Source organism: Lolium perenne, chromosome 4 (genome assembly GCF_019359855.2).
Source record: "Lolium perenne isolate Kyuss_39 chromosome 4, Kyuss_2.0, whole genome shotgun sequence".
Taxonomy (NCBI): domain Eukaryota; kingdom Viridiplantae; phylum Streptophyta; class Magnoliopsida; order Poales; family Poaceae; genus Lolium; species Lolium perenne.
The window spans coordinates 261,170,167-261,314,345 of NC_067247.2; the positions used below are offsets into that span (position 1 = coordinate 261,170,167).

A 144,179-nucleotide genomic window follows, 5' to 3' on the forward strand; every position below is an offset into this window, starting at 1 on the left:
ACTACATACATGCATATGAATGTACAATTTCAAACAAATTTGAAATTAGAACCAAAAAGAATTCAAGAGGAATATACAATATATATTCAATATCGGATGACCATATACAATTTTGAACAAGTTTCCATACATAATTTAGTGCATATGAAGTTCTACGTCCTCTACATAGTGTTCTCCTCTAGGATCGATGACTTCCCTTGCGAACCGCGACTAAAGGCCTTCGGGCACCTTTAGTCACGGTTGGCCAGGCCAACCGCGACTAAAGCTCCTCCCGTCCACCAGCTGGCCACCGAGCGCCCTGGGCCCAGGCCTTTGGTCGCGGTTTGCCTCCCGAACCGCGAGTAAAGACTCCATTAGTCGCGGTTCCTATACTTTCGCGACTAATGGGACTGGATGGACGCCTCTTTTTCTACCAGTGGCACAGAAGCCACTCCCACTCCCGCCACTCCCAAAAATCGTATTCAGGAGGAGGCAAAAACCATACCTAGCCATGGAGGTTTCAACTGTTACCGCCGGCTTGCAAGCTGAGGCAAAGTTTTTTTTGAAACTATGTGTGAACAGTTTTTGTCAGCGTGAATTTTTTTTGAAGAGTATGAATCCTATATAACTAAGAAGTTCATCCCCACTACTCTAAACATGCAAGAGAAATAAATTATTTTCTGTGGAGGCAGCATGATATCTATCTTTGTACAATACATAAATTTTACTTAAACTGGTATGTTTTTTTATACCTATATAAGTTAGCCTAAATTTCCACATGGCATGTTGTGAGCGTATTTGCACTCGAAGTTAGTCTGTCCAGAAAGCACACATCTATGATCTTCAGATCAACGCAATTTTGGTTCAAAAATAATATGCAGGACATTTCTTTGAGATATGTCAAGATCCCGTGAATATACCATTATACATAAATTTGGTGTCAAAATGTGGAGAACAAAGTAGTAAAATGATGGGCTTCACATTGGTCAAGTCTTTAGCATGGCATGGTGTGGGTGACAAGGTATCAACTTGTCAATGCCTATGGATTGTAGGCTAGGGTTTAGTTGGAAGTAGAGGGCAAGTAGATCTCGAAGGTTTCAGCCGAAAAGTACTCGACGGTTATGAAAACTAGGGTTTGTAGACAATGATTCGATGATCTCTTCGTCCCTCGACTCCCCCTTTATATAGGAGGCGGAGCCGAGGGATTCGTGTTGTACAAGTTACAGAGTCCGGGACGGTTTCTAATTCATCCCGCCAGATTACAAATAACACTTCCTATTACAACTCTAACTTTCCTTAATATATCTTGGGCTCCCGAATCTTCTTATTCTTCGGGTAGTGGGCCTTCAATAAACCCCGGGTACTATCGGCAGGCCCATTTGGGATGCCTATGTCAGTAGCCCCCGAGATTTTGCTTGAATCGTAGAGTCAGGGAAAATCTCCACTGTTTATTTTTAATCGACAGCTTTAACTTTTCTATATTTCTTCACATAAAATTCTATATTGTACAGGGATAATGGTAATTGGGGCTAGTTCATCTGACGGATCAGGTACTAGTTAACTGCTCTCGTGGCAATCCGCAAAAACCTACTTCAAGATCACGTCCCTGGACATGACCTCGGGATACTGGTGTAAACTTCGACAGGCGCCGCTTAAGGTCTTACCATTCTGTCGAGTCCTAGTAAAATTTATCGGGTACCTAACGCGTCCGTTAGGATTTTTCTTCGTATCTATTGATACGGATAAAAGTAGCAGAGCGCAGTCTTCGGCGATGCTACGCCCAGCAGAACGGATCTGGGGTCTTACCTTCGCAAATTTGCGGCATTCAGAAATTGATCGCAACTTTGGCGTTCTGAGAATATATTGTCGAGTGCTTTTTCGGCTGTTGGAATGGCTCATTTTATAGAGTCAAAGATGACTTATATTGCTCTCCCGATGGGAGTATATGTAGAGTTAGTTATAACTCGAAATATACTCTTTTGCTTTTCTATCTTTCTTTTTTAATTTCATCGGGTACGCGAACAGCGTTCCCGATGGGAGTAACTTCGAGGCTACAACCAAGGACTCGTGCTTGGTTGTAGGCTCAACATTTTAATCCACCTTGTCGCTATATTGTCATTATTTCTCGATATGATCTTCTTTTCATCTCTCGGGTGCGCGAATAGCGCTCCCGATGGGAGTAGCCCCCGAGGCTACAGCCAAGGACTTGTGCTTGGTTGTAGGCTCCCACAATTTCTATATTGCCATACTCGAAATTTTACTTTTGTCGAAGTAGCCCCCGAGCATTTGGGGAAAAACTTGTATTTGATCAAAGGCTCCCGAAGTATTCAATAACTTCTCCTGTCGTCAATCTTCTTTTATTTTTCTTGTCGGCATGCTCCCCTTAGTCAAATTTACTTCATCTCTGTTACTAGTCGTGATTTTTCTTCCTTGTGGGTCCATTGTTTCCACCATGTTGACACGTCGAGCAAGTGGGGGACACACGTCCTCCGCTTTTCCTGGCGCACGTACTGTAACGCCTGTTCTGTTCCATCTCAGTAAAAATTCCTTTTTACCCTTTATCTATAAGATCTTTTTTCACCACACGATTTCTTCATCCAACGGTGCATTGCTTCGCCCAATTCCTATATAAACCTTTCTTCAACCTCTGTTCACATCTTCGTTTGCGCCGCACCTCTGTTCCTCTTTGCAAAAAACTTCCATGGCGCCCAACTCTCTTTGATCTTACACACGCACGAACTTTGCTTTTCCAGTGCCGTTGATGCCACCGCGCACGCGACTCACTCGCCACAGTACTCCAGAGTCCAAGATGGCCGCTGAAGATCTTGAGTGGGAGAGATCGAAAATCTCCAACCAAGACGTCAATCTGCTGAAGAGGCTAGGCCTGATGAAGAAAGAGGACGCCATCCGCTTTCCCAGCGAAGAAAGCTACCCAACCCCTCCAATGGAGTACCGGGTTAGTTTCGTTGATCACCTCATCCGCGGCCTTTCTGCCCCAATTCACGATTTCCTCCGCGGCCTTCTTTTTGTTTATGGGATTCAGCTGCACCAGTTGACCCCCAATTCCATCCTCCATGTCTCTATTTTTATCACTCTTTGCGAGTGCTTCCTTGGAGTCCCTCCTAACTGGGCTCTGTGGAAACGCATTTTCTACCTCCGCCGCAATGGCTCCCACAACGCCACCTATAACATAGGCGGCGTTGTTATCTGTGTCCGATCTGACGTTGATTACTTCGACGTCAAATTTCCTGATTCTGTCCAAGGGTGGCGCAAAAGGTGGCTCTACATACACGAAGAAAGTGCCAATTCTGTTGAGCACAACATAGTCCCTTTCGACGGAAGTGCCAAAATTCTGCGCCGCCGCTCCTGGGATGCTGAAGCTTCCGAAGAAGAGAAAACGTCGACAGAAGCACTTATGTCTCGTATTCATCAGCTTCAAAATACTCGAGGCAAAGAACTGTCTGGTGTTCAAATCACCGCCTACTTCCTTAGGATTAGAGTGCAGCCTCTTCAGGCCCGCAAAAATCCCCTTTGGACGTATGCTGGTGCAAATGACGCCAATAGGCTCTCCAATGATCTTTCTGTAAAGGACTTGGAGAAGCTGATTCGAAGAATTTCCTCGCGTAACAAGAAGGATCCTATTCCCTCCTCTTGCCGCGTGGAACCATACAGCTCCGCCAATCCTCTCCCTGAGGTATTTTGTCTTCCCGAATTTCTGTTTTGTTCCGAACTTTTCCTGCATCTCATTGTATTGATACCTCTCTAATTTTCTTTTGTCGCTATTTTCCTACAGAACCATCCTACTGTGGCGTCCCTTCCTCCTCTTCCTGAGGATGGAGAAGTCGAAGAAAGGGCCATTGTCACGGATGACAATCAAGAAGCTCCATCCTTTGTGAACGAACCCGTGGATTCACGAAAATCTGCGGGTAATTCCGAAGGTACTTCGTCGGCACAGTCTCCTCCTCCCGCTGTCTCCCCGAAAGGCAAAAGGAAAAGAAATGATGTCGAATACTCCGGCACTTCTAAAGCCGAAGAAGTTGATCCTTCACACCAGAAGGCAACTTACGATCCTTATCTTGAATCCCTCGTCAGCTCGTAAGTCATTTTTATTTCTCCTTATTTCTGTACCCGAAATGTTTTGTCTTGTCTTGCTTTTTATGCTGTCTTCTTTTAATCACAGTGATGACGAGGAAGAAGTACGAACTGTCGACGTGGCTCCCCGTACGAGCACGTCACATACTTTGCTTGCTTCGGACACACTAGTTGAAGGAGAAGAATCTTCGCCTCCTAGACGAAACGTCGTCACCACTACTTCGCCATCAAGCCCCCTTGTGCCTTCACCAAAAAGGACAAGGATTGAAACGATTGTTGAGCCTGCCCCTCAGTTAGGCGGCTCTTCTACTTTGCTCTTGGATGACATAAGTTTGTCGATATCTATATTTCCTCTATTTTGGTTTTTTACGCCTTCACTCGTTTTTCATGCCGATATTTCTCTTTCTTTGTTCTTCTTTGACAGCCCATGATCAAAGAGCTTATTCGCATCGGATCCCAGTTCATTGGGTACCGTGAGTATGCCAACAGAGCTGAAGGTAATAACTTTTTTGCTGTCTTTGTTTTTGACTTCTTGCTCCTGTCCTTTGTCGCCATTTTTTGACCTTTCCTCTTTTCTTTTATTTCGACAGAGAAACTTGCAGAGGCCAACAAACGTGCCAACGCACTTGCTCAAAAACTGGAGCAAAGTGAAGCGGCCCGCAAGAAAGCCGAACTTGTTGCTAGCGAAGCCAAAGCAGAGGCTGATGAAGCCAAAGCGAAGACTGCTCGTGTCGAGGATCTGCAGAAAAGACTTGAGGATGCTGAAACTGCTTTAAACGAGCACAAAGCTGCACAGGCTGATCGTGAGCAGGGGATCCTCAAGCGCCTGAAATCACAAAGTCGACGTACTCAAAGTAATATTATTGATCCCTTCTATTTTTATGCTACCCGCTGTTTCTTGTTTTTGACCAACGTGTTGTTTCGTGTGGCAGACCAAACAAACCAAGAGTTTGACCTAGAAAATCCCGACAATGATCCTCTCCTTGACGCACTTTCTTATCTGGGGCTTCATGGAGCCGAAATTCGTGAAGGCGTGGCGAATGCTTGTGCGGGACTATCGGCGCTGTTCCCCTACTTCTTCCCGAAGAGAGAGGAGCCCCCGACTTTCCTTGCCCTTGCCAAGAGCTTCAATTCATCAGAGGACCTTGGACTGAAGATGCGTCAGGAAAATATGAAGATTGCTGTCGAAAGCACTATTGCGCTGGTTGCTGACAGCCAACGGACTGTTGATTGGATGAAAGTTGGCGACACCGATCAGATAGAACAATCAAGATGGAGGTCGCTGATTAAGGCAGCCAAGCCCAACACAAAGAAAATCTTGGCCTATCTCGAGATCAAACCAGCTTCAACTCCTAGCTCATCAAGGCCGGAGGTCTAGTTGCATGCCTCTCTGTTTTTCTTTCTCTGTTTCTTTTGCTCTTGTCGCCAAAGTAGTTATTTGGCGACACGTACTTCATTAGCTCCACTGTAAGGCCTTTGTAATTATTCCGAAAGATTAATGAAAACTCTATCTTTGCTTGTTGATTGATGTTGTCTTGTTTTATTAAATTTCAGTTGGTATTTGATAACTATACTCCATCTTCCACTCCTTCCAATGTTTCGCCTTCTTCTTCTCGCTCAAGGAAAATTCTTGCTGATACTACACCTGTCGAAGATTCCTTGCCGCAAGAATTGGATGAACTTCGGCAGCAACTTCAGTATGCAAAGAAGCAAACACTTGTGATGATGGAAAAGTCTCGTAAGTCATCTGAAGCCGAAAAAATTGCACTTCAACAAGCTCGTGAGGCCGTGGCTGCTAAGGAAGTCGCTGCTTCCGAGGCTGAAAAGGCGACTACTCGAGAAAATTTCATGCTCGAGTTAATGAATGAAGCCAGTGTGGATATGTCGGGTATGCTTGTTTCATCTTCCGATATCTTCCGTCTTCATGCTGCGTCTCTTAAAGTTTTCTGCTCTGTTGTTTTTAATAGGTTCCTTTACTGATGCTGTTGCCGAAGAAGAGAGGGTAAATACTAGGACGAACCTCCTTGTTAACCTTGCCCTTGACCATGGTGCTCTGTTTTGGGCTACCCCAGAGAGGACCCGCCAGATTGTCAGATTTTAGGATCGCACCTCTCAAACTCGCGACTTCCTTGACTTCTGTACCAGGACCTTGTCTATGGTTTATAACTCCATGTTTCCTCGGAACGTTCAACCACAAACTCTTCCCGAGTTAATGGGGAAATTTAAGGATTCCCACAAGATCCATGGTTTTGTCAGAGCTCAACTGGTAGCTGGCGCCAGATTTGCCCTTATTATGCTTCAGATCTGCCATTCGAAGCTTGATCTGACCCAAGTTGTTGCGAAAGTTCATGAGAAGGTAAGGCGCCGAAGAGTTGGTGTCGACCGAATTAACACGAGGGTTTCGCCTATAGCCGAAGAAATGATCGAAGACCTTCTTCGGATGGATGCCGACTTTTTTGCAGATGGTCATTATGCTGATTTTCTTGGCGCTGCTCCTGAAGAAAACAGAATTACCCTTGATGATATATTAAATCATGACTAATTATTTTCCTTTGGTAGATAACTCTTCTTTGTAACCCATGATTGTGATTATATTGTGAAGTAATCATCATATTTCTATATTTGTATAGCTCCCGAGTGTTTCGGTGGCTATTTTCTGTATTTGTGTATTGCGAGGTTTTGAACCAAGGCATTTATTCAATATGTAGTTTTGCCGAGAATCAGCCCCCGAGCTTTTCTGTTAAGTACTATTTTGTATTTTTATTGACTCGCGAGGTATTTTGATACCAAGGCGAAGTTTTTCTTTTTTCGAGGAACTATATTGAAATTCATCGGGTCGGAGACTTTTGAGCGTGTCGATGAAGAAAAGTTATATTGATACTATCTTTATTATATTGCAGCACCGCGAGTCCGCCTCATTAAAAACCTTTCCCGGCCCCACTCGGTGCCCCGAAAAAGGAAAAGAGTGCGTCTGAAAACTTGCGGGTGTTTCAGTACATTGAAGTTTTACAAGGACTATATTTCAGCTCTAAGCGTAGAACCGCCTGAGTTGCGCCACGTTCCAGGGGTTTTGCTCCTCCACCCCTGTCTTCTTGTCCTTTATCCTGTATGCTCCTCCTCCGATTACTTCCGTGACAATGTAAGGGACAAGCCATGGTGACTCGAGTTTTTCATGACTTTTTTGCGTGAACCGAAGAACTAGGTCTCCCACCTGAAAAGATCTTGGCCGCAAACGTCGACTGTGGTAATTCTTCAAGTCCTGTTGGTATTTGGTTACCCTTGATAGTACTTCGTCTCGAGCTTCGTCGAGTGCGTCGACGTCGTCTTCCAATGCTATCTTGGAAGTTTCTTCATTATACTCTGTGACTGCGGGGAGTCGTGCTCTATTTCTATTGGCGATCGCCTCTGCTCCATGGACCAGGAAAAACGGGGTCTCCTGTGTCGCTGTATTTGGTGTTGTTCGGATGCTCCGCAACACACTTGGTAGTTCTTCTGGCCAGGTATGTCGAGCTTTTTCCAGTGGTCCTAACAGGCGTTTCTTGATGCCATTGCAAATGATGCCATTGGCTTTCTCGACTTGCCCATTGGTTTGAGGATGTGCAACTGACGCAAAGTGCAACTTAATACCCACTTCTTTGCAATAATCTTTGAATTCGTGGGATGTGAAGTTACTGCCATTGTCTGTGACGATGCTGTGGGGCACTCCAAATCTGAAGACGAGGCCTTTTATGAATTTTACTGCGGATGCTCCGTCTGGTGAATTTATCGGCTTCGCTTCTATCCACTTTGTGAATTTGTCGACAGCTACTAGCATGTATTCCTTTCCTCCTGGCCAGGATTTGTGTAACTTGCCCACCATATCAAGTCCCCATTGGGCAAAAGGCCACGACAATGGTATTGGTGTTAGTTCTGCTGCTGGAGAGTGAGGTTTTGCGGCAAACCTTTGACACGCGTCGCACGTTCTTACTATTTCCTTGGCGTCCTCGATTGCTGTCAACCAGTAGAATCCTGCCCGAAAAACCTTGGCTGCAATAGCTCGACTACTTGCGTGGTGGCCACATATTCCTTCGTGTACATCCTTCAGAATTATTCTTCCTTCTTCGGGTGTGACACACCTTTGCAGGACGCCTGAAATACTTCGTTTGTACAATTCTCCTTTGATCACCGTGAAAGCTTTGGAGCGTCGAATTACTCGCCTTGCCTCAACTGGATCATCGGGTATTTCTTTCCTGAGGATGTATGATATGTACGTCTGCATCCATGGTATCTGTATCATCATGACCAGGTCCTGATCTTCTTCTTCTTCTTCTTGCTCTTCCTTGGTAGCCCCCGAGGGTTTCTTCTCCTTCTTTTTTGATTTTGTCGATTTAGTAGATCTCTCTGTTATCTCTTCCCAAAATAAACTTGGCGGAACTGCAAGGCATTGCGACCCGATGTTTGCAAGAACGTCAGCTTCGTCGTTGCTCAATCTACTAATATGATTTACTTCGCATCCATCGAACAACTTCTCGAGCTCGTTGTACACCTCCTTGTATGCCATCATGCTATCATTGACTGTGTCACATTGGTTCATAACTTGCTGAGCCACCAATTGTGAGTCGCCAAAGATTTTTAGCCGAGTTGCACCACAAGCTTTCGCCATCTTCATCCCGTGTATGAGAGCTTCATATTCTGCTTCGTTATTGGATGCGTTAGGGAACGTCATCCGAAGGACATATTTCAACTTGTCGCCTTCAGGTGATATAAGTACTACTCCTGCGCCAGCTCCTTCAAGTCTCTTGGACCCATCAAAGTTCATGGTCCAGGTTCTCGACAAGTCTGGGGGTCCTGTGTTTTGCAGCTCCATCCACTCTGCGATGAAGTCTGGCAGAACTTGCGACTTGATTGCTTTTCTTTTTTCATACGTGATGTCCCGAGGGGAAAGTTCTATTCCCCAAAGGGAGACACGACCCGTAGCTTCTGGATTGTTTAGTATATTTGACAAGGGAGCTTCATTGACCACTATGATCGGGTGTGCCGAAAAATAGTGGCGCAATTTTCGTGCTGTTGTGAACACTCCATATGCTAGCTTTTGGTACTGAGGGTACCTTTGTTTTGAAGGTGATAAAACTTCGCTGACGAAGTATACTGGCCTCTGAACTCCATGGATTTTTCCTTCTTCTTCTCTTTCGACGACTAGCACCGTGCTAACCACTTGGGGGGTGGCTGCAATATACAGCAGGAGAGGTTCCTTTTCCTTCGGCGCCACCAAAATTGGTGGTGTCGAAATTGTGCGCTTCAAATCCTCGAAAGCTCTGTCGGCCTCTTCGTTCCACTGGAATTTATCTCCTTGCTTTATCAGAGCGTAAAATGGTAACGCTTTTTCTCCCAGCCTGGCGACGAATCTGCTCAAAGCTGCGACTCGCCCAGTTAGCTGCTGTATCTCTTTCAACTTTGTTGGCTTCCTCATTGTTACTATAGCTTGTATTTTGTCGGGATTTGCTTCAATCCCTCTTGCTGAAACTAGAAACCCCAGAAGTTCTCCTGCTGGGACGCCAAAAGAACACTTCGTCGGGTTCAATTTTAGGCAGAATTTGTCGAGGTTGTCAAAGGTTTCTTTGAGATCCTCGATCAACGTTGCCCCCTTTTTTGATGTTATGACGACATCGTCGATGTATACTTGCACGTTTTTCCCAATCTGTGTTGCCAAACACTTCTGCATCATCCTCTGATATGTTGCTCCCGCGTTTTTAGACCAAAAGGCATTGTTCTGTAGCAAAACACGCCGTAAGGTGTTATGAACGCTGTTTTGGCCTCATCATCTTCTTTTAATCTGATCTGGTTATAACCAGAGTATGCATCCAAAAAGGAAAGACGTTCACATCCTGCCGTGGAATCGATGATTTGATCGATTCTTGGGAGGGGAAAGTGATCCTTGGGACAATGTTTATTGAGACACGTGAAGTCGACGCACATGCGAAGGACTGTCGTGTGTTTCTTCGGCACCATCACTGGGTTAGCTACCCATGTGGCTTCTGTAGATATCTCTTTGATAAAACCAGCATCCTTTAGTCGATTTATTTCTGATAACATAGCTTTGCGGTTTGGTTCCGAAAAACGCCGCAATGGTTGTTTGATTGGTCTCGCGAGAGGATCTAAGTTGAGGTGGTGCTCGGCAAGTTCCCTGGGTACTCCTGGCATGTCAGCTGGACACCATGCGAAGATTTTCCAGTGCTCACGGAGGAACTTGACGAGCGCGCTTTCCTATGCGATATCCATATTTGTTGCAATGGACATCGTCTTTTTCGGGTCTATCGGGTGAATCTGCACCTCCTTAGAATTTTTCTCGGTATTGAAAGTTGATTCTTTATTTGGCCTTCCAACGTCTGGCAGCACGTCGTAGTCAGTCATACTTTTTGACGCCAAATACTCAGCTTGCATCCCGAAAGTTTCTGATAGTCGATGAAAATCCTTGTCGCACTTATCGGCTAGGGCGAAGCTTCCTTTGACTGTGATTGGTCCCTTTGGTCCAGGCAATCTCCACAACAGGTATGTATAGTGTGGCACCGCCATAAATCTAGCATATGCTGGTCGTCCCAACAAAGCGTGGTACTGCGACGGAAAATCCACGACTTCAAATTCCAGCCTCTCGATTCTATAATTCTCTCGGGTTCCAAACTGAACGTCGAGATTGATCTTCCCCAATGGATAATTTGGCTTCTCCGGTGTGATACCATGGAACCTTGTGTCTGTTGGCTTCAAGTTCGCTAAGGATATGTTCATCTTCCTCAATGTGTCTGCATACATGAGGTTTAAGCTGCTGCCGCCGTCTATGAACACTCGAGAGACATCAAATCCCGCAATAACTGCTGGCAGAATAAGTGCTGACTGCCCTGGTCTAGGAACTTGTTGCGGATGATCTGCTATGGTGAAACCAATATCTTGCCCTGACCAATTAAGATACTCGACAGTTGGTGGAGGCATTTTTTCTGCCATAAACACCTGTCGTGAGATTACTTTTTGAGCTCTATTTGACGGCCTTGCCTTCTGAATCATCGACACCGCTCCGTGAGAATTGGGATCAACATAAGGTGGTGGTGGTGGTGCTGCCGCTATTCTGAGCTGATGTCGATTGTCTTCTGTAATCGCGGGAGGAGGTGGTAAGTGAATCTCGCTCCTGGGTTCTCGAGGATTTCTCTGTGCTGCACGAGCGTTAGCGTGCTCTGCATACCTTAACATTGCCTGGAAATTGCGACAGTCTTTCTGCAGGTGCCCTGACTGTCTTTTACCGTTGCTGTCGATGAAAAAGTGCATCTGACACGGCCCATTCATCATGTCTTCAGGGGACACGAAGGGCCTTGGGAACCTAGGCCCGCTATTTTGCCTGTTGTTGCGAGAATCATCCCTGTTATCACCTCGCTGTTCACTGCTTCTCTGATAATCATCTCTGTTGTTTCCTCCTGTGTTTGCCCGAAAACCTGCCGAAATTTGCCCTGGAGCGTCATAGTTCGGATCGCCGAGGAAACCGTCGCCTCGGTTGATAATTTCGACCCACGGTCCTCCTCTCGGGGACTGTGCCGTTTGTTGTGGACAGCGTCTTCTCCATCTGCCCATCTGTTTGCTATCTCCATTAACGCGGATACTGTCTTTGGATTGGTCCTTCCCAAGTCCTCGACAAAATCTCCACGCCTGATTCCTGCGACAAACGCATCTATTGCTCTCTCGTCAGATATATTTTCTGCCGAGTTTTTGATGATATTCCACCTTTGGATGTACTTTCTCATTGGCTCATCTGGCTTTTGTCGACATGCTCTCAACTCCTCTAACGACGCAGGTTTTTTGCACGTGGATGCGAAGTTCTTGACGAACACATCCTCGAAACTTTCCCAGCTGTCGATAGATCCTGGAGTGAGTTTCTTTATCCAAGATCGTGCGGCTCCACTCAAATGCACCTGGATGCTTTGCATAGCTGTTGCCCTGGTTCCTCCTGTGAGCTTCACTGTCTCGAGATAATCAACTAGCCAATCCTCTGGATCTTGAAGGCCGTCGAACTTCTTGAAGTTATCGGGTAACTTGAATCCTGAGGGGACTCGAGTTTTTCGGACTATCCTCGTGAAGCATGGCAAGCCGCACATATCTTCGTCGTTAAGCTCCGGAGATTGCCGATGATCCCTTCTGCTTTGCCGCGCTCTGTCGACCCTTGCTTGTGCTGCTGTGTCTCTTGCTCCACTTGGGCCTTCGAGTGCCGCCGCCGTTGCTGCTGCAGGTCGTGGACTATTTTGCCTTGCCGCTCCTTCGGGAGGCGTTGATACAAACGCTGTCCCCATAGCTCCAACTCCTGCTACCGCCATATTGTATAGTGTTTCCCTTGGATCACCTGGAGGTGGTTTAGATGCAAGAATAAAAGCATGTGTCGCCATATACCCAGCCTCTGGTGTCTTAGGGATGATATTTCCTCTTGTATCTATCGACATAAAGGACATGTCGAGGTTTTGGACCAAGTGCTCTCTTTCTGCTTCGGGTATATGTTGCAACCTTGATCTTGCTCTGTTTCGCGCCTCCCTGTGGCTATCACCCGAAGTTCTAGATTGTCGGCTTAGATCTGCCCTTCTCCTGCTAGACGCAGAAGCTGCCTCCTTTCTTCTGTTTAACTCAGCTGTCTGTTTTTCCAATTCTCTTGCAGCTCGTGCGAGCCTATATTGATATGCTTGCAATTCCTCTGGTGTGGCTGTGGTGGCCATTGGTTCTGAACCGTTCATGGCTCTCGCGGCTCTATCCCACGCTGCTTGCGAAAGTTGAACTCTGTCTCGCGGCTGTGGCCCAACGTATTTGTTGCCCAGGCCTTGCCGCAGATTGGAGGGATCGACGTATGGATTTCCCAGATCGTCGAAAGCCTCAGATGTTTCCTCTTGATCCTCAATGGCATAAATCTGATGATATTTTGTATTCAGATCTATGTTGGGTTTGGTGACATCATCGTTGAGATTGATGAAGACCTTGCCCACTGTGATAGATTTGTCGATGAAGTCGTAACTGTCGACATCGCTTGAGCCATCGCTTATAGATGAGTCCGCAGATGACTCAAACGACATGTTGTTGAAGATCTTGGCGAGTTTCTCTCTTGTTCTGGTGCTGACGTAGCGTGTCGATGAAGTTTCTTCTTCTCCTGACTCGGTTGACGATGTATAGCTTGAAAAATCGGAATCGACCACCGACGATCCCGACGAAATCGGAATTTCGACACGATACGATCCTTCCTTCTCGACGCGAAAGTGAAACCTTCCGAACGTCATCTCCATGGGCTCCGCCAGATACGCATATGCATCCAAACGGGAGGGTGGGTGAGGAACAAAATCGACAGGACCAGCAGCGATCTGTTTACCTCGATCCATTGCGTTGCTTGCGGTTGACGATGTCGAAGATCTTGAACGTGCCATCGAGATCAGATCCTTAAGCCTCTAATTCCCACAGATGGCGCCAATTGACAAGGTATCAACTTGTCAATGCCTATGGATTGTAGGCTAGGGTTTAGTTGGAAGTAGAGGGCAAGTAGATCTCGAAGGTTTCAGCCGAAAAGTACTCGACGGTTATGAAAACTAGGGTTTGTAGACAATGATTCGATGATCTCTTCGTCCCTCGACTCCCCCTTTATATAGGAGGCGGAGCCGAGGGATTCGTGTTGTACAAGTTACAGAGTCCGGGACGGTTTCTAATTCATCCCGCCAGATTACAAATAACACTTCCTATTACAACTCTAACTTTCCTTAATATATCTTGGGCTCCCGAATCTTCTTATTCTTCGGGTAGTGGGCCTTCAATAAACCCCAGGTACTATCTTTGGCAGGCCCATTTGGGATGCCTATGTCAGTGGGAACTTCTTTTATCTCAGAACATTATAATTCAGCTTTACATAACAAATAATTATAGTTTTTTATTTGTCGAGTTTCATGTATACATGTGTTGAAACAAAATAAAATTATATTTTAGTTATGAAACATTATAATTTAGTTATGACAATTACTTCAAAACATGTGGTTTGTGTGAGTTTGCAAGCATCCTACCGGTAAAATACATTGTTCTTATTGGTTATTTATCCTCTAAAAATGCAACATAGCAATCCCGCAACAACGTGCGGGGTATCATCTAGTATTTATAAAACCACATGAACATTTCTTAAAGATTGTTGGTCCAGTGGAACCAAGGTACACGGCCACCCTGCTACTGGACCCTGATAGAAAGCCTACCTACGAAGCTGGTTGAAGTTTCCTAGAACAGATTTTGGAGCCTCCTCGCGGAGGATCCCCCGAAGACGCGGGCCTCCTCTTGGCGAGGCAATCAACACTTAGCCTCCTCTGAAGGAGCACCCTCGTGGGGGATCAACGTGGAGCGTGTTCGTTGCATCCGGGCCCATCGGAGGACGCGCCCGTGATTCTGCACCACACCAGAAAATGATAATAGTGGTAAAGTGGGTACCCCCATTTGCGTGATTAAAGCGTGGTCAAGCATCCATGGCAACCAAGGCAAGTCGTCCCATGGCATGCTATTTTGGTGAAAGAGGACCATGGATGGCGCCGCACTAGAGAGGAGGACGTCAGTGGCCAGCCCATCGTCCTTCATGGACCATAGCTTTCAGTTGCCCATAGACCAAGACCATGGGTATAGTAGCGTAACGCAACTACCCCTCTATTGCTGCTATGTGGTAGTCCTTCCCGCCAATTATCTTGGGGAAAGATGATGGGAGCAACTATAAAAGGCGCAGTGCCCGCACCATAGAGGGGATGTCTTTCCCGGTCCATCCAAAACCCCCAGATTAGATCCTGATCGGACCTGATCATCTTCTTCCACAAGAAACCCTAAGCTTTGTAATCTCGTGAAACAAAACATCTATACAGAAAGCAGGAGTATGTCTTTACCTCACCATGAGGGGCCGAACCAAGGTAAACCACCGTGTCCCCTGCCATGTTAGTTGTTCGTCCTCATCGTCGTTCATTGAGAGGTCGGAGAGACTCATTTTCAACACCCTATGTTCGACATCGAGGGTTTCGTGAGGCACCCCTTGCTATAGGACACAAGTCTCCGACAATCACTATGAACCTTTTTTAGGTCTATAAACATTATTCGTATCACCTTTTGAATATTAAAGCAAAAAATAATTTAAAAGTTCAGCTATGCCAACAATTTTTTTGCGGCGATAGGCAAACAATTTTGTATTTGCTAAGTCTTAGTCACCTAGAAAAATGTGCTTCACTCTCGAAACATAAAAGTGCAACCGAATAAACCCAACAATTTTACACTGTAAGTAAAAATACACTTCAATTTTATAGTTGGTTTCATTTTCACGTGCAATGTCTACATTTTTTTTACGAGTAATAATAACGAAGCAGCTAACCAGGGTTTGCAAGCGAAACACACGTGAGGAAATCAGCAAAACAGTACAAACTGGGTCGTGCGCCCGAACATGTTAAGAAATCAAAGAAACATTAAATGGGCCAGGCCCGCGAAAGCCAGTAACAAATGCGTCTCCTCGCTACTTGACGCTAAAAGCGTCAAATAGGAGTTCTCCGCAGCACCGCCTTTCTCCCGTGCGAGAGGCGCCTCACAGGTCAGGCGAAGCCAGGGCCGCCGCCGCCGCCTCCTCCTCCGACACGCTGTCGCCGCCGCTTCCGTCTCCGGCGACCTGATCTTCTCCGGTAAGCCTCCCCTCTCTCTCCTTCTCCCCAGCACCACCTCGCTCTCCTTCTCCCCTAACGACTCCTCCCCAGCACCTACACTGCCCCAGCCACGGCACAGTGCCGCCATCTCTCTGGCTCTCCAAATCAAGAAACCCCAACTCACGTCGACCAAGGTTTTTCTGACATTATTTTCATGAAGCCGTGCAATTGGTGAGCTTCTGGGAGGTTTTACTTTTAATTCCTCGGGGAAAGCTTCTGGGTTCCTAGTATATGCTAAAGTTGAGCTTCCGGGTTTCCGTTGTTTTTTTTTTGCGGGTTTCCATCGTTGCATAGAACAGTTTCACACCTCGGCTAGTTAATGGATGATGAAAGAGGATTTTAGATTATCGGGTGAAGGTAGGAATTTCACCTAGTAATTAATTCTTGTGGGATTACCCCGCTGATCTCAAAGAAACACCGGTGGGAGTACCAAACAATCTGATTCCTCGGCCGCCACTCAGCCCTGGACCTGGACACCCCAAGTTGTCCCTTCATCATCCCTGCCACCACCACAGCGCCGCCCCTGCCGCTTTCTTTCTCCCCCGCCGCCGCGACAAACGCAGCCAACCACCGGTGGGTCTTTTTTCCTTTCGATTTTTTTCCCCATGGAGGCTCTTCTTCCGTACCTCCCCCTCCTCGTAGCTTCCCCTTAGCCGTGACGAATCAACGCTGCGAAGCTAATGAAGTGGTTTGTTAACTGCGGTCACAGCAGCCAAGACCCCCGCGAGATAACAGCAGCGGCGATCAATCATGAGTATTACAGGCGAGGTCCCCGGTGAAGGCTTCGACGGCGAGGAGGTCTTCATCGACGACGAGGACATCATCAACGAGATACCACTAGACGACGAAGGTCAGTACTACCTCCATACATGTACATCCTACCTAGTGGGTAGCACTCTCTTACTTCTGCTTGCTCCGTGCTTACTGCTGGCGTTGCTCAGACCTCCCCGACCAAGACGATGATGACGAGCAGGAAGAAGACATGATGGGTATGTGGATGTGGCACAGCCAACAGTAATTGTTTCGTTTACTAATTAACTTGCCTGGTTCAGTTGTGAGAAAATTAAGTTCATACTCCATAAAAGATGATGCTACTTAGATCATTTCCGTGCTACTTTTTACTAGATGAATTATACATCGTACCATACTTGATCCACAATACAATGTTCTTCACGATTCTTTTATTCGAATGATTTTTTAAAATTATATTTTTTGGATTCCAAAAAAGTTTAAATTAAATACCGACATACATATAAATATTCTGAAGATATGGTAGGAATTTTGGAGAAAAATATGTTGTATTTTGAGCTATACAAAAAACACAAATTTCTGACAAATATGTGCCCCTATATGTTGCCATAAATTTGTTTTTTTACCTGTAGCTCAAAATACAATGCAATTTCTACCGAAATTTCGCAGGAGTATTCAAAACATGTTTATGTATTCATGGAATAAGTGTGAAGATTTTTTGAAACACAGATGTACAATTTTTAAATATTTTGAAAACTGAGAGCAGTGGTGCTCATGTGTACCAAATCTGCTAGTATCTTCTTCTATTGTACTATAGTGGGGGATGGGGCTGTTCACGAGGTTAACATATTAAGTTTCCGTCTTTTTTGTTTACCGGAATAAGATACTTTCATTTAGTAGCGATGACTGAATATTGCTTTCTACGCCGATTTTTCTTGTAAATGAGCTCAGACATGGCTCTTCTTCTAGGGGGGCCTTTTTATGCTATATTATATAAACCTTGGTACCGTGCTATTAGTTATTTGGTTGTTCATTTTCATTCAGTACACTCTAGACAATCTGAAGTTCTCTACCGTGAGATTATAATACGCTCGTAATCCAAGCATCCTTTAATTTCTGTTGTTTTCAGATGAGGTTGAGGATCATTCAGCATATGCATTTCATGGGCACACTGGTAAGATCTCGTTGAATAAACTAACTTACGATGTCTTTTGGCTATGATTATATGTTTGCACCAATAAGTTCGATACACCATGTCCCGGAGTACCTTTGCATTGGAAAACACTTATATTAATAGTTGCTCTTGATATGTTGGGTACAGATGAGGTATTTGCTGCTGCGTGCAGTCCTGCAGACGCATCGCTTGTTGTTTCTGGAGGTAAAGATGACAGAGGTTTTCTTTGGAGGATTGGATCTGCAGAGGATGTTCAAGAGCTGTCTGGTATTGTCGACTCATCTTCTTAGTCTAATTGAGAATTCCTTAGTCGACTTTTTCTATGTCAATGTTACCGGGACTATCTCTATGCTTCGTCACTATTAAAATATTAATTGTTAAATGTGCGTATTCTATATATTTTATCTAAAACTACAAAATTACTATAGATATATTGCAGCAAGTCTTTTTCATTGTTTTTTGTTTGGGAAAATCTTCATATTTATGTTCGTGTTGCATCAATTTATATACTTTAATTGTTTTGATGGAGGCCTAGAATTGTCTATGATGCTTATATAATATCTGTTACCTGTTACCGATACAGGACATAAAGATACTGTCTGCACTGTGGCTTTCAGTTCAGATGGGAAATTGGTGGCTTGTGGAGGTATGGATGGACAGATAAATGTATGGAATACAGCTACACGAACACTTCAGGGAACCCTTGAGGGCTCTGAATCAGGCTTTGAGGTGAGATGATGCTGGATGCTTTCATCCATTTAGCTGAACATATCCCATAACTCCTTGTTTCATGCTCTTAAGCTGTATATAGGTACGCGTTTATTAATTTCATGCTGTGGTTTTGTAGTGGCTTAAATGGCATCCGCGATGTCACTTGATAATTGCCGGATCAGAAGACTGTAACGTATGGGTGTGGAATGCCGACAACAATGCCTTTCCGAGTACATTTGCTGGCCACAGTAGCACAGTGACATGTGGTGACTTTACCCCTGATGGTAGTGAGCTCTTCTGTTATTTAGTTATATATGTATGTTAACGGATCAAGCTGCCTCTTAATATGGTATACAATACATCACCCCAATCTGGACTTAGTCCTATTCTTTGGATGCCTCACATGCAATTTTTCACCTGTATGTAGCAATTTTTTTTTGGTTATCAACACAGAGCTTCTTCATTATCAATTCATATTTCAGAGAAATGGTACTTATATTTCTGCTACTACGTTGTGTTCTAAGTTAATTTCAGTGAAACTAGAAGTTGATGGTAAAAATAATAAAGGGAAATAGCAGAATGGCTTCTGTGATGCTTTAACATCTTATATCGTTTTCACCTGCTTACTTTAGAAGTTTAGATCCCAGATGTATCATACCCATTTTAGCTAATTCACATGTTTTCGTATGAAGGTAAGCTTATTTGTAGCGGATCAGATGATGCAACATTGAGGATATGGGACCTTAAAAGTGCACAATGCAGACATGTTGTTCGGGGTAAATTACTGTCTATGTTGTAATTATTATATGTTCATATGGTTGTTTTTGTGCATTCTCTATCAACCTGAACTTCATTGTCCAATCGTTTTACCTCAATCTAGGTCATGGCTATCACACTCAAGGATTGACATGTTTAGCTATTACATGGGACTCGCAGTCCATTGTTAGTGGCTCTCAGGACAACTCCGTGTGTATTGTGAATATAAACTCAGGCCAGGTGGGTGTATGTCATGATTTTGCACTATTAATTTAACAAAAAGGTCGATGAATCACTCCCATCCATGAGCTTTGTATCCTTCTCATCCAAGTTGGCTTACAATATTAAGTATTTGACGCAATTTGTGGTTCTAACTATTGTTTGCATGGTAGATCATGTATAATATAATTATAGATTTCCTTATTTTTGCTTGTAGCAATTTCTGCAGTTTTGTTCCTAAGATATACTGCAGGATTTTCTTAGGAAAGTCGCATTTACTTTGTTAATAGTTTTTAAACTTTGGAACACATGCCATGGAAGGTAATATAAGATCTGATTTGTTTGTAACAAGTGTTGTTGGTTGTTTTTGCAGGCTGTTGGTTCATTAGTTGGCCACACTAACTCCGTCGAGTGCATTGGCATCTCACCAAGGTACGTTTTCGTGAAACATTTCTTGGATTGTTGGACTCATTATGGTAACATTGCCTTCCTATTGACATAGCTAGCCATGCCCCTGTTTTCTGCAGGTACAACTGGGTGGCCACAGGGAGCATTGATCAGACTCTCATTATCTGGGACCTCACTCATCAAGCGATTCGATCCACTTGCGAGCATGATGTGGGTGTAGAAATCTATCGACCTTTTTATTTCTCTTGTATTTTCATGTCGCCGTGAACTTACTGCTGCTACTGGTGTTTGATAAGCAGGAGGGTGTGACGTGCCTCGCGTGGCTGGGTTCGTCGAAGTATGTAGCATCAGGATGTGTCGATGGCAGGGTGCGCATCTGGGACAGCCTCTCTGGTGAGTTGGCTCGTGTGTTCAGCGGGCACTGTGACGCCGTGCAGTCGCTGGCCATCTCCGCGGATGGCAACTCCCTCATCTCTGTCTCCTCTGATAAGTCTGCCCGTGTCTTTGACATTTCCATGTTCAAGTAAAGATATATGTCTCAGCAAGCCAAGCAAGATTGGCTTCCTCAGCTTGGATGGTCAGGATATGTACTTGTATGGGACCTCTGAACTTGGAACTGGCCTTTGAGATGTAGTCAGCAGTGCAAGCTGCACAAGCCCCGCCTCCTAAGTTAAGGGACATTGATGGCTTAGAATGTCTTGGTATCTCTGCTGTATTATTATGTGATGATGGAAGCAACATATGCTTACCACTGTTGATGCTCTTCTGGTTGGGCGAACAGACATCATTTCCCACCAGGTTCAGGTAATCGATTTGAAAGTGACTGAAAGTCTCGATAATACGGGAAGGGGAAACAGAACCGGAACCGTCAACACGCGCCGTTAAATTTGCCCCCAAGAAATAAGTCGGTTCAGGTTTCTCAGGTGGAAGCAGAGCGAGACCGAGGAAGAGGAACTGAAGAACACGGCAAGCTCCTCCTACCATCCTCTCCTCTCTCTTGTGATGGTGCGGTGGGGGAGCAAGAGGGCGGAAGCCGGATCAGACGCATGCGACGGACGACACAACGGAGACGGAATCTGCTTCGGACACAAACAGTTTGCCGGAGTTGACGCTGGGGGAGATGATTTGTGTTGCTAACCTAAATTTACAGCTGAAGCTGCCCATGGACGGCCACTACAAGAGCTAAGCAATTCTCAGTGGAGGTTAATTGTGGAATCGTCGGTTAATGTCATTTCCTTGAGGGTAATCGAATCCGATATGGGCTACCCGAGCCAAGATGTGGACACGCACTTGAAGCGGCAGAGCGAGCCGTAGGGCACCCTGGAGAGGATCTCGAAGACGAGGTCCTCGGGGAGGAGACTGGCATCCGCCGCAGCCGGCTGGTCGATGCTCCTGGAATTTACTTGAGCAAGTTGCTGACAATGTTCACATTCTTTTCTGTTAACCTCTTTGTGAACAATGCCAATCAAATTGCTGAGAGTTAACATCATGCTAAACTGAACATTGAACGACTTAGAATGATGTCTATGTACTCCATGAAGAATCCTTGGAAAATAAATGGCTTCAGATCGTGTCAGGAACAAAATTGAGCAGGCCAGCTTGACTTCAAATTGTGGAAGTTTTGTGTGGTACTTATTAACTCTCGGAAGCCAGGTATATCGCTGACGCCATAATAAAGCATAAAAATCTGCAGACATTGAAGGAATCTACTCTTTCTGTGTATGTCTTTTTTTTTTGCGGGGCAAACGGGATTGTATTAATTAGTAACAGTGTGATTACAATCCCGAAGGATACGACTCATAAGAGACTCGGGAGCCGCATCTAGCCAAACTTCAGTCCTATTTTGAAACATACCAAATCTAGCTAACTCATGACTTGCACTATTCTGCCCTCGAGGAATTTTATTAAACGCTATAATACGCTCAGACTTGATTAGCAGCCTTAGGTCCTCCATCAGATGACTCAAAGTAGACGCATCCCTCGCCGCAGACTTTGCCATCAAAGATAGCTCCAGATTATCAGTCTCCACGATGATATCATTCGTGCAGCCATCAAGGGCCAAGCGGACACCCTCCAAACATGCTTGTAGCTCAGACTCGAGTGCCGAGGAACAAAACTTCAAGGATCTGCAGGCCGAGAATATAATGGAGCCATCATCACGCCTCAGGATCATTCCAGCCCCAGCACAGCCAGTCTGTGCATTGTAAGCACCATCTATATTAAGCTTGACCGTACCATTCGGAGGCCTGGACCAAGCCACTGCAGTAGATGGTTGTTGCTGTAACTTAGCTTCCACTGGCTGACTAGTAGCCCTCTTCCCTTTCACAATTTCTTCAGGTGTGAGCCGACAAATATTGTCGAGGTTTTGGATATAGCTACATATGAAACGCCTAGATCCTTCAATCGCTGGAAGTATCTTATCGTGTGTGACTTCATTGCGAGCATACCATACCCTCCAAGCAATCATCAATATGCGACCACATATCTCAAGCGGCACTCCCAGCAACCAGGCCTCTAGCCAGTCATCCTGAATAGGAGCCACAATCCTCGGTATCGGCCATATTTCTCTCATTGCCTCCCACAGGCCAGCAGCATGTGGGCACTGGATCAAGGCATGATAGGAGTCTTCCACCAAACTTCCACATATACGGCACCCGCCACCGACTGGCAGATGTCTTTGTTTTTTATTTGCCTCCGTCGCTAGAGCATTTGAAACCGCCTTCCATGCAAAGATTCGGACCTTTTCTGGTATATTGCACTTCCAGATTTTCTTCCAGATAGGTTTATCTCCATGTGGAGATGTACTAGACGCTCCCACCACCAGATCTTGCTGAGCTATCCGTAGACCAATACGATATGCACTTCTTACTGAGAATATTCCATTTTTCTCCATCTGCCATGCCAAGAAATCATCCGGCCTGCGGCCAGAAATTTTAATACGCATGATCACTTCAGCGTCTATAGGAGGAAATGTTTTACGTACAAGCGCCTCATCCCAATTTCCATGATCATCCAGCAGGCTAGCCACTCGAATAAGACGTGACTTCCCCTTATCACCAATAACTTTAAGTTCATGCTCCCGTGGGATCCAATTGTCGCGCCAAATACGAATCGAGCGACCGTTTCCAACTCGCCAGATAAGACCATGTTTTAGCAGTTCTAGACCATAGGTAACAGCAGTCCATGTAGGTGACGAATTACCAGGAAAAACTGTGTCCACCAAGTTGCCCTGCGGGTAGTACTTAGCACGTAGCACACGAGCACAGAGGCTATCAGGTCTACTTATCAGGCGCCAAGCTTGGCGTGCTAACAAGGCCTGGTTAAAAATCCGCATGTCCCTAAACCCCAGGCCACCATGGGGTTTGGATCGTATCAGCACATCCCAACTGACCCAGTGGGTTTTCCTCTTCCCTCTTGCAGCACCCCACCAAAAATCTCGGATCAGTTTCGTCAAATCATCGCACACGGACATTGGCAGCTTAAAGACGCCCATAATGTATGTTGGCAGAGCCTGAGCCACTGCTTTAATCATAATTTCCTTTCCTCCTTGTGATAAATCCCCCCACATCAACAAACGTTTAGAAAGCTTGGATTGTAGATTATCAAACTTGCCTTTATTCATTCTTCCCGTGTAGGTAACCCAAGATACTTCTCCTCAAAATTATCTCTCTGGACATTAAGAGTGCCTCTAATGTCCTCTTGTACTTCCCCCTGGCATTGTGGGCTAAATAGTATTGAACATTTCGAAGGGTTAATAAGTTGCCCCGTAGCCATTGCATAAGAATCAATAACATATTTAACCCTCTCCGCTTGACAACCCTCTGCCTTGAAGAACAACAGTGTGTCATCTGCAAACAGGAGATGAGAAATTCCTGGTGCACGCCGACAAATCTTGATGGGGGAAATACCTCCTGTACTAATTTCTGATTGCAATAGGGCAGAAAGACCATCAGCAACAAAGAGAAACAAGAACGGAGACAATGGATCACCTTGTCTTAGGCCTCTCGTGGGGGAGAACGCTTCCAATAGACCTCCATTAAATTTCACAGAGTACCTCACCGTGGTAACACACACCATTATCCACTGTATCCACCGGTGAGAGAAGCCCATCTTATGCATCACTTCCTCCAGAAAAACCCAATCAACACGATCATATGCTTTAGAAAGATCCAGTTTGTAGGCACAAAAAGAATTTTGTGCACTGGCCCCATGTTCCATGTAATGAAGACATTCAAAGGCCAACAGTGCGTTGTCCGTGATCAGCCGCCCCGGCACAAATGCACTTTGGTTCTCCGATATAATGTCTCCAAGTAAAGGTCTCAGCCTGTTTACCAAGCACTTAGATATTATTTTATACAACACGTTGCACAGACTTATAGGCCTAAAATCCTTGAGCTCAGTAGGGTTGTCAATTTTCGGAATCAAGACAATAGAGGTGTCATTAATACCCTCCGGCATCTTACCAGTATCAAAGAATTTTAGTACTTCCTGTATGATTTCATACTTGAGAATCCCCCAATTCCTTTGATAAAATCTTGCCGGAAATCCATCTGGTCCGGGAGCTTTAAGTGGCCCGATTTGAAAGATGGCATCTGAAATTTCCCGCTCTGAGAATGGTCTACACAAGGTTTCATTTACTTCCTCCGAGATCACTTCCTGAAACAAATTCACCACCGGCCTAGGCTGAATAGACAGGTCCCGAGTATACACTGACTGAAAATAAGATGTTGTCATACGTTCCATTTCATTTGGAGTATCCTGTACCACGCCATCTTGGTCCTTGAGTGAGGCAATCCTATTTTTGCGTGCTCGCCATACCGCCTTCCGATGAAAGAATTTGGTGTTTCGATCTCCCTCCTTCAACCAAGATATTCTGGACCGCTGCAACCATAGCATCTCTTCTCTATATAGCAGTTCGTTCATTACGTCCACTGTTTCACGAATAATCTCTCTAGGTGCATTATCATGTTGTAGTTTCTCCAACTTCCTCCGTAAGCCAGCCAACTCCCGAGTAACATTACCAAATTTCCTTCCTCCCCAGGCATGTAACACATCCATAACATTTTTTAGGGCCTCATTGATTTCCCCAAGATCAGATTTTGGGCCACTATCCTGCCACGCTTTGGCCACCACTTCTGGGAGAGCATGCTCTCGTTCCCACATAATTTCATACCTCTTGCATTTTCGCATGGGCCCTTTGGCAGATTCCCTCGCAAGCTTAATTAGAAGGGCACAGTGGTCCGAGCACGGAGTCACAATATGCACCACCGAGGCATCTGAGAAAATATCCCTCCAGCGATCATCAGCTAGCCCGCGATCAAGTCGCACTTTAACATTTGCATTTCCGCGGCGGCCATTATCATATGTAAACGGAACACCATTAAAACCAAGATCCTTCAATTCACACACCATAAGCGCATCCCGAAACGCTGCCATCTGGTTCTCTGAACGACGACACATCGAGAGATGTTCATGTTGCCAAAGGGCTTCATTGAAATCGCCTACCAGAAACCACGGCAGCATAGACGATGCTTTCAGATCGCGCAGAGCAGACCACATACGAAAACGTTGATCAGTTCTAGGTTCTCCATATACAAATGTAGCATGCCATATTGGGGCCGAAACTGATTCCCGCATATGCACATCAATGAAACGTGCAGTGACCTCCTTAACATCCACAATGACACTATCATGCCAGAAAAGGGCCAGTCCCCCACTCATGCCATCGCTATCACAGCCAGCAAAACCGCTGAGTCCCAATCTCCTTTTTAACCTCTTCATTCGCTCACTCTTTTGACGAGTCTCAGAAAGAAAAACCACCTTGGGACTGTGTGTCTTAACCAAGACATCGAGCTCATGAATTGTCGCGGCATTCCCACACCCGCGACAATTCAAGCTTAGGCAATTCATTGTTCCCGGCGGTCGCCCTCATGGGACGCCGCCGATCCAGAAGATGTTGTACCATTTACACCTTTGTGACGCTTGCCATCATTCACAGCTGGAAGCTCCTCCCCCGGAACCGGCAAGTCTGCTGCCATATTAACATCAGTTAGAGCCATGGTTCCAGTCGTCAACTTGCCAGAATTCTGCTCAAAAGCCAGCCTCCTCTTTGCATTCTTGTCAACTTCAGACATAATAATGTCTTTAGTTTTATTAGTACTAGTTGCTGTGTCGGCCAAGTCCTTGTCCTCCGCTGCCAGGTTACCCTTCTTTTCAGGGTGCTCTCTCCAATCTACATAGGCAGCACGTCCTCCACCAAGGCCCTCACCAAATCCACCTCGTCCTCGTCCAACGCCATCATTGAAACCCATCCTGCCACCATTAGAACCGCAACCACCACCACGGTTCCCTAGACCTCTACCCCTACCAGCAGGATTGGCATATATCCAGTCACCATATTTCAGGTTCTTCTCTTCATAAATCCCCAGGCCACATTCCTTTGAATCATGCCCAATCAAACCACAAGCATAGCAAACCTGCCCCAGTTTTTCATACTTCACTGCATACATGTACCTCTTTCCTCCGAGGGATATAGAAACAAAGCGTGTCAGGGGCATACGCACATCATGTTTTACTCTGAACCTGATGTAATCTCCACGGAAGGCACCAGATGGGTTCATCTCTGCAACTATCACCTCTCCTGCAGTACGTGACACCAGCTTCTTCATCAGTGTCTCTTTCCGGAATGCCTCAGGAACCTTGTGTACTTGAATCCAGACTGGCATGAATTCGAGCTCCACGGATTGAGGATCAGAAAAGCCATCATATGGAGCAGTGATCAGCACCCAATCACGGAAGAGCCATGGGCCTCGTTCCATGACCTTCTCCCAATCTCCCAAGCAGAAACACTGGATTACAAATCTATTTTCTCCAACAGCCCTCATCTTGATCTCCTTGGCTGGATTCCAGGCAAATCGCATCTGCTGAATTAGGGCTTCATGGCTAAATCCCTTCCCACAATTCACCCGAGCCACAGCTAGCCATCTGGTGCTCTCAACGATGTTCACATCATCCTCCTCAAGGACAAAATCGTCAAACTCATCTTCATTGATCTCTAACCGATCAAACATGGAATCAATCCCTGCCTCCACACGGGATCCAGCACTCGCCGAGTTTCCTGCATCTTGATTGTCCAGTGGTAGATTCCCAGCCGCTGCGTCCTTCTCAGCGTCCACGCCAGCGTGTCCAGGAGGCGCCGTCGTCGATGAGTGGGAGTTAGCCATGCTCGCCAAAACCAAACCTTCGCCTTCCCAAACCTACCCTTGCCCGCCGCGAGAGACCCTCCTCGTATAGACGAGAGTCCGACTATGCCGTAGGGGAGAGGCACCCGATGGGAGTTGTAATCGGAGAACAAGGAACCAGATCGGTAGGATAGATTGTAGTCGCCGGGAACTCGCCGCCTGTCGCCAGGTGGGAGGACAAAACCCTAACGGGTAACGTTCGTGAAAAATCTGTGTATGTCGAACAAATGGAGAGAGCTAGCTAGCCAATATGTACTATATCTTATTACAAAGAAGTGTGCAATCCAAATCTGAAATAAGATGATACTACCCTAAGGAAACTAACAGATGCACTTCAATATGTAACATTAATCAATCGAAAATAAGTTTCATTGAAGATATGCTTTGATGGAACATAAAAAGGAAAAGAAGTGATAAATCGGATGTAGATAACAGGTTCCATATGAGCTGGCTGTGTTAAAAAAAGATGCAAACGGAACCATGGGCATCCAGTCAAGGTCCATGAAATATAAGCGCCCCTAAGACACCCCAATGAAGTGGTCTTCCCTTCCCTGCCCACCGTGACCAGGGACGAGCCAGTGGCAGCGTACTGCATGACTCCATTGAAGAACACACTTTTTGCAGGAGTGCATTCCAATGTCATCACCCCACTCGCTCCACCTATAGGTTCACACTCCGGTCTCCGACGAGTAGATCTCAACTCCAGTGGCCTAATCATTATCATCATAATGATTGTAGAGGACATGGCGGGGTTGAACCCCCAGACGGATGGTATACGGTTCCCGCATCTGCTCCGTGCTTGGAAACACGGCCCACTTGTGTGTTGCAGGATTGCACACAAGATAATAGGTTTCAAACTCCGATAGGTGCCGACCTTGTGAAGGCCAGTCGATATAAAGGAACAACAGAAGACCATTGCAGCAGTCCATGAGAATTGGACTTCGGCACAGCTGTGCAAGAAGGGGAGAGAGGGGTCTACCATAGGCTAGCCCCTCCCAGAAAAATTGGTGAAGTGGTTAGTGCGCCTGCAGGATATGCTCAGGTAGAAGAAGTCGGAGAAGACTTCTTGCGGATTTCGGGGTTGGAGCAGAGGGCGAGCCACGATCTGGAAACACACTTGAAGCGGCAGAGCGAGCTGTAGGGAAGCCGGGATAGGATCTCGACGACTAGCTCGGTGAGGAGGCTGGTGCCCTCCGGTAGCAGCCAATCATTGGTGGTGTTGGCGATCCAATTATGCAAATGATGGAGGATCGGTGACTGTAAGAGAAAGCTACAAAATGGATTTACTGAGATCAAAGATTAGAGAGAGAGGAGTGGTGCAGTTTAAAAAGGCATGCAAGAATTCCATGCACCATCTTACAACAATGTGGAAGATTTAGATTCCTATGCGAGTTAAAAAAAATCTTTGTTTGGTGTTGAAAGGTAGAATCTTGACGAGGGATGTTCTCTTGCAAAGAGATGGGTCATGTTCGAAGAGTTGCTTATTTTGTGGAAGCAATGAATCGATTGACCATCTTTTCTTTTCTTACCCTTTAGCTAGATATGTGTGGAATGTGTTGAGTGTTGCTTTCAGTTTAACCGTCCATTCACCATTGTTCATAGTTGTGTGAACATATGGCTTAAAGGGTTGTGGGGTCTGAACCGAAAGCTTGTTGCGATAGGAGCGGTTTTCTAGGGGATTTGGAAAAAAGCAACCTAGCATGTTTTCAAAAGAAGTGACCAGATGAACCGATTGCAACCGTATACAAAATCTGCTATTAGATTAATATTTTGGTTCTTTGCAAGTCAAGGACAACGCAAGGGATCGACTACGATAGCTCGCAAAGCCGGTGTTATCACCAGGATTTGACCGAGTTAGAGGTGGGCCGCGATCAAGATTGGATTTGAAGAATATACATGGAAGAAATACGTGAATCGGCCTGTTATGCAAAGTTTGGGCTAGTTGGCCCGTGTATCTGTAATATAGTAGGATACGTATCGATTAGCTAGAGTTTGTCTCGTGCACGGTGGGGATTATTCCCACGTTAGAAAGTCCCCTGGACTATAAATATGTATCTAGGGTTTATGGAATAAACAACAACCAACGTTCAACCACAAATCAATCTCGGCGCATCGCCAACTCCTTCGTCTCGAGGGTTTCTACTGGTAAGCATCATGCTGCCTAGATCGCATCTTGCGATCTAGGCAGCACAAGCTTTATGTTGTTCATGCGTTGCTCGTACTGAAGCCTTTTTGATGGCGAGCAACGTAGTTATCTTAGATATGTTAGGGTTAGCATTGTTCTTCGTATCATATGCTATCGTAGTGCAACCCTTGCATATCTAGCCGCCCTCACACCTATCTTAGGTGTGGGGGCGGCACCCCGCTTGATCATTATTTAGTAGATCCGATCCGTTACGGTTGCTCCTTGTTCTTCAATGATTAGTTTAATATCTGCAATAGTTAGGCCTTACAAAGGGTTGGAGGATCCAGCGGCACGTAGGGTGTCGTTTGCTAGTCCTAGACAGGATGTTCCGGGGATCAACCTCGTGTTGGTTTTTAGGCCTTGTCTAGGATCGGCTTATGATCACCGTGCATGGCCGCGAGGCCCAATCGTGAGTAGGATGATCCGATTATGCGGTGAAAACCCTAAATCGTCGTAGATCGCATTAGCTTTATCTTGATCAAGCAGGACCACCATATATTCGTGCACCCCGTACGACTCATGGGTGGATCGGCTCCTTGAGCCGATTCACAGGATAACCTGAGAGCCGATCGAGGCTCGTATTTAATGTTTACGTGTATGCCATGCAGGAAACTAAGCGAGGCATCTCCATCACCTTCCTGACCAGGTATAGGTCAGGTGGCACGCCCTTGCATCAGCATCGGACGTGTGTACCAGAGGCTTTGCGGGCCGTCGCTCGGAGGGACCAGGGCCAGCCGCAGCCCTAAGTTGTTCCCGGCTCTACTGTGTTGCCCGTCGCTGCCCGCCGGTGGGTTTTGACCGCAACACATTCTGGCACGCCCGGTGGGACAAGCTTCGTCATCAACCACATCGCCATCTACACCTGAGATGGCGGACGGCACTCCAGTCACGTACGAGGAGCTGACCGACGAGGTCAAGAAGAAGTATGACGAGGTCAAAGCAATCCTCGAGGCCGACCTCATCGGCTCTTTCCACAGAACCCGTTCACATGGCATCAGGTGGAAGGGGTTCTCGCCTAATGGTGCACTCGATGGGATAGACCTCTCTGCCCCGTCAGAAGAACGCACCAGGTCCCTACGTCAGGAGATCAACTACCTGGTGGCTCACTCGCTGCACCGCCACTCTGAGAACCTGGTGAACACTCTGGAGCGTGTCGCTCTCCGGGTGATCCAGGAGATCATGAGGCACCAGTACTCTCCGTCAGGACCAGCTCTCGGGACACACCAAGGAGAGATGCCACTCCAGTCCCGTCCACCGCTGCCATTTGCGTTGGCAGCACCAGAAGTGCCGAATTCACCGGCATTCGTCGTCTACAAGATCGGTGGTGACCCTAGTGACTGCCAGTTCTTGCATGAGGCGCCTAAGGAGATCCCTCACGGGTATATGTTCACATACGTGCCAGACTGCGGTAACTGGGCGCTCACAAACCAGGCCGCGACATCAGGGACTTCTGGGAAAGCAGGAGGAACGTCAGCAACAGATCTTGAGAAGCAGACGTGGCTAACTAAATATGCCACCCCGACGAACCTCCAGAGCTCAGCTCCTGCAGTTGGCTCAGAGCTGGAAAAGCAAGCATGGCTGGCTAAGTACGCCACCCCGGCGAATCTTCAGAGTTCAACTCCTGCAGCCAGCACAGCGGATCAGATCAGTACTATACTGAGAGACCAGTTCGGCATGGTGCCGAAAAGGAGGGCAATCGGATATTCCAAGCCGTACCCCGACGAGTACGAGTTGATTCCGCTACCACCTAAATATCGGCTCCCTGATTTCTCCAAATTCAGTGGATCAGATGGTTCCAGCTCCATCGAGCATGTGAGCCGATATTTGGCACAGCTAGGAACGGCCTCAGTGTCGGATCCACTACGCGTGAGGTTCTTCTCACAGTCCCTCACGGGATCGGCTTTCGGGTGGTACACCTCGTTGCCACCAGACTCGATCCGGACTTGGAAGCAGTTGGAAGAACAGTTCCATACGCAGTACCATTCAGAGGCTTCCGAGTCTGGCCTTGCCGATCTAGCACAAATACGTCAGAAGCGTGGAGAAACTGTGGCAGAATACATCTAGCGCTTCAGGAATCTTAGGAACCGATGTTATTCGGTTCGTGTGACTGAAAAGGAAGCAGTCGAGTTGGCAGTGGCGGGCCTTGCAGCGCCGCTCAAGGACATGGCCTCCCAAGCAGACTACCCCTCACTGGCGCACATGGTTCAGAAACTGTCGACATATGAACAGCGCCACCCGGACTTGTACCAGGACAAATTCAAGCATGCAGTAGTCCTGGTCGAGGCAGAGGAAGACGAAGTTTCTGCGGGAGATCAAGAGGTAGCAGTGGCTGAATGGACTCGGGGGGCAACCCCCGTGTCCTGCAAATAGGTTAAGCCACCAGGCCCGCCCAGGGGTTTTGATTTTGATGTGACCAAAACTGAACAAATTTTCGACCTCCTGCTCAAGGAGAAACAGTTGAAGATACCCGAAGGTCTCAAATTCCCCACGGTACAGGAGCTGAATGGAAAGCCATACTGCAAATGGCATAACTCGCTCTCCCATGCCACCAACGACTGCAGGGTGTGGCGTCAGCAGATCCAAATGGCGATAGAACAAGGACGTCTGATTTTTAACCAGTACGCCATGAAGGTCGACACCCAACCCTTCCCCGCCGTTAACATGGTGGAATGCACTTACCATGAAGGTTGCCAGCCAGGATCCTCGTTCAGCATCAACATGGTAGGACTTGGACACCACTCTGGCAAGGATGGAGACGAGGGCAGCTGCTCTCATAGTAAGGACACAGAGGAGGCCGCTCCACGCGATCGGCTCCGTCATGATGGCAAGCGCTACGTCACAGAGGGAGAAGTGAAGAACATAAGATATCCGCGACCCCTCTCTGATCACCTCCTCAACAAGTATGTGCGTCAGTATGACCAACGCCGATGATCCAGCGATGATGATGAAAGAGATCGTCTGGCTAGAGAAGCCAGAAGACATCGTCGGCATGATCGCGATGAGGAGGAGCACGAGCGCCGTGCCAAAGGAAAATCAAGGGAGCAAGACGACAACAATAGGCACTGGGACTGCCCCTTCTTCAGACACTGCTGGGATTCAGGAATGAGCCGATTGCCCACAATCGGCAATTGCCCAGAATGCAACCAGAAGAAGAAGGAGGCAGCCAACGTGTCCGTGTTCCAACGCTTGGGGCCTCTCCCGCCTCGAAGCAAACGAGATGAGTCCCCTCGGATGGAAGATCTCGAGGATTTGGAAGACGAGGGAGAAGAAGAAGAAGACAGGTACCACCGACCAAGGTGGTGCCCTGATGGACTCAGCCGTTCCCAAAAGCGTAGGGTTCAGCGATTGCGCGGTTTGGAAGAAGCCGAAAGGTTATACCTGCACACGCTAAGGAAGGCGCGACCTGATCTGGCCGCGAAAATTCAGCGAACCCTGGATGAAGAGGGTCGACCACAGAAAATGGAGTGGCGCCCCAAGCAAAGGAAAGCCGATGATGAAACATCGGCTGGCACAAACATGGTGTTCATCCTTCCAGCGGAGTTTGGTGCTCCAGGATCAGACGAAGCACCCTCAAGCATCGTACCGGTGGAGAAGAAGGACGACCGATGGCGTGTGGCTATAGATTTTCGAGATCTTAACAGAGCCACTGGCCTGACCATGTAGCAAGAACAAAGCAATGAGCAAACATGGCGAGGCTGATCCTTGTGATCGGCCCCAAAAATCTATGAAGGGACATTACAGAACCTTCATTGAGCGTTTCGATCAATATGGAGGCCGATTTTCAGCAATCGGCCAAAATTATCTTCACCACAGGTTCTGCTTACGTTCAACATTGATCTATTGGGCAGCTGTCACGTCGGCGGATGAGAGTCAACACGAATCCTAGCGGAGCCGACGTGCAAATACAGTGCCTTGGCTAACCACAAAGCCGATATCTGCAGTCACCTGGCAGATTCGGCTCGGGGGGCATCCAATCAGATGAACAGGTGCAGATGAACCTGTGTGCAGTGAAACATTGGGGGCCGATAGAAAATCGGCCAGTAAAAAAAAATTCAGCATCATGACATACAGCCGATGCAAGGGCATCGACTTTAGAACTAAGGAACAAAGCCGATGCACAGTCATCGACTCTAGTACAGTTACACAAGACCTACCGGCTATGTGCTCAAGGCCCAGATTTTCGCCAAGATAGTTTTCAGTTCGGCTTCAAGAGCTTCTGTTTCCTTGAAGGGGATGTACAATGAGAACAGCCTCGGCTGCAATGAGCCGGCAACCCTTTGCGCCAAATTCAGCAGTAATATCAGTTAGGCATGCAGGGCAGCCTCTTTCTCATTAAGCTGGTGGTGTTTCATCTACAACATCGGCGTTCAGTAGAAGAAAGCTGATCAATGGGGGCAAGTTTGGCTGACTCTTCACGGTGGCTATCTCGGATTACCAGATTACCTGAGCGGTGAGCTGTTTGCAGAAGAAGAAGACTGCTAAAACTACGGAGAGAAGCCGGGAAGGGAAGCCGTCGGCTTTTACAGAGTTTGGACCGTCCTGTTGCGGCAAGAAAAGGGAGGAGACTGGATTCTCAGAATAGCCGATGAACAGTCATCGGCTGTAGGATTGCGAAATATCATGGTCAGGTATCAAATCACAGTCTGAATTTGAGAAGTGCTTGACTGACGGTCTAATCGATATCCGAGTCCGGCTTCGTGGGCGGCTAAGGAAGAAAATCCGATACGTTGCTATCGGTCTTGGTGTGGCAAGCGGAAGGATTAAAATTGGATTAATTGAAAGATGAATTGGAAGAACAATTTTCATTAATTCAAAGGAGCGACTTTACAGGAAAGAGCCGATGGCTCTCAAAAGAGGGATCTGGTGCCTAGTGCACTGCTACTACTAGTCCTATCCTACTAGTCGTCGTTGTCCTCATCGTCGCCATCGTCGAGGACGTCGGCGCTGCTCCCAGGAAGTTCCTCGTCGCTGCTGCCCCAGCCCTCGGCCGGAGCTTCGTCCTCCTCGTCATCATCATCATCCTCGTTGTCCGCCCAAGAGCGGAAGCGCTTTGTCGGCGGGTACCCGATGCAGGAGGAAGATTCATCCTCCTCCTCTTCCTCCTCGTCATCATCATCGTCTTCGCTGTCCGCCCAAGCGCGGAAACGCTTTGCCGGCAGAAGCTTAGCGGGGGAGGAAGGGCCGCCCTCCTCTTTTTCTTCTTCTTCCTCTACTTCTTCCCCCTTCCCGTCGGAGGAGGTGGGTTTCACCCAGGGATGGAGGTCATCCTCACTTTCGCCTATCAGCTCCCCTTCGATGAGGAACCTGAGGTTGTCTTCCCCATCGGTCAGAGGCAGGTCGCCCTCTGGCACATGATCGGAGTTCCACTCCGGCTCGCTCGAGGAGAAGGATTGGAGGGAGAGGCCGGAGGAGACGGAGGAAGAGGAAGGCATTGTTACAGGAGGAGAGGGTTTTTTGGTGCCGATGGCCAGAACAGAGGAAGGAGATGAAGTGGGCTAATCGATCGGCATGGTTAAATAATGAGGAGCCTGGTGGAGATTTAATGCCATTGCAGTTTCCGAGGAAGTGATGCTAAAGCTATCGAATTTTGCAGAGAAGCTGAGAAGACAGGGCATCATGATGAAGGATACTGCAACGGTTCTGCTCTACCACGACATGACCCCTCGAAGGAGAAACAGAGTGGTTTTGAAATTATCATTACCAAAACCAGGGGGGCATGTGTTATCACCAGGATTTGACCGAGTTAGATGTGGGCCGCGATCAAGATTGGATTTGAAGAATATACATGGAAGAAATACGTGAATCGGCCTGTTATGCAAAGTTTGGGCTAGTTGGCCCGTGTATCTGTAATATAGTAGGATACGTATCGATTAGCTAGAGTTTGTCTCGTGCACGGTGGGGATTATTCCCACGTTAGAAAGTCCCCTGGACTATAAATATGTATCTAGGGTTTATGGAATAAACAACAACCAACGTTCAACCACAAATCAATCTCGGCGCATCGCCAACTCCTTCGTCTCGAGGGTTTCTACTGGTAAGCATCATGCTGCCTAGATCGCATCTTGCGATCTAGGCAGCACAAGCTTTATGTTGTTCATGCGTTGCTCGTACTGAAGCCTTTTTGATGGCGAGCAACGTAGTTATCTTAGATATGTTAGGGTTAGCATTGTTCTTCGTATCATATGCTATCGTAGTGCAACCCTTGCATATCTAGCCGCCCTCACACCTATCTTAGGTGTGGGGGCGGCACCCCGCTTGATCATTATTTAGTAGATCCGATCCGTTACGGTTGCTCCTTGTTCTTCAAGGATTAGTTTAATATCTGCAATAGTTAGGCCTTACAAAGGGTTGGAGGATCCAGCGGCACGTAGGGTGTCGTTTGCTAGTCCTAGACAGGATGTTCCGGGGATCAACCTCGTGTTGGTTTTTAGGCCTTGTCTAGGATCGGCTTACGATCACCGTGCGTGGCCGCGAGGCCCAATCGTGACTAGGATGATCCGATTATGCGGTGAAAACCCTAAATCATCGTAGATCGCATTAGCTTTATCTTGATCAAGCAGGACCACCATATATTCGTGCACCCCGTACGAATCATGGGTGGATCGGCTCCTTGAGCCGATTCACAGGATAACCTGAGAGCCGATCGAGGCTCGTATTTAATGTTTACGTGTATGCCATGCAGGAAACTAAGCGAGGCATCTCCATCACCTTCCTGACCAGGTATAGGTCAGGTGGCACGCCCTTGCATCAGCATCGGACGTGTGTACCAGAGGCTTTGCGGGCCGTCGCTCGGAGGGACCAGGGCCAGCCGCAGCCCTAAGTTGTTCCCGGCTCTACTGTGTTGCCCGTCGCTGCCCGCCGGTGGGTTTTGACCGCAACAGCCGGTGGAGCGAATTGCAACTGAGGTGTTCAAGGCCAGGAGGAGCTGGGTGTCATGGACCCCAAGACTGGCAATGTAGAAAAAGGTATACAAGAAGATTTTTGGACAAGGAGAAAGACAAAGAATTGAAGTCGTTGAAGCCTGAGCCTGGGAGAGAATGCTTTAAGCGCGCATGAGGGTCTGTAGCTCTAGGATGTGTTGGTTGTGACCTATGCACCCCTTTTCTCTTGTGTATTCTCTTCATCTGGCTTAGGCTGTTAGTTTCTTCTTTCTTTCAAACATACTCTCCGTTCCATGGCGGGTTGGTGGCGTTCCTGGGGTCTGTAGCAAACAACTTTTGGTTTCTCTTAATGGAAATGGGGGGTGTTGGAGCAGCAGCTCACCTCATCTTTCTTGGTCCCTGGCGGCTGGTGTGGTTTCTTCTCTCTTAGGGTTAGCTCTCCTCCTGCTCCCTCCTTTTATAGGTCAGCACACACATGGGCTTGGGTCACTTGGGCCACTTGGGCCAGAAATATGTCCAGTGTTTAACACTCCCCCTCAAGATGGATGATAGATATCTATCAATCTCATCTTGTCACATGCCAAGTTGCATTCCCTTGTTCCCAGTCCCTTTGTCAAGCAATCAACAATCTGTTTCCCAGAACTGACATGAGTAAGGCTGATGATCCCAGCATCAAGTTTCTCCTTAATGAAGAAGTAAACAATTTCCACATGTTTTGTCCTATCATGTTGGACTGGATTGTTTGCAATACTTATGGCTGACTGATTGTCACACCAAGCTCTCAAGGGCCCCTTTCTCAGAAGCTTCAACTCGCTCAGGAGATGCTTCACCCAAAGCATCTCACACACCCCTTTAGATAAAGCTCTGTATTCAGTTTCTGTCGTTGATCTAGACACAACTGTTTGTTTCTTGCTTCTCCATGACACCATATTTCCTCCTACAAACACACAATAGCCTGATGTTGATCTTCTATCATCTCGATAACCAGCCCAATCAGAGTCACTATAGCCATCCACCTCAAGGTGTCCACTCTTTGCAAACCACAACCCTTTCCCGAAGTTTCCTTCAAGTATCTCAAGATTCTGTGCACTATATCAAGATGCCCACTCCTTGGTTCATGCATGTATCTGCTCACCACACCCATGGCATATGTAATATCAGGCCTGGTATGACACAAGTACAAGAGTCTCCCAACCAATTTCTGATAATTTTCCTTATTCACTAGCTCACCTGATTGTGCAGTCACTTGATGATTTTGTTCAATTGGGATAGGGGCTGCACGACATCCCATCATGCCCATGTCACTCAATAGATCTAGGGTGTATTTTCGTTGACATAACGATATTCCTTTCTCTGTCCGAGCCACTTCTATGCCAAGAAAATATTTTAGGTTGCCCAAATATTTCACCTCAAATTCCTTGCTCAGACACTCCTTCAATCTCTTTATTTCCTCTTGATCATCTCCAGTGATGATAATGTCATCCACATAAACTGCAAGAATGGTGATCCTCCGCTCAGCGTGTCTGTAAAACACCGTGTGGTCACCATTGCATTGACTATACCCCATACCACACATAGCTCGTTTAAACCTATTGATACGTCCAATTTGCATCACTATTTTATATCATAATTTGCTGTTATTCATTGATATATTTCATATTTGGATACAATACTTATGTTATTTCATCTATTTTGCATGTTTCATCATTATTGGAGGATCAAGCACCGGAGCCAGGATTCTGCTGGAAAAAGCACCGTCAGAACGCAATATTTCGGAAGATCAACTGTGGAAGGAAATTATATCAAAAATCCTATTTTTCAAGATGACGAAGGAAGCCAGAAGGAGGAGCCAGCTGGACCCAAGGTGGGCCCAGACCATAGGGCGGCGCGGCCCATGGCCTGGCCGCGCCACCATGTGTTGTGGGGGCCCCACAGCCCCTTTCGCCTCCTTTTCTTCGCGAAACCCTTCGTCCCGAAAACCTAAGCCACAGAGGGTACCTCGCAAAGAGTTACAGCCGCCTCTGCGGGGCGGAGAACACCAGAGAGAAAAGAGCTCTCCGGCGGGCAGGAATCCGCCGGGGAAATTCCCTCCCGGAGGGGGAAATCGACGCCATCGTCACCGTCATCGAGCTGGACATCATCTCCATCACCATCATCATCATCTCCACCATCATCACCGCCATCTCCACCGCAGCACCACGTCACCGCTGTAGCAATTTGGGTTTGATCTTGATTGTTTGATAGGGGAAACTCTCCCGGTATCTATTTCTACTTGTTGTTGATGCTATTGAGTGAAACCATTGAACCAAGGTTTATGTTCAGATTGTTATTCATTATCATATCACCTCTGATCATGTTCCATATGATGTCTTGTGAGTAGTTCGTTTAGTTCTTGAGGACATGGGTGAAGTCTAAATGTTAGTAGTGAACTATGGTTGAGTAATATTCAATGGTATGATATTTAAGTTGTGGTGTTATTCTTCTAGTGGTGTCATGTGAACGTCGACTACATGACACTTCACCATTTATGGGCCTAGGGGAATGCATCTTGTACTCGTTTGCCAATTGCGGGGTTGCCGGAGTGACAGAAACCTAAACCCCCGTTGGTATATCGATGCAGGAGGGATCGTAGGATCTCAGAGTTTAAGGCTGTGGTTAGATTTATTCTTAATTACTTTCTTGTAGTTGCGGATGCTTGCAAGGGGTATAATAACAAGTATGTATTAGTCCTAGGAAGGGCGGTGCATTAGCATAGGTTCACCCACACAACACTTATCATAACAATGAAGATTATTTAGCCGTATGTAGCGAAAGCACTAGACTAAAATCCCGTGTGTCCTCGAGAACGTTTGGTCATTATAAGTAAACAAACCGGCTTGTCCTTTGTGCTAAAAAGGATTGGGCCACTCGCTGCAATTGTTACTCTCGCACTTTACTTACTCGTACTTTATTCAACCGTTACATCAAAACCCCACGAATACTTGTCTGTGAGCATTTACAGTGAATCCTTCATCGAAACTGCTTGTCAACACCTTCTGCTCCTCGTTGGGATCAACATTCTTACTTATCGAAAATACTACGATACACCCCCTATACTTGTGGGTCATCAAGACTATTTTCTGGCGCCGTTGCCGGGGAGTGAAGCGCTATTGGTAAGTGGAATTGGTAAGGAAAACCTTTACTGTTTGTGCTGATTTTATTTCTGCCTGCTGCTATAAGTCATTATGGAGAGATCTTCTCTTCAATTTCTATTTGGGAAATCTACTACTACTGCAACGGTAGTGGATGAGGCGCCAGGTGAGGAAGTGATACCATATAAAATACCTATGAAAATTATTGAACGTGTTATGGATAACCGCTATGAAGGGGATGGAACTGTCCACCCCGGAGATCATTTATTGTTCTTGCATGAATTATGCGGTTTATTCAAGTGTGCAGGTATTGCTATGGATGAAGTGAGGAAGAAACTATTCTCTTTATCGCTGTCTGGTAAGGCGGCGCATTGGTATAAATTACTGGATAATGGGGAGTCTCTTGAATGGAATGATATTGTGCCCCGGTTTTATTCTAAGTTCTATCCTCCAAGTGAAATTCACAAGGATCGGAATCGCATATATAATTTTTGGCCTCATGATGGAGAGAGTATTGCCCAAGCTTGGGGGAGATTGAAATCTTTAATGCTCAAATGCCCCATTCATGAGCTTCCTGGTAATGTTATTATTGATAATTTCTATGCAAGACTTTCTTTTCAAGACAAGACCTTGCTGGATACTTCTTGTTCTGGATCATTTACACGCAACAAAGAAGAGTTTAAAAAGGACCTTCTTGATCGGATCCAAGAAAATACTGAAGGTTGGGAGAACGACAAGGATAGAGAATCAGGTATAATTTATGATTATAAATGCATTGAAGCTTTTATGGATACTGATAAATTTCGTAATATGAGTGCTACATATGGTCTTGATTCTCAAGTTGCTGCAAATCTTTATAAAGCTTTTGCCTCTCATTATGAATTGCCTAAGAAGAATTTTGATAAGTATCATGAACCGTATAAAGATAAAATTGATTCATCTATTAATAAATGCGTTGTAGTTGAAACTGCTGATCATGTTATTCCTAAGCTTATATTGAAAAAACTCCTTTCCTCGCTAAAATGAAGGAGTACTGTTATAAATAGTGCGGTTCATAAAAGTGAAAAGAAACCTGTAGAACCTGAAGAACAAATAAAAGTTGAACCTGCTGTTGCAATAGTTAAAGATCTTGTGACTGAAAATGTGGAGGATGGTCATATTATTTTCTGCGAATATGCTTCTAATATTGTTTCACATCCTAATAAACCCAAACAAGTTAGTGTTCCTATGCTATCTGTTAGAATTGGTGATCATTGCTATTATGGTTTATGTGATATTGGTGCAAGTGTTAGTGCTATTCCTTATGAGCTTTACACGGAGATTATGCACGAAATTGATTCTTGTGAACTTGAAGATATTGATGTGGTTATTCAGCTGGCTAATAGAGAAACTATTTCTCCAATTGGTATTGTTCGAGATGTAGAAGTTTTATGCGGTAAGATTAAATATCCTGCTGACTTTTTGGTACTTGGTTCTGCTGCTAGTGATTATTGTCCTATCATTTTTGGTAGACCTTTTCTAAATACTTGTGGAGCTATTATAGATTGCAAGAAAGAGAAAATTTTGACTAAATTTGCTGGTGAATCTTATGAGTTTAACTTCTCTAAATTTACCAAAACTCCTTATAAAGCTGATTTGCCTAGTGATGATTTTAAAATGGAGCAGTGTGCATCTATTGTTCTTGTTCCTAATAATCCTTTGCAGCAACATTTGGAGAATAGCGAGAGTGAAGTTTTTAGGAAAGAAAGAGATGAGCTTGAGGAAATTTTTCTTCGTCAACCTATTCTCAAGCATGATTTACCGGTGGAAGATTTGGGTACAACACCGCCACCAAAGGAAGATCCTGTTTTTGATTTAAAGCCTTTACCTGATAATCTTAAATATGCTCATATTGATGATAAGAAAATATATCCTGTTATTATTAGTTCTAAACTTACAGAGTTTGAAGAAGAAAGGTTATTGGAAATATTGAAGAAACACCGAGGAGCTATTGGCTACACTCTTGATGATTTGAAGGGGATTTCTCCTTCTATTTGCCAACATGCTATTAATCTGGAAGATGATGCAAAGCCTGTTGTTGAACATCAGCGTCGTCTAATTCCGAAGATGAAGGAGGTGGTAAGGAATGAGGTATTAAAACTTCTTGAAGCTGGTATTATATATCCTATTGCTGATAGTAGATGGGTTAGTCCTGTGCATTGCATTCCCAAGAAAGGAGGAATGACTGTTGTGCCTAATGATAATGATGAGCTCGTCCCTCAAAGAGTAGTTGTAGGGTATAGAATGTGCATTGATTTTCGAAAAGTTAATAAAGTTACTAAGAAAGATCATTACCCTTTACCATTTATTGATCAAATGTTAGAAAGATTGTCTAAAAATACTCATTTTTGCTTTCTTGATGGTTATTCTGGGTTTTCAAAAATTGCTGTTAAAGCTAAAGATCAAGAGAAAACCACTTTTACTTGTTGATACGTCCAATTTGCATCACTATTTTATATCATAATTTGCTGTTATTCATTGATATATTTCATATTGGGACACAATACTTATGTTATTTCATTTATTTTGCATGTTTCATCATTATTGGAGGATCAAGCACCGCAGCCGTGGATTCTCATTGGAAAAAGCACCGTCAGAACGCAATATTTCGGAAGATCAACTGTGGAAGGAAATTATACCAAAAATCCTATTTTTCAAGATGACGAAGGAAGCCAGAAGGAGGAGCCAGCTGGACCCAGGGTGGGCCCACACCATAGGGCGGCGCGGCCCATGGCCTGGCCGCGCCACCATGTGGTGTGGGGGCCCCACAGCCCCTTTCGCCTCCTTTTCTTCACGAAATCCTTCGTCCCGAAAACCTAAGCCACAGAGGGTACCTCACGAAGAGTTACAGCCGCCTCTGCGGGGCGGAGAACACCAGAGAGAAAAGAGCTCTCCGGCGGGCAGGAATCCGCCGGGGAAATTCCCTCCGGGAGGGGGAAATCGACGCCATCGTCACCGTCATCGAGCTGGACATCATCTCCATCACCATCATCATCATCTTCATCATCATCACCGCCATGTCCGCCGCAGCACCTCGTCTCCGTCGTAGCAATTTGGGTTTGATCTTGATTGTTTGATAGGGGAAACTCTCCCGGTATCGATCTCTACTTGTTGTTGATGCTATTGAGTGAAACCATTGAACCAAGTTTATGTTCAGATTGTTATTCATCATCATATCACCTCTGATCATGTTCCATATGATGTCTCGTGAGTAGTTCGTTTAGTTCTTGAGGACATGGGTGAAGTCTAAATGTTAGTAGTGAACTATGGTTGAGTAATATTCAATGGTATGATATTTAAGTTGTGGTGTTATTCTTCTAGTGGTGTCATGTGAACGTCGACTACATGACACTTCACCATTTATGGGCCTAGGGGAATGCATCTTGTACTCGTTTGCCAATTGCGGGGTTGCCGGAGTGACAGAAACCTAAACCCCCGTTGGTATATCGATGCAGGAGGGATAGCAGGGATCTCGTAGTTTAAGGCTGTGGTTAGATTTATTCTTAATTACTTTCTTGTAGTTGCGGATGCTTGCAAGGGGTATAATCACAAGTATGTATTAGTCCTAGGAAGGGCGGTACATTAGCATAGGTTCACCCACACAACACTTATCATAACAATGAAGATTATTTAGCCGTATGTAGCGAAAGCACTAGACTAAAATCCCGTGTGTCCTCGAGAACGTTTGGTCATTATAAGTAAACAAACCGGCTTGTCCTTTGTGCTAAAAAGGATTGGGCCACTCGCTACAATTGTTACTCTCGCACTTTACTTACTCGTACTTTATTCAACTGTTACATCAAAACCCCCTGAATACTTGTCTGTGAGCATTTACAGTGAATCCTTCATCGAAACTGCTTGTCAACACCTTCTGCTCCTCGTTGGGATCGACATTCTTACTTATCGAAAATACTACGATACACCCCCTATACTTGTGGGTCATCAAGACTATTTTCTGGCGCCGTTGCCGGGGAGTGAAGCGCTATTGGTAAGTGGAATTGGTAAGGAAAACCTTTACCGTTTGTGCTGATTTTATTTGCACTGTCGCTATAAGTCATTATGGAGAGATCTTCTCTTCAATTTTTATTTGGGAAATCTACTACTACTGCAACGGTAGTGGATGAGGCGCCAGGTGAGGAAGTGATACCATATAAAATACCTATGAAAATTATTGAACGTGTTATGGATAACCGCTATGAAGGGGATGGAACTGTCCACCCTGGAGATCATTGATGGCGTGTAACTCACACGTTCGTTGGGAACCCCAAGAGGAAGGTATGATGCGCACAGCAGCAAGTTTTCCCTCAGAAAGAAACCAAGGTTTATCGAACCAAGAGGAGCCAAGAAGCACGTTGAAGGTTGATGGCGGCGGATGTAGTGCGGCGCAACACCGTGGATTCCGGCGCCAACGTGGAACTCCGCACAACACAACCAAAGTACTTTGCCCCAACGAAACAGTGAGGTTGTCAATCTCACCGGCTTGCTGTAACAAAGGATTAACCGTATTGTGTGGAAGATGATTGTTTGCAGAAAACAGTAGAACAAGTATTGCAGTAGATTGTATTTCAGTAAAGAGAATTGGACCGGGGTCCACAGTTCACTAGAGGTGTCTCTCCCATAAGACAAACAGCATGTTGGGTGAACAAATTACAGTTGGGCAATTGACAAATAAAGAGAGCATGACAATGCACATACATATCATGATGAGTATAGTGAGATTTAATTGGGCATTACGACAAAGTACATAGACCGCCATCCAACTGCATCTATGCCTAAAAAGTCCACCTTCAGGTTATCATCCGAACCCCCTCCAGTATTAAGTTGCAAAGCAACAGACAATTGCATTAAGTATGGTGCGTAATGTAATCAACAACTACATCCTTAGACATAGCATCAATGTTTTATCCCTAGTGGCAACAGCACAACACAACCTTAGAACTTTCACATCGTCCTGTGTCAATGCAGGCATGAACCCACTATCGAGCATAAGTACTCCCTCTTGGAGTTACAAGCATCTACTTGGCCAGAGCATCTACTAGTAACGGAAAGCATGCAAGATCATAAACAACACGTAGATATAACTTTGATAATCAACATAACAAGTATTCTCTATTCATCGGATCCCAACAAACGCAACATATAGAATTACAGATAGATGATCTTGATCATGTTAGGCAGCTCACAAGATCCGACAATGATAGCACAATGGGGAGAAGACAACCATCTAGCTACTGCTATGGACCCATAGTCCAGGGGTAGACTACTCACACATCACTCCGGAGGCGACCATGGCGGCGTAGAGTCCTCCGGGAGATGAATCCCCTCTCCGGCAGGGTGCCGGAGGCGATCTCCTGGATCCCCCGAGATGGGATCGGCGGCGGCGGCGTCTCAGTAAGGTTTTCCGTATCGTGGCTCTCAGTACTGGGGGTTTCGTCACGGAGGCTTTAAGTAGGCGGAAGGGCAAGTCAGGAGGCGGCACGGGGGGCCCAAACCATAGGCCGGCGCGGCCAGGGGTGGGCCGCGCCGCCCTAGGGTTTGGCCACCCTGTGGCCCCACTTCGTTTCGTCTTCGGACTTCTGGAAGCTTCGTGGAAAAATAGGCCCCTGGGCGTTGATTTCGTCCAATTCCGAGAATATTTCGTTACTAGGATTTCTGAAACCAAAAACAGCAGAAAACAAAGAATCGGCACTTCGGCATCTTGTTAATAGGTTAGTTCCAGAAAATGCACGAATATGACATAAAGTGTGCATAAAACATGTAGATAACATCAATAATGTGGCATGGAACATAAGAAATTATCGATACGTCGGAGATGTATCAGCATCCCCAAGCTTAGTTCTGCTCGTCCCGAGCAGGTAAAACGATAACACGTATAATTTCGAGTGACATGCCATCATAATCTTGATCATACTATTTGTAAAGCATATGTAGTGAATGCAGCGATCAAAACAATGTATATGACATGAGTAAACAAGTGAATCATATAGCAAAGACTTTTCATGAATAGTACTTCAAGACAAGCATCAATAAGTCTTGCATAAGAGTTAACTCATAAAGCAATAATTCAAAGTAAAAGCATTGAAGCAACACAAAAGAAGATTAAGTTTCAGCAGTTGCTTTCAACTTGTAACATGTATATCTCATGGATATTGTCAACATAGAGTAATATAATAAGTGCAATAAGCAAGTATGTAGGAATCAATGCATAGTTCACACAAGTGTTTGCTTCTTGAGGTGGAGAGAAATAGGTGAACTGACTCAACATTGAAAGTAAAAGAATGGTCCTCCATAGAGGAAAAGCATCGATTGCTATATTTGTGCTAGAGCTTTGATTTTGAAAACATGAAACAATTTTGTCAACGGTAGTAATAAAGCATATGCATCATGTAAATTATATCTTATAAGTTGCAAGCCTCATGCATAGTGTACTAATAGTGCCCGCACCTTGTCCTAATTAGCTTGGACTACCGGATCATCACAATGCACTGTTTTAACCAAGTGTCACAAAGGGGTACCTCTATGCCGCCTGTACAAAGGTCTAAGGAGAAAGCTCGCATTGGATTTCTCGCTATTGATTATTCTTCAACTTAGACATCCATACCGGGACAACATAGACAACAGATAATGGACTCCTCTTTTATGCATAAGCATGTAACAACAATTAATAATTTTCTCATTTGAGATTTGAGGATATATGTCCAAAACTGAAACTTCCACCATGGATCATGGCTTTAGTTAGCGGCCCAATGTTCTTCTCTAACAATATGCATGCTTAACCATAAGGTGGTAGATCTCTCTTACTTCAGACAAGACGGACATGCATAGCGACTCACATGAAATTCAACAATGAATAGTTGATGGCGTCCCCAGTGAACATGGTTATCGCACAACAAGCAACTTAATAAGAGATAAAGTGCATAATTACATATTCAATACCACAATAGTTTTTAAGCTATTTGTCCCATGAGCTATATATTGCAAAGGTGAATTATGGAATTTTAAAGGTAGCACTCAAGCAATTTACTTTGGAATGGCGGAGAAATACCATGTAGTAGGTAGGTATGGTGGACACAAATGGCATAGTGGTTGGCTCAAGTATTTTGGATGCATGAGAAGTATTCCCTCTCGATACAAGGTTTAGGCTAGCAAGGCTTATTTGAAACAAACAAAAGGATAAACCGGTGCAGCAAAACTCACATAAAAGACATATTGAAAACATTATAAGACTCTACACCGTCTTCCTTGTTGTTCAAACTCAATACTAGAAATTATCTAGACCTTAGAGAAACCAAATATGCAAACCAAATTTTAGCATGCTCTATGTATTTCTTCATTAATGGGTGCAAAGCATATGATGCAAGAGCTTAATCATGAGCACAACAATTGCCAAGTATCACATTACCCAAGACATTTATAGCAATTACTACATGTATCATTTTCCAAATTCCAACCATATAACAATTTAACGAAGAAGAAACTTCGCCATGAATACTATGAGTAGAAACCAAGGACATACTTGTCCATATGCTACAGCGGAGCGTGTCTCTCTCCCATAAAGTGAATGCTAGGATCCATTTTATTCAAACAAAACAAAAAACAAAAACAAACCGACGCTCCAAGCAAAGCACATAAGATGTGATGGAATAAAAATATAGTTTCAGGGGAGGAACCTGATAATGTTGTCGATGAAGAAGGGGATGCCTTGGGCATCCCCAAGCTTAGACGCTTGAGTCTTCTTAATATATGCAGGGGTGAACCACCGGGGCATCCCCAAGCTTAGACCTTTCACTCTCTTGATCATGTTGCATCATACTCCTCTCTTGATCCTTGAAAACTTCCTCCACACCAAACTCGAAACAACTCATTAGAGTGTTAGTGCACAATAAAAATTAATATATTCAGAGGTGACACAATCATTCTTAACACTTCTGGACATTGCATAACGCTACTGGACATTAGTGGATCAAAGAAATTCATCCATCATAGCAAAAGAGGCAATGCGAAATAAAAGGCAGAATCTGTCAAAACAGAACAGTTCGTATTGACGAATTTTAAAATGGCACCAGACTTTCTCAAATGAAAATGCCCAAATTGAATGAAAGTTGCGTACATATCTGAGGATCACTCACGTAAATTGGCTTAATTGTCTGAGCTACCTACAGGGAGGTGGACCCAGATTCGTGACAGCAAAGAAATCTGGAACTGCGCAGTAATCCAAATCTAGTACTTACTTTTCTATCAACGACTTAACTTGGCACAACAAAACACTAAACTAAGATAAGGAGAGGTTGCTACAGTAGTAAACAACTTCCAAGACACAAAACAAAAACAAAGTACTGTAGGTAAAAACATGGGTTGTCTCCCATAAGCGCTTTTCTTTAACGCCTTTCAGCTAGGCGCAGAAAGTGTGCATCAAGTATTATCAAGAGACGAAGTGTCAACATCATAATTTGTTCTCATAATAGAATCAAAAGGTACCTTCATTCTCTTTCTAGGGAAGTGTTCCATACCTTTCTTGAGAGGAAATTGATATTTTATATTACCTTCCTTCATATCAATGGTAGCACCAACAGTTCGAAGAAAAGGTCTTCCCAATATAATGGGACAAGATGCATTGCATTCAATATCCAAGACAAAAAAATCAACGGGGACAAGGTTATTGTTAACGGTAATACGAACATTATCAACTTTACCCAAAGGTTTCTTTGTAGAATGATCAGCAAGATTAACAGCCAAATAACAATTTTTCAGCGGTGGCAAGTCAAGCATATTATAAATTTTCTTAGGCATAACAGAAATACTTGCACCAAGATCACATAAAGCATTACAATCAAAATCTTTAACCTTCATCTTAATGATGGGCTCCCAACCATCCTCTAGCTTTTTAGGAATAGAGGCTTCGCGCTCTAGTTTCTCTTCTCTAGCTTTTATGAGAGCATTTGTAATATGATGCGTGAAAGCCAAATTTATAGCACTAGCATTAGGACTTTTAGCAAGTTTTTGCAAGAACTTTATAACTTCAGAGATGTGTCAATCATCAAAATTCAAACCATTATAATCTAAAGCAATGGGATCATCATCCCCAATGTTGGAAAAAATTTCAGCAGCTTTATCACAGGCAGTTTCAGCAGTTTTAGCAGTTTCAGTTTCTCGCGCTTTGCATTAGAAGTGGAAACATTGCTAACACCAATTCTTTTATTAGTATTAGTAGGAGGTGCAGCAACATGTGTAGCATTAGCATTACTAGTGGTGGTAATAGTCCAAACTTTAGCTACATTCTTCTCTTTAGCTAGTTTTTCATTTTCTTCTCTATCCCACCTAGCACGCAGTTCAGCCATTAATCTTATATTCTCATTAATTCTTACTTGGATGGCATTTGCTGTAGTAACAATTTTATTATGATGATTCTCATTAGGCAAAACTTTTGATTTCAAAAGATCAACATCAGAAGAAAGACTATCGACTTTAGAATCAAGTATATCAATTTTCCCAAGCATTTCTTCAACAGATTTGTTAAAAGCAGTTTGTGTACTAATAAATTCTTTAAGCATGGCTTCAAGTCCAGGGGGTGAACTCCTATTATTATTGAAAGAATTTCCATAAGAATTACCATAGCCGTTGCCATTATTATAAGGATATGGCCTATAGTTGTTACTAGAATTGTTCCGGTAAGCATTGTTGTTGAAATTATTATTTTTGATGAAGTTCACATCAACATGTTCTTCTTGTGCAACCAATGAAGCTAATGGAACATTATTAGGATCAATATTAGTCCTATCATTCACAAGCATAGACATAATAGCATCAATCTTATCACTCAAGGAAGAGGTTTCTTCGACAGAATTTACCTTCTTACCTTGTGGAGCTCTTTCCGTGTGCCATTCAGAGTAGTTGATCATCATATTATCAAGAAGCTTTGTTGCTTCACCAAGAGTGATGGACATAAAGGTACCTCCAGCAGCTGAATCCAATAAATTCCGTGAAGAAAAATTTAGTCCTGCATAGAAGGTTTGGATGATCATCCAAGTAGTCAGTCCATGGGTTGGGCAATTTTTAACCAGAGATTTCATTCTTTCCCAAGCTTGAGCAACATGTTCAGTATCTAATTGTTTAAAATTCATTATGCTACTCCTCAAAGATATAATTTTAGCAGGGGGATAATATCTACCAATAAAAGCATCCTTGCATTTAGTCCATGAATCAATACTATTCTTAGGCAGAGATAGCAACCAATCTTTAGCTCTTCCTCTTAATGAGAAAGGGAACAATTTTAGTTTAATAATATCACCATCTACATCTTTATATTTTTGCATTTCACATAGTTCAACAAAATTATTAAGATGGGCAGCAGCATCATCAGAACTAACACCAGAAAATTGCTCTCGCATAACAAGATTCAGTAAAGCAGGTTTAATTTCAAAGAATTCTGCTGTAGTAGCAGGTGGAGCAATAGGTGTGCATAAGAAATCATTATTATTTGTGGTTGTGAAGTCACACAACTTAGTATTTTCAGCGTTGGCCATTTTAGCTACAGTAAATAAAGCAAACTAGATAAAGTAAATGCAAGTAAACTAATTTTTTTGTGTTTTCGATATAGCAAACAAGATAGCAAGTAAAGTAAAACTAGCAACTAATTTTTTTGTATTTTGATTTAGTGCAGCAAATAAAGTAGTAAATAAAACTAAGCAAGACAAAATACAAAGTAAAGAGATTGAGAAGTGGAGACTCCCCTTGCAGCGTGTCTTGATCTCCCCGGCAACGGCGCCAGAAAATATGCTTGATGGCGTGTAACTCACACGTTCGTTGGGAACCCCAAGAGGAAGGTATGATGTGCACAGCAGCAAGTTTTCCCTCAGAAAGAAACCAAGGTTTATCGAACCAAGAGGAGCCAAGAAGCACGTTGAAGGTTGATGGCGGCGGGATGTAGTGCGGCGCAACACCAGGGATTCCGGCGCCAACGTGGAACCTGCACAACACAACCAAAGTACTTTGCCCCAACAAAACAGTGAGGTTGTCAATCTCACCGGCTTGCTGTAACAAAGGATTAACCGTATTGTGTGGAAGATGATTGTTTGCAGAAAACAGTAGAACAAGTATTGCAGTAGATTGTATTTCAGTAAAGAGAATTGGACCGGGGTCCACAGTTCACTAGAGGTGTCTCTCCCATAAGACAAACAGCATGTTGGGTGAACAAATTACAGTTGGGCAATTGACAAATAAAGAGAGCATGACAATGCACATACATATCATGATGAGTATAGTGAGATTTAATTGGGCATTACGACAAAGTACATAGACCGCCATCCAACTGCATATTTGCCTAAAAAGTCCACCTTCAAAGTTATCATCCGAACCCTCCAGTATTAAGTTGCAAAGCAACAGGACAATTGCATTAAGTATGGTGCGTAATGTAATCAACAACTACATCCTTAGACATAGCATCAATGTTTTATCCCTAGTGGCAACAGCACAACACAACCTTAGAACTTTCATCACCTGTCCTGTGTCAATGCAGGCATGAACCCACTATCGAGCATAAGTACTCCCTCTTGGAGTTACAAGCATCTACTTGGCCAGAGCATCTACTAGTAACGGAAAGCATGCAAGATCATAAACAACACGTAGATATAACTTTGATAATCAACATAACAAGTATTCTCTATTCATCGGATCCCAACAAACGCAACATATAGAATTACAGATAGATGATCTTGATCATGTTAGGCAGCTCACAAGATCCGACAATGATAGCACAATGGGGAGAAGACAACCATCTAGCTACTGCTATGGACCCATAGTCCAGGGGTAGACTACTCACACATCAATCCGGAGGCGACCATGGCGGCGTAGAGTCCTCCGGGAGATGAATCCCCTCTCCGGCAGGGTGCCGGAGGCGATCTCCTGGATCCCCCGAGATGGGATCGGCGGCGGCGGCGTCTCAGTAAGGTTTTCCGTATCGTGGCTCTCGGTACTGGGGGTTTCGTCACGGAGGCTTTAAGTAGGCGGAAGGGCAAGTCAGGAGGCGGCACGGGGGGCCCAAACCATAGGCCGGCGCGGCCAGGGGTGGGCCGTGCCGCCCTATGGTTTGGCCACCCTGTGGCCCCACTTTGTTTCGTCTTCGGACTTCTGGAAGCTTCGTGGAAAAATAGGCCCCTGGGCGTTGATTTCGTCCAATTCCGAGAATATTTCGTTACTAGGATTTCTGAAACCAAAAACAGCAGAAAACAAAGAATCGGCACTTCGGCATCTTGTTAATAGGTTAGTTCCAGAAAATGCATGAATATGACATAAAGTGTGCATAAAACATGTAGATAACATCAATAATGTGGCATGGAACATAAGAAATTATCGATACGTCGGAGACGTATCAATCATTTATTGTTCTTGCATGAATTATGCGGTTTATTCAAGTGTGCAGGTATTGCTATGGATGAAGTGAGGAAGAAACTATTCTCTTTATCGATGTCTGGTAAAGCGGCGCATTGGTATAAATTACTGGATAATGGGGATTCTCTTGAATGGAATGATATTGTGCCCCGGTTTTATTCTAAGTTCTATCCTCCAAGTGAAATTCACAAGGATCGGAATCGCATATATAATTTTTGGCCTCATGATGGAGAGAGTATTTCCCAAGCTTGGGGGAGATTGAAGTCTTTAATGCTCAAATGCCCCATTCATGAGCTTCCTGGTAATGTTATTATTGATAATTTCTATGCAAGACTTTCTTTTCAAGATAAGACCTTGCTGGATACTTCTTGTTCTGGATCATTTACACGCAACAAAGAAGAGTTTAAAAGGGACCTTCTTGATCGGATCCAAGAAAATACTGAAGGTTGGGAGAACGACAAGGATAGAGAATCAGGTATAATTTATGATTATAAATGCATTGAAGCTTTTATGGATACTGATAAATTTCGTAATATGAGTGCTATATATGGTCTTGATTCTCAAGTTGCTGCCAATCTTTATAAAGCTTTTGCCTCTCATTATGAATTGCCTAAGAAGAATTTTGATAAGTATCATGAACCGTATAAAGATAAAATTGATTCATCTATTAATAAATGCGTTGTAGTTGAAACTGCTGATCATGTTATTCCTGAAGCTTATATTGAAAAAACTCCTTTCCCTGCTAAAATGAAGGAGTACTCTGTTATAAATAGTGTGGTTCATAAAAGTGAAAAGAAACCTGAAGAACCTGAAGAACAAATAAAAGTTGACCCTGCTGTTGCAATAGTTAAAGATCTTGTGACTGAAAATGTGGAGGATGGTCATATTATTTTCTGTGAAGATGCTTCTAATATTGTTTCACATCCTAATAAACCCAAACAAGTTAGTGTTCCTATGCTATCTGTTAGAATTGGTGATCATTGCTATTATGGTTTATGTGATATTGGTGCAAGTGTTAGTGCTATTCCTTATGAGCTTTACACGGAGATTATGCACGAAATTGATTCTTGTGAACTTGAAGATATTGATGTGGTTATTCAGCTGGAAAATAGAGAAACTATTTCTCCAATTGGTATTGTTCGAGATGTGGAAGTTTTATGCGGTAAGATTAAATATCCTGCTGACTTTTTGGTACTTGGTTCTGCTGCTAGTGATTATTGTCCTATTATTTTTGGTAGACCTTTTCTAAATACTTGTGGAGCTATTATAGATTGCAAGAAAGAGAAAATTTTGACTAAATTTGCTGGTGAATCTTATGAGTTTAACTTCTCTAAATTTACCAAAACTCCTTATAAAGCTGATTTGCCTAGTGATGATTTTAAAATGGAGCAGTGTGCATCTATTGTTCTTGTTCCTAATAATCCTTTGCAGCAACATTTGGAGGATAGCGAGAGTGAAGTTTTTAGGAAAGAAAGAGATGAGCTTGAGGAAATTTTTCTTCGCCAACCTATTCTTAAGCATGATTTACCGGTGGAAGATCTGGGTACAACACCGCCGCCAAAGGAAGATCCTGTTTTTGATTTAAAGCCTTTACCTGATAATCTTAAATATGCTCATATTGATGATAAGAAAATATATCCTGTTATTATTAGTTCTAAGCTTTCAGAGATTGAGGAAGAAAGGTTATTGGAAATATTGAAGAAACACCGAGGAGCTATTGGCTATACTCTTGATGATTTGAAAGGGATTTCTCCTTCTATTTGCCAACATGCTATTAATATGGAAGATGATGCAAAGCTCGTTGTTGAACATCAGCGTCGTCTAATTCCGAAGATGAAGGAAGTGGTAAGGAATGAGGTATTAAGACTTCTTGAAGCTGGTATTATATATCCTATTGCTGATAGTAGATGGGTTAGTCCTGTGCATTGCGTTCCCAAGAAAGGAGGAATGACTATTGTGCCTAATGATAATGATGAGCTCATCCCTCAAAGAGTAGTTGTAGGGTATAGAATGTGCATTGATTTTCGAAAAGTTAATAAAGTTACTAAGAAAGATCATTACCCTTTACCATTTATTGATCAAATGCTAGAAAGATTGTCTAAAAATACTCATTTTTGTTTTCTTGATGGTTATTCGGGGTTTTCACAAATTGTCGTTAAAGCTAAAGATCAAGAGAAAACCACTTTCACTTGTCCCTATGGAACTTATGCTTATAGACGTATGCCTTTTGGTTTATGTAATGCTCCTGCTACTTTTCAAAGATGCATGTCTGCTATTTTTCATGGTTTTTGTGAGAGTATTGTAGAGGTATTCATGGATGATTTTTCCGTCTATGGGAATTCTTTTGATAGTTGCTTGCGAAACCTTGATAAAGTTTTGCAGAGATGTGAAGAAACTAACCTTGTTCTTAATTGGGAGAAATGCCACTTTATGGTTAATGAAGGAATTGTATTGGGGCATAAAATTTACGAAAGAGGTATTGAAGTTGATAGAGCTAAAGTTGAAGCAATTGAGAAGATGCCCTATCCTAGGGATGTTAAAGGTATTCGTAGTGTTCTTGGTCATGCTGGGTTTTATAGGAGATTTATTAAAGATTTCTCCAAGATTTCAAAGCCTCTTACTAATCTTCTTCAAAAAGACGTACCCTTTGTTTTTGATGACGATTGTAAGGAAGCTTTTGAAACTCTAAAGAAAGCCTTAACAACTGCTCCTATAGTTGAACCTCCTGATTGGAACTTACCATTTGAAATTATGTGTGATGCTAGTGATTTTATTGTAGGCGCTGTTCTTGGACAATGAGTAGATAAAAAACTGAATGTTATTCATTATGCTAGTAAAACTCTTGATGCTGCTCAAAGAAATTATGCTACAACTGAAAAAGAATTATTAGTTGTAGTCTTTGCTTGCGATAAATTTAGATCTTATATTGTTGATTCAAAAGTTACTATTCATACTGATCATGCTGCAATTAGATACCTTATGACAAAGAAAGATGCTAAGCCGAGGCTTATTAGATGGGTACTTCTTTTGCAAGAATTTGATTTACATATTGTAGATAGGAAAGGTGTTGATAATCCTGTTGCTGATAATTTGTCTAGATTGGAAAATATTGCTTATGATCCTGTTCCTGTTAATGATAGTTTTCCAAATGAACAATTGGCTGTAATAAAGGTGAGCTCGCGAGACAGTCCTTGGTATGCTGATTATGCTAACTTTATTGTTTCCAAGTACTTGCCTCCAACCTTTTCAGCTCAGCAAAAGAGGAAATTCTTTTATGACTTGAGGCATTATTTCTGGGATGACCCACACTTATACAAAGAAGGAGTGGATGGTATTATGCGAAGATGTGTTCCCGAATATGAACAACAAGAGATATTGAGTAAATGTCATGGTAGTGCTTATGGAGGACATCACGCCGGAGAAAGAACCGCGCAAAAGGTTCTACAATCAGGTTTTTATTGGCCAACTCTCTTCAAGGATGCGAGAAAGTTTATTTTATCTTGTGATGAATGCCAAAGGGTTGGTAATATCTCCAGACGTAATGAAATGCCTATGAATTATACTCTTGTTATTGAACCGTTTGATTGTTGGGGATTTGACTTCATGGGACCTTTTCCGTCTTCAGAAGGTAACACTCATATACTTGTTGCTATTGATTATGTTACTAAATGGGTGGAAGCCATACCTACAAAAAGTGCTGATGGTGAGACCTCTTTAAGAATGCTTTTAGACATTATTTTTCCTAGATTTGGAGTGCCTAGATATATTATGACTGATGGAGGTTCTCATTTTATTCATGGAGGTTTTAGAAAAACTCTTGCTAGGTATGGTATTGTTGACGGTCAAAACCCACCGGCGGGCAGCGACGGGCAACACAGTAGAGCCGGGAACAACTTAGGGCTGCGGCTGGCCCTGGTCCCTCCGAGCGACGGCCCGCAAAGCCTTCTGGTCACACGTCCGATGCTGGTGCAAGGGCGTGCCACCTGACCTATACCTGGTCAGGAAGGTGATGGAGATGCCTCGCTTAGTTTCCTGCATGGCATACACGTAAACATTAAATACGAGCCTCGATCGGCTCTCAGGTTATCCTGTGAATCGGCTCAAGGAGCCGATCCACCCATGATTCGTACGAGGTGCACGAATATATGGTGGTCCTGCTTGATCAAGATAAAGCTAATGAGATCTACGACGATTTAGGGTTTTCACCGCATAATCGGATCATCCTACTCCAGGTTGGGCCTCGCGGCCACGCACGGTGATCGTAAGCCGATCCTAAACAAGGCCTAAAAACCAACACGAAGTTGATCCCCGGAACATCTTGTTTAGGACTAGCGAACGACACCCTACGTGTCGCTGGATCCTCCCCCCCTTTGTAAGGCCTAACTGTTGCAGATATTAAACTAATCCTTGTAGAACAAGGAGCAATCGTAATGGATCAGATCTACTAAACAATGATCAAGCGGGGTGCCGCCCCTACACCTAGGATAGGTGTAGAGGCGGCTAGATATGCAAGGGTTGCACTACGATAGCATGTTATACGAAGAACTATGCTAACCCTAACACATCTATGATAACTACGTTGCTCGCCATCAAAAAGGCTTCAGTACGAGCAACGCATGAACAACGAGCATAAGCTTGTGCTGCCTAGATCGCAAGATGCGATCTAGGCAGCATGATGCTTACCGGTAGAAACCCTCGAGATGAAGGAGTTGGCGATGCGCCGAGATTGATTGATTGGTTGAACGTTGGCTGTTGTTTATTCCATAAACCCTAGATACATATTTATAGTCCAGGGGACTTTCTAATTTAGGCGTGCACCTAACCGTGCACGGGTAAAACTCTATCTAAGATGCGATCTACTATATTACAGATACATGGGCAATCTAGCCCAACTTTGCATATAAGGCCGATTCACGTATTTCTTCAGTATATAATCTTTAAACCCATCTTGATCGCGGCCCACCTCTGACTCGGTCAAATTCCGGTGATAACACATGCCCCCCTGGTTTTGGAATTGATAATTCCAAAATCACTCTATTTTTTTCTTCGTCGGGTCATGTCATGGCAGAGCAGAACCGTCGCAGTATTCTTCATCATTATGCCCTGTCTTCTCAGCTTCTCTACAAAATTCGACAGCTTTGGCATCACCTCTTCGGAAACTGCAATGGCATTAAATTTCCACCAGGCTCTTCATTATTTAACCGTGCCGATTGATTAGCCCACTTCATCTCCTTCCTCTGTTTCAGCTATCGGCACCAAAAAACTCTCCTCCCCTGTAGCGATGTCTTCCTCTTCCTCTGTCTCCTCCGGCCTCTCCCTCCAATCCTTCTCTTCGAGCGAGCCGGAGTGGAACTCCGATCACGCGCCAGAGGGCGACCTGCCTCTGACCGATGGGGAAGAGGACCTCAAGTTCCTCATCGATGGGGAGCTGATAAGCGAAAGTGAAGACGACCTCCATCCCTGGGCGAAACCCACCTCCCCCGACGGGAAGGGGGAAGAAGTAGAGGAAGAGGAAGAACAAGAGGAGGGCGGCCCCTCTTCCCCCGCTAAGCTTCTGCCGGCCAAGCGATTCCGCGCTTGGGCGGACAGTGAAGACGATGATGATGAGGAGGAAGAGGAGGAGGATGAATCCTCCTCCTCCATAGGGTATCCGCCGACCAAGCGCTTCCGCTCCTGGGCGGACAGCGAGGATGATGATGATGACGAGGAAGACGAAGCTCCGGCCAAGGGCTGGGGTAGCAGCGACGAGGAGCTTCCTGGGAGCAGCGCCGACGACATCGATGACGGTGACGATGAGGATAGCGACGACTAGTAGAGTAGGACTAGTAGTAGCAGTGCACTAGGCACCAGATCCCTCTTTTGAGAGCCATCGGCTCTTTCTTGTAAAGCCGCTCCTTTGAATTAATGAAAATTGTTCTTCCAATTCATCTTTCAATTAATCCAATTTTACTCCTTCCGCTTATCATACCAAGACCGATAGCAACGTACCGGATTCCTTTTCCTTTGGACGCCCGTGAAGCCGGACTCAAATGTCGATTAGACCATCAATCAAGCACTTCTCAAATTCGGACTGCGATTTGATATCTGGCCATAATTTCTCGCAATCCCTTAGCCGATGACTACTCATCGGCTACTTTGAGAATCCAGCCCCTTCTGTAAAACCGACGGCCTTCCTTTCCAGCTCCCCTCCGTAGCCTTAGCGGTCTTCTTCCGCAAGCAGCTCAGCGCTTTCGGAGAAGGCCACGATGCAGGGTCAGCCGATGTAATTCCAATCGGCTCCCAAAAATAGAGCATCTACCAAGCTAGCTGCCCCCCGAGCCTTAATCAAGGCGAGAACATCAGCGAAGATACACAGATCAAACAGAAAAGGCTCTGACCTCAGGTAATCTGGCAATCTGAGACAGTCACCAGGAAAAGTCAGCCAGACTTGCCCCCATCGATCAGCTTTCTTCCATTGAACGCCGATGTCTTGCATGCCAAATTGATGCTACCGCTGAACTGTCGCAAAGGGTTGTCAGCTCATTGCAACCGAGGCTGCTCTCATTGCACATTCCCTCCAAGGAAACAGGAGCTCTTGAAGCTAGGCTGGAAACCATCTTGGCGCAAATCTGAGCCTTGAGCGCATACCAGGTGGGTCTCGTGTAATTCGGTCTAGAGTCGATGGCTGTGCATCGGCTGTATATTGTGACAAAAAAAAATTTTTACTGGTGGCCGATTTTTTCCTATCGGCCCCCAATGTTTCACTGCACACATGTTCCATCTGCATATGTTCATCTGATTAGATGCCCCCCGAGCCGAATCTGCCAGGTGACTGCAGACATCGGCTTTGTGGTTAGCCTGGGCACTACATTTGCACGTCGGCTTTGGTAATGTTGATTTTCCCTGACTCAATCAGCCGACGTAAACCGCTGCCCAGTAGATCGACATTGCATGCAACCAGAACATGTGGTGAAGATAATTTTGGCCGATTTCTGGAATCGGCCTCCATATTGATTGAGGCGTTCGACGAAGGCATTGTGCTGTCCCTTCATAGACCTTTGGGGCCGATCACAAGGATCAGCCTCGCCATACTTGCTCATTGGTTTGCTGCAGCTACATGGTCAAACCAGTGGATAAGACCAGCCCAACCTCTGATTTTATCCTGTTGATGCACCTGCTGTCGTCCATCTCGAGTGCATCGTGTAGTCGTGGAGCGCTAAGCTCCGTCAGAAGGACGAGCACCATGTTCGTGCCAGCCGATGTCTCATCATCGGCTTTCCTTTGCTTGGGGCGCCACTCCATTTTCCGTGGTCGACCCTCTTCGTCCAGGGTTCGCTGAACTTTCGCGGCCAGATCAGGTCGCGCCTTCCTTAGCGTATGCAAGTATACCCTTTCAGCTTCTTCCAGGCCACGCAATCGCTGAACCCTGCGCTTTTGGGAACGGCTGAGTCCATCGGGGCACCACCTTGGCCGGTGGTACCTGTCTTCTTCTTCTTCTCCCTCGTCTTCTGAATCCTCGAGATCTTCCAGACGAGGGGACTCAGCTCGTTTGCTTCGAGGCGGGAGAGGTCCTAAGCGTTGGAACACGGACACGTTGGCTGCCTCCTTCTTCTTCTGGTTGCATTCTGGGCAGTTGCCGATTGTAGGCAATCGGCCCATTCCTGAATCCCAGCAGTGTCTGAAGAAGGGACAGTCCCAGTGCCTGTCCTCGTCGTCTCGCTCCCTTGCCTTTTCTTTGGCACGGCGCTCGTGCTCCTCCTCATCGCGATCATGTCGACGATGTCTTCTGGCTTCTCTAGCCAGACGGTCTCTTTCATCATCATCGCTGGATCGTTGGCGTTGGTCATACTGACTCACATACTTGTTGAGGAGGTGATCGGAGAGGGGTCGCTGATATCTGATATTCTTCACTTCTCCCTCTGGGACGTAGCGCTTGCCATCATGCCGGAGCCGATCGCGTGGAGCGGCCTCCTCTGTGTCCTTGCTACGAGAGCAGCTGCCCTCGTCTCCATCCTTGCCAGCGTGGTGTCCAGATCCTACCATGTTGATGCTGAACGAAGACCCTGGCTGGCAACCTTCAGGGTAAGTGTACTCCACCATATTTACGGCGGGGAAGGGGTGGGTGTCGACCTTCATGGCGTACTGGTTGAAAATCAGACGTCCTTGTTCTATCGCCATTTGGATCTGCTGATGCCACACCCTGCAGTCGTTGGTGGCATGTGAGAGCGAGTTATGCCATTTGCAGTATGGCTTTCCGTTCAGCTCTTGTGCCGTGGGGATTTGTGACCTTCAGGTATCTTCAACTGCTTTTCCTTGAGCAGGAGGTCGAAGATTTGTTCAGTTTTGGTCACGTCAAAATCAAACCCCCTGGGCGGGCCTGGTGGCTTTACCCATTTGCAGGACACGGGGGTTGCCCCCAAGTCCATTCAGCCACTGCTACCTCTTGGTCTCCCGCAGAAACTTCGTCTTCCTCTGCCTCGACCAGGACTACTACACGCTTGAATTTGTCCTAGTACAGGTCCGGGTGGCGCTGTTCATATGCCGACAGTTTCTGAACCATGTGCGCCAGTGAGGGGTAGTCTGCTTGGGAGGCCATGTCCTTGAGCGGTGTTGCAAGGCCCGCTACTGCCAACTCGACTGCTTCCTTTTCAGTCACACGAACCGAATAACATCGGTTCCTAAGATTCCTGAAGCGCTGGATGTATTCTGTCACAGTTTCTCCACGCTTCTGACGTATTTGTGCTAGATCGGCAAGGCCAGACTCGGAAGCCTCTGAGTGATACTGCATATGGAACTGTTCTTCCAACTGCTTCCAAGTCCGGATCGAGTCTGGTGGCAACGAAGTGTACCACCCGAAAGCCGATCCCGTGAGGGACTGTGAGAAGAACCTCACGCGTAGTTGATCCGACACTGAGGCCGGTCCTAGCTGTGCCAAATATCGGCCTACGTGCTCGATGGAGCTGGAACCATCTGATCCACTGAATTTGGAGAAATCAGGGAGCCGATATTTGGGTGGTAGCGGGATCAATTCGTAGTCGTCGGGGTACGGCTTGGAATAGCCGATTGCCCTCCTTTTCGGCACCATGCCGAACTGGTCTCTCAGTATGGTACTGATCTGATCCGCTGTGCTGGCTGCCGGAGTTGAACTCTGAAGATTCGCCGGGGTGGCGTACTTAGCCAGCCATGTTTGCTTTTCCAGCTCTGAGCCAACTGCAGGAGCTGAGCTCTGGAGGTTCGTCGGGGTGGCGTACTTAGTTAGCCACGTCTGCTTCTCAAGATCTGTCGCTGACGTCCCTCCTGTTTTCCCAGAAGTCCCTGATGTTGTGGCCTGGTTTGTGAGCGCCCAGTTACCGCAATCTGGCACATACGTGCACGTGTACCCGTGAGGGATCTCCTTAGGCGCCTCATGCAAGAACTGGCAGTCACTAGGGCCACCACCGATCTTGTAGACGACGAATGCCGGTGAATTCGGCACTTCTGGTGCTGCCCACGCAAATGGCAGCGGTGGACGGGACTGGAGTGGCAACTCTCCTTGATGCGTCCCGAGAGCTGGTCCTGACCGCGAGTACTGGTGCCTCATGATCTCCTGGATCACGCGAAGAGCGACGCGCTCCAACGTGTTTACCAGGTTCTCAGAGTGGCGGTGTAGCGAGTGAGCCACCAAGTAGTTGATCTCCTGCCGCAGGGACCTGGTGCGTTCTTCCGACGGGGCAGAGAGGTCTATCCCATCGAGTGCACCATTAGACGAGAACCCCTTCCACCTGATGCCATGTGAACGGGTTCTGTGGAAAGAGCCGATGAGGTCGGCTTCGAGGATGACTTTGATCTCGTCATACTTCTTCTTGAGCTCGTCGGTCAGATCCTCATACGTGACTGGCGTGCCGTCCGCCATCTCAGATGTAGATGGCGATGTGGTTGATGTAGACGATGGTCCCACCGGGCGTGCCAGAATGTGTTGACGGTCAAAACCCACCGGCGGGCAGCGACGGGCAACACAGTAGAGCCGGGAACAACTTAGGGCTGCGGCTGGCCCTGGTCCCTCCGAGCGACGGCCCGCAAAGCCTTCTGGTCACACGTCCGATGCTGGTGCAAGGGCGTGCCACCTGACCTATACCTGGTCAGGAAGGTGATGGAGATGCCTCGCTTAGTTTCCTGCATGGCATACACGTAAACATTAAATACGAGCCTCGATCGGCTCTCAGGTTATCCTGTGAATCGGCTCAAGGAGCCGATCCACCCATGATTCGTACGAGGTGCATGAATATATGGTGGTCCTGCTTGATCAAGATAAAGCTAATGAGATCTACGACGATTTAGGGTTTTCGCCGCATAATCGGATCATCCTACTCCAGGTTGGGCCTCGCGGCCACGCACGGTGATCGTAAGCCGATCCTAAACAAGGCCTAAAAACCAACACAAAGTTGATCCCCGGAACATCCTGTTTAGGACTAGCGAACGACACCCTACGTGCCGCTGGATCCTCCCCCCCTTTGTAAGGCCTAACTGTTGCAGATATTAAACTAATCCTTGTAGAACAAGGAGCAATCGTAACGGATCAGATCTACTAAACAATGATCAAGCGGGGTGCCGCCCCTACACCTAGGATAGGTGTAGAGGCGGCTAGATATGCAAGGGTTGCACTACGATAGCATGTTATACGAAGAACTATGCTAACCCTAACACATCTATGATAACTACGTTGCTCGCCATCAAAAAGGCTTCAGTATGAGCAACGCATGAACAACGAGCATAAGCTTGTGCTGCCTAGATCGCAAGATGCGATCTAGGCAGCATGATGCTTACCGGTAGAAACCCTCGAGATGAAGGAGTTGGCGATGCGCCGAGATTGATTGATTGGTTGAACGTTGGCTGTTGTTTATTCCATAAACCCTAGATACATATTTATAGTCCAGGGGACTTTCTAATTTAGGCGTGCACCTAACCGTGCACGGGTAAAACTCTATCTAAGATGCGATCTACTATATTACAGATACATGGGCAATCTAGCCCAACTTTGCATATAAGGCCGATTCACGTATTTCTTCAGTATATAATCTTTAAACCCATCTTGATCGCGGCCCACCTCTGACTCGGTCAAATTCCGGTGATAACAGGTATTAATCATAGAATTGCTTCCGCTTATCATCCTCAAACTAGTGGTCAAGTAGAATTATCAAATAGAGAGATTAAATCTATTTTGGGAAAGACTGTTAATAAAACTAGAAAGAATTTGGCTAGTAAATTGAAGGATGCACTATGGGCTTATAGAACTGCTTATAAAAATCCCATGGGAATGTCACCTTATAAAATGGTTTATGGGAAAGCTTGTCATTTACCTTTAGAACTAGAGCACAAAGCTTATTGGGCTGTTAGAGAATTAAATAAAGATCCTAAACTTGCTGGTGATAAGAGGTTGTTGCAATTAAGTTCTCTAGATGAATGGAGAAGTGAAGCTTATGAAAATGCTAAACTCTTTAAAGAGAAAGTTAAAAAATGGCATGATAGAAGGATTATCAAAAGAGAATTTAATATTGGGGATAAAGTCCTATTGTATCGGTCTCGTCTCAGATTTTTTGCAGGGAAATTACTCTCGAAATGGGAAGGACCATATGTTGTCGAGGAGGTGTATCGTTCAGGAGCAATCAAAATTAGCTCTCTCCAAGGCAATGCCACGCAAGTGGTGAATGGACAAAGACTCAAGCATTATATCTCAGGTGATTCTTATAATGTTGATGTTGATATTATTCAAGTGGAAACACCGGAGGCTTTCATTAAAGGACAAATTGACAAATCGCGTAACTCGACTTTGAATAGGTAACTTGATCGGTAATGAAAAGTTCGCAATTTACTTTCCGAACAATATTTTTGCTGTTTTTGGAAAATATGAAAAATTACGAGTTCGAAACGGAGTGGAAAGGTTGCACGAGGGGGTGCCACCATAGGCCGGCGCGGCCTGGCCTGGGCCCGCGCCGACCTATGGTTTGGCCGCCTCGTCGCCCCTTTCCGACTCTAGTTCGATCTGGTACTTTCCTTTTGTCGTGAAATTTTTTGCTATATAATCCCCCGGATCCCTGGAGGTCCGTATATCGTTTTCTCGACGTGTTTTGTTTCAAGCTGTTTCTGCCAGGATCTGTTTTCGGTTTAGAAGCACCATGGCCTCCAACAACAAGGGCAAGGGGCTTTCAGAGGAAGAAGTGAAGAGGGTGCCATCAAGACAAGAGCAGCAAGTCGTTGGGAGCAAGCAAATCTTGGTGGGATCTGTTGACGCTCGACGTTCTTTTTCTCATAACTTGCAGGGACCTTTACCACCCGCTCTTAGCCTCGACTCCTTCCCTGTGTTGGAAGAAGCTCTACGAACTACCGATGAGTTTTGTGATCAATATCGGGCTCTAAGAAGAGAAGTGGAGATACTCCAGGAGGAGAATTGCCGTCTCCGAAGAATGCTGGAATACCACTCGATTCACATCACAAGGTCATCATCGCCAACTTCAGATAACAATGAATCTCTTCGAGTCTTAGTGCAGAATTGCCAAGCTGAGAAACTGAAGCTGAAGGAGATCTGTAAGAAGCGCGGGAGGAGTTCATCACCATCATCGCCAAAGGAGTAATTCATCATCGGTATTGGCATCCCCTTGGTTTGTTCCAAGCTTGGGGGAGTGCCGCGGTATCACATCATCACTATCTTTTACTTTTTATTGTCAAGTAGTGTCATATCATGGGTAGGGAAGTTATCATATAAGATGGGTTGCAGTTTGGAAGTATCTCTCCTTTAGTTGGTTATCTATGTATCCCTTGGTGTGAGTTATCGTTATGGAATATTAATGAGAAGTCTTATCATTTACATATTGCACATCTTATTTTAGTTTGCAATCTCTATTATATGATTTACCTTGTTGTTAGTATTGGTATCACTTTGGGAGCATTGAATAAATCTATTTGGTTTTCGCAAACTTAGCATTGGTCAATAGCAACAACACTTTGAGGTTTAAGTAGAAAAAAAAGAGAAATACATGTAGTTGTTTCATTGTCTTTCTTTCTTGTTAGCTCATAGCTTATTATTCTGAAGTTAAAATTTTTTGTGCTTACAAGGAAGATGCATGATTGTTTCTATCCCATGTATATTTGTTTGTTTCCCTCAACTCTTATGCTTGCTAATTAACCTTGCTGGCCAAAAACCTGTACTGAGAGGGAATACTTCTCGTGCATCCAAACTTTAGCCCAAACCTATGTCATTTGTGTCCAACATACCTACCTACTACATGGTATTTTCTGCCATTCCAAGTAAATACTTCATGTGCTACCTTTAAACAATTCAAAATTTAGTACCTCTTATTTGTGTCAATGTTTTATAGCTCATGAGGAAGTATGTGGTGTTTTATCTTTCAATCTTGTTGGGCAACTTTCACCAATGGACTAGTGGCTTCATCCGCTTATCCAATAATTTTGCAAAAAGAGCTGGCAATGGGATTCCCAGTCCCAAATTAATTAAACTAAATAGACACTCCTCCATGGTATGTGATTGATGGACGGCACCCGAAGGATTCGGTTAGCCATGGCTTGTGTAAGCAAAGGTTGGGGGGAGTGTCATCATCATAATAAAACTAAAATAAAAAGGCACTCCTTCATGGTATGAGATTGTTGGCAGGCACCCGAGGATTCGGTTAGCCATGGTTTGTGAAAGAAAGGTTGGAAGGAGTGCCACATAAAATGAAAATAATATGGGAGCCGCTCTTTGAAGGTTTGTCTGGCAAGGGGGTTAGAGTACCCGCTACCAGTCGTTGACAACAACAAACACCTCTCAAAATGTTACTTTTATTCTCTTTATATGATTTCAAAACTGAAAAAGCTCTAGCACATGATTTAATCCCTGCTTCCCTCTGCGAAGGGCCTGTCTTTTACTTTATGTTGAGTCAGTAAACCTATTTCCCTCCATCTCAAGCAAGCATTTGAGTAGTTGTGATCAAACCATTATATTGTGATTTGCTTCATCATGTCTTTTATTCTTCCTTGTTTAGTACAAGTTTTATCTGAATGAATATAGCTTTGCAAGTTATCAATGATCATGAAGAGACCATTATGATTGAGTATGCAAGTTGTGCCTTACAAACTTTAACATGAGAGCGCTGCTCAATGAGATAAGTATAACCTGTTAATTGTTCTCTGACCAAGAACGAAGTTTGCCATCACCAACTATGATTTCTTATGCACCTTTATTTGTGATTACCTTATACTGGTTTCAAGTTGAGTTATATGAGGAAGTTGTTTACTAGAATGCCTTTTGTGAATGAATATGATGCTTCTTGTCCGTATTTTATTCATCGACTCTTCACTCCATAAATATGTGGTCCTATTTACCGAGCTCAGTTTCGCTTGGGGACAAGCGAATTTTAAGCTTGGGGGGGAGTTGATACGTCCAATTTGCATCACTATTTTATATCATAATTTGCTGTTATTCATTGATATATTTCATATTGGGACACAATACTTATGTTATTTCATTTATTTTGCATGTTTCATCATTATTGGAGGATCAAGCACCGGAGCCGTGGATTCTGGCTGGAAAAAGCACCGTCAGAACGCAATATTTCGGAAGATCAACTGTGGAAGGAAATTATACCAAAAATCCTATTTTTCAAGATGACGAAGGAAGCCAGAAGGAGGAGCCAGCTGGACCCAGGGTGGGCCCACACCATAGGGCGGCGCGGCCCATGGCCTGGCCGCGCCACCATGTGGTGTGGGGGCCCCACAGCCCCTTTCACCTCCTTTTCTTCGCGAAATCCTTCGTCCCGAAAACCTAAGCCACAGAGGGTACCTCACGAAGAGTTACTGACCGCCTGCGGGGGCGGAGAACACCAGAGAGAAAAGAGCTCTCCGGCGGGCAGGAATCCGCCGGGGAAATTCCCTCCGGGAGGGGGAAATCGACGCCATCGTCACCGTCATCGAGCTGGACATCATCTCCATCACCATCATCATCATCTTCGTCATCATCACCGCCATCTCCGCCGTAGCAATTTGGGTTTGATCTTGATTGTTTGATAGGGGAAACTCTCCCGGTATCGATCTCTACTTGTTGTTGATGCTATTGAGTGAAACCATTGAACCAAGTTTATGTTCAGATTGTTTTTCATCATCATATCACCTCTGATCATGTTCCATATGATGTCTCATGAGTAGTTCGTTTAGTTCTTGAGGACATGGGTGAAGTCTATTAGTAGTGAACTATGGTGGAGTAATATTCAATGGTATGATATTTAAGTTGTGGTGTTATTCTTCTAGTGGTGTCATGTGAACGTCGACTACATGACACTTCACCATTTATGGGCCTAGGGGAATGCATCTTGTACTCGTTTGCCAATTGCGGGGTTGCCGGAGTGACAGAAACCTAAACCCCCATTGGTATATCGATGCAGGAGGGATAGCAGGATCTTAGAGTTTAAGGCTGTGGTTAGATTTATTCTTAATTACTTTCTTGTAGTTGCGGATGCTTGCAAGGGGTATAATCACAAGTATGTATTAGTCCTAGGAAGGGCGGTACATTAGCATAGGTTCACCCACACAACACTTATCATAACAATGAAGATTATTTAGCCGTATGTAGCGAAAGCACTAGACTAAAATCCTGTGTGTCCTCGAGAACGTTTGGTCATTATAAGTAAACAAACCGGCTTGTCCTTTGTGCTAAAATGGATTGGGCCACTCGCTACAATTGTTACTCTCGCACTTTACTTACTCGTACTTTATTCAACTGTTACATCAAAACCCCCTGAATACTTGTCTGTGAGCATTTACAGTGAATCCTTCATCGAAACTGCTTGTCAACACCTTCTGCTCCTCGTTGGGATCGACATTCTTACTTATCGAAAATACTACGATACACCCCCTATACTTGTGGGTCATCACTTGTCCCTATGGAACTTATGCTTATAGGCGTATGCCCTTTGGTTTATGTAATGCTCCTGCTACTTTTCAAAGATGCATGTCTGCTATTTTTCATGGTTTTTGCGAGAGTATTGTAGAGGTATTCATGGATGAATTTTCCGTCTACGGGAATTCTTTTGATAGTTGCTTGCGAAACCTCGATAAAGTTTTGCAGAGATGTGAAGAAACTAACCTTGTTCTTAATTGGGAGAAATGCCACTTTATGGTTAATGAAGGAATTGTATTGGGACATAAAATTTCTGAGAGAGGTATTGAAGTTGATAGAGCTAAAGTTGAAGCAATTGAGAAGATGTCCTATCCGAGGGATGTTAAAGGTATTCGTAGTGTTCTTGGTCATGCTGGGTTTTATAGGAGATTTATTAAAGATTTCTCCAAGATTTCAAAGCCTCTTACTAATCTTCTTCAAAAAGACGTACCTTTTGTTTTTGATGATGATTGTAAGGAAGCTTTTGAAACTCTAAAGAAAGCCTTAACAACTGCTCCTGTAGTTGAACCTCCTGATTGGAATTTACCATTTGAAATTATGTGTGATGCTAGTGATTTTGTCAGAGGCGCTGTTCTTGGACAGCGAGTAGATAAAAAACTGAATGTTATTCATTATGCTAGTAAAACTCTTGATGCTGCTCAAAGAAATTATGCTACAACTGAAAAAGAATTATTAGCTGTAGTCTTTGCTTGTGATAAATTTAGATCTTATATTGTTGATTCAAAAGTTACGATTCATACTGATCATGCTGCAATTAGATACCTTATGACAAAGAAAGATGCTAAGCCGAGACTTGTTAGATGGGTACTTCTTTTGCAAGAATTTGATTTACATATTGTAGATAGGAAAGGTGCTGATAATCCCGTTGCTGATAATTTGTCTAGATTGGAAAATATTGCTTATGATCCTGTTCCTGTTAATGATAGTTTTCCAAATGAACAATTGGCTGTAATAAAGGTGAGCTTGCGAGACAGTCCTTGGTATGCTGATTATGCTAACTTTATTGTTTCCAAGTACTTGCCTCCAACCTTTTCAGCTCAGCAAAGGAGGAAATTCTTTTATGACTTGAGGCATTATTTCTGGGATGACCCACACTTATATAAAGAAGGAGTGGATGGTATTCTGCGAAGGTGTGTTCCCGAATATGAACAACAAGAGATATTGAGTAAATGTCATGGTAGTGTTTATGGAGGACATCACGCCGGAGAAGGAACCGCGCAAAAGGTTCTACAATCAGGTTTTTATTGGCCAACTCTCTTCAAGGATGCGAGAAAGTTTATTTTATCTTGTGATGAATGCCAAAGGGTTGGTAATATCTCCAGACGTAATGAAATGCCTATGAATTATACTCTTGTTATTGAACCATTTGATTGTTGGGGATTTGATTTTATGGGACCTTTTCCGTCTTCAGAAGGTAACACTCATATACTTGTTGCTATTGATTATGTTACTAAATGGGTGGAAGCCATACCTACAAAAAGTGCTGATGGTGAGACCTCTTTAAGAATGCTTTTAGACATTATTTTTCCTAGATTTGGAGTGCCTAGATATATTATGACTGATGGAGGTTCTCATTTTATTCATGGAGGTTTTAGAAAAACTCTTGCTAGGTATGGTATTAATCATAGAATTGCTTCCGCTTATCATCCTCAAACTAGTGGTCAAGTAGAATTATCAAATAGAGAGATTAAATCTATTTTGGGAAAGACCGTTAATAAAACTAGAAAGAATTGGGCTAGTAAATTGAAGGATGCACTATGGGCTTATAGAACTGCTTATAAAAATCCCATGGGAATGTCACCTTATAAAATGGTTTATGGGAAAGCTTGTCATTTACCTTTAGAACTAGAGCACAAAGCTTATTGGGCTGTTAGAGAATTAAATAAAGATCCTAAACTAGCTGGTGATAAGAGGTTGTTGCAATTAAGTTCTCTAGATGAATGGAGAAGTGAAGCTTATGAAAATGCTAAACTCTTTAAAGAGAAAGTTAAGAAATGGCATGATAGAAGGATCATCAAAAGAGAGTTTAATGTTGGGGATAAAGTCCTATTGTATCGGTCTCGTCTCAGACTCTTTGCAGGGAAGTTACTCTCGAAATGGGAAGGACCATATGTTGTTGAGGAGGTGTATCGTTCAGGAGCAATCAAAATTAGCTCTCTCCAAGGCAATGCCACGCAAGTGGTGAATGGACAAAGACTCAAGCATTATATCTCGGGAGATTCTTATAATGTTGATGTTGATATTATTCAAGTGGAAACACCGGAGGCTTTCATTAAAGGACAAATTGACAGTCCGCTAGAACTCGACTTTGAATAGGTAACAGTACTGGTAATGAAAAGTTTGCAATTTACTTTCCGAACAATATTTTTGCTGTTTTTGGAAAATGTGAAAAATTACGAGTTCGAAACGGAATGGAAAGGACGCACGAGGGCGTGCCACCATAGGCCGGCGTGGCCTGGCCTGGGCCCGCGCCGACCTATGGTCTGGCCGCCTCGTCGCCCCTTTCCGACTCTGGTTCGATCTGGTACTTTCCTTTAGTCGTGAAATTTTTTGCTATATAATCCCCCGGACCCCTGGAGGTCCGTATATCGTTTTCTCGACGTGTTTTGTTTCGAGCTGTTTCTGCCAGGATTTGCTTCGGATCTAGAGCCATCATGTCTTCGTCGGAAACTCTGAAGGACAGCTCCTGCAAGGATGTTGGCAACTTGTACATGGAGGAGCTGAGGATGCACCCCAAGGAGTTGTTGCTCGTTGAAGGAGAACTGCAGATCAAGGATGTCCAGGGTCTTAAAGGAGAAGGAAGCTTGGAAGACAGGATGGAGAAGGTAGAACAAGAGGTTTTCAAATACAAGAAGATGGCTGAGCGAGAGGTGGATATCTTCCACAGGATTGTGTCTGAACTCATTGCTGAACATGAAAAGGAAACTGCAAAGCTTTGGGGCGACATCCTCTCACTTCACGACACCACCAATAAGCTCCAAGCACAACTCTATGACGTTCGTAATCGTAATCGTGAGTATGAAAACAGGTTTAAATACATAAGCCGTGCTGCTAGTTTCAGGATTCCCGAGACCAAGATGTCGTTTCTTGATGGAGAGCCTTTTCCTTGGAAGTTTGATGACGGGAGTTCATCACCACCATCGCCAAAGGAGTAATTCATCATCGGTATTGGCATCCCCTTGGTTTGTTCCAAGCTTGGGGGAGTGCCGCGGTATCACATCATCACTATCTTTTACTTTTGATTGTCAAGTAGTGTCATATCATGAATAGGGAAGTTATCATATAAGATGGGTTGCAGTTTGGAAGTATCTCTCCTTTAGTTGGTTATCTATGTATCCCTTGGTGTGAGTTATCGTTATGGAATATTAATGAGAAGTCTTATCATTTACATATTGCACATCTTATTTTAGTTTGCAATTTCTATTATATGATTTACCTTGTTGTTAGTATTGGTATCACTTTGGGAGCATTGAATAAATCTATTTGGTTTTGGCAAACTTAGCATTGGTCAATAGCAACAACACTTTGAGGTTTAAGTAGAAAAGAGAAATACATGTAGTTATTTCATTATCTTTCTTTCTTGTTAGCTCATAGCTTATTATTCTGAAGTTAAAATTGTTTGTGCTTACAAGGAAGATGCATGGTTGTTTCTATCACATGTATATTTGTTTGTTTCCTTCAACTCTTATGCTTGCTAATTAGCCTTGCTAGCCAAAAACCTGTACTGAGAGGGAATACTTCTCGTGCATCCAAATCTTAACCCAAACCTATGTCATTTGTGTCCACCATACCTACCTACTACATGGTATTTTCTGCCATTCCAAGTAAATACTTCATGTGCTACCTTTAAACAATTCAAAACTTGGTATCTCTTATTTGTGTCAATGTTTTATAGCTCATGAGGAAGTATGTGGTGTTTTATCTTTCAATCTTGTTGGGCAACTTTCACCAATGGACTGGTGGCTTCATCCGCTTATCCAATAATTTTGCAAAAAGAGCTGGCAATGGGATTCCCAGTCCCAAACTAATCAAACTAATTAGACACTCCTCCATGTTATGTGATTGATGGACGGCACCCGAAGGATTCGGCTAGCCATGGCTTGTGTAAGCAAAGGTTGGGGGGAGTGTCATCATAATAAAACTAAAATAAAAAGGCACTCCTTCATGGTATGAGATTGTTGGCAGGCACCCGAGGATTCAGTTAGCCATGGTTTGTGAAAGAAAGGTTGGAAGGAGTGCCACACAAAATAAAAATAAAATGGGAGCCGCTCTTTGAAGGTTTGTCTTGCAAGGGGGTTAGAGTACCCGCTACCAGTCGTTGACAACAACAAACACCTCTCAAAAATGTTACTTTTATTATCTCTATATGATTTCAAAACTGAAAAAGCTCTAGCACATGATTTAATCACTGCTTCCCTCTGCGAAGGGCTTGTCTTTTACTTTATGTTGAGTCAGTAAACCTATTTCCCTCCATCTCAAGCAAGCATTTGAGTAGTTGTGATCAAACCATTATATTGTGATTTACTTCATCATGTTTTTATTCTTCCTTGTTTAGTACAAGTTTTATCTGAATGAATATAGCTTTGCAAGTATCAATGATCATGAGGAGACCATTATGATTGAGTATGCAAGTTGTGCCTTATAAACTTTAACATGAGAGCGCTGCTCAATGAGATAAGTATAATCTGTTAATTGTTCTCTGACCAAGAACGAAGTTTGCCATCACCAATTATGATTTCTTATGCACCTTTATTTGTGATTACTTTATACTTGTTTCAAGTTGAGTTATATGAGGAAGTTGTTTACTATAATGTCTTGTGTGAATGAATATGATGCTTCTTGTCCGTATTTTATTCCTCGACTATTCACTCCATAAACATGTGGTCCTGTTTACTGAGTTCAGTTTCGCTTGGGGACAAGCGAAGTCTAAGCTTGGGGGAGTTGATACGTCCAATTTGCATCACTATTTTATATCATAATTTGCTGTTATTCATTGATATATTTCATATTTGGATACAATACTTATGTTATTTCATCTATTTTGCATGTTTCATCATTATTGGAGGATCAAGCACCGGAGCCAGGATTCTGCTGGAAAAAGCACCGTCAGAACGCAATATTTCGGAAGATCAACTGTGGAAGGAAATTATATCAAAAATCCTATTTTTCAAGATGACGAAGGAAGCCAGAAGGAGGAGCCAGCTGGACCCAAGGTGGGCCCAGACCATAGGGCGGCGCGGCCCATGGCCTGGCCGTGCCACCATGTGGTGTGGGGGCCCCACAGCCCCTTTCGCCTCCTTTTCTTCGCGAAACCCTTCGTCCCGAAAACCTAAGCCACAGAGGGTACCTCGCGAAGAGTTGCAGCCGCCTCTGCGGGGCGGAGAACACCAGAGAGAAAAGAGCTCTCCGGCGGGCAGGAATCCGCCGGGGAAATTCCCTCCCGGAGGGGGAAATCGACGCCATCGTCACCGTCATCGAGCTGGACATCATCTCCATCACCATCATCATCATCTCCACCATCATCACCGCCATCTCCACCGCAGCACCACGTCACCGCTGTAGCAATTTGGGTTTGATCTTGATTGTTTGATAGGGGAAACTCTCCCGGTATCTATTTCTACTTGTTGTTGATGCTATTGAGTGAAACCATTGAACCAAGGTTTATGTTCAGATTGTTATTCATTATCATATCACCTCTGATCATGTTCCATATGATGTCTTGTGAGTAGTTCGTTTAGTTCTTGAGGACATGGGTGAAGTCTAAATGTTAGTAGTGAACTATGGTTGAGTAATATTCAATGGTATGATATTTAAGTTGTGGTGTTATTCTTCTAGTGGTGTCATGTGAACGTCGACTACATGACACTTCACCATTTATGGGCCTAGGGGAATGCATCTTGTACTCGTTTGCCAATTGCGGGGTTGCCGGAGTGACAGAAACCTAAACCCCCGTTGGTATATCGATGCAGGAGGGATCGCAGGATCTCAGAGTTTAAGGCTGTGGTTAGATTTATTCTTAATTACTTTCTTGTAGTTGCGGATGCTTGCAAGGGGTATAATCACAAGTATGTATTAGTCCTAGGAAGGGCGGTGCATTAGCATAGGTTCACCCACACAACACTTATCATAACAATGAAGATTATTTAGCCGTATGTAGCGAAAGCACTAGACTAAAATCCCGTGTGTCCTCGAGAACATTTGGTCATTATAAGTAAACAAATCGGCTTGTCCTTTGTGCTAAAAAGGATTGGGCCACTCGCTGCAATTGTTACTCTCGCACTTTACTTACTCGTACTTTATTCAACTGTTACATCAAAACCCCCTGAATACTTGTCTGTGAGCATTTACAGTGAATCCTTCATCGAAACTGCTTGTCAACACCTTCTGCTCCTCGTTGGGATCGACATTCTTACTTATCGAAAATACTACGATACACCCCCTATACTTGTGGGTCATCACCTATCAAACCATGCCCTTGGAGATTGCTTTAGACCATACAAGGATTTCTTTAGCCTGCATACTTTTCCCTTGGTCTGTGAGGTACCAAAACCTGGTGGTATCTCCATGTACACTTCTTCATGCAGGTCACCATGTAAGAAGGCATTATTGACATCTAATTGATGTAACTTCCACCCAAAGTTAGCAGCACATGAAACCAATATTCTTACTGTGTTCATCTTCGCCACTGGAGCAAACGTCTCATCGTAGTCAATTCCATAAGTTTGACTAAACCCTCTAGCGACCAATCTGGCCTTATACCTTTCTACCTTTCCTCTAGGGTTCTGCTTTACAGTATAGATCCACTTACAATTCACTGCCTTTTTTCCTGCTGGCAATGTGGTTAGCACCCATGTCTTTTTTTTCTTCAGTGCTTCCAACTCTTCTATCATCGCATCGCGCCACTTCTGATCTTGCTTTGCTGTCTTCCAATCGTTTGGAATTGACACAGTTTGTAGAGAGGCAACAAAAGCTCTATAGGAAGGAGACAAAGCCTCGTAAGATATAAATTTGCTAATGTCATGTTCATCAGAAACAGTTTGTAGAGCATGCATTTCGCAAAGAGCCTTCCTTGCCACTTCACCCTTTCTGGCTGCTTCACGTGTCTCCTTTCGCAATGCAATTGGCAGATCCACTGTGTTAGATGAGTTGCTAGCACTGCCTTCCTGCTCCCCCTGCACATGTGGCTGATGTCCCACTGTGTTAGATGAGCTCACATCACTACCTTCCTGCTCCCCCTGCACATGTGGCTGCCTTCGGGTGTACACTTGGAGATTCTGCGGCCACCGATCCTGAACAGGAACAAAAACCTGGGAAGAATCAAGCGGAATCGTACCCACTACTGGTTGGACCTGAACATGCACATCACCATCAGGTTTAGTACCCATAGACTCATCCTTTGTGTGAGACACTACCTTCTGCCCGTCATGACCATCTTGCAGAGAGTGAATTTGGTCAAGTTCTGCAAACAACAAGCCCAGATTAGTTTGCTCACCATAGAATGGCTCGGATTCCCTGAAGGTGACATCCATACTTACAAACATGTGTTTCGCAGAGGGACACCAACATTTATACCCCTGCTGACTAGAGGAATAACCAACAAAAATACATTTTACTGCTCGTGGGTCTAACTTCCCAATTGATGGTCTATGATCCCGAACAAAGCATGTACTGCCAAATAATTTCGGAGGGACAATAAACTTATTTTTCCCAAACAACAACTCGCATGGAGATTTCATACCGAGTATCCTGGAGGGTGTCCTGTTAATCAAAAAAGTGGCTGTCATGACTGCTTCACTCCACAGGAACTTGGGCACATTCATTGTGTACATCAGTGAGCGAGCTACTTCCAAAACGTGTATGTTTTTCCGCTCTGCCACACCATTTTGCGGAGGGGTATCTGGGCAAGTCATTTGATGAATAATACCTTGTTCAGACAAGAAGGCCCCAAAGGTGGTGTTCAAATACTCCGTGCCATTGTCAGTCCTGAGCACCTGCACATGTACTTGAAACTGATTTTTTACATATGCATGGAAGTTCTGAAAACAGTGAAACACCTCATCCTTGCGGCGCATCAAATAAACCCAAGTCATACGAGAATAGCTGTCAATAAAGGTAACAAAGTACTTCATTCCATTCATTGACACCACTGGGGAAGTCCATACATCTGAATGAATAAGCATAAAAGGAGATATGCTCCTAAGCCCCTTACTCACATAAGAGGCTCTTGTATGTTTAGCATATTCGCAAGCATCACATGTTAACTTGCCCTTGCTTATTCCACACATAATATCAGGAAATATTCTACTCATCTTATCGGAAGACACATGCCCCATCCTACAGTGATGGATCATAGCCTGTTTTTCCTTGTCCTCCATGGTTGCAGCATACACCAACTCTGGCTGCAACCCCCTTTTCACATACCAGAGCCCCTTACGCCTGGTGCCAGCCCCAACCATCTGCCTCGTCTCCCGCTCCTAAATCACGACACCAAACTTGTTAAGAGTCACACTGCAGTCCATGTCATCAATGAGAGCACTCAGAGAGAGCAAATTAACAGGAAACGCTGGCACGTGCAAAACAGATGACAAAGAGATGTTTGAAGTGCACTTTACTGTGCCTTCTCCAACAACAGGTTGTTTTGTTCCATCAACAGTTTGAATGGTGCCTTTGTGAGTAGGAGGATGCTTAATGTAAGACTCAAACACACCGAATTTACCCGCAACATGCTTAGATGCGTCAGAGTCTAGAATCCATTCTGTATCATTCTCATTAGTAGCAAGGGATGATTTTTTAGAATTACCTTCATCCGTGGAGACTAAGTTAGCAAAGTTTCCATAGGCAGCACCATCCACTTCTGCATCCTTTGACGTCCCATTGTCCACTTCAGTCGCCATGTGTGCACTCTGACCACCGGAGTTTCCGGTGTGTCCTCTACCTCTAGCAGTTTGACGTCCTAAGTATCCACCTCTACCTCCTGCCATCCTGCTACTTCCCCCTCTGTTATATCCCCTGCCTCTACCACGGGTTGGGCAGTACCACTTCAGGTGACCAGTCTCCCCACAAATGAAACAGTCCCTAGTCTCTTTCCACTCTCTATGCTCGGTCACGACAAACGTTGGAGCTGACACAACTTTCTCATCTGCTGGTTCCAGAGAGAGACGCACCTCCTCTTGAGCCATTGCTACAATGGCCTCGTCAAGAGTGGGCAAGGAGGTGTGGTGCAGAAGAGATGCCTTTCTGCCATCAAAGCACTTACTTAGCCCCTCCAAAAACTTGAGCACACGCCTGCGTGCTATCCACTTGTGCCCTGACTCGATGGAGGCTGCATCATAGAGTTCGAGAGGGTCACAGTTATCCTGATCAGCCCATAAGGCTTGCAGCTCTGCCACATATGCCATCACTGTCATGTCCCCTTGACGGAGATGGCGAATCTTCCCATCAATATGAGCAATGAGCATGACATTGCCCTTACCAAAGTACTGGATGGACAAGGTCTTCCATATTTCAGCAGCTGTGGACAACCCCTCCACGGAACGCCCAATGGAGGGCACCACCGAGTTCAACAGCCACCCAATAAGCAGAGAGTTGACGGTTTTCCACTTCTTTCCCTCAGCACTTGTCTTGTCTCCTGGTTCTTCGATAGTCCCCAATAAGTACCCATCAAGATCTTTCTGATCCACAACCAACATTGCTCTCCGAAACTAACTTAGATAGTTAGTAACCCCCTCTAGCTTGATGTCTGTGGGTGACAGGTCAATCTTCTGAACCACTTCTTGTCGAGGAACAATGGCCTCAGATCCACCCCCTTTTGAGAGAAACAACGTGAGCTGCTCGAGAGCCTCCGCAAGGCCTTTGGAATCACCCATCTGCACTCTCACCTCCACCCAGCAAAAACAACAAACATCTTCGGGGCACGCTTAGCAGCAACCTTCTTTCACCAGCAGCAGGCACACACAATCTTGAGAAACCACCACCCCTGCTTCACTCCTGGACGAGCAGCTGCACACAGCAGCAAGGACCACAATCCAGCTTGTCCTTCTCCTTCCCCTTGCACGCAGCACCACCTCGTCTCCTCTCCGCCGCACAGAACCACTCCCTTCCTGAACCGGCTTCACTTCAGGCCCCACTGTCGCCTTGCTCTGATACCATGTTGGAGCAGCAGCTCGCCTCATCTTTCTTGGTCCCTGGCGGCTGGTGTGATTTCTTCTCTCTTAGGGTTAGCTCTCCTCCTGCTCCCTCCTTTTATAGGTCAGCACACACATGGGGTTGGGCCACTTGGATCACTTGGGCCAGAAACATGTCCAGTGTTCAACAGGGGAAAACCCTTTAATTAAAAAAATAATGAAATGGCGATACTACCCTAGACAAACAAACATACAAATTTTATGATCCGACGTCAATTCAAGGACACTAAGTACTGGTATATTCATGTTTGCCCAATATAAGGAGCTACATCATAACCGTTTCAATGAAGTATGTAGACGGAAGCAAATATAGCAACTAAGTAACTTATTGAAATAGCTACGAGTGCACATCGAACATTGGAACCCAGGACACACTGAAAAAAATGTGAATGCAATGATGCCGTTCCTATATATTAGCTAGCTGCTCTAACTTCTATTACTCGTTTCCATCTGATAACCACTCTGAGAAGCTTGGAACGTAAGGTAGGCATGGGATGTCATAGATGACCCCAAGAGAGCAAATATCATGGGCTGTCCTGCTTTCCACGTCAAATGAGATAAGCAGGTTGCATTGCCTCCACTAGTGGAGAAGAGGCCTTTGGTCCCAAGCAAATGTCCCAGTGCTGAACCAAACCGGGTCCAATGGGGGCATTGGTCCCGGTTCGTTTCTGCCCAGGACGACCCCACCCGCTGGCGCCTATCCTGTAGTGGCCTTTGGACCCGTTTGGCAATTAAAACCGGGAATAAATGGTCCACGGCCGGCCGCGGCTGGCGGTGTCTTTGGTGGGGAACCCTTTAGTCCCGGTTTGTATTACAAACCGGGTCCAAAGGCCCCCCTCTGGCTATATAACCTTGCCCCTACCCAAGTGTGAGCCACACTTGGCCATTTTTTCACTATCTTCACAAGAGGGGTGTATTGCTTTCCTCTCTTCTTCACATGCACAAGAGGTGTTCGATGAAATGCTTAAGAGGATTTGCCACTTGAGTTTACACAAATCAAGCCACACTTAACTTGCTTTTTTCTTCTTCATCGAGGTTAACAACTTTATCCTTTTCATCTGCAATTGATAAAATGCATGTGTATATATACATCGTGATGTTACGTAATGGTTTTGATCAGCTTAATTATATCATGCAGATGAATCGGCAATGGATGTACATTGACCGACGGTTTGACGAGTTCACTGCGGGCCTGGATAATTTTATGGCCGTGGCGGAGGCAAACAAACATGGTGGCTTCATGTATTGTCCATGTGTGGACTGCAAGAATACCGTAAATTACGCTCGCTCGAGTCTCATTCACAGCCACCTTCTGCGATCCAGTTTCATGCCCAGTTACTATTGTTGGACCAAGCACGGAGAAAGAGGGGTTATGATGGAAGACAATGACGAAGAGGAAGAGGATGATGACGGTTATCCCAATTTCCCTGAATACGATGATACTGCAGAAGGCAATGAAGACAATGAAGTAGAAGATCAAGAGGCACCAGATGAGCTCGCGATGATGATCTTGGCCGGGCCATTGCTGATGCAAGGAGAGAATGTGAAACTGAAAAGGAAAGGTTGGCCTTCGACAAGATGATAGAAGATCACAACAAATTGTTATACCCAACTTGCGAAGATGGCCATAAAAAGCTAGGCAAAGACACTCGGAATTGTTGCAATGGAAGGCGAGAGAACGGTGTCACCGACTCGGGATTTGGAAAGTTGTCGACAATAATTAAGAGGAAGCTTCCAAGGGGTAACGAATTCCCCCGCACGTACGAAGCGAAGAAGATTGTCTGCCCTCTAGGATTAGATGTGCAAAAGATACATGCATGCATTAATGATCGCATCCTCTACCGCGATGAGTACGAGAATTTGGATGCATGTCCGGTGTGCCTTTGCATTGCGGTATAAGATCAGACGAGATGACCCTGGTGATGTTGAGGGCGAGCGCCCAGGAAGAGGGTTCTGCCAAGGTTATGTGGTATGCTCCTATAATACCACGGCTGAAACGCTTGTTCAGAAATAAAGAGCATGCTAGGTTGTTGCGATGGCACAAAGAAGACCGTAAGAAAGACGTGATGTTGAGGCACCCACGATGGCTCCCAATGGAGAAAAATCGATAGAGAGTTCCCAAACTTTGCACAGGATGCAAGGAACTTACGGTTTGGTCTAAGTACAGATGGCATGAATCCTTTTGGAGAGCAGAGCTGCAGCCATAGCACCTGGCTTTGTGACTCTTTGTATATATAACCTTCCTCCTTGGTTGTGCATGAAGCGGAAGTTCATTATGATGCCGGTGCTCATACAAGGCCCGAAGCAACCGGGAACGACATTGATGTGTACCTGAAGCCATTAGTCCAAGAACTTCTACAGCTGTGGTCCCTAGCAGGTGTACGTGTGTGGGACGAGCACAAGGGGAGGAATTTGACCTAAGAGCGATGCTTTTCGTAACCATCAATGACTGGCCTGCTCTTGGTAACATTTCGGGACAGTCAAACAAGGGATACAATGCATGCACACACCGTTTACATGAGCTCGAAGGTGATTATTTGGAAAAAGGTCAGAAGGTCGTGTGCAGGGCATCGTCGATTTCTTAGGATTACCCATCCCGTAAGAAAGAAAGGCAAGCATTACAACGGTGAGGCTGATCACCGGAGGAAGCCTCCCCATCGTGATGGTGTTGATATATTTGGTATGGTCAAGGATCTAGATGTAATATTTGGAAAGGGTCTGGCGGACGGTCTGTTCCGAATGACGATGCAGGACACGCGCCCATGTGGAAGAAGAAATCTATATTTTGGGATCTACCCTATTGGGAAGTCTTAGAGGTCTGCTCTTCAATCGATGTGATGCACGTGACGAAGAATCTTTGCGTGAACCTGCTAGGCTTTACGGGTGTGTACGGGAAGACAAAAGATACACCGAAGCACGGGAGGACCAGCAACGTTGGAAAGACCCCAAAAAGCTGCATGAGAGAGTTAAAGGACATCATTTATCCAGCTACGCTCTTACAAAAGTAGAGAAGGAAATATTTTTTGAATGTCTGAGCAGTATCAAGGTCCCGTCTGGCTTCTCCTCCAATATAAAGGGAATAATAAATATGGAGAAGAAAACATTCCAGAACCTGAAGTCTCATGACTGTCACGTGATAATGACACAGTTGCTTCCGATTGCATTGAGGGGGCTTCTACCGGAAAATGTTCGATCGCCCATTGTGAAGCTATGTGCATTCCTCAATGCAATTTCTCGAGAAGGTAATAAATCCAGAAATTCTACCGAGGTTGCGAGAATGATGTGGTCCAATGTCTCGTTAGTTTTGAGCTGGTGTTCCCACCATCCTTCTTCAATATTATGACACATCTCCTCGTTCACCCGGTCGATGAGATTTCCATTCTCGGTCTGTGTTTCTACACAATATGTTCCCCTTCGAGAGGTTCATGGGAGTCTTGAAGAAATATGTTCATAACCGTGCTAGGCCAGAAGGAAGCATCTCCAAGGGCTATGGAACAGAGGAGATCATTGAATTCTGTGTTGACTTTATTCCTGACCTTAAGCCGATTGGTGTTCCTGAATCGCGGCATGAAGGGAGACTAAGTGGAAAAGGCACGCTAGGAAGGAAATCAATGATATGTAGGGATGGGATTTCTTTGACTCAAGCACACTACACAGTTCTACAAAGTTCCACCTTGGTGGCTCCGTATATCGGTGACCACAAGAACTTTCTATGCTCCTAACCCGGGGCGCCGAACGATTGGATTAGACGTGAACACATGTCAACTTTCGGCGGTTGGTTGCAAAAACATCTCTGAATAACAAACATATTGAAGATCAGTTGTACTTGTCGGCCCAGACACCATCTTCGATCGTAGTGACTTTCCAAGGGTACGAGATAAATGGGAATACATTTTACACGATCGCCCAAGATAAAAAGAGCACCAACCAAAACAGTGGTGTCCGGTTTGATGCAATAATGAATGAAGGCCCAAATGACACATATTATGGTTACATAGAGGATATATGGGAACTTGACTATGGACCTTCTTTTAAGGTCCCTTTGTTTAGGTGCAAATGGGTCAACAAAACAGAGGCGGGGTTCGAGGTAGACAAGTTGTATGGAATGACAACGGTGGATCTCAACAATATTGGGTATAGAGACGAACCATTCGTCCTAGCCAAGGATGTGGCCCAGGTTTTCTATGTGAAGGATATGTCTACCAAACCAAGAAAAAGGAAACATAAGGAAACAAATACATCAAACGATGAGCCAAAGCGCCACATAGTTCTTTCTGGAAAAAGAAACATCGTGGGAGTGGAGGACAAGACAGACATGTCGAAGATTATAATCAGTTTGATGAAATTCCACCCTTCAGAGTGAACATTGATCCAAGCATCAAGTTAAATAATGAAGATGCTCCATGGTTACGGCCGAAGAAGATTAATTAAATGATGAAGATGCTCCATCATCAAGTTAATTGAAGAATGTTCATGGCACAAATGAGTATCTCAACATGGCAATCAATTTCCCATTTATTTTTGTGTAATCATGTAACTGTATGTAAGATATTAAAAGTGGAGATGCGCCACGGGAGATTTCCCAACCCTTTCCCCAACACTGTTAGATGAGATGTAGTCGTTCAGGGGCTTGCAGGAAAAAATTCCAAGGCGCAGTTTCTGAAGATGCCGTAGGGCGTGTGCACCAACGACATCTTCGAGAAACTGCGCCACGGGAGATTTCCCAACCCTTTCCCCAACACTATTAGATGAGATGTAGTCGTTTAGGGGCTTGCAGGGAAAAATTCCGAGGAGCAGCTTCCGAAGATGTCGTAGGGCGTGTGCACCAACGACATCTTCGAGAAGTCGCGCACGGAGATTTCCCAACCCTTCCCTTCATCCATGGGAATGAAACTCTGCTTGGCTTGTTGATCTGCTTGGCAAGGCGTATCGATGCTCCTTTTATAGGCACGGCACCTCTTCTACTTTGTCTTGTTCCTTCGACAGGGCGTCGTGCGCTACATGCTTTATCTCATCGAGCAGTGCGTCCACCCATGCGTTCTTATCCTGCCGACATCTTTAGTCCCGGTTGTACCACCAGCCGGGACTAAAGGTTACCCACACGTCCTTATCCCACCGACAGTTTTGTTAGATGACACAAAAAAGGATCTTTAGTCCCGGTTGTACCCACCAGCCGGGACTAAAGGTTACCCACACGTCCTTATCCCACCGTCAGTTTTGTTAGATGACACAAAAAAGGATCTTTAGTCCCGGTTGTACCCACCAGCCGGGACTAAAGGTTACCCACACGTCCTTATCCCACCGACAGTTTTTGGTGCCACTGCGTTCCCGCCTATTTTTCTTCCCGCGCTTTCCACTGCTTCCCGCCTCCGTCCTCCCGCCATTTTTTCACTATATATATGTTGGCTTGGCCTCCATTTACATATCACATCTAGACTCATATCTGCAAACGCTCATCACCAGGTCACATGGCTTCCATCGTATCTCTAACCCTCCGGGAGGCGGAGGCGCTTTGCGCGTCGAACTACCCCTGCCCGCCGGGCTACCGCGTCCCTACCGGCTGGTTGCTGAGCGTCGGAGGGGTACCGGTCCCTCCTGTCCCTCTAGGTGTGGCGCGCGAGATGGCCATCACGAACCACTACTACTTCGAGCTCACGCCAGAGCAGCGGAGGAATCCCTAGTGGCATCCCGACTACAGCCCGACTTGGGAAAGCTTCTTCATCAATCGGCGTGAGAGGGCGCTCGCCAGGCACGAGGAGGGCGGCCCGCCTCCTTCGAACTTCAACGAGGCCGGCCGTCGGCTGTGGTGGCGCGACCGAACTCTCCAGGGCGTCATGGCCCACCGTGGCCCCCGCCTGCGCTACCCTCAGTCCCAGCCCACGCGTGCTCTCCCGCCGAGGTTTGACTACCGCGACCCCGATGCCAGCGACGATGATGACGGCGACTACGATGACTACAGTGGCGAGTACTATAGGGCTAGGCACGAGTATGTCTGAATGACTCGAACAGTCGAATCTGGCCATGTATCTTAATTAATTTTCAGTTGAGCTAGGCACGAGTACTATAGGGCTAGGCACGAGTACTATCTGGCCATGTATCTTAATTAATTTTCAGTTGAGTTCTGTACTTTAATTCCACATGTAATCTGGCGGGAAACTTTTCTCATCATCAGCGTCTGCCACAACGACTTTATTGAAAATACAATAAAATAGATAATTAAACAACTAGTCTAGTCGCGATCTACTCGTCGTCGGAGGTTGTCTCGGTCCAAATGTCGTCCCACCGAGGGTCGTTGTCGGCCCAAGTTGTATTCGGGTTATCGAGCTCGAACACGGCGATGGCCCGACGGTGGCGCCTGTTGGACCTGCGTTGTGCCCGGAGGTCAGCGAAGAACGCGGCGGTGTTGTCGACGTCGTTGGGGAACTGCGCCCTCCACTGGCGCATCAACTCCTCGTTGTGCTCGGCGATTGCGATCCGGCGCTGCACCTGGCGGTGGCGGCGACGGTCCTCGTCGTCGACGAGGCACGGCGTCGGCGCGAGGAACTCCGCCTCCTCTAGCGATTCGACGTCTGGGAAGTTCATGTCGCACCGTGGCCGCCGAAATCGCCATGCGGCCGCGTCGTAAGCGCGCGCCGCCAGCTCCGGGGTGTTGTACGTGCCGAGGGTGAGCCGGAAGCCACCGGCGCGCATCTCGGCGTAGAACCTACCGTTCGGCCGCGCTCGGACGCCACGGAAGCCGGACGAGCCGCGACGGCGCGGCGGTATCCCGGCGACGAATGAACGGAGGCGACGGCGACATGTGGTTCCGCGCGCACGCGGCGCTTTATAGCACAGCGACGCGGCAAGTTTGGCGACAGGTGGCGCGGGTAAGCGGCGGGGCGTGGCACGTGGAAGCGGCGACGACAGGTGGCGCGGGGAAGCGGCGGGGCGTGGCACGTGGAAGCGGGATCTACACGTCGCACGGCGGTGGCGGCGGGGCGAGGCACGTGGAAGCGGCGGCGACACGTGGCACGGGGAAGGGACACGTGTGGCGGTGGCGGTGGTGGCCAGTACATGGCGGTGGCGGTGGTGGGCAGTACACGGCGGTGGCCCGTACATGGCGGTGACGGTGGTGGCCAGGCGGTGGCGGTGGCGACGGTGGCCAGTACACGGCGGTGGCGACGGTGGCCTGTACATGCATGGCGGTGGCGGCGGTGGACACGTGTGGCAGTGCGGTGGCTTTTTTTCATTTGAAATAAGGCGGGAATGAAACTTTTAAAAAAGTGGCCTTTGGACCCGGTTTGTATTACAAACGGGACTAAAGGCCTTTTTTGCGCGCAGCAATAAAAACGAAGCAAAATTGGCCTTTTGTCCCGGTTTGTATTACAAACCGGGTCCAAAGGGGGGCCTTTGGTCCCGGTTTGTAATACAAACCGGGTCCAAAGGGGGGGGGTTATAACTGCTCGCCTCCTTCCTCGCGCAAATCAATCGCGCGAGGAGGAGAAACAGAGCGCCGCCAGGCTGCCCGTTTGCCGCGCCACCGCCGTCGCCCACCGCGCCGCCCACCGCGCCGCCCACCGCCTCGCGCGCCGCCGCCGCGCGCCTCCTCCGCCTCCACCTTGTCGCGCGCCTCCTTCCTCTGCCGCGCCCGCGCCTCCTCCTCCACCTTGCCGCGCGCCCGTCCCGCGCGCCGCGGCGCCTCCTCGACCGCCGGCCGCCGCCAACGCTCGCCTCCGCCTCCTCACCGTCGACCTCCGCCGCCATCGACGCCACCGCGCGCGCAGGTATGGTGCTCCCCTCTCCCTCTCCCTCCGGCCGGCCGACCGGCGGCCGGCCAAGTTCTTCTTTTTTTTGTATTTTTTGTTAGATTGTTAGATTATTTAATTAATTAGTAAAATTAGTTAGTAAAATATTTAGTTAGTGTGTTAGTGAAAAATAGTTAGAACTTTAGTTAAAACAATAGTTAGAAAATTAGTTAGTGTGTTAGTGTAAAATAGTTAGCGCGCAAAAACGCCGGCGCCCCCCCAAATAGAGATGTACGCCGGCGCCCCCCAAATAGAGATGTACGCCGGTGCCCCCTTACGCGGTAGTGCCGGCGCCCCCCAAATAGAGATGTACGCCGGTGCCCCCTTACGCGGTAGTGCCGGCGCTCTTGCCGGCGCCCCCCAAATAGAGGATGTACGCCCGGCGCCCCCTTACGCGGTAGTGCCGGCGCTCTTGCCGGCGCCCCCCAAATAGAGGATGTTGTGCCGGCGCCCCCTTACGTGGTGTGCTGACGCTCTTGCCGGCGCCCCCAAATAGAAGATGTTGTGCCGGTGCCCCCTTACGCGGTAGTGCCGGCGCCCGCCGCCGCGCCCGAATAGAGTATGTAGTGCCGGCGCCCCCCAAATGGTAGTGCCAGCGCCGACTAACATATAGTGAAGTTATTTTTTAATTTATGTTAACGTTGGTACATATATATATGATTTGTTTTCGTAGCTACGATGCCGCGACAGCCGCCGCGCCGTGGTCTGACTCTTCTAGAGGAGATGGAGCAGATGGGGGAGGTCCGGGACTGGGCTCCGCCGGGGTGGCACTGGGAGGTCTTAGCTTCCGGGTCGCGCACCTTGGTGCGGAATCCGGGTCCCGTTGTCGACCCGGATATTCTTTGGTGGAGGTCTTATGGGCCACGGTCGTTTCAGAGGGAGCCGGCCCCGCCGGAGGAGGTAGCTCAGCGCATTGAAGCGGAGGACCAGCACGTTCGCCGTTACATGTACGCGTTAGACAACATGTATAGGACCGGATGGAGCGTTATGCGGGGATCTCATGTTAGCTATGCTCCCGTTGTTGTTCCGTGGCTTTGGGGGTACACCCAGCGCGGCTCAGGACCCGGTCGGCGCCCTCTAGGACCCGGTCTGCGCGGTTGAGTGGTTGTAGTAGTGATTGATATGTATTAGGGTTAAATAAACATGAACCCGATCTATGTATGCATGTAATCGCAGATTCTGCTTTCAGCACTATATTATCGATCCTTAGTTAAGAACTACATATGTAACTCCATTTTCAGTTTTCTGCATTATCCTTAATTTGATCATATGATGGTTCCTATGTATAGCTTGGAGGTCGTTGTAGAAAGCATGGACAGAGATGAAATTCAAGAAAATTTCATGGAGGAACTCATAGCAAACGGTACTCTGGATGATCGCGACGACGACGTTATTCCAGATGATGGCGGTGACGATGTCACCGCAATTTATTTGAATGACTCCGGTGAGGGAGCGGAGAATATTGAGGAAGAAGATCCTAGTGGCGCCGGTGAGGAACAAGATCATCATAATGGCTCCCGAACTGTAGTTATCACCAAGGTATATAAATTAATTAAGCCGCTGTTGATCGACTAGATGCATTAACTAATTAAATTGTGCTGACTATGAACTATTTCTTTTTTAGCCCTCCGGATCGAGCCCTTCTGTAAAGTCGAGGAAGCGAGGCCCGGCCAAAAAGTTGGATGATGGTGTTAGGCACGACATCACCCACATCGAAAAGGATGGTAAACCGATTGCTCCAGAGAAAGGTGCAAAGGCATTTATAGCTCAATGCGGAGTGCTTGTTAGGGACCACGTCCCGATCACCGTTCGAGAATGGCACAAGCCGAAGGGACTAGTGCTGTCTGCAGAGGAAGAAGCTCAAGGTCTTTATATCGATGATGTAGCCAAAAACAGCATTATGAACAAGCTCATGTCACATTTCAACATAGTACCCGAAGAGGGGGGTGACGCTGAAAAGGCCAAGATGGAGCAGGCCCTCCGCGAGTTTGGCAAGAAGAAGATGGCCGAACTATTCAAGAGCCACAAGAAAAGATTGCGCCGCCTTATCAAGTTAAAGAAGACTCCGGACAGTGAGAAGGTAAAAAATCACTGGGACGAATTCGTGAAGTACAGCACGGAGTCAGAAGAATTTAAGAGAAGGTCGGAAATAAATAAGGCAAATGCTGCGTTGAAGCTATATCACCAAATTCTCGGGTCCAGTGGATACGGGGCTAACCGTCCTAAGTGGCAGGCAGCTGAGGCGGAACCCGACCGATAAAGGGATCAGATTAGGGACACACGGTTGGATCGAACGGTGCAAGGAGTGGTTCTACGGGATTGGGGGAACGTTGGATCCAGAAACAGGGAAGTGCATCTATAAGAAAGCTCATCTGAAGGTTCCCATTGAAGCCCTGGAAAAAGCACATAGGGACGTGGAGGCGGGGTTGTTCCAGCCCGAAAGAGAGAACGATGAGCTGACACGCGCCCTTGGGAACAAAGAACACGGCGGACGAACACGAGGCACAGAAGGCTCCGTTCCGTGGAAGTATGGCTTTCCTGCGGAAAGGAAGAGATTTCCTGATAAAAGCCATGAGAGGAGGAAGGCAAGGGAAACAGACCTTCGGCTAACTTAGAGCAGGGTATGAGCACCATGAAAGCCCAATTAACCATGGTAACCCAAGTACTTACATCTCGAGATGGCTCGGGGGGCAGTTTGTAGATCTGCCTTGCTCAATGCCCTCGCCCCGCTGCAATCTCAACCACACCGGAAAAGCAGCGTGGCTTCCTCTCAGCAGGTGGATAATGATGATGATGATGACCAGGTGGTCGAGCCTCCTCCCTACCCCCCCGTGGATGATCTCACTGAGAGCCGTCCTTGTGAGCTGCATGTTAAAGTTTTCAACCTATCCTTCAAGGCGGCGGTCGGCATCCTCTTACCTACAAGGTCTTACCATTGCCGTCCGGTCCAAGACGACTTTGCTGTTGTGATGGTGGATGAAGTGTTGAGAGATTATGAGGGGTTGGTGCTTGAGCACCCTGCAGGTGAAGATGGGGAAATCAAAGAACTGGGAGAAGCCCGTAGAACCACTGTGCAATGGCGGAAGGAGAACATTGTGTTTCCAGGTGAGAAGCCAACAAGCAGGCCACCTCCGCCTCCTCCGCCACCTGTGCAGTCTCCTCCGCGTGATGATTCTCCTCTGCGCGATGATGATTCCCCTATCCATGACCAGTCTCCTCCGCGTGAAAATACTCCGCCGCCTCCTCTTCCTCGTCAGGAGACTCCGCCGCCTCCACCTAAGCAAAAGAGGAAGCGGTCTGCGGCACCTCCTACAGCTCCGAAGAGATCATCAACTCCAATGAGGGCACAGACTCCAGAGTTGTTACCACATGAGCAGACTGAAGAGCAAAAGGCGTTTCTTGCGCCGAAGAAGATGTTTATTCCACCGCAGACAGTGAAGCACTTTGCCGAGACGAGAATGAAGAGACCTGAGCTGAGAGCTGATTATGACCGCTCTCTTGGACAGTCCTCTAGAGCGAGCAAAGAAGCAAAAAAAGTCGCCCAGCTTGGACAGCAGGACATTCAGGCCGTACCCCACTTCATCGTGGAGCCCTATCATGATCCAGAGACGGCATCGATGATCGAACGGGCGGCTAGAGCTCAGTGAGCATCAGTTCAGTATGAAGATTACTATCCAACGGCTCAAGTGGTAAACAAGTATAGATATGGATCTGATCTCGTCAAACCTGGCGAGCTCGCGCGTCTAGGGACTCAGATGCGAAGGTTGCATGACTGGTACCTGAAAGCCTGTCGAAGATGTGAAACCTACCTCACGGTGTATCTTAGAGATGAGCATTACTTCCGGGGGGAAGACGAGATAAACCTTGAGTTAGAAGAACTGTTTCAGTTATTCAATCAAGACGCCCTCGACAAAGCTGTCATCAGTTACTACGCCTGTAAGTGATTTATTTGTGTAATTAAGTTTGTAGCTCATTCATTTGCACTAACAATTATCCTCATTATATTCTTTGTGTACGCTATACATTTAATTATGCAGAATGAAGAAGCTGGAATACAAAAGAGGCAAGCTCCTACCGCTGGGGTTCATAGACCTAAACACAGTTCATGAAGTTACGGTTCGACGGTACCCCAAGGACACAGAGGACAACATCGTAATGTTTTTAGAGAAGCAAGCAGACAAAGAGGATATATTCTTTCCCTACAACTTCAAGTGAGTGTTATATATAACATACATTATGCTTGTGCACCTTCCACTTTATTCTCGTAATCATTGAGCTATGCTTGTGCAGTTTCCACTTTATTCTCCTAATCATTGATCTTCACCTTGGAGTCGTAAACGTCATGGACTCGAAACGTAAAGAATATGCGGAATGGGCGGACATGGCTGCCATCCTCCAGAGGTAGTTTCAATCAATTTCGTATTGGCATCTTCATCTGCTCTAATTCGAAGATATCATCAACTAATCAATTACTCATTTACTCATTATTTTTTGCCGGGCAGGGCTTGGAAACGGTTCATCAATACTGTTCCGGGTAAATGGAAACCGGAGCTTACATTTAAAGATTACCCTGTAAGTAGTACTATATATATAGCTATGTCCGTGAAACTTTATATATGATATTTACTTTCAATACGATGCTTGATTATTAGTTTGATCGAACTATTTTTTCGTAAAGTGTATGAGGCAGGAACAAGGGAATAACTTATGTGGATACTACGTCTGCACCTTCATGCGTGACATGTCCTGTCCCAAGGGTGGGGATGCCCAAATACACCACACTCGTGTACGATAACAAAATTTCACAATTAATCTTAATTAGTACCATCTATTGTATTGAGTTCCATTCATATATTGATCTCCTTTTTTAAATATAGATGACACGCCTGCGGGACACTCTCATAACAGCGGATCAAATAAAAGCAATTCAAGAGGAAATCGCGGGATTCTTTATTACCGAGGTCCTTACCCCAGGTGGAGAGCACTATCGGAAGATCGTGACGGCGGACGAAATTCGTCGAGGAGATGTTGTATTGTAAATATGCATGCATTACGTGTACTGTGTTGACTATGTCATGTACAGTTGACGATGTCTATATATATTCATGACGATTTTTTGTGGTTTTCTTGAATGATATATATGCATTGCTGAAACTCTGCCGCGGCAGAGAACGCCTGCTTTCTGCGCGTCAGAGAAACGCTGGTACAGCCTAAATCTTTGCCGCGGCAGAGAAATAGCAATTCTCTGCCGCGGCAGAGAAACCTAGGCCCGGTTCGTACCACGAACCGGGACCAAAGGCCTTCCACCGCGAGCTCCCTGGCCGCACCACGTGTCGACGCCTTTAGGCCCGGTTGATCTTTGAACCGGGACTAAAGGGTACCCCCTTTAGTCCCGCCTAATTGGTCCCGGTTCGGGAACCGGGTCTAAAGGCCCAAATGGACCGGGCCTATTGCCCCTTTTTCTACTAGTGCTCCCCAGAGTAAGGAAAACCAACTCCCGTTCAGGATGGATCGCAATCACCCCATTACCTCCTTCAAACTCAAGATGGCGTCGTTCAGATGGTTCCAATGTGACATAATGCTTTAGAGTCCATTGTTCACCACTGTAGTCCTCCAGAACCCAAACTGATAGCTGGGTGTCATCGTTATTATGATCAATATGCACTGAATACAAGCGTCCTTGGCACAGACCAAGGAAGCTAGAAAGTGTTTGGTTGGGTGTAGGGATTTTTCGCCATGTCTTCCCTTCCATGTCAACCGCGAGTAACAAAGATCCAATTACTGGGAAATGCATAACGCCATTTAAGAATACACTCTTCTTTCTAATACAAGGGAGCAGTTTAGGAAGATCGCCCCACTCGCTCTGTCGGTAGGTCCATCTTCCGGTTTCAGATGAGTAGATCTCCACTCCAGCTCCATGATACATGTTGGGGTCCTGGTCCAAGATGATGTCCTGAGCGAGCAAAAAGACTCTGAAGTGGGAGGACACAGCTGGATCAAAACCCAGAGTGATGGTGTTCACGTAGTCCATAGCCTCCGTTTTCGGCAACTTGGTCCACTTCTCGGTCGTAGGGTTACACACGATATACTCGTAATCATGTTGCGGAGACGTGTACTGGCACAGCAGAAGACCATTGCAGCAGTCGACGATGTTGATTTCTTCGCTGATGGGCAGGAACGGGAGAGATGGGTCGATCCATCGGACGACCTCTCCCGGAAACATTGGTGAACTGCTGGAGGTAGGAAGAACGGTGGTGCCAACTGAATCTGCGGTAGAAGAAGCCGGACAGGGTCTGAGGCGACTTGTTGCGGATGTCGGGGTCGGAGCATAGGGCGAGCCACGACCTGGACACGCACTTGAAGCGGCATAGCGAGCCGTAGGGCACCCGGGAGAGGATCTCGATGACGAGGTCCTCGGGGAGGAGGCTGGCATCCACCGCAGGCGGCTGGTCGATGCTCTTGGAACTCTCTTCCATCCGGTAGAGTAGGGGATCCAATCTGCAGGTTAGATTGTGAGGGATGGCGAATCCAGTCTGCAGAGTTTTGGCGACAGTGGAGGCTCGAGTACTTGACCATAAGGCCGGGCGGTGTGCAATTGGAATCGGATCCGGCTTTGTCTCAACAAATTATCCTCAGGTCCGTTTTAATCGACGCGGCTACCAACTAATACAACGCTGGCCATCTTCACACTCCGCGCCGATATCGTACGATATAAGATGCCTTTGCTTCCCTGCAATAAAGAAACAACTTGAGTTCCGGATGGATATCATCATATCAACCCCGTTAACGTAATTCTTAGATAGATCGAAGGCGCGGCCCAAACATTACTTGCAATGTATCAATGGTATGGTTATGCATGGATCCACTCTTCGCTAGCATAATCATCCAGCACCCAAATTAAACTGACACGTGGTAGAAGAAACAGCGCACCAAACACAGCTGCCCGTGAGACGCCCCGACGAAGCTGAAGCACACGCAATGTCTGGCGCAGGAATGGTCCTCCATGTCATCCCTTGTTGCAGGTCCACCGTGACTAGTGAGGAACTCCAGGTCGTAAAATGCATGGCGCCATTGAAGAGGACGCCTCTTCTATCAGAAATCACGTCAGAGTTATCATCGCCCCACTGGCTTTGCCGGCAAGTCCAGTCTCTTGTTTCTTCACTCTAGAGACCCGATCATGATAGTCTGTCATTAGCTAGAGCGCTCCAAAGTGAGGCGACATGGCTGGGTCGAATCCCAGACACATGAAGTGCCGCCTATCCATCATATTTGTGTATACTGCAACACAGCATCTCCGTTGCAGGATTACACACGACATAGTCAAACCTATCCTCATGCAGCGGCACAGCAGAAGATCGTTGGAGGAGTCGACGAATTCAATGCTTTTGCAGGTGGGCAGGAATGAAAGGGAAGGGTCGATCATAGGCTGCCCTCTTCGGCTCTTCCGGACAGATTGATGAAGTGGTTTCTCTTGGCTTTCTTGCTGCAGTAGAAGAGGCCAGACACAGTCTGGGGTGACTTGTTGCGGATGTCGGGGTCGGATCAGAGGGCCAGCCACGATCTGGAGACGCACTTGAAGCGACAGAGCTACCGGCTGATTGATGATACTCGTGAAACCCTCCTCCATCCCGCAGAGTTGGGATCCAATCTGCAGCGGCACGGCGGATCGCAAGCTGTGAGGGATGGCGACCAGTCTGCACCGTTCGGATCTGTCTCAGGTCGAAGGCTAGACACAGGAGAATATAGGGAGCTGGAGTTAGGGAAGAGAAGACGCGTCCTGCGGTAGACCTCGATCCTTCCACAGCGTATGATATACACCGTATCCTTCCACAGCGTTGTAATTTTTCGGTGTCCAAACCAGTTTGGGCTTCAATCATCGATGCCCTCACGCTGTGGAGCCGGTTCCCAAACCAAAAATTTCAGGCATCAGAGCAAGTAGAGACATGGATGCCCAAACTCAGGGAGGGTTAAAATATTACTAGAGTGGCATGTTGGGATTCTCCCACGGATCGATCACATCAAACTAGACGAACAAACGCGAAGACAAAATTTATCGCGGTGCGTGTCGCACCCTATAATTTTCCTCTTTATTTCTATTTTCTGCTTTCTTGTTTTTCTCAACTCACGATACAGTTTCTGATTACAAAGTGCGGCCGCAACGTGTATATATACACGGCTAGGAACCAGTGCAACCTAAACCGAGTCCAACCGGACTACTGTTAGATTATTAGGCAATTTCCGTGTGAGTTTAATTACCAAAAGCAACATTACAGATGCACAAGCATACTTAACCACACACATCAAACTAAGCACATGCATCAGATCTGAACATGGAACAAGTAGCAGTGCAAGGTAGGAGAGGAAAAACACGTACATCGCGACCGGGAAGGTCGCACTAGCAGCAGCACCACCACCACCATGGGTATTGTTGATGTCACCCATGGTGTAGTCGGATCTGTCGATGAAGCAGTCGAACCGGCGAAGAAGAGCACGAACAACAGTGAGCAGTCGCGCCGAGATGCTCCCCAAAAACCTTATCGCCCGTCTCCCGGTGCAGGATCTCAACGGACGGAGTTTCGGAGGCCTGCTCTCCCGGACGGCTGTGCACGCAGTCGCCGGGATGGGGAAGACTAGAGAATAGCGCAGCAAAAGGAACTTCGCGAGAGAGATGGACTAGAGAGTTCTTAGAACTGTGTCTTTCTCTAGATCTGATATGTCTCCTTGTATAGCCTGGGAAGCTGACCCGACCGCGTTGCCACGCGGCGAGCATGCACATGCAGGTCGACACGTACCCAACACAGTTGGTGCACCAAGCAAAAATTTAGGCTTTCTTGAGTGTGTCTCGAACTCGAGTGACGTGACGTGACGTGACGTGACGTGACGTGACGTGACGTGACGTGACGTGACGTGACGTGACGAGGCGGGCGGAGGAGGAGGAGTGCGCGAGGGCTCCTTCTATTCTCACTCACTTGGAATGACTAGAACAGCAGCCCTTATATACCACTCCAACTCGCTCCCAACTAGCAATGTGGGACTAAACTTTGTCCCTCAAGGCTATCCCAAGCTGCCAACGTGATGGGTCTTGAGATTTCAGGAATTGTAGACTATATGGGCTGCTTTACTGGGCTGCAGCCCATCTACATTCAACAACTACAACTTCTAAACTAGTACTACTCATGGTAAAACCTCTTCGAAACGTACTGCTACTTACTAACGCTAGATAAAAACGACTACGACTCAAACACGTATATGACCTATACTACTAGCTAGCACGTATAGGACACTAGCTGCCTAGTAAATCCTATACGAACCAGGACTTGACAGTAATTAATACTTTGATACTAATCAGACTAACGTTAGGGCAAGATTATTTCCAACATGGCATGCGCGCTTCGCCGCGCCGTCTGCCAGGCGCGATCGCATGGCGTCCTGGTTTAACGAATTTGCCGGCGGCCTAATTTGTCTGCAATGCTTTATTTCAGATTTGGTTAAATGGTAGGTTGCTTTAAAACGGTGTTTATCATGTTTTCTGTCCATGTCTACAATGAAAAGAGAAAGCTTAGTCTGGACATATTTTTGTGCAGTTCGCATAAGAGAGCATATGTGTTAGTCTGTTTTTTTATGTTTCTGTACGTATTTAGGTTTTACGTTTGTGCTCGCTTAGATAACTCTGGACGATAAGGTCGTTTAGATTTCCAGGGTGTGCAAGGCCAAATGGTATGGTTTTTTTTTTCTCCTTTTGCCAGCTCAAGAGTAGGTGAAAAAGTTGGCAGTTTGAAAACTGAAAGGAACCGCAGGGTGAACTTCAGCTTGGTCGGAAGAGCGTTTGGAAATACTGAAGAGCAAGAGAACTAAATATTTAAGTTGAAGAAAATGAAGTGCGCATGGCCCTAGCATGACATTAATAAATTCCTAAAACTGGAATTCTGAATTCATCACTATAAGTAGCATGTAGAGTTGATAGAAGGATGTCTATAACAAAATAAGCAATCCATAAAAAGTGTTTCAAAAGTGACATTTACATCTGCACAATGTGTATGAATCGTATTGTGCATTTATTTTCAAATCAAAGCGATACCATTCTCTCCACCTCCCGCAAACAGCTGCAGCGAAAACAAAGGCATGCGAGGACCACAACATTTTTCTGTTGATCCCAAGGTACCGCCAGATCATCAGCTCCCAGGTCGCTGCCCTCATGGCCTACGGGAGACAATTCCTTCCAGGGAGACCCCTGGTGTAAAATCAATTCAGAAAACACACAGACCCCAAAAAACACAATGAAAAGGAAACTTCTCATATCCACAAAGAACTGAAACAACAGCGGGCGTCGGCATGTGCGGAAGCAGAATTACATGGGCAAGGTGCGCCCATAAAAGAAATCAGCAAGCCTAGAAATAAGAGAGCAGCCACCAGGCAGCGAGCAGTAGAAACACATCAAAACGGAGAAAGCAGACACTGAAAGCTGAAAGAAGACCAGCGTCCTCCAACAGCTCCAAGCAGCGACATGCAAACATAGAAAAACCGCAAAACAAACAACCTAGCCAGCAGAATAACCCAATGCAGAAAAAAAAAGCTAAGAAAGGAAAAAAGACAATGGAGCAAGAACGTATACAAACAAAAGAATACACATGTAGTTCCCAGGTCCAGAACCACGTTAGACCAACACAAGCGCCGCTGCGGTACAAGCCGGCCAGCTCGGCACGGTGACCACCAGACCCTAGTCACCATACGAAAAATGAGCAGCCCACAATGCCCGCGTGAAGAACTACGGATCCGACAAAATAAAAGATGACCTCATCAGAACAGGCAGGATCTAATCCACATGCCAGGATCAGAAAGGAGGAGAAGACCAGGGATCTGGGGTATATCTACCAACTAACATCATTAGGAAAGCAACAAAGAGATTTATGCCATCATTATAATTCATGGAAAATATCTTGAGATTATGATCTGCGCACCAGATATTATTAGTAGAACATGAAAAACGTTTTATGTATACCTGCACTCATTGTGCGAAAAGGAGTGGGTAAATTAATGTACCCAAGGACGTACTCTCTACTATTAAGAAAAAAAAGATATAACTATTGTATGTGCATATATATGTACGTACATGACATATGTGTACTAAAATCTGACCATGCATGTACAACATATAAATGTATATCAACTACTACCTCATATAGTTCATTACAATGGGATCAATCAGTATAAATCGATCTCCTGGAAATTCATTAGTGTTACTGGAACAGATAGAAAGTACATAGCAGCACAATACAGGTAAGTTATAGCTAGAAAACTAAGTATATGTGCTGTTTAAGGAAATTGTACAGTTTCAGAAGCATCTAGCAAGACAGTTTATATTTGAATGATGAACAGTTTAACACCAATTTGTTTAATATCAGAAACCTTTCAAATTGATGCAAAGAAAAGTGCAACAAATTTTCTAACTGGAAATCGAACTTGACATGTAGCATATACCTTCAGATCAACTTTTGACATGGGTTGTTGTCTTGTGGGGTTGTGGTTCTCTGATTACCGAGAAAACCAACATCAACTGTACTAACGGTTTATGATTTGTCAGACTTGTAGCATTGCTCAACTTACAGGTACTACAAGAAGAACTTTACATGTCTGTTTATCAGTCATTAGCACCCAAGTCAAAGCTTTAAAAAAGCACTTCCCCAGGATAAAATTTCACAACATGAAAGCAAATAACAGAAGAACATAAATTGAGATGTTGGCGATATATTTTCTCCCAAGTAAGCTAGTCCGACAAAACAAGATGCATACTTACAGTTGCAGAAACAATAAGTTGCCGGTGCGCCATAGTAGTCTCAAAAATCTCATGAATAAGATGGTTTATTACATACATTTTTATAGATGTTGCCTTCTCAATTATTTGTCAGCTAGGCTCTTATCAGGATTATATTGGCAACAATTATCTTGCAAAGGTGTCAACGGTTAGCTCATTCTTGCATCCCTTATGAAGAGGACCGACATCAATGTGTTCTCCCACAAAAAATCATTTCCCTATGTATCCCCATCCCCAGGAGCAACCTTCACCCCAAGTGAGATAAATGCAAATATGGTATGACAAGTTCTGATCAAACCTTCACCCGAAGGAGCTGGCTACAAGTTATAGTTAGAAGAAAACACCTTGATTCGGCTTGGGATCTTTATAGCTAGTAACCAAAAATATGTATATAGACTAAATACATCTCCACTTACACACTGAGCATAGGGGGAATGATACATACCTACATAGTACATTGCCTAAGATAAGGACCAAGTCCTGAACTAAGGGTTCTACTTCCTACACGGCTACGCCGTACACTGATTAAGCTAAGACACGGAAGTAAAGGCACTACTATGTATCATATAGAACTCCGGCCTACACAATACCTTGAAGATGCTCTTACCGACCAGCTCAAGTAGAAGATAAATATTGTGCGCAATCCCGAATGACAAAACCCAACTCACCCGAGCTCAATTCAACAATGGAGAAGCCTTAAATGTTGAGCCACAAGTTGCCAGCTTCAAAAGGTTTCCACCACAAGGACTTGGGTAGCATGTGAACATTCATATATTCAGCAGTGTGGTGATAAAGCAGAGTAGCTCTGCGTCTCGCTTCTAATCTGAATTGGATTCTAGTGAGAAGATTCCACGAACATTGAGTGCAGACTTGCACTATTCAAGAGTCCTCTGAATTTGTGATATATTTTCTTTTTTAGATCAACATGGATCTCTCCCTAGCTTCATTTCATTGAAAAGAAGTCAAGTCTTTTACATGGAAAGGAAACAGAGTTTTCACCACTAAAATTGGAAAAGGGAAAACAACACTAAACATTTTGATGTGTGGCATTTTCATTTTGCTGGGGAAGTAACTGCCATCCCAACTACTCCTGAAATACCACCAAAACAAAAGGATACCACAACATATAGCAACGAGAACAAAGGATAGTTCAAACTAGTTTGGTTACAACTCAGAGAAAGGACCCTGCGCCAACTTTTAAGCTTGCCCCTACACTTTGACGACACCTTGGATACATTCCACTGGTTTTCGATCACGTCACCACATGAATCTTGTGAGATTCACCAGGATTGTCCAAGAGGTATGTCAGTGTCGCCCGCCCTTCAAAGCTCGAGTTCCAGGTGGAGATTCAGTCGAAGGAGGGGCACCTTACCCCACGGGAGGCATAGTGGAGCTTTTATTGGCTAGCAGCAGGTCCATGAATTAAGCGCTTTTTTCCATTTTCTAGATCCTTGAAAGGTTTCATCCAATCTCGAAGAAGAAAGAAAACCATTCGCCACACCTATTTCACATTAATCCATGTAGTCTTGTTAAACACACGATTATTCCTATTCATCCATAAACCCCACAGAGCAGCAGAGGAAACTACATTGAAATGCATGAATTTCTTGTTACAAAGCCATTTAGTTGCAATGGATTCGAAATTGGATACATGCACGTCAAAAACCTCTTCAAACAGATCCCAAAGGGCTCTAGCAACAACACATTCAAACATAAGATGATGTATTGTCTCAAATTCAGCACAGATCTCACATTTCATAGGTTTTTGCATACCTCCAGCTCTCAGATTATCTCTAGTCGTGATTTTATTCTGAGAGAAGAGCTAGAGGAAAACCTGAATCCTGGGGGGATTTTAAGTTTCCACACAGCAGGTAGATATACAGGGATAATCCCTCTAAAATTGATTATAGCATATAGAGAACTAGATGAATATACCCCAGAAGAATTGTATTGCCAAATAAGTTGATCTTCTTCCTGGGAGAAAGAAATGGATCTAGCAATCTCTAGTAATTCATACCATTGAATCATCATATCATCAGTAAAAATCCTTCGAAAATTACCCATAATCTCATGGCTATCCCAGATCTCAAAAATGGTTTTATTTTGTTGATTAGAAACAAAATACAAATCCCAAAATTGAGTAGCTAAAGGAGAATTACCAAACCAGATGTCTTCCAATTTTTTTTATTGATCTACCATTACCAACTTGCCATTTATATCCAAATTTTACTGCCTTTGATGCCCACATAACCCCTTTCAAAAAATTGTAAGGTTGGAGATCATGGCATGACAATATATTCGGATTCTTTGTATTATATTTAGAATCTAGAACTTTCCTCCACAGAGCCCCCTCACTCTGGATGTATCTTTTAATCTGGGAACCAATCAAACAAATATTTAAATCTTGCAGGTTTGGGATTCCCAAACCTCCAAAATCTTTTTTCATATAGATAGAAAGCCAATTAGCTAAGTGGATCTTTGTGATTGCCTTCTTCATCATTCCACATGAAGTTAGCCATATGTGTATCTATTAAATGTAAGGCCCACTTTGGGAATTTAAAGAAGGAAAGCAAGTAAATGGGAATACTAGCTAGGCATGCTTGAATAAGAATTCTTTTGGCAGCAGAGGATAGAAGTTTTCCTTTCCACCCAGTGATTCTTTTAAGGATATTTTCTATCAAAGGCTGTAAATCCTCCCTCCTAAGTATTTAACAGGGAATTTCCCCATGAAACATTGGAAAATGTCAAGGAAAATTTGTGTCTCTACAACATCCATATTAATGGGGATAAGTTCGCTTTTATGAAAGTTTACTCTCATGCCAGATAATTGTTCAAAAAGGTGAGGATCCACCTTAAATTTAGAGCAACTCTGGGATCATTTTTTAGAAACAATAAAGTATCATCAGCATATTGGAGACTAACAACACCTCCAGGGAGAAAATTAGGACAAAGACCACTAATTAAACCCCCTTCAGTTCCTTTTACTAGCATCCTAGAGAAAACATCAACAATGCAATTGAATAAGAGAGGGGCAATGGGGTCCCCCTATCTCAAACCTTTTCCTGTTAGGAAGAAATCACCTTCTATGTCATTTACTTTTACTCCCACAGATCCCCCTTGGATAATCTGTTTAATAAACCGGATGAAAATTGGGTTGAATCCCCTAAGCTCTAGGACTTCATAGAGGAATTCAAGATTAACCTTGGCATAGGCTTTTTTCATAATCAAGCTTCAATACTAGCTCGATCAGGATTGGTTTCTTCTATTTTTATGTTGGCCCGACTAGTTCATGCGGTGTTTATTCACGTCTTCCTTTCTTGGATTTACAGGCCAAAGTCTTATGCGTAAGTTGAGGAGTTGTCTGCAATCATCCAATCTATGTTGAGTGACAAAATTCATGACATTGTTGTGCTTCTTCACCAGAAATTTGGCCCTTAAAAGCATGGGGATTCTTTAACTAACATTATCTCCCTGTTCAAAGTCAAAGCATGGCATTGTTCTGTTTATTCATCAAATTGCCATGCCAGTCCTTGATCCTACCAGCTTAAACATGATATAATGTCTCAATCTCTTTTATCTACTACCAATTGAAGTGTTGCTACAATACCTTCACGCATGGTGTTCAAATACAGTTCCATTTCATCTCTTGGAATCCTACATCAACTTTTTGTACTATTTTCGGAGCATAATTGGAGTTAGATATGGGAATTGAACTAGTCGACCTTTCGCAAGTTCCCGTGGTTTCTACCGAACCAGGTTCGAACACCCCTACCTTCATGTTTACAGTCCTACAATTATATATTGACCCTTTTACCTTACTTAAACTAAAAATAGTTTTATTTTTCTGACCTCTTTTGTTGTTTGGTGATGTTACTATGTCTCAGAATTGGAACCTTCCAAATGGATTTGTATCATATATCTTCAAGTAGCTACTGCTTGGTGATAGCTTGACAAGAAAGGAGCAACATGTGACTTAGCTGCCCGTGTGAGCTGTCTTATGAACATGTATGTTTTAATTAAAGTCAATTGTAGCTGATTTCCTAGCGCTGAGTATGACGAGTTTGAGCTCTCATAAAAGAACATGGAAAGAGAGAAAATAAGTCTGTTTGTAGCATTATTCACATTTTATTTCAATAGTGTCATGGCATTTGGAGTCACCAATTTAATGCATGATATATTTTTGTTCCTGTAACAAGTGTGTCGTTCTTAGTAAACTTTTCTCCCTCTTTTCAAATACTCTATTACTTGGTAGTTGGTGTTTATTCCTAGTAATTAATTGTTTTAAGTATGTAAGTCATATGTTCTTCCCCACAAGTAATAGCTACTTTGAAGCAAACGGAGCGGTGCCTTCATGACAAATATGATCCAGGGGCTCAAGAGTTGTTCTTTTCTCTCTCTTTATACAAGATGTTATTTCCAGACAATATGTAGAAGGACTGCAAGATGGTATTTAATTAAGAACCCATGTCCACACTCAATAGCATTATTCACATTTTACTTCAGTATAGAGTGCCATGGCATTTGGAGTCACCAATTTAATGCATGAATAATTTTTGCTCCTATAGCAAGTTTGTCGTTCTTAGCAAACTTGTATCCCTCTTTTAAAATACTCTATTTACTTGGTAGTTAGTGTTTATTCCAAGTAACTATTTTTTTAAGTATATAAGTCATCTGTTGTTTCTCCCCAAGTAATAGCTACATTGAAGCAAGCGGAGCGGTGCCCTCATGACAGATATGGTCGAGGGGCTAAAGAGCTGTTTTTTCTCTCTCTATTTATACAAGATGTACAAGGACTACAACAATGTATTTAATTTAAGAACCCATGTATATACTTAATGGTTATTTATCTACCGTGGTTAAAAGTACCCCCTCCGATTCATATTACTTGGTCCTAAAATGGATGTATCTACAACCAAAATGTGTCTAGATACATCTATATTAACATGAAGTAATATGAATAGGAGGGAGTAAAAAAAATGAGATGGTGTTTCTAGATTTACTTTTGCTTTAGTGATGGTTGAATCAAAGTTGTTCTCAGGATGTTACTTCCGGTTTGTGTAGTGTAACGATTAATTTATACAAAGATCCTTCTTTGGGTGATGGGTAGCCGATGTTCAACAACCGGAAGGGAGGCTGGGATGTTGCATGGTCTTCTTTCCAGAACAAAATGTCAATATCTTACACCCAACATATCGGTGTTTGTGATCTAGAGCATTTTTAGAAGATAAATTAATGTACAATATTACCTTGATCTCTATCATGGAAGCAAGGAAGTGGCTGTCCTATTGAATAAGGAGGTTCAATTTTGTAGGGCCAGTATGTCTGTGCTCTGGATAGTAGAAAAGAACTTCTCATTTTACTGATTTTGGATGATTTGTCGTTCCTAGCAGCTGGTGTGTTGGTGACAGTTATGTGGTTCATATTGGTTTTGTTGGGTGTGGAACCACAAGTTTGATATTTAATAATCTTAGGACAAGTCTTTGTGTAGCAAATTTTATACACACACAAGTTGCTTTTTTGAAATGGTCTAAAAAAGGCACGAAAACCATATTGTGTTTAATCTCCATATGAATAATTTAAATAAAGACCTGCTTGATGAGTAATAAGAAATTTGTAGCGACGATGTGCTCTGAGAAACTAGGTAGATTGGCACTTTATACTTCACAACGGTCCTGAGGTCATACCTAAACAAACTGAGTTAGCTTATGTGCATGGTGTGATAAAAAAATGAAGTAATTTTACTTTCGCATACTTGCAGTTGCACATAGTGGGTGTCTTAAAAGCTTGGGAGTTACCATTGCAAGAAATGTGATTTATATGATTTTTTGGCTAATGATGTGGCAACATAAAACAAACAATAAAGGTGTGGTCAAAGCATAATGGCCAGGTCACGTGCGGTCAAGTTTTGCAGTGCATCCCACTAAGACTGTAGTAAAGGATATTTATTTAGCTACCAAGACAATGTAGTGTTTTGTTGTAAGCTAAAGACCTGGGAGTTTCCTCGGTCAAGTTTTGAAGTGCATCCCATTAAGACTGCAGTGAAAGATATTTATTTAGCTACAAAGACAATGTAGTCTTTTGTTGTAAGCTAAAGACCTAGGCGTTTCCTCTGAGACCCACCCTGACGTGTTTTAGCTCAGTTATGTGTTTGTCTGTGTTGTATCATGTTCCAATAAAATCGTTAGTTACTTTAACGGGTGACCCATGAGCTCCATGAGGTGGACATATTAGTTCTGGCTGTTAACAGAGTGATTGCTTTGATTTTCTGAACCACAGTGTGAAACTCCTATCTAATGGAAGTGTTACATCATCGTTGCTATGTCTAGAACCTATGCTCCCTGATTATTAATGCTGCCAATTCTACTCTCCAGTATGCATTAAGGATATCTACTATGAATCCTGATTTCGTGCATGTACAGAAAGATCATCTTTTGTACGTATGACTACTATATGCTTGCTTTCCTCTTGTTTACCTAGATAATTTAGATGATCTAAGCTTCATTGTTCACCCATAAAATCTATTTGATCCGATCAACATAGCTATGTTAGGATTGATCTCCACCGCACCAGAGCCCAACGGCTCTGGCACGACCCCTTGACCTCGTCCGCGCCCTGATCGGGGGCGCCCAACCGTTCGCTGGTTGGTGGGCCTCTGTCGCCTGCACTATATAGAGTGGTGGGGACCAGTGGCACAGGTTACGAGGTTGCCCTGAGCTGCCACTCGCCCCACCAGACGACCCACAGATTAGGGTTAGTGCAGTGCCGACGGGAAGCACCACCACCACCTCGCCCAACGCACCGCCGTCCTCGCCATGTCCAGATCGGCGAGTTCCTCCTCCAAACGAGAAGGTAAACCCACAGTACATGTACATCTCTCTCTCCCTCTCACAGTACCCACACATGATTCATTCACAGATATGGTTCCTACCGATTAAGATCTACACCTAGACGATCTAGCAGTATGAAAGTGGGGGCGGCAGCACAGGTGAAGTTCAGAGTCCTTCCATTCAGGATGAAAATCTAAGGTCTGGTCTTAATTGGTTGTGCCTGGCAATGACCTTGTTGAAGGCATTGTTTTGAATGCGCGGACTATCTTCAGGGTGAAAACCTAAGATCTTTGATCGGGCGACGACGGCGTTGGTGCACCGTTCCCTTCTTGCAGGCGTCGCTTTTGAAGAGTCTGGAGTTCAGGTGTTGTCATGGTGGTGGTTGTATTGTTGTTGCTAGGGCTGGAATGCTATGGCGGGACTCTTTTTTCTTAGCTTCTTTTCTCTTTTTTGGCTGTGTGCATCCGTATTGTCATTAGGACGGTGCGTTGTTGCAGAGGCTGGGTGTAATTGGTATCTTCTGATATTGATATATTCCCTTTATCAAAAAAAAAAATCAGAGCTGCTAGAGTTGTAGATCTTGTGCTCGGGATAGGAAAAGCAAAAGAAATCGACAAGTCAGAAACCCTAGCCCATCCCGCACAGTAAAACCTAAAGGGCAAAGAAAAGCTCGCTGGCAAAGAACCCAATCCACCGGGCAGGGCCTCGGGCCCTCTGGAAAAGAACCTCCTCCACCTACAGGCAGCTGCTGCTGTTGCTCAAAGATCGCCGGCGAAGAAAGGGCGCCGCCACTGAGCCGCTCGACGGCGGTGCGTTCACTCGTGAGTGCACGCACGCGCCGGCGAGAGGGCCAGAGGGGCGCCACTGCATCTCCTCGTGGCCGTGGCCGTCGGGTTCTTGGTGCAGGAAGAAAAGGACAGAGGGGCGGGCTCCGCCGTGTAGGAAGAAAAGGGCAAGGGGGCGGGCTCCGCCGTCGCCGGCCTTGGGCTGGGCGGCGCCGTTGCCTAGCCGCCGCCAGGACGGCGGGAGGAGCACACTCCGCGCCGCCGCCAGAGAGAAAGTGAAAGGGAGTGCAGCGCCCCGCTCGTCGCCAGCGACCTGGGCAGCGCGAGCAGCAATCGGGCGGCGCCGTCGCAACAGAGACAAGGAGAGGGGGTCGGGGGCTTATGTGGCAGGGTTAGGGTTACAGAGGGGGCGGCGGTTCAGCCGTCATTTTATACCGGCCGAAAGTGAAGGTCCGCCGTCGATCGCATCTGACGGCCAGGAAAGAGCCACGTCGGCGCGTGGAGGCCGTGTTCGGGCCGCGTTTGGCGAGCCGCGTGGGCAACGCGGGCGGGCGGCAGCAGCGTTAGCGAGCCGCACCGCGTGCAGGCGCGTCGCTGGCCGCGTGGGCGGCGCGTCTGCCAGCCGCGTGGGCGACGCGTTGATGCGCGTCGCTCGGAGCGAGCGGGCCGCGTGGGCCGCGATAGTTTACAGTTTTTTTTACAGTTTTATTAATTACAGAGGCAATTTTAGGCAGTTTTGGGTCAAATTTTTGGCCAAATTTTTCTAGTTTTTTCTGAATAAATAGGACCAACGAATTTTTTTCTTCAGAAATTATAAATTGAAAGTAATGCCTCTGGAAAGTTCAAAAGTTAATAGTTTAAAGTAAAAGTTTCCGCTGCATATAGTAAAACAAGCATTTTTGTCAAGTTTTTTCCTGAGCAAATTGAACCAACGAGATATTTGTTTTTGGAAATTAAAAAGTAACAGAGATGCTTCTGAAAAGTTTAAAGTTTAAAGTTTGACTTCAAATTTTCCGCTGCAAATAGTTAAGATGCATTTTCAATTTGGAAAAATGCAAAAGTGATGATTAAAATTTAAAAGTTGCATAAAAGTGATTGTTGAGACAATTATGATATGTCATTTTATGACCAACGTTATTGATGGCATGATCATGTTTTGTTGCAATGACATGTGCATTTATCTCTATTTCTGCCCAACGGTGATATAGTTTTATTTGCATAAACAGTTGTATGTTCTAATTTTGACCAACGTTGGATTATTGCATGCAATTGTTGTTATGATCTCATTTCATTATGGTTTAAAGGAGGGTACTACTTTATGAGATGCATCAAGGATGTTCCAATCCTCAAAGGTGACAACTACACTGAATGGAGAAAAGAAGGTCGATTTGTGCTGAGGTGGACTGGGTTCCCACAGCCGGTCGGACCAAAAGATCCAGTCAGAAATGACAAGGATGATGATGCTGCATGGAAGTATAAAAGGTGGCTAAGTGCCATTTATAAAGAATACAATTGAGAACGCTATTGTGAGCTTAATTGCGGTGTGTGCTTCCGTAAGGGAGTATCTTGAAAGAATGAAGAGCCAGTTCACTGGTTCTTCAAAGATATGTGCGACCTAGCTGCTGGTGACAGAAAAGTACACATGGACAGGAAGGACATGGCAAGTGTGCTATATGTTGTAATAATGCTTATGTGGGTGTTGTCTGTGTGTAATGTGAGTGAAAAAGTGTTGTCCGCGTTGGACAAAGAACAAAAGAAAAGAAAAGAACTGATGAATTGTCGAAATATGGCATTGTCGCTTAGGCCATATTTCGAGGGGGGGAATAGAAAGACTTGTTAAAAATGGTATTCTTCCTCCATTAGAATTCTCAGACATAGAACAGCGCATCGATTGCATTAAAGGAAAATTTGTAAAGGTTGATTTAAAAGGGTGCAAATCGATGCAGAGCAACACTAGAAATAATTCACACCGAGATATGTGGATCATTTCCTGTGAAAAGTGTGGATGGCTATGATTCGTTCATAACATCCACGAATGATTACTCCCGATATGGTTATATTTATCCAATAAAAGAAAGAACAGAAGCGTTGGATAAATTCAAAATATTCAAAGCTGAAGTTGAAAATCAGCATGATAAAAGAATAAAGATAGTCAAGTCTGATCGTGGAGGGGAGTACTACGGTCGACATACTCTATATGGCCAAGTCCCTGGACCTTTTGTAAGGTTCCTACAGGAGACTGGAATAGTCGCCCAGTACTCGATGCCGGGCGAACCCCAGCAGAATAGGGTAGCTGAAAGGCGCAACCGTACCCTTATGGATATGGTGCGGAGTATGATGAGCTATTCCACCCTACCATTGGGATTGTGGATTGAGGCGTTAAAAACCGCTATTCACATTCTAAACAGAGTACCAAGCAAATCGGTGCCCAAAACGCCGTATGAGCTATGGACAGGGAGAGTGCCTTCTCTAAACCACCTGAAAGTGTGGGGGAGCCCTGCTGAGGCCAAAGTATTTAATCCAAACACCGCAAAGTTAGATACCAAAACAGTCAGCTGCCATTTTATTGGCTATCCTTAAAAGTCAAAAGGTTATCGTTTCTACTGCCCAGAGAAATACACAAAGTTTGTGGAAACGAGACATGGTGTCTTCTTAGAGGACGAAATAATGAGGGGGAGCATGGTAGCTCAGAAAATTGATCTTGAGGATAAGAGGGTGCATGCACCTAATCCGATGACTCAGGAGCCATTTTTTGCGCTACCATGTGCACCTGTACCGATGATCCCTGTGATTGTGGTGCAAGCGCCTGTTGTGACTCCACCCATGACAACGATGAGTGAAAATTCAGAACCTGTCCGTCAGGAGCCGAATGAACCATTTGTTGAGCATGAAAGGGAGCAACAACAGCCACCTCTAGTGGCAAAAGGATTTACACAAAGAGAAGGGATAGATTACAATGAGACATTTTCTCCAGTCTCATGTAAGGATCCCAATTCAGAATCATCATGGAGCTAGTTGCACATTTTGATTTAGAGTTGCATCAAATGGATGTAAAGACGGCATTTCTAAACGGGGATTTAGAAGAAAATGTCTACATGAAACAACCTAAGGGTTTTATCATGGAAGGCAAGGAGGAAATGGGATGCCGCCTAAAGAAATCCATTTATGGATTAAAGCAAGCCTCCAGATAGTGGTATCTAAAGTTTAATAAAACAATTAAGAGATTTGGATTTAAAGAAAATATTGAGGACAATTGCGTTTATGCAAAGTTTAAAAGTGGGAAATATATTTTCCTAATCTTGTATGTGGATGATATTACGCTTGCTGAGGTGATGTTAGTTCACCGCAAGAGACAAAGAAGTTCTTGTCCTCAAATTTTGATATGAAAGATCTTGGTGAAGCGTCATATGTTTTGGGCATAGAAATTCACCGAGATAGAAACAATGGAGTATTAGGACTATCGCAAAAGGCTTATTTAGAAAAGATTCTAAGTAAGTATAATATGCATAAGTGCAGTGCCACACCTGCCCCTATAGTCAAGGGCGATAGTTTTGGGAAACATCAAAGTCCCCAAAATCAATACGAGCTCGATCAAATGAAAGCGGTTCCATATGCTTCGGATATTGGAAGCCTACAGTATGCACAAGTATGCACTCGCCCGGACTTAGCATTTATCACCGGAGTACTCAGTAGATATCAAGAAAATCCAGGATTTGAACACTGGAAAATGGTAAAGAAGGCATTGCGTTATGTGAAAGGCACAAAGAACTACATGCTAACATATAGAAGATCTGATTCCCTAGAAATAAGAGGGTATTCAGATGCAGATTTTGCGGGGGATAAAGATGATAGAAAATCCACATCTGGATACGAATTCACCCTCGCATGGGGGAGCTATTTCGTGGAGAAGCTCCAAACAGACGATAGTTGCATCATCCACGATGTATGCAGAATTTATAGCATGTTATGAAGCCACGGGGCAGGCATTATGGTTAAAGAAATTTATACCCGACTTGAAAGTGGTAGATTGTATTGACAAACCACTAAAGATGTACTGCGACAATGAGCCTGCAGTATTTTATGCTCACAACAACAAGTCGAGTAACGCTACAAAACCGATTGAGGTTAAGTATTATGTTGTGAAACACAAGGTCCAGGATCAAACAATAAGTCTCGACCATATAAGGACAAAAGATATGCTTGCGGATCCGCTAACGAAAGGCTTAACACCCAGCGTGTTCAAGGAGCACGTAGCCGGCATGGGTTTAAGGGAAAGTCTTACCTATCCTGGATCATAAGAGGCCCAAAAGTAAAAGAATTTGTTTCAAAACAGAAAAGTGTATTGTGGCTGTCTGATTCTATCGGCAATAGAGCTGTGACGATGAAACATGCCCTATGGACTGATCCAAAATGAAACGAATAAAGTGAAAGTATGAAGTTAAAAGAAAAGTTGAGATCAAGGGGGAGAATGTTAGGATTGATCTCCACCGCACCAGAGCCCAACGGCTCTGGCACGACCCCTTGACCTCGTCCGCGCCCTGATCGGGGGCGCCCAACCGTTCGCTGGTTGGTGGGCCCCTGTCGCCTGCACTATATAGAGTGGTGGGGGCCAGTGGCACAGGTTACGAGGTTGCCCTGAGCTGCCACTCGCCCCACCAGACAACCCACCGATCAGGGTAGTGCAGTGCCGACGGGAAGCTCCGCCGCCACCCCTCTCCCGACCTCACGCCGTCGTCGTCATCGTCGCCATCGCCACCCCTCTCCCGACCTCACGCCGTCGTCGTCGCCATCGCCACCATATCGACTTCGACGGATTCGTCCTCCTCGCAGGGAGAAGGTAAACCTCACAGTCCCTCTCCTACCCGGCTAAGATCTACACCTAGACGATCTAGCAATTATAACAAGCTATTCCAAATAAACGCATGTAGCAACACAAGAGTGAAAATCAACAAAGCTAAAATTCTTATCGTCACCAAAATGCATCGCAGCAACCCCGTCCGCGTGACAACACCATGCAGGCGGCGAGGCGAAGCTGGCGTGTCTGTCTAGTTTTATCAATGTGGGATCAGCCATGCGGTGCCCTCCGTTGTGCAGCCGGTGCCACAAAAATTGTATTGGGAATCGGTGGTGACATGTCAACTTTTTGAGAAACAGGGCACCGGCAACACTGTGGAGGGCCTCAAAGGCTGCTTCGTCTACACGAGAGGAAGAACCAGAACCAGTACGTCCAATTGAAAAAGTGAGGGGTACGGAAATACTATCATGTCGTAAGAGGTGGTTAAGAATTTTTTAAGAAGACTGTATTGGATGCTCGAGAGTGGCTAAATCATGTGGCCGTCTTCAGTGGCAAAGAATTGAAATATACACAAATTATGTACTTTCTGCGTTTCTAAAAAAACTTCTTAATTTTATCTAGATACAGAGGTACATACGTATGTTTTAGCTATAGACACATCTTTATCTAAAAAACGTTGAGAAGCTTTTAAAAAAACTTATTCCACTTAGCATAAATCTAGAATCTTTGAATTCGCTCAAGAGGCTGGATGTAATTGCTTTTCAAAGTAATAAAGCATTCTTTATCGAAAAACGGATTGGATGAGAGGCGTGGGGATAGGGCTGTTGGAGATATGCCCAAGAAGCAATAATAAAATGGTTATTATAATATCTTTGTGTTTATGATAAATGTTTATATACCATGCTATAATTGTATTAACCGAAACATTGATACATGTGTGTTATGTAAACAACAAGGAGTCCCTAGTAAGCCTCTTGTATAACTAGCTTGTTGATTAATAGATGATCATGATTTCGTGATCATGAACATTGGATGTTATTAATAACAAGGTTATGTCATTAGTTGAATGATATAATGGACACACACCCAAATGAGCGTAGCATAAGATCAAGTCATTAAGTTCATTTGCTATAAGCTTTCAATACATAGTTGTCTTAATCCTTCGACCATGAGATCATGTAAATCACTTACACCGAAAGGGTACTTTGATTACATCAAACGCCATTGCGTAAATGGGTGGCAATAAAGGTGGGATTAAGTATCTGAAAAGTGTGAGTTGAGGCATATGGATCAACAGTGGGATTTGTCCATCCTGATGACGGATAGATATGCTCTGGGCCCTCTCGGTGGAATGTCATCTGATTAGCTTGCAAGCATATGAATAGTTCATAAGAGATCACATACCACGGTACGAGTAAAGAGTACTTGTCGGTAACGAGGTTGAACAAGGTATAGAGATACCGATGATCAAACCTCGGACAAGTAGAATATCGTGTGACAAAGGGAATTGGCATCGTATGTAAATGGTTCAATCGATCACTAAAGTCATCGTTGAATATGTGGGAGCCATTATGGATCTCCAGATCCCGCTATTGGTTATTGCTCGGAGAGGAGTCTCGACCATGTCTGCATAGTTCGCGAACCGTAGGGTGACGCGTTTAAGGTTCGATGTCGCATAAGTAGATTCGGAATATGAGTTGGAGTCCGAAGTTTTTGTTCGGAGTCTCGGATGGGATCCAGGACATCACGAGGAGGTCCGGAATTGTCCGGAGAATAAGATTCATATATGGGAAGTCAATTTCCGGGGTTCGGGAAAAAGTCTGGTGTTTTGACCGGAGCTTCTAGAAGGTTCTAGAGGGCCACCAGTGGGCCCACCACCCCGGGAGAGGCCACATAGGCGCCACATGGCATAGTGGGTCCAGCCCACCATGACATGTGGGCCCAGGCCGGCCCCCCCCTTAGAGATAAGATCTATCTCTAATTTAAATGGTTTAAAATTAGAGATAAGATCTATCTCCTAAAATAAATTGTTTAAATTAGGAGATAAAGGGGAAGACTTGGGGGAGGAGTTGCCCCCTCCCCATGCGCCGGCCAAGGGGGCAGGTGGGCCCTAGGGGAAACCCTAGGCTGACCCACCACCTATATAAAGAGGGGAGGGGGTGGCCGGCCAAGGCCCCCCCATCCATAACCCTGGCCGCCCCCCTCTCTCTTCCACCTCCATACGCTGTGCAGGCTTAGGCGAAGCCCTGCAGCAACTCTCCACCACCACCACCACCACGCCGTCGTGCTGCTGGGATTCCGTGGAGATCTACCACAACCTCCGCTGCCCGCTGAAACGGGAGAGGAAGGAGCTTCATCGACACCGTACGCGCGACCGAGTACGGAAGTGCTGCCGGATTGCAGCACCGGGGACGATCGTCTACACCAACAACGAGATTAATCTCGTAGGCTTTGGAATCTTCGAGGGTTAGTCTCATCTCCATCTCGTTGCTTCGATCTTGTAGATTAGATCTTGGGTGTTCCATAGATTAGATCTGTTGGTTTTATTCGTCTTGCGATAGGAATTTTTTTGTTTTCTATGCAACGAACCCCATCAGTGGTATCAGAGCCATGTCTATGCATAGATCTGTTGCACGAGTAGAACACAATGGTTTTGTGGGCGGTGATACTTTTGTTGCTTTAGTTTGTGTACTTTGCTTCTTGCGGGATGGTGGGATGAAGCGGCCCGGGCTAACTTTACATGACCGCATCTCATGAGACTTGCTCCACGCTTGACATGCAACTTGTATTGCATAAGTGGCTTTGCGGGTGTCTGTCTCTCCCACCATAGTGAAGATTGCAATTTGCACTTCTATTGTCAACACTAGTATCACCGTTGTGGTTCATGTTCGTAGGTAGATTGGATCTTACTCGAAAACCCTAAACCACGTAAAATATGCAAACCAAATTAGAGGCGTCTAACTTGTTTTTGCAGGGTTTGGTGTGTAGGATAACGTTGCATAGAAAACAAAAAAATTCCTACCGCGAACACGAAATCCAAGCCAAGATGCAATCTAGAAGACGGTAGCAACGAGGGGATTATCGAGTCTCACCCTTGAAGAGATTCCAAAGCCTACAGGAGGAGGCTCTTGTTGCTGCGGTAGACGTTCACTTGCCGCTTGCAAAAGCGCGTAGAAGATCTTGATCACGATCGGTTCCGGCGCCACGAACGGGCAGCACCTCCGTACTCGGTCACACGTTCGGTTGTTGATGAAGACGACGTCCACCTCCCGTTCCGGCCGGGCAGCGGAAGTAGTAGCTCCTCTTGAATCCGACAGCACGACGGCGTGGTGTCGGTGGCGGTGGAGAAGTCCGGCGGAGCTTCGCTAAGCTACGCGGGAGATATGGAGGAGAGGGGGGCGGCTAGGGTTTGGGAGGGGGTGGCCGGCCACTTCAAGGGGGGCGGACAGCTTGTGGTCTTAGGGGTGGCTGGCCTGTGGTCTTAGGGGTGGCCGGCCCCCTCCCTTGGCCCCTCATTATATAGGTGGATTCCCAAGAGTTGGTCTCCAAGTCTTCGAATAAGACCCGAACCAAAAACTTCCCATAAGAGGGGGAAACCTAGCCAAGCTAGGACTCCCACCAAAGGTGGGATTTCTGATGTCTACGTTCCCCCTCCTTTCCTGTAGACAGTGTTGGGCCTCCAAGAGCAGAGGTTTGTAGAACAGCAGCAAGTTTTCCCTTAAGTGGATCACCCAAGGTTTATCGAACTCAGGGAGGAAGAGGTCAAAGATATCCCTCTCATGCAACCCTGCAACCACAAAGCAAGAAGTCTCTTGTGTCCCCAACACACCTAATAGGTGCACTAGTTCGGCGAAGAGATAGTGAAATACAGGTGGTATGAATAAGTATGAGCAGTAGCAACGGTGCCGTAAAAATAGCTTTGGCGTGTAGTTGATGGTGGTAGTATTGCATCGTAGTAACGCAAGAAACAAGAAACAAGCATGATGGTATTTAGGAACAAGGCCTAGGGATTACACTTTCACTAGTGAACACTCTCAACATTGATCACATAACAGAATAGATAAATGCATACTCTACACTTTTGTTGGATGATGAACGCATTGCGTAGGATTACACGAACCCTCAATGCCGGAGTTAACAAGCTCCACAATTTGTTCATATTTAAGTAACCTTATAGTGTAAGATAGATCAACAGATTAAACCAAGTACTAACATAGCATGCACACTGTCACCTTCATGCATATGTAGGAGGAATATATCACATCAATATTATCATAGCAATAGTTAACTTCGCAATCTACAAGAGATCATGATCATAGCATAAACCAAGTACTAACACGGTGCACACACTGTCACCTTTACACACGTGCAGGAGGAATAGAACTACTTTAATAACATTGCTAGAGTAGCACATAGATGAATAGTGATACAAAACTCATATGAATCTCAATCATCTAAAGCAGCTCATGAGATTATTGTATTGAGGTACATGGGAGAGATGAACCACATAGCTACCGGTACAGCCCCGAGCCTCGATGGAGAACTACTCCCTCCTCATGGGAGCAGCAACGGTGATGAAGATGGCGGTGAAGATGGCAGCGGTGTCGATGGAGAAGCCTTCCGGGGGCACTTCCCCGTTCCGGCGGCGTGCCGGAACAGAGACTCCTGTCCCCCAGATCTTGGCTTCGCGATGGCGGCAGCTCTGGAAGGTTTCTGTGGGTTTCGTCGAACGCATCAGGGTTTTCGCGACGGAGGCTTTAAATAGGCGAAGAGGCGGCGCAGGAGGGCTTCTGGGGGGCCCACACCATAGGGCGGCGCGGCCCCCCTCTCGGCCGCGCCGGGGTGTGGTGTGGGGCCCCCAGGCTCCCCTCCGGCGGCTCTCGGGTGTTCTGGATGGTTCCGGGAAAAATAGGAACCCGGGCGTTGATTTCGTCCGATTCCGAGAATATTTCGTTACTAGGATTTACGAAACCAAAAACAGCAGAAAACAAAGAATCGGCACTTCGGCATCTTGTTAATAGGTTAGTTCCAGAAAATGCACGAATATGACATAAAGTGTGCATAAAACATGTAGATAACATCAATAATGTGGCATGGAACATAAGAAATTATCGATACGTCGGAGACATATCAGCATCCCCAAGCTTAGTTCTGCTCGTCCCGAGCAGGTAAAACGATAACAAAGATAATTTCTGGAGTGACATGCCATCATAACTTTGATCATACTATTTGTAAAGCATATGTAGTGAATGCAGCGATCAAAACAATGTATATGACATGAGTAAACAACTGAATCATAAAGCAAAGACTTTTCATGAATAGCACTTCAAGACAAGCATCAATAAGTCTTGCATAAGAGTTAACTCATAAAGCAATAATTCAAAGTAAAGGCATTGAAGCAACACAAAAGAAGATTAAGTTTCAGCGGTTGCTTTCAACTTGTAACATGTATATCTCATGGATAATTGTCAATCATAGAGTAATATAACAAGTGCAATATGCAAGTATGTAGGAATCAATGCACAGTTCACACAAGTGTTTGCTTCTTGGGATGGAGAGAAATAGGTGAACTGACTCAACATTGAAAGTACAAGAATGGTCCTCCATAGAGGAAAAGCATCGATTGCTATATTTGTGCTAGAGCTTTGATTTTGAAAACATGAAACAATTTTGTCAACGGTAGTAATAAAGCATATGGATCATGTAAATTATATCTTACAAGTTGCAAGCCTCATGCATAGTGTACTAATAGTGTCCGCACCTTGTCCTAATTAGCTTGGACTACCGGATCATCACAATGCACATGTTTTGACCAAGTGTCACAATGGGGTACCTCTATGCCGCATGTACAAAGGTCTAAGGAGAAAGCTCGCATTTTGGATTTCTCGCTATTGATTATTCTCAACTTAGACATCCATACCGGGACAACATAGACAATAGATAATGGACTCCTCTTTTATGCATAAGCATGTAACAACAATTAATAATTTTCTCATTTGAGATTGAGGATATATGTCCAAAACTGAAACTTCCACCATGGATCATGGCTTTAGTTAGCGGCCCAATGTTCTTCTCTAACAATATGCATGTTTAACCATAAGGTGGTAGATCGCTCTTACTTCAGACAAGACGAACATGCATAGCAACTCACATGAAATTCAACAAAGAGTAGTTGATGGCGTCCCCAGTGAACATGGTTATCGCACAACAAGCAACTTAATAAGAGATAAAGTACATAATTACATATTCAATACCACAATAGTTTTTAAGCTATTTGTCCCATGAGCTATATATTGCAAAGGTGAATGATGGAATTTTAAAGGTAGCACTCAAGCAATTTACTTTGGAATGGCGGAGAAATACCATGTAGTAGGTAGGTATGGTGGACACAAATGGCATAGTGGTTGGCTCAAGTATTTTGGATGCATGAGAAGTAATCCCTCTCGATACAAGGTTTAGGCTAGCAAGGTTATTTGAAACAAACACAAGGATGAACCGGTGCAGCAAAACTCACATAAAAGACATATTGAAAATATTATAAGACTCTACACCGTCTTCCTTGTTGTTCAAACTCAATACTAGAAATTATCTAGACCTTAGAGAGACCAAATATGCAAACCAAATTTTAGCATGCTCTATGTATTTCTTCATTAATGGGTGCAAAGCATATGATGCAAGAGCTTAAACATGAGCACAACAATTGCCAAGTATCACATTACCCAAGACATTTATAGCAATCACTACATGTATCATTTTCCAATTCCAACCATATAACAATTTAACGAAGAAGAAACTTCGCCATGAATACTATGAGTAGAAACTAAGGACATACTTGTCCATATGCTACAGCGGAGCGTGTCTCTCTCCCACACTAGCATTTATTCAAACAAAAACAAAAACAAGAAACAAACAAACAGACGCTCCAAGTAAAATACATAAGATGTGACCGAATAAAAATATAGTTTCAAGAGAAGGAACCTGATAATTTGTCGATGAAGAAGGGGATGCCTTGGGCATCCCCAAGCTTAGATGCTTGAGTCTTCTTGAGATATGCATGGGTGAACCACCGGGGCATCCCCAAGCTTAGAGCTTTCACTCTTCTTGATCATAGTATATCATCCTCCTCTCTTGACCCTTGAAAACTTCCTCCACACCAAACTCGAAACAAACTCATTAGAGGGTTAGTGCATAATCAAAAACTCACATGTTCAGAGGTGACACAATCATTCTTAACACTTCTGGACATTGCCCAAAGCTACTGGAAGGTAATGGAACAAAGAAATCCACCCAACACAAATGAAAGAAGCAATGCGAAATAAAAGGCAGAATCTGTCAAAACAGAACAGTCCGTAAAGACGAATTTTAAAATGGCACCATACTTGCTCAGATGAAAATGCTCAAATTGAATGAAAGTTGCGTACATATCTGAGGATCACTCACGTAAATTGGCATAATTTTATGAGTTACCTACAGAGAATTAGGCCCAGATTCGTGACAGCAAGAAAACAGTTTCTGCGCAGTAATCCAAATCTAGTATTGACTTTACTATCAAAGACTTTACTTGGCACAACAAAACACAAAACTAAGATAAGGAGAGGTTGCTACAGTAGTAAACAACTTCCAAGACACAAATATAAAACAAAGTACTGTAGCAAAATAACACATGGGTTATCTCCCAAGAAGTTCTTTCTTTATAGCCATTAAGATGGGCTCAGCAGTTTTAATGATGCACTCGCAAGAAATAATATTTGAAGCAAAAGAGAGCATCAAGAGGCAAATTCAAAACACATTTAAGTCTAACATGCTTCCTATGCATAGGAATCTTGTAAATAAACAAGTTCATGAAAAGCAAAGTAACAAGCATAGGAAGATAAAACAAGTATAGCTTCACAAATTTCAGCACATAGAGAGGTGTTTTAGTAACATGAAAATTTCTACAACCATATTTTCCTCTCTCATAATAACTTTCAGTAGTATCATGAGCAAACTCAACAATATAACCATCACATAAAGCATTCTTATCATGAGTCTCATGCATAAAATTATTACTACTCCCAACATAAGCATAATCAATTTTATTAGTTGTAGTGGGAGCAAATTCAACAAAGTAGCTATCATATATAGGAGGTATATTGTAATCATAATCAAATTTATCCTCCATAACAGGTGGTACCAAAAGACTACTATCATTATAATCATCATAAATAGGAGGTAGAGTATCATCAAAGTAAATTTTCTCCTCAATGCTTGCGGGACTAAAAAGATCATGCTCATCAAAACCAGCTTCCCCAAGCTTAGAATTTTCCATATCATTAGCAACAATGGTGTTCAAAGCGTTCATACTAATATCATTGCTACTAGCATGCAAATAAGATTCCATGGGTTTTTTAATTTTCGCATTAAACCATTCATGTCTTGACTCAGGAAATAGAATAAAAAGCTCACAGATGTTGTCCATTATGCCTTACTAGTGTAAACAAGAAACAAAAAGTTGCAATTGCAGGATCTAAAGGAAATAGCTTCGAGTACTTACAACGCCGGAAAATAGCTTAGTAGCCGAGATACGGAGTGTGAGTACCTTTTACCTTTTCTCCCCGGCAACGGCGCCAGAAAATAGCTTGATGTCTACGTTCCCCCTCCTTTCCTCAGACAGTGTTGGGCCTCCAAGAGCAGAGGTTTGTAGAACAGCAAAGCAAGTTTTCCCTTAAGTGGATCACCCAAGGTTTATCGAACTCGGGAGGAAGAGGTCAAAGATATCCCTCTCATGCAACCACTGCAACCACAAAGCAAGAAGTCTCTTGTGTCCCCAACACACCTAATAGGTGCACTAGTTCGGCGAAGAGATAGTGAAATACAGGTGGTATGAATAAGTATGAGCAAGAGCAACGGTGCCGTAAAAATAGCTTGCTGGCGTGTAGTTGATGGTGGTAGTATTGCATCGTAGTAACGCAAAGAAACAAGAAACAAGCAGCAGAGTGTATTTAGGAACAAGGCCTAGGGATTACACTTTCACTAGTGGACACTCTCAACATTGATCACATAACGAGAATAGATAAATGCATACTCTACACTTTTGTTGGATGATGAACGCATTGCGTAGGATTACACGAACCCTCAATGCCGGAGTTAACAAGCTCCACAATTTGTTCATATTTAAGTAACCTTGTAGTGTAAGATAGATCAACAGATTAAACCAAGTACTAACATAGCATGCACCTTGTCACCTTCATGCATATGTAGGAGGAATAGATCACATCAATATTATCATAGCAATAGTTAACTTCGCAATCTACAAGAGATCATGATCATAGCATAAACCAAGTACTAACACGGTGCACACACTGTCACCTTTACACACGTGCGGAGGAATAGAACTACTTTAATAACATTGCTAGAGTAGCACATAGATGAATAGTGATACAAAACTCATATGAATCTCAATCATGTAAAGCAGCTCATGAGATTATTGTATTGAGGTACATGGGAGAGATGAACCACATAGCTACCTGCAGACAGCCCCGAGCCTCGATGGAGAACTACTCCCTCCTCATGGGAGCAGCAGCGGTGATGAAGATGGCGGTGAAGATGGCAGCGGTGTCGATGGAGAAGCCTTCCGGGGGCACTTCCCCGTTCGGTGGCGTGCGGAACAGAGACTCTGTCCCCCAGATCTTGGCTTCGCGATGGCGGCGGCTCGGAAGGTTTCGTGGGTTTCGTCGAACGCATCGTGGTTTTCGCGACGGAGGCTTTAAATAGGCGAAGAGGCGGCGCAGAGGGCTTACGGGGCCCACACCATAGGGCGGCGCGGCCCCCTCCGGCCGCGCCAGGGTGTGGTGTGGGGCCCCCAGGGCCCCTCCGGCGGCTCTCGGGTGTTCTGGATGGTTCGGGAAAAATAGGAACCTGGGCGTTGATTTCGTCCGATTCCGAGAATATTTCGTTACTAGGATTTCTGAAACCAAAAACAGCGTAAAAACAAAGAATCGGCACTTCGGCATCTTGTTAATAGGTTAGTTCCAGAAAATGCACGAATATGACATAAAGTGTGCATAAAACATGTAGATAACATCAATAATGTGGCATGGAACATAAGAAATTATCGATACGTCGGAGACGTATCAATTTCCACCTCCCATATGGGGGGGTGGCCGGCCCCCTAAGGGGGAGTCCACTTGGGACTCCTCCCCCACTAGGGTTGGCCGGCCATGGAGGTGGAGTCCCATGTGGACTCCACCTTCCTTGGTGGTTTCTTCCGGACTTTTCTAGAACCTTCTAGAACCTTCCATAGAACCTTCCGCGACATTTTAATTCACATAAAATGACATCCTATATATGAATCTTATTCTCCGGACCATTCCGAAACTCCTCGTGATGTCCGGGATCTCATCCGGGACTCCGAAAAAATATTCGAACTCCATTCCATATTCAATTTCTACCATTTCAACATCCAACTTTAAGTGTGTCACCCTACGGTTCGTGAACTATGCGGACATGGTTGAGTACTCACTCCGACCAATAACCAATAGAGGGATCTGGAGATCCATAATGGCTCCCACATATTCAACGATGACTTTAGTGATCGAATGAACCATTCACATATAATACCAATTCCCTTTGTCACGCGATATTTTACTTGTCCGAGGTTTGATCTTCGGTATCACTTTATACCTTGTTCAACCTCGTCTCCTGACAAGTACTCTTTACTCGTACCGTGGTATGTGGTCTCTTATGAACTTATTCATATGCTTGCAAGACATTAGACGACATTCCACCGAGAGGGCCCAGAGTATATCTATCCGTCATCGGGATGGACAAATCCCACTGTTGATCCATATGCTTCAACTCATACTTTCCGGATACTTAATCCCACCTTTATAACCACCCATTTACGCAGTGGTGTTTGGTGTATTCAAAGTACCTTTCCGGTATAAGTGATTTATATGATCTCATGGTCATAAGGACTAGGTAACTATGTATCGAAAGCTTATAGCAAATAACTTAATGACGAGATCTTATGCTACGCTTAATTGGGTGTGTCCATTACATCATTCATATAATGATATAACCTTGTTATTAATAACATCCAATGTTCATGATTATGAAACTAATCATCCATTAATCAACAAGCTAGTTTAAGAGGCATACTAGGGACTTCTTGTTTGTCTACATATCACACATGTACTAATGTTTCGGTTAATACAATTATAGCATGATATATAAACATTTATCATAAACATAAAGATATAAATAATAACCACTTTATTATTGCCTCTAGGGCATATCTCCTTCATGCTCGCCATGTCCGGGCATGCGAAGAAACTCAGTGACTTGGGAATAGTGATTCCTAACAAGCTGGGGATTAATCGTGTCCTCCAATCACTGCCACCTAGTTACAAGAACTTCGTGATGAATTACAACATGCAGAACATGAACAAGGAGTTACCTGAACTCTTCTCCATGCTGAAATCTGCTGAGGTTGAAATAAAGAAAGAGAACCAAGTGTTGATGGTCAACAAGACCACCAGTTTCAAGAAGCAGGGCAAGCCTAACAACAAGGGCAACTTCAAGAAGGGCGGCAAGAAAGTTGTTGCGCCTCCGGAGAAGCCCAAGGCTGGCCCTAAGCCTGATACTGTGTGCTATTACTGCCAGGGGAAGGGGCACTGGAAGCGCAATTGCCCCAAATACTTGGCCGATCTAAAGAGCGACCACGTCAAAAAGAAAGGTATATTTGATATACATGTTATTGATGTCTATCTTACTGGTTCTCGTAGTAGTGCCTGGGTATTTGATACTGGTTCGGTTGCTCACATTTGTAACTCGAAACAGGAACTGCGGAATAGACGAAGCCTGGCAAGAGACGAGGTGACGATGCGCGTTGGAAATGGATCCAAAGTCGATGTGATCGCCGTCGGCACGCTCCCTCTACATCTACCTTCGGGATTAGTTTTAAACCTTAATAATTGTTATTTGGTACCTGCGTTGAGCATGAACATTATATCTGGATCTTGTTTAATGCAAGACGGTTATTCGTTTAAATCAGAGAATAATGGTTGTTATCATACATGGATCCCATTTCGGATTTCATGGCTTCTTGCCATTTGTTGGAATCTGGGCTCATCATCGCTTCTTCATACGTCACAGGGTCCTCATCATTGTTATCCACAATCATGACATTTAGACAAGGATCATACCAATCAGGAGTGGCACGTTCCCTTGTTGATCTGCGAGGTTCAGTAGTTTCCTCGTTCGAAGTTTCATGATCATTATCATTAGCTTTCTCTGTTGTCGGTGTAGGCGGTACTGGTACAACTTACGGTACTGCGCTACTCTGATCAACGAGTATAGATTCATCAATCTCATCGAGTTCTAATTTTCTTCCAGTCACTTCTTTAGTGAGAAATTCTTTCTCAAGAAAGGTTCCGTTCTTAGCAACAAAGATTTTGCCTTCGGATCTGTGATAGAAAGTGTACCCTATAGTTTCCTTAGGGTATCCTATGAAGACGCATTTCTCCGCTTTGGGTTCTAGCTTGTCCGGTTGTAACTTCTTTACATAGGCTTCGCAACCCCAAACTTTCAGGAACGACAGCTTAGGTTTCTTATTAAACCATAATTCATACGGTGTCGTTTCTACGGATTTTGATGGTGCTCTATTTAAAGTGAATGCGGCTGTCTCTAATGCATAACTCTAAAATGATAACGGAAAATCAGTAAGAGACATCATAGAACGAACCATATCTAAGAGAGTTCGATTACGACGTTCGGACACACCGTTACGTTGTGGTGTTCCCGGCGGTGTCAATTGTGAAAGTATTCCGCATTTCTTTAAATGCATGCCAAACTCATAACTCAGATATTCACCTCCGCGATCAGATCGTAGAAATTTAATCTTCTTGTTACGTTGATTTTCTACTTCACTTTGGAATTCCTTAAACTTCTCAAAAGTCTCGGATTTATGTTTCATGAAATAGATATACCCATATCTACTCAGATCATCTGTGAAGGTTAGAACATAACGATAACCACCGCGCGATGCTACACTCATTGGTCCGCACACATCGGTATGTATGATTTCCAATAAGTCAGTAGCTCGCTCCATAATACCAGAGAATGGAGTCTTAGTCATTTTTCCCATTAGACATGCTTCGCATCTATCAAGTGACTCAAAATCAAGTGATTCAAGTAATCCATCGATATGGAGTTTCTTCATGCGTTTCACTCCAATATGACCAAGACGACAGTGCCACATATAAGTAGAATTATCATTCAATTTAATTCGCTTAGCATCAATGTTATGTATATGTGTATCACTACTATCGAGATCTAACAGAAATAAGCCATTCTTTTCAGGTGCTCGACCATAAAAGATATTATTCATAAAAATAGAACAACCATTATTCTCAGACTTGAATGAATAACCGTCTTGCATTAAACAAGATCCAGATATAATGTTCATGCTCAACGCGGGTACAAAATAACAATTATTTAGGCTTAAAACTAATCCCGAAGGTAGATGTAGAGGAAGTGTGCCGACAGCGATCACATCGACTTTGGATCCATTTCCAACGTGCATGGTCACTTCATCCTTTAGTAGTCTTCGTTTATTCTTTAGTTCCTGTTTCGAGTTACAAATATGAGCAACCGAACCAAGATCAAATACCTGTACTAGTACGAGAACCAGAAGATAAACATCTATAACATGTATATCAGATATACCTTCTTTCTTCTTCTTGACAAGGCCGCTCTTGAGATCCGCCAAATACTTGGAGCAATTACGCTTCCGGTGTCCCTTCTCCTTGCGAATAGCACTCAAAGATCGTGCTTAGGGCCAGTCTTAGGTTTCACAGGAGGCGTGGCAGCTTTCTTGCCACTCTTCCTGTTCTTGCCTTTAGACTTGCCCTGTTTCTTGAAGCTGGTGGTCTTGTTGACCATCAACACTTGGTGCTCTTTCTTGATCTCAATCTCAGCAGATTTTAGCATGGTGAAGAGTTCAGGTAACTCTTTGTTCATGTTCTGCATATTGTAGTTCATCACAAAGTTCTTGTAACTAGGTGGCAGTGATTGAAGGACACGATTAATCCCCAGTCTATTAGGAATCACTATTCCCAAGTCACTGAGTTTCTTCGCATGCCCGGTCATGGCGAGCATGTGCTCACTAACGGAGCTGCCTTCTTCCATCATGCAGCTGAAGAAGTGTTTCGATGCTTCATAGCATTCCACGGCCGCATGAGTCTCAAATATAGTCTTCAACTCATTGATCAACTCATGTGGATCGTGGTGCTCAAAACGTTTTTGAAGATCGGCTTCCAGACTGTATAATATGGCACACTGAACTTGAGAGTACCGAGTTTTCCGAGTTGCGTAAACAGCTTTTACTTCATCGGTTTCAGTCATAGGAGGGTCACCTAGCGGTGCATCAAGCACATATTGCAGATTTCCGCCATTGAGGAAAATCCTCACATGACGGAACCAGTCGGTGAAGTTGCTACCGTTGCTCTTAAGCTTTTCTTTCTCTAGGAACTGGTTAAAATTGATTGAGGACGCCATATCTACAACATATATTTGCAATAGTTTAGACTAAGTTTATGACAAATTGAGTTCAAATTTTAATTCAACTTAATTAAAAACTAGGTGAACTCTGTTATCACCAGATTTTGGCCAAATCAGGAGGTGGGCCGTAAGAAAGATGGGCTTGGAAGATCACACGTGGAAGATCTCTGAAGCGGCCCCGCACGAAGAGTTTGGGCTAGATTGCCCGTGTATCTTTAATTATAGTAGATTGCATCTTAGATTAGAAGATAGAATTTTACCCGTGCACGGTTAGTTGCACGCCTGAATTAGAAAGTCCCTTGGACTATAAATATGTATCTAGGGTTTATGGAATAAACAACAACCAATGTTCAACCAACCAAATCAATCTCGGCGCATCGCCAACTCCTTCGTCTCGAGGGTTTCTACCGGTAAGCAACATGCTGCCTAGATCGCATCTTGCGATCTAGGCAGCACAAGCTCCACATTGTTCATGCGTTGCTCGTACTGAAGCCTTGTTGATGGCGAGCAACGTAGTTATCATAGATGTGTTAGGGTTAGCATAGTTCTTCGCGTAACATGCTATCGTAGTGCAACCCTTGCATATCTAGCCGCCCTCATACCTATCCTAGGTGTGGGGGCGGCACCCCGCTTGATCGTTATTTAGTAGATCTGATCCGTTACGATTGCTCCTTGTTCATCAAGGATTAGTTTAATATCTGCAATAGTTAGGCCTTACAAGGGGCTGGAGGATCCAGCGGCACGTAGGGTGTCGTTCGCTAGTCCTAGACAGGATGTTCCGGGGATCAACCTCGTGTTGGTTTTTAGGCCTTGTCTAGGATCGGCTTACGATCACCGTGCGTGGCCGCGAGGCCCAATCCTGAGTAGGATGATCCGATTATGCGGTGAAAACCCTAAATCGTCATAGATCTCATTAGCTTTATCTTGATCAAGCAGGACCACCATATATTCGTGCACCCCGTACGAATCATGGGTGTATCGGCTCCTTGAGCCGATTCACAGGATAACCTGAGAGCCGATCGAGGCTCGTATTTAATGTTTACATGTATGCCATGCAGGAAACTAAGCGAGGCATCTCCATCACCTTCCTGGCCAGGTATAGGTCAGGTGGCACGCCCTTGCAATCAGCATCGGACGTGTGACCAGAAGGCTTTGCGGGCCGTCGCTCGGAGGGACCTCGGCCAGCCGCAGCCCTAGGTTGTTCCCGGCTCTACGGTGTTGCCCGTCGCTGCCCGCCGGTGGGTTTCTGACGTCAACACATTCTGGCACTCCCGGTGGGACAAGCTTCTGCATCAACCGCATCGCCATCTACATCTGAGATGGCGGACGGCACGCCAGTCACATACGAGGACCTGACCGATGAGCTCAAGAAGAAGTATGACGAGATTAAGGTCATCCTCGAGGCCGACCTCATCGGCTCTTTCCACAGAACCCGTTCCCATGGCATCAGGTGGAAGGGGTTCTCGCCTAACGGTGCACTAGATGGGATAGACCTCTCTGCCCCATCGGAAGAACGCACCAGTGTCCCCGCGGCAGAGATCAACTACCCGGTGGCTCACTCGCTACACCGCCACTCCGAGAACCTGGTCAACACATTGGAGCGTGTCGCTCTTCGCGTGATCCAGGAGATCATGAGGCACCGATGCTCGCCGTCAGGGACCAGCTCTCGGGACGCATCAAGGAGAGTTGCCACTCAGTCCCGTCCGCCGCTGCCATATGCGTTGGCAGCACCGAAGTGCGGCTTCACCGGCATTCGTCGTCTACAAGATCGGTGGTGACCCCGGTGACTACCGGTTCTTGCTCGAGGCGCCCAAGGAGATCCCTCACGGGTACACGTGCACGTATGTGCCGATTGTGGTAATCGGGCACTCACAAACCAGGCCACAACATCGGGGACACGGGAAAACAGGAGGGACGTCGGCGACGGAGCTTGAGAAGCGACGTGGCTAACTAAGTACGCCACCCCGAGGAACCTCCCGAGCTCAGCTCCCGCAGGTTGGCTCGTAGCTGGAAAAGCAAACATGGCTGGCTAAGTACGCCACCCCGGCGAATCTTCAGAGTTCAACTCCTGCAGCCAGCACAGCGGATCAAATCAGCACCATACTGAGAGACCAGTTCGGCATGGTGCCGAAAAGGAGGGCAATCGGCTATTCCAAGACGTACCCTGACGACTACGAGATGATCCCGCTGCCACCTAAATATCGGCTCCCTGATTTCTCCAAATTCAGTGGATCAGATGGGTCCAGCTCCATCGAGCACGTAGGCCGATATTTGGCACAACTAGGACCGGCGGTGTCGGATCAGCTACGCGTGAGGCTCTTTTCACGGTCCCTCACGGGATCGGCTTTCGGGTGGTACACCTCGCTACCACCAGACTCCATCCGGACTTGGAAGCAGTTGGAAGAGCAGTTCCATATGCGGTACCATTCGAGAGGCTTCCAGTCCGGCATTGCCGATCTAGCACAACTACGTCGAAGCGCGGAGAAACCGTGACGAATCACATCCAGCGCTTCAGGAATCTTAGGAACCGATGTTATTCGGTTCGTATAATCGAAAAGGAAGCGATCGAGTTGGCGTAGCGGGCCTCGCAACACCGCTCAAGGACATGGCCTCCCAAGCGACTATCCCTCACCGGCGCACATGGTTCGAAACTATCGGCATATGAACGGCGCCACCGGACTCGTACCAGACAAATTCAAGCGTGCGGTAGTCCTGGTCGATGCGAGGAAGACGAAGTTCCTGCGGGAGATCAAGAGGTAGCAGTGGCTGAATGGACTCGGGGAGGAACCCCCGTGTCCTGCAAATGGGTAAAGCCACCAGGCCCGCCCAGGGGATTTGATTTTGACGTGACCAAGACTGAGCAAATCTTCGACCTCCTACTCAAGGAGAAGCAGTTGACGATTCCTGAAGGTCTCAAATTCCCCACGGTGCAAGAGCTGAACGGAAAGCCATACTGCAAATGGCATAACTCGCTCTCCCATGCCACCAACGACTGCAGGGCGTGGCGTCAGCACATCCAAGCGGCGATAGAGAAGGGGCGTCTAATTTTCAACCAGTACGCCATGAAGGTCGACACTCAGCCCTTCCCCGCCGTTAACATGGTAGGATGCACTTACCCTGAAGGTTGCCAGCCAGGATCCTCGTTCAGCATCAACATGGTAGGACCTGGGCACCACTCTGGCAAAGATGAAGACGAGGGCAGCTGCTCTCGTAGCAAGGACACAGAGGAAGCCGCTCCACGCGATCGGCCCCGGCATGATGGCAAGCGCTACGTCACAGAGGGAGAAGTGAAGAACATGAGATATCAGCGACCCCTCTCTGATCACCTCCTCAACAAGTATGTGAGTCAGTACGACCAACGCCGACGATCCACCGATGATGATGAGAAAGATCGTCTGGCTAGAGAAGCCAGAAGACATCGTCGGCACGATCGCGATGAGGAGGAGCACGAGCGCCGTGCCGCGGAAAAATCAAGGGAGCAAGATGACAACGACAGGCACTGGGACTGCCCCTTCTTCAGACACTGCTGGGATTCAGGAATGAGCCGATTGCCCACAATCGGCAATTGCCCAGAATGCAACCAGAAGAAGAAGGAGGCAGCCAACGTGTCTGTGTTCAAGCGCCTAGGGCCTCTCCCGCCACAAAGCAAACGAGCTGAGTCCCCTCGGTGGGCAGATCTCGAGGATTCCGAAGACGAGGGACAAGAAGAAGAAGAAGACAGGTACCACCGGCCAAGGTGGTGCCCTGATGGACTCAGCCGTTCACAAAAGCGCGGGGTTCAGCGTTTGCGCGATCTGGAGGAAGCCGAAAGGGTATACTTGCATACGTTAAGGAAGGCACGACCTGATCTGGCTGCGAAAGTTCAGCGAACCCTGGATGAAGAGGGTCGTCCACGGAAAATGGAGTGGCGCACCAAGCAAAGGAAAGCCGATGATGAAACATCGGCTGGTGCAAATATGGTGCTCGTCCTTCCAACGGAGCTTGGTGCTCCAAGACTACATGATGCACTCAAGGTGGACGACGGCAAGCGCATCAAGTCAGAGGTTGGGCTGGTTTTATCCACTAGCCTGACCGAGTAGCTGAAGCAAAGCGATGAGCAAACGTGACAAGGTTGATCCTTGTGATCGGCCCCAAAAAATTATGAAGGAGCATTACAGAACCTTCAGTCAGCGCTCCAATGGATATGGAGGCCGATTCCAGCAATCGGCCAAAATTATCTTCACCACATGTTCTGCTTGTGTTCAGCATCGATCCACTGGGCAGCGGCCACGTCGGCGGATGAAAGTCAGCACGAATCCTTACGGAGCCGACGTGCAAGTGCAGTGCCCTGGCTAACCATAAAAGCCGATATCTGCAGTCATCTGGCAGATTCGGCTCGGGGGGCATATAGTCAGATGAACATGTGCAGATAAACATGTGTAAATATGCGTGCAGTGAAACATTGGGGGCCGATTAGAAAAAATCGGCCAAATAAAAAAAAAATTTGCACCAGAAGCGAAGCCGATGCGCAGCCATCGACTCTAGTACAGTTACACAAGACCTGCCGGCTATGTGCTCAAGGCCCAGATTTTCGCCAAGATGGTTTTCAGTTCGGCTTCTGTTCCAGCCTTGGCTTCAATGAGCCGACAACCCTTTGCGCCAAGTTCAGCAGTGACATCAGTTAGGCATGCAAGGCAGCCTCTTTCTCATTAAGCTGGTGGTGTTTCATCTACAACATCGGCGTTTAATAGAAGAAAGCTGATCTGGGGCAAGTTTGGCTGATTCTTCATGGTGGTTATCTCGGATTACCAGATTACCTGAGGTTAGAGCCTTTTTGTTTGATCTATGCATCCTTGCCGGTATTCTCGCCTTGATTGAGGCTCGGGGGGCAGCTCGCCCTGGAATATCTTTTGCTCCGAGGAGCCGATATTGGTTGGAGTCGGCTGGTTCTGCATTACGACTTGGAAACCAATGGCGACGCCATATCTACAACATATATTTGCAATAGTTTAGACTAAGTTTATGACAAATTGAGTTCAAATTTTAATTCAACTTAATTAAAAACTAGGTGAACTCCCACTCAAAACAATATCCCTCGCATTGTCTTAGTGATCACACGAACCAAATCCACCGCACCTAAGTCCGATCATCACGAGACAAGGTGTGATTTCAATGGCGAACATTCAAAGTGTTCATCATATCAATCATATGATTCATGCTCTACCTTTCGGTATCACGTGTTCCGAGACCATGTCTGTACATGCTAGGCTCGTCAAGGCCACCTTAGTATCCGCATGTGCAAAACTGGCTTGCACCCGTTGTATGCACTTGTTGATTCTATCACACCCGATCATCACGAGATGCTTCGAAACGACAAGTCTTGGCAACGGTGCTACTAAGGATGAACACTTTATTATCTTGAGATTTTAGTGAGAGGGATCATCTTATAATGCTACCGTCGCGATCTAAGCAAAATAAGATGCATAAAAGGATTAACATCACATGCAGTTCATATGTGATATGATATGGCCCTTTTGTCTTTGCGCCTTTGATCTTCATCTCCAAAGCACGGACATGATCTCCATCATCAACGGGCATGATCTCCATCATCGTCGGCGAAGCACCAAGGTCAATGGCGCCGTCTTCATGATTGTCCTCCATGTAGCAACTATTACAACTACTTTGAAATACTACTCAACATGAAATTTAAAGACAACCATAAGGCTCCTGCCGGTTGCCACAATACAATAATGATCATCTCATACGTAGTCATCATCACATTATGGCCATATCACATCACCAAACCCTGCAAAAACAAGTTAGACGTTCTCTAATTTGGTTTGCATATTTTACGTGGTTTAGGGTTTTCGAGTAAGATCCAATCTACCTACGAACATGAACCACAACGGTGATACTAGTGTTGTCAATAGAAGAATAAATTGAATCTTCACTATAGTAGGAGAGACAGACACCCGCAAAGCCACATATGCAATACAAGTTGCATGTCGAGCGTGGAGCAAATCTCATGAACGCGGTCATGTAAAGTTAGCCCGAGCCGCTTCATCCCACTATGCCACAAAGATGCAAAGTACTCAACTAAAGATAACAAAAGCATCAATGCCCACAAACCATTGTGTTCTACTCGTGCAACCATCTATGCATAGACACGGCTCTGATACCACTGTAGGACAACGTTGCATAGAAAACAAAAATTTTCCTACCGCGAACACGAAATCCAAGCCAAGATGCAATCTAGAAGACGGTAGCAACGAGGGGATTATCGAGTCTCACCCTTGAAGAGATTCCAAAGCCTACAAGAGGAGGCTCTTGTTGCTGCGGTAGACGTTCACTTGTCGCTTGCAAAAGCGCGTAGAAGATCTTGATCACGATCGGTTCCGGCGCCACGAACGGGCAGCACCTCCGTACTCGGTCACACGTTCGGTTGTTGATGAAGACGACGTCCACCTCCCCGTTCCAGCGGGCAGCGGAAGTAGTAGCTCCTCTTGAATCCGACAAAGACGACGGCGTGGTGTCGGTGGCGGTGGAGAAGTCCGGCGGAGCTTCGCTAAGCTACGCGGGAGATATGGAGGAGAGGGGGGCGGCTAGGGTTTGGGAGGGGGTGGCCGGCCACTTCAAGGGGGGCGGCCAGCTTGTGGTATTAGGGGTGGCCGGCCTGTGGTCTTAGGGGTGGCCGGCCCCCTCCCTTGGCCCCTCATTATATAGGTGGATTCCCAAGAGTTGGTCTCCAAGTCTTCGAATAAGACCCGAACCAAAAACTTCCCATAAGAGGGGAAACCTAGCCAAGCTAGGACTCCCACCAAAGGTGGGATTTCCACCTCCCATATGGGGGGGTGGCCGGCCCCCTAAGGGGGAGTCCACTTGGGACTCCTCCCCCACTAGGGTTGGCCGGCCATGGAGGTGGAGTCCCATGTGGACTCCACCTTCCTTGGTGGTTTCTTCCGGACTTTTCTAGAACCTTCCATAGAACCTTCCGCGACATTTTAATTCACATAAAATGACATCCTATATATGAATCTTATTCTCCGGACCATTCCGGAACTCCTCGTGATGTCCGGGATCTCATCCGGGACTCCGAACAAATATTCGAACTCCATTCCATATTCAATTTCTACCATTTCAACATCCAACTTTAAGTGTGTCACCCTACGGTTCGTGAACTATGCGGACATGGTTGAGTACTCACTCCGACCAATAACCAATAGCGGGATCTGGAGATCCATAATGGCTCCCACATATTCAACGATGACTTTAGTGATCGAATGAACCATTCACATATAATACCAATTCCCTTTGTCACGCGATATTTTACTTGTCCGAGGTTTGATCTTCGGTATCACTTTATACCTTGTTCAACCTCGTCTCCTGACAAGTACTCTTTACTCGTACCGTGGTATGTGGTCTCTTATGAACTTATTCATATGCTTGCAAGACATTAGACGACATTCCACCGAGAGGGCCCAGAGTATATCTATCCGTCATCGGGATGGACAAATCCCACTGTTGATCCATATGCTTCAACTCATACTTTCCGGATACTTAATCCCACCTTTATAGCCACCCATTTACGCAGTGGTGTTTGGTGTAATCAAAGTACCTTTCCAGTATAAGTGATTTATATGATCTCATGGTCATAAGGACTAGGTAACTATGTATCGAAAGCTTATAGCAAATAACTTAATGACGAGATCTTATGCTACGCTTAATTGGGTGTGTCCATTACATCATTCATATAATGATATAACCTTGTTATTAATAACATCCAATGTTCATGATTATGAAACTAATCATCCATTAATCAACAAGCTAGTTTAAGAGGCATACTAGGGACTTCTTGTTTGTCTACATATCACACATGTACTAATGTTTCGGTTAATACAATTATAGCATGATATATAAACATTTATCATAAACATAAAGATATAAATAATAACCACTTTATTATTGCCTCTAGGGCATATCTCCTTCATGGTGATGTGATATGGCCATGATGTGATGATGATTATATTTGATGTATGAGATGTTCATTATTGTATTATGGCAACCGGCAGGAGCCTAATGGTTGTCTTTAATTTTTGTTAAAGACCTGCGTGTCTATTCATCATGTAATAGCTTTATTTCAAGTAGTTGTTATAGTAGCTATAAGTGATGGACAACCATGAAGCGGCGCCACTGACCTTGACGCCTTGCTGGTGATGATGGAGATCATGTCCGTGCTTTGGAGATGGAGATCAAAAGCACAAGAAGAAAGGCCATATCATATCACACATTATGAATTGCATGTGATGTTAATCCTTTTATGCATCTTATTTTTGCTTAGATCGCGACGGTAGCATTATAAGATGATCCCTCTCACTAAATATCAAGATAATAAAGTGTTCATCCTTAGTATGCACCGTTGCTAAGACTTGTCGTTTCAAAGCATCTCGTGATGATCGGGTGTGATAGACTCTACATGTGCATACAACGGGTGCAAGCCAGTTTTGCACACGCGGATACTAAGGTTGCCTTGGCGAGCCTAGCATGTACAGACATGGTCTCGGAACACGGGATACCGAAAGGTAGAGCATGAGTCATATGAATGATATGATGAACACTTTGAGTGTTCGCCTTTGAAGCTACATCTTTTCTCATGAAGATCGGACTTGGTGTAGTGGATTTGGTTCGTGTAATCACTAAGACAATGCGAGGGATGTTGTTTTAAGTGGGAGTTCACCTAGTTAATTTAAGAATTAAAACTGAACTCAATTTATCATAAACTTAGTCTAAACTCTTTGCAAATATGTTGTAGATCATGGCGTCCCCCTCCATCAGTTTTAACCAGTTCCTAGAGAAAGAAAAGCTTAAGAGCAACGGTAGCAACTTCACCGACTGGTTCCGTCATGTGAGGATTTTCCTCGCTGGTGGAAACCTGCAATATGTGCTCGATGCACCGCTGGGTGCCCCACCTGTAGAAACTGAATCCGATGAAGTAAAGAATGTTTACGAGACTCGGAAAATTCGGTACTCTCAAGTTCAGTGTGCCATCCTGTGCAGTCTGGAAGCCGATCTTCAAAAACGTTTTGAGCACCACGACCCGTTTGAGATGATGAAAGAGTTAAAGACTATTTTTGAAACTCATGCGGCCGTGGAATGCTATGAAGCATCGAAACACTTCTTCAGTTGCATGATGGAAGAGGGCAGCTCCGTCAGTGAGCACATGCTCTGTAGGACAACGTTGCATAGAAAACAAAAATTTTCCTACCGCGAACACGAAATCCAAGCCAAGATGCAATCTAGAAGACGGTAGCAACGAGGGGATTATCGAGTCTCACCCTTGAAGAGATTCCAAAGCCTACAAGAGGAGGCTCTTGTTGCTGCGGTAGACGTTCACTTGCCGCTTGCAAAAGCGCGTAGAAGATCTTGATCACGATCGGTTCCGGCACCACGAACGGGCAGCACCTCCGTACTCGGTCACACGTTCGGTTGTTGATGAAGACGACGTCCACCTCCCCGTTCCAGCGGGCAGCAGAAGTAGTAGCTCCTCTTGAATCCGACAGCACGACGGCGTGGTGTCGGTGGCGGTGGAGAAGTCCGGCGGAGCTTCGCAAAGCTACGCGGGAGATTTGGTGGGGTGGGGGGGGGCTTGGGTTTGGGTGGGGGTGGCCGGCCACTTCAAGGGGGGCGGCCAGCTTGTGGTCTTAGGGGTGGCCGGCCCCCTCCCTTGGCCCTTCATTATATAGGTGGATTCCCAAGAGTTGGTCTCCAAGTCTTCGAATAAGACCCGAACCAAAAACTTCCCATAAGAGGGGGAAACCTAGCCAAGCTAGGACTCCCACCAAAGGTGGGATTTCCACCTCCCATATGGGGGGGTGGCCGGCCCCCTAAGGGGGAGTCCACTTGGGACTCCTCCCCCACTAGGGTTGGCCGGCCATGGAGGTGGAGTCCCATGTGGACTCCACCTTCCTTGTTGGTTTCTTCCGGACTTTTCTAGAACCTTCTAGAACCTTCCATAGAACCTTCCGCGACATTTTAATTCACATAAAATGACATCCTATATATGAATCTTATTCTCCGGACCATTCCGAAACTCCTCGTGATGTCCGGGATCTCATCCGGGACTCCGAACAAATATTCGAACTCCATTCCATATTCAATTTCTACCATTTCAACATCCAACTTTAAGTGTGTCACCCTACGGTTCGTGAACTATGCGGACATGGTTGAGTACTCACTCCGACCAATAACCAATAGCGGGATCTGGAGATCCATAATGGCTCCCACATATTCAACGATGACTTTAGTGATCGAATGAACCATTCACATATAATACCAATTCCCTTTGTCACGCGATATTTTACTTGTCCGAGGTTTGATCTTCGGTATCACTTTATACCTTGTTCAACCTCGTCTCCTGACAAGTACTCTTTACTCGTACCGTGGTATGTGGTCTCTTATGAACTTATTCATATGCTTGCAAGACATTAGACGACATTCCACCGAGAGGGCCCAGAGTATATCTATCCGTCATCGGGATGGACAAATCCTTTGTTGATCCATATTCTTCAACTCATACTTTCCTGATACTTAATCCCACCTTTATAGCCACCCATTTACGCAGTGGTGTTTGGTGTAATCAAAGTACCTTTCCGGTATAAGTGATTTATATGATCTCATGGTCATAAGGACTAGGTAACTATGTATCGAAAGCTTATAGCAAATAACTTAATGACGAGATCTTATGCTACGCTTAATTGGGTGTGTCCATTACATCATTCATATAATGATATAACCTTGTTATTAATAACATCCAATGTTCATGATTATGAAACTAATCATCCATTAATCAACAAGCTAGTTTAAGAGGCATACTAGGGACTTCTTGTTTGTCTACATATCACACATGTACTAATGTTTCGGTTAATACAATTATAGCATGATATATAAACATTTATCATAAACATAAAGATATAAATAATAACCACTTTATTATTGCCTCTAGGGCATATCTCCTTCAGTCTCCCACTTGCACTAGAGTCAATAATCTAGATTACATTGTAATATACCTAACACCCATGGCATTCTCGGTGTTGGTCATGCTTTGCCCTAGGGAGAGCTTTAGTCAACGGATCTGCTACATTCGGATCGGTGTGTACTTTGCAAATCTTTACTTCTCCATCTTCGATGTACTCGCGAATCGAGTGGTAACGCAGCTTGATATGCTTCAGCCTCTTGTGTGACCTTGGTTCTTGTGCATTGGCGATGGCACCCATGTTGTCACAATATATGACTAGTGGGTCCAATGCACTAGGAACCACACCGAGCTCTATAATGAACCTCTTCATCCATACCGCTTCTGATGAAGCCTCTGAAGCCGCTATGTACTCCGATTCTGTTGAGGATTTCGCCACTGTGCACTGCTTCGAGCTTGCCTAGCTTGCTGACACCATTCAATATAAACACGTACCTGATTGTGACTTAGAGTCATCGGGATCGGTGTTCCAACTTGCATCGGTGTAACTTGTTACAACGAGCTCTTGGTCACCTCCATAACAAAGAAACATATCCTTAGTTCTTTTCAAGTACTTCGGATATTCTTGACCGCTGTCCAGTGTTCCATTCTGGATCACTTTGATATCTGCTAGTCAAACTAACGACATGTGCTATATCTCGGTCTTGTACATAGCATGGCATACATGATAGAGCCTATCGCCGAGGCATAGGGGATCGACTCATCCTTTCTCTTTCTTCTGCCGTAGTAGCCGGACCTTGAGTCTTACTCAAGACCTTGCCCAGTAACATAGGTAAGAATCCTTTCTTACTTTCATCCATTCTAAACTTCTTTAGAATCTTGTCCAGGTATGTACTCTGTGATAGCCCTATTAGACGTCTTGATCTATCTCTATAAATCTTGATGCCTAATATATATGATGCTTCACCAAGGTCTTTCATTGAAAAACTATTATTCAAATAACCCTTTACACTTTGCTTAATAGTTCTATATCATTCCCAATCAATAATATGTCATCTACATATAATATCAGGAATGCTACAGAGCTCCCACTCACTTTCTTGTAAATACAGGCCTCTCCATGACACTGTATAAACCCGAAGTCTTTGATCACCTTATCAAAGCGTCGGTTCCAACTTCTCGATGCTTGCTTCAGTCCATAAATTGAACGCTGAAGTTTGCATACTTTGTCAGCATTTTTAGGATCGACAAAACCTTTGGGTTGTACCATATACAACTCTTCCTCAATCTCTCCATTAAGGAACGCCGTTTTGACATCCATCTGCCAAATCTCATAATCGAAAAATGCAGCTATTGCTAACAAAATCCTCACAGATTTTAGCTTCGCTACAGGTGAGAAAGTCTCATCGTAGTCAACTCCTTGAATTTGTCGGAAACCCTTTGCGACAAGTCGAGCTTTATAGACAGTAATATTACCATCAGCATCTGTTTTTCTCTTAAAGATCCATTTATTCTCAACAGCCTTTCGGCTATCAGGTAAGTCTACCAAAGTCCATACTTTGTTATCATACATGGATCCCATTTCGGATTTCATGGCTTCTTGCCATTTGTTGGAATCTGGGCTCATCATCGCTTCTTCATACGTCACAGGGTCCTCATCATTGTTATCCACAATCATGACATTTAGACAAGGATCATACCAATCAGAGTGGCACGTTCCCTTGTTGATCTGCGAGGTTCAGTAGTTTCCTCGTTCGAAGTTTCATGATCATTATCATTAGCTTTCTCGTTGTCGGTGTAGGCGGCATCGGTACAACTTCCGCATCGCGCTACTCTGATCAACGAGTATAGATTCATCAATCTCATCGAGTTCTACTTTTCTTCCAGTCACTTCTTTAGTGAGAAATTCTTTCTCAGAAAGGTTCCGTTCTTAGCAACAAAGATTTTGCCTTCGGATCTGTGATAGAAAGTGTACCCTATAGTTTCCTTAGGGTATCCTATGAAGACGCATTTCTCCGCTTTGGGTTCTAGCTTGTCCGGTTGTAACTTCTTTACATAGGCTTCGCAACCCCAAACTTTCAGAACGACAGCTTAGGTTTCTTATTAAACCATAATTCATACGGTGTCGTTTCTACGGATTTTGATGGTGCTCTATTTAAAGTGAATGCGGTTTGTCTCTAATGCATAACTCCAAAATGATAACGGCAAATCGCAAGAGACATCATAGAACGAACCATATCTAAGAGAGTTCGATTACGACGTTCGGACACACCGTTACGTTGTGGTGTTCCGGCGGTGTCAATTGTGAAAGTATTCCGCATTTCTTTAAATGCATGCCAAACTCATAACTCAGATATTCACCTCCGCGATCAGATCGTAGAAATTTAATCTTCTTGTTACGTTGATTTTCTACTTCACTTTGGAATTCCTTAAACTTCTCAAAAGTCTCGGATTTATGTTTCATGAAATAGATATACCCATATCTACTCAGATCATCTGTGAAGGTTAGAACATAACGATAACCACCGCGCGATGCTACACTCATTGGTCCGCACACATCGGTATGTATGATTTCCAATAAGTCAGTAGCTCGCTCCATAATACCAGAGAATGGAGTCTTAGTCATTTTTCCCATTAGACATGCTTCGCATCTATCAAGTGACTCAAAATCAAGTGATTCAAGTAATCCATCGATATGGAGTTTCTTCATGCGTTTCACTCCAATATGACCAAGACGACAGTGCCACATATAAGTAGAATTATCATTCAATTTAATTCGCTTAGCATCAATGTTATGTATATGTGTATCACTACTATCGAGATCTAACAGAAATAAGCCATTCTTTTCAGGTGCTCGACCATAAAAGATATTATTCATAAAAATAGAACAACCATTATTCTCAGACTTGAATGAATAACCGTCTTGCATTAAACAAGATCCAGATATAATGTTCATGCTCAACGCGGGTACAAAATAACAATTATTTAGGCTTAAAACTAATCCCGAAGGTAGATGTAGAGGAAGTGTACCGACAGCGATCACATCGACTTTGGATCCATTTCCAACGCGCATGGTCACTTCATCCTTTAGTAGTCTTCGTTTATTCTTTAGTTCCTGTTTCGAGTTACAAATATGGGCAACCGAACCAGTATCAAATACCTGTGTACTAGTACGAGAACCAAGAAGATAAACATCTATAACATGTATATCGATATACCTTCTTTCTTCTTCTTGACAAGGCCGCTCTTCAGATCCGCCAAATACTTGGAGCAATTACGCTTCCAAAGTGTCCCTTCTCCTTGCAAGAATAGCACTCAAAGATCGGGCTTAGGGCCGGTCTTAGGTTTCACAGAGGCGTGGCAGCTTTCTTGCCACTCTTCCTGTTCTTTCCTTTAGACTTGCCCCCGTTTCTTGAAGCCGGTGGTCTTGTTGACCATCAACACTTGGTGCTCTTTCTTGATCTCAATCTCAAAGAGATTTTAGCATGGTGAAGAGTTCAGGTAACTCTTTGTTCATGTTCGCATATTGTAGTTCATCACAAAGTTCTTGTAACTAGGTGGCGGTGATTGAAGGACACGATTAATCCCGATCTATTAGGAATCACTATTCCCAAGTCATCGAAGTTTCTTCGCATGCCCAGTCATGGCGAGCATGTGCTCACTAACGGAGCTGCCTTCTTCCATCATGCAGCTGAAGAAGTGTTTCGATGCTTCATAGCATTCCACGGCCGCATGAGTCTCAAATATAGTCTTCAACTCATTGATCAACTCATGTGGATCGTGGTGCTCAAAATGTTTTTGAAGATCGACTTCCAGACTGCATAATATGGCACACTGAACTTGAGAGTACCGAGTTTTCCGAGTTGCGTAAACAGCTTTTACTTCATCGGTTTCAGTTTCATAGGGAGGGTCACCTAGCGGTGCATCAAGCACATATTGCAGATTTCCGCCATTGAGGAAAATCCTCACATGACGGAACCGATCGGTGAAGTTGCTACCGTTGCTCTTAAGCTTTTCTTTCTCTAGGAACTGGTTAAAATTGATTGAGGACGCCATATCTACAACATATATTTGCAATAGTTTAGACTAAGTTTATGACAAATTGAGTTCAAATTTTAATTCAACTTAATTAAAAACTAGGTGAACTCCCACTCAAAACAATATCCCTCGCATTGTCTTAGTGATCACACGAACCAAATCCACCGCACCTAAGTCCGATCATCACGAGACAAGGTGTGATTTCAATGGCGAACATTCAAAGTGTTCATCATATCAATCATATGATTCATGCTCTACCTTTCGGTATCACGTGTTCCGAGACCATGTCTGTACATGCTAGGCTCGTCAAGGCCACCTTAGTATCCGCATGTGCAAAACTGGCTTGCACCCGTTGTATGCACTTGTTGATTCTATCACACCCGATCATCACGAGATGCTTCGAAACGACAAGTCTTGGCAACGGTGCTACTAAGGATGAACACTTTATTATCTTGAGATTTTAGTGAGAGGGATCATCTTATAATGCTACCGTCGCGATCTAAGCAAAATAAGATGCATAAAAGGATTAACATCACATGCAGTTCATATGTGATATGATATGGCCCTTTTGTCTTTGCGCCTTTGATCTTCATCTCCAAAGCACGGACATGATCTCCATCATCAACGGGCATGATCTCCATCATCGTCGGCGAAGCACCAAGGTCAATGGCGCCGTCTTCATGATTGTCCTCCATGTAGCAACTATTACAACTACTTTGAAATACTACTCAACATGAAATTTAAAGACAACCATAAGGCTCCTGCCGGTTGCCACAATACAATAATGATCATCTCATACGTAGTCATCATCACATTATGGCCATATCACATCACCAAACCCTGCAAAAACAAGTTAGACGTTCTCTAATTTGGTTTGCATATTTTACGTGGTTTAGGGTTTTCGAGTAAGATCCAATCTACCTACGAACATGAACCACAACGGTGATACTAGTGTTGTCAATAGAAGAATAAATTGAATCTTCACTATAGTAGGAGAGACAGACACCCGCAAAGCCACTTATGCAATACAAGTTGCATGTCGAGCGTGGAGCAAATCTCATGAACGCGGTCATGTAAAGTTAGCCCGAGCCGCTTCATCCCACTATGCCACAAAGATGCAAAGTACTCAACTAAAGATAACAAAAGCATCAATGCCCACAAACCATTGTGTTCTACTCGTGCAGCCATCTATGCATAGACACGGCTCTGATACCACTGTAGGACAACGTTGCATAGAAAACAAAAAATTTCCTACCGCGAACACGAAATCCAAGCCAAGATGCAATCTAGAAGACGGTAGCAACGAGGGGATTATCGAGTCTCACCCTTGAAGAGATTCCAAAGCCTACAAGAGGAGGCTCTTGTTGCTGCGGTAGACGTTCACTTGCCGCTTGTAAAAGCGCGTAGAAGATCTTGATCACGATCGGTTCCGGCGCCACGAACGGGCAGCACCTCCGTACTCGGTCACACGTTCGGTTGTTGATGAAGACGACGTCCACCTCCCCGTTCCAGCGGGCAGCGGAAGTAGTATCTCCTCTTGAATCCGACAGCACGACGGCGTGGTGTCGGTGGCGGTGGAGAAGTCCGGCGGAGCTTCGCTAAGCTACGCGGGAGATATGGAGGAGAGGTGGGGCGGCTAGGGTTTGGGAGGGGGTGGCCGGCCACTTCAAGGGGGGCGGCCAGCTTGTGGTCTTAGGGGTGGCCGGCCCCCTCCCTTGGCCCCTCATTATATAGGTGGATTCCCAAGAGTTGGTCTCCAAGTCTTCGAATAAGACCCGAACCAAAAACTTCCCATAAGAGGGGGAAACCTAGCCAAGCTAGGACTCCCACCAAAGGTGGGATTTCCACCTCCCATATGGGGGGGTGGCCGGCCCCCTAAGGGGGAGTCCACTTGGGACTCCTCCCCCACTAGGGTTGGCCGGCCATGGAGGTGGAGTCCCATGTGGACTCCACCTTCCTTGGTGGTTTCTTCCGGACTTTTCTAGAACCTTCTAGAACCTTCTATAGAACCTTCCGTGACATTTTAATTCACATAAAATGACATCCTATATATGAATCTTATTCTCCGGACCATTCCGGAACTCCTCGTGATGTCCGGGATCTCATCCGGGACTCCGAACAAATATTCGAACTCCATTCCATATTCAATTTCTACCATTTCAACATCCAACTTTAAGTGTGTCACCCTACGGTTCGTGAACTATGCGGACATGGTTGAGTACTCACTCCGACCAATAACCAATAGCGGGATCTGGAGATCCATAATGGCTCCCACATATTCAACGATGACTTTAGTGATCGAATGAACCATTCACATATAATACCAATTCCCTTTGTCACGCGATATTTTACTTGTCCGAGGTTTGATCTTCGTATCACTTTATACCTTGTTCAACCTCGTCTCCGACAAGTACTCTTTACTCGCACCGTGGTATGTGGTCTCTTATGAACTTATTCATATGCTTGCAAGACATTAGACGACATTCCACCGAGAGGGCCCAGAGTATATCTATCCGTCATCGGGATGGACAAATCCCACCGTTGATCCATATGCTTCAACTCATACTTTCCTGGATACTTAATCCCACCTTTATAGCCACCCATTTACGCAGTGGTGTTTGGTGTAATCAAAGTACCTTTCCGGTATAAGTGATTTATATGATCTCATGGTCATAAGGACTAGGTAACTATGTATCGAAAGCTTATAGCAAATAACTTAATGACGAGATCTTATGCTACGCTTAATTGGGTGTGTCCATTACATCATTCATATAATGATATAACCTTGTTATTAATAACATCCAATGTTCATGATTATGAAACTAATCATCCATTAATCAACAAGCTAGTTTAAGAGGCATACTAGGGACTTCTTGTTTGTCTACATATCACACATGTACTAATGTTTCGGTTAATACAATTATAGCATGATATATAAACATTTATCATAAACATAAAGATATAAATAATAACCACTTTATTATTGCCTCTAGGGCATATCTCCTTCATGCTCGCCATGTCCGGGCATGCGAAGAAACTCAGTGACTTGGGAATAGTGATTCCTAACAAGCTGGGGATTAATCGTGTCCTCCAATCACTGCCACCTAGTTACAAGAACTTCGTGATGAATTACAACATGCGTAACGTGAACAAGGAGTTACCTCGAACTCTTCTCCATGCTGAAATCACCGAGGTTGAAATAAAGAAAGAGAACCAAGTGTTGATGGTCAACAAGACCACCGGTTTCAAGAAGCAGTGGCAAGCCTAACAACAAGGGCAACTTCAAGAAGGGCGGCAAGAAAGTTGTTGCGCCTCCTGAGAAGCCCAAGGCTGGCCCTAAGCCCGATATCGTGTGCTATTATCGCCAGTGGAAGGGGCACCGGAAGCGCAATTGCCCCAAATACTTGGCCGATCCGAAGAGCGACCACGTCAAAAAGAAAGGTATATTTGATATACATGTTATTGATGTCTATCTTATCGGTTCTCGTAGTAGTGCTCGGGTATTTGATATCGGTTCGGTTGCTCACATTTGTAACTCGAAACAGAACTACGGAATAGACGAAGCCTGGCAAGAGACGAGGTGACGATGCGCGTTGGAAATGGATCCAAAGTCGATGTGATCGCCGTCGCACGCTCCTCTACATCTACCTTCGGGATTAGTTTTAAACCTTAATAATTGTTATTTGGTACCTGCGTTGAGCATGAACATTATATCTGGATCTTGTTTAATGCAAGACGGTTATTCGTTTAAATCAGAGAATAATGGTTGTTCGATTTATATGAGTAATGTCTTTTATGGCCATGCACCTGAGATGAATGGTTTATTCTTGTTAAGTCTCGATAGTAGTGATACACATGTTCATAACATTGATGCTAAGCGAATTAAATTGAATGATAATTCTACTTATATGTGGCACTGTCGTCTTGGTCACATTGGAGTGAAGCGCATGAAGAAACTCCATTCGATGGACTTCTTGAGTCACTTGACTTTGAGTCACTTGATAGATGCGAAGCATGTCTAATGGGAAAAATGACTAAGACCCCATTTTCTGGTACAATGGAGCGAGCTACAGACTTATTAGAAATCATACATACCGATGTGTGCGGACCAATGAGTGTAGCATCGCGCGGTGGTTATCGTTATGTTCTAACCTTCACAGATGATCTGAGTAGATATGGATATATTTACTTTATGAAACATAAGTCCGAGACTTTTGAGAAGTTCAAGGAATTCCAAAGTGAAGTAGAAAATCAACGTAACAAGAAGATGAAGTTTCTCGTTTGATCATGAGGCGAATATCTGAGTTATGAGTTTGGCATGCATTTAAAGAAATGCGGAATACTTTCACAGTTGACACCGCCGGGAACACCACAGCGTAATGGTGTGTCCGAACGTCGTAATCGAACTCTCTTAGATATGGTTCGATCTATGATGTCTCTTACCGATTTGCCGTTGTCGTTTTGGGGTTATGCATTAGAGACAGCCGCATTCACTTTAAATAGGGCACCATCTAAATCCGTTGAAACGACACCGTATGAATTATGGTTTGGGAAGAAACCTAAGTTGTCGTTCCTTAAAGTTTGGGGTTGCGAAGCTTATGTAAAGAAGTTACAACCTGACAAGCTAGAACCCAAAGCGGAGAAATGCGTCTTCATAGGATACCCTAAAGAAACAATTGGGTATACTTTCTATCACAGATCCGAAGGCAAAATCTTTGTTGCCAAGAACGGATCCTTTCTTGAGAAGGAGTTTCTTACGAAAGAAGTGACTGGAAGGAAAGTAGAACTCGACGAGGTTAATGAACCTTCTCTCATTGATCGTAGTAGCGCAGCATGCGGAAGATGTTCTGTACAACTGCGCCGATAGGAGAAGAAGCAAATGATGATGATCATGAAACTTCGAACGAGGAAGCTATCG

General features: G+C 45.0%; 1 protein-coding gene, 1 long non-coding RNA gene and 1 pseudogene across 2 annotated transcripts; 2 read left to right on the forward strand and 1 right to left on the reverse strand.

The window, feature by feature from the left end:
- Positions 1–16,497: 16,497 nt before the first annotated feature.
- On the forward strand, positions 16,498–20,574 carry LOC127329929 (uncharacterized). The gene is made up of 11 exons (XM_051356330.2): positions 16,498–16,611; positions 16,703–16,750; positions 17,641–17,685; positions 17,833–17,952; positions 18,269–18,414; positions 18,533–18,680; positions 19,089–19,172; positions 19,277–19,392; positions 19,745–19,803; positions 19,899–19,989; positions 20,079–20,574. The coding sequence occupies exons 1-11, from the start codon at positions 16,512–16,514 to the stop codon at positions 20,304–20,306; spliced, it is 1,185 nt and encodes a 394-aa protein (XP_051212290.1). The 5' UTR covers positions 16,498–16,511; the 3' UTR covers positions 20,307–20,574.
- Positions 20,575–28,058: 7,484 nt separating this feature from the next.
- On the reverse strand, positions 28,059–77,413 carry LOC139839339 (uncharacterized; annotated as a pseudogene).
- A 12,434-nt stretch (positions 77,414–89,847) lies between these two features.
- On the forward strand, positions 89,848–90,301 carry LOC139839033 (uncharacterized). Its single transcript, XR_011756776.1, has 3 exons — positions 89,848–89,916; positions 90,018–90,087; positions 90,194–90,301. It is a non-coding gene; the product is annotated as an uncharacterized lncRNA (long non-coding RNA).
- Positions 90,302–144,179: the final 53,878 nt, after the last annotated feature.

Coding starts and splice junctions, on each gene's coding strand:
- LOC127329929 (XM_051356330.2), top strand. CDS start 16,512: ATGAGTATTACAGGCGAGGTCCCCGGTGAAGGCTTCGACGGCGAGGAG. Junction 18,681..19,088: donor TGGTGACTTTACCCCTGATG/GTAGTGAGCTCT, acceptor TTTCGTATGAAG/GTAAGCTTATTTGTAGCGGA. Junction 19,173..19,276: donor ATGCAGACATGTTGTTCGGG/GTAAATTACTGT, acceptor ACCTCAATCTAG/GTCATGGCTATCACACTCAA.